Below are 144,179 nucleotides of genomic sequence, written 5' to 3' on the forward strand. Positions count from 1 at the left end.
TATATAGCAACGTAGTAACCATATGACACCGGGTGGTGTGAACCGGTACTCTGGTTTCGCACTCCGCTGTCCTGCGACTGGATATTTGGGGAATCCTGATTTGTATGGCGGTCGGGACGTCATTCCGCACAGCGGTGAGTCTCGATTGGCTCCCACGGCTGCGGTAGTGGGAGAACTTTGATGGCGGTTCGCTTCACACCGTGGTGGACGGGAAATGGGCTGTGTTTGGTCATCCTAATATGGCAGCCGTGAGGTCTGCTCCTGGCGTGCGGAAAAAATTATTTTCCGTCACCACCAGCACCGCAGTGGTGCCTCCGCCCACCATCATAATAGACCCATTAGTAATTTTGCATGCTATCTAAAGTTTGACTTGAGTTGTGTGGTGAAGGGTGGCATATTTATCAAGCATTGCACTCTTGTTCCATTCAATCAGGGATGTCACCCCCAGATTGGGGAATAATCATGGGGACCCCACATTACTACAGCTCATTCTGGGGACTTCTATGCCCCCATTTAAAAAGAGCAGCTGACATAAAACAGAGAAAGGGGTCAATGTGAGTCTCAGAATGCGGATCAATATCGGGGATATTTTTGGTGGTAGGGCAGAGGGCAGAATGAGAGACTGCTAGGGCAGTGACTTGGACACTGTCCCATCACAGCTGTAACAGCTTACAATTTTACCTGGCACTGATTCGCACAAAGTAAAGTTGGGCCAGATTTTTCCAGGTGTGGGAATTCAGGTTCTCTCTTAAATGCAAAGAGAAGTATTCCCCAAGAGATATCTGTTTCACATGACATATAATCGTATCCTAATAAATATTACAAGTTTGGTTTTCAAAAATAAATTAAAATGAAGCATTTGTAAATTCCCTTTTTGATGATCTCTATTTTTGTCTTCAATCTTATAGCTCTATATCTAAACAAATAGAACACATTACACACCTCCATGCTCAGTTCTTAGCTTAAGCCATTTTAGAGCATAAACAGTTGTTATAGAGTGTTCAGACTAGCGAGCAGTGCCAGAGATCTTAATTGTTTGACTTGTTTATTCCACAGAGAATCCAATGGAGCACATGCAGTAATTAACATATTTTCTATGGCCTTCTCATTTTGTTAATGATATCCAAGTGAAGGCTCTGCAGTAATTACTGCCTACCGAGGTAGTACAAATTAATGGGCAATGACCAGTCAGGATTATGATGGTAATTATCTATTGCGAACTATAACTAAACAATATCTTTTTAAGGATAGTGTTTTGGTATAATAGTCTCTAGAGTGTCGTAAAAACTTTCATTTTCAGTTAAATTAATCTAAAAATATGATGTTAAAATATGGCAAATATGTGATTTTGCTTTCACTATTATCTGCTTGCGCAGGCATTATTTTTTAACATTTGGTTTTTATGTTAAGATACTTTCTTTTATTAAATATAATCTCTTCAGAAACTTACACTATCATGACAGTAGAAAGTGTTCATAAATATATGGTGAAAACATAAATATTGACGCCATAAGTTAGGTTCTTCCATCACATGCATATTAGATCCATCACACAAATATCGGAATGAAAAAATGATATTCACGTAGGGCCTAATTATGAGACTGGTTGTTCTCGGCTTGCCAGACTTATGGTGGGTGGCGGTGGTGATCTTACAACCAACACATTATTACCCTAATAGTTGTGCCGCCCAGTGCCACCAGTTGTGCATCACTGGCTGTTCCCTGGCAGTGACGCAGCAGTCCAGAGGCATCCTGATGCTTGGCGGGATCTCCGTGGTCCTGCCAAGCATATTACGAGTTTCCTCTCCATCAGGGTTTTCATGGCAATTTCTCCTCCATGAAAACCCCGGGAGAGAGGAAACAAAGGGGCAATACAAGTCACCCTTGTGTCTCACGCCCTGTGGATGCATTAATGCACAGAAATTCAAGCACAGCATGGAATTTCCAGTTCATGTCATGCTGGAGCTTTTTTTTTACTTTTCCATTGCAGTGCTTATTTTATAGGCACTGCATGGGCACGCCAAAGGAATCGCCCAGCAATGACAAAATAAGTAATTATATGGCGGGCAGTTCCCATGCTGGTTTGGCATGGAAATGGCCATAATTGTCCCCTATCAGCCGCTAAGTGTAGGTGGCAGAGCTCAAAATCATTCTAAGGTCAGAATGTGATACAATAATTGATTTTATCTGGAAGAAACTCGTGGCATGGGGTTTAGGTAATTAAATATCTCTGAAATCTGTAACATGAGGTAAAGGGAATGGTAAGGTGGACCTTGTTTTATCTACAGTTGTGGGTGCTTGGTGTTTGTTTGTCCTGCCTTTCTTACCCCAGCAGACTGGTTTTGGCAGTTGCTCTGAGAGCTATGAGAAAGGTGACCAGATCTTGAATACAAAAAATGTAGCACTCTACAGAACTAGAAGTAGAACTACAACTTTTCATTGCCGGAGGGGTACAGACCAACTTTCTTGACCCCGCTTACACACATAGAAACACACATAAAGAGGCACTAAGGGAGATTAAATGCAACTTTTTCACACAGTACCATCTGAGTAGACTAGATTGTTTTCTGCTATGGGGTACGTAATAATTCGTATGTGGAACACATAAAAAAATTAGTTTCCTCCTTTGTACTGGATTTTGCAAGCACTGGTAGTGAACAACACCTACATTTCGAACTATAGAAACATCTTCAACAGAATTTATGAGTTATGCTACTACTAGTAACTTTTCACATGTTGGTGGTGATCTCCACTACCATGCCAGAGAACTCCCAGTGGTAAAGTATAGGGAAAAATAATAAGGTCTTTTTTAATTTTTAAAAAAATAATATTTTAATATAAAATAAAAATGTAAATAATATAGGCTAAATATTATTAACCTAGAACTAGTAAAATAAAATGTTACAACACATTAACTCACAAATTAAATGCTTTTTAAATCATTAAATATTTATATTATATTTAGCTGAAAAAGATTATTTTTAAGCAAAATGTAAAAAACGCTCTCTAATATTTAATATTGAATTAACATTTATTAAAGTAATTGAATAGTTACCTGTTTTTGTGATACGTACTTAAAAAAAATATATAAGTTTATTACTTTTTAAAATCATTTAATACTTATTTGCATTTTGAGTTTATAATAATTTTTCAACACCAAAATAATTTCATATAAAATTTAAAGGTCAAAATAATTTAATTGCTTTTGTGTTATTTCGTACAGGTGTTATATTTAGTCCCTCCCTCCATTACATTCAATGGGAGTAAGTTGCAGTACCTGTGCATCACTACGTATGGTACCAGATTTAGTCCAGAGCTGAGACAAAGTACATTTACCACTGTTTAAGGACCTTTTTGCTGTAGTAAGTTTAGAAGTATAGTTATTGAATTACAATGGCCATACTATGTTTGGGTAGTTGTTTGTATTTTCATGTCCCTTCTTAAATCCCTCCTTATCATTCTTTAAATTCCACCCATTAAGGAGTAGGCTGTCCCCATTTTTCAGCCAATCCCTCTACATTTACCACTGAAATGTTTACCTATCTTTTTTGAGATTCCCGCACATGCAGTAGAGGTCTCTGGCCATAAATATAAGAGTGGCAGAGATTTCCACAAATAGGTCAGTGAATAGAATTTTGTAGTACTACTTTATGTACTTCAAAATCCACTTTGTGAATAGACTCCATTGTTTACTTACATTTTGTCATTTCATAGTAGCCTGTGAAGGGCTGCATTGGATTGAATGTAGCCAGTATGTACTTACAGGGCTCCTTCTACTATTGGACACAAGCAAACCACACATCACATTCAGATGTCATTACAAATTGTATCCGGGAGCAATAGTGTGAGCTCTAGGATGGGAGTTTTGCGGCTGATTTAAAGTTTGGTGGATGGAAAGTACCCTATCAAGATGAGAATGGACATTTCCCTTGCAATCCGAAGGAACCTCTGTCAGTCAAATCTAGAGTCTCTTGTCAGCCCCGTGGACAACTTTAACATTGACATGAGTTCTGTCACAGTGATTCTTGTCAATTTTGTAAAAGTCTGACAGATGGCTCTGTCGAACAGGGCAGCTGCCCATCAAACCATTACACAGTTTTTCATTTTTCAAAAACAATTTCCCAAAGTGGGAGTTTGTTTTTTGAAGACTGAAACACAAAGGATCCCCACACCATGGGCATTTTCTCCCATGGTGTGGGTGGGTCCTTATTTTGTTTTACTGGTGGTGACGGACATCTGATCATCCACTCTAAACTAAATACCTAACCTCCAACAGCCTGTACTCTGTTTGGAAGTTGGAGGAGTATATCAGTGATGGAGCTGGAGTAGGGTCCATTGTTGACATACTTTTGGTCCACCTGCCTCTAAATCGGGAGGTGGACCTTGAGTTTGGCTGAGAGGGTACATCTTGCAATACAGTACCCTTTCTCCCAAACTCTAAATTAGCTCCTTTGCTTTGTCAAGTCAATGGTTAAATCCATCTTCTCACACCTTTGGTTTTCACAGAGGTTGTGAATAGCTGTTTTTACATGGGGAAGAACTGCAGAAGAAATATAAAACAACACATTTACTTTGAGCAAAAACATTTGCACAGTGTATGGGCGATGTCTTTAAAGAACACATTTAAATAAAATGTGGAAGGTGATGAAGCTACACCAGTGATGGATTGCAACTAGAGGAAACACTAGTGCAGAAGCTTTACAGTATTTGTCCTCAACAAATGCCTGGCCATCCGCTGAAACAGATTACTGCTACTTTAAGAAGAATACTGTTACTGAGACTTTAAAAGTTTACCAAAAGATTCTAAAGCATAGCTCCAGACCATCACTGATCTAAAACTTCACAAACTAGTGATTTGAAAAAAGGCATTATTGTAATAATTCCATTTTCATTCCACTGTCTACCTCATTTTTCTTCCACCAATGCAAATGCTTGAAACCACCAACACTTCAGCAACAGTACCCCAAAAGTTGATATTTCACCCTCTCCAAGGATCTTGATATACACCACCCAAACAGAGAGAGATCCGCCTCTATTTAGGCATTAAGGCCTGAAACTGGTACACTATAGGAGGTTTATTTTCCTAAGTGATGTACACATCCCAAGTAATGAAGAAAAATAGGTACCATGTGCCTGCTCAAAAAACCATATGGTTAATTTTTTCACATGCCATGCGATCCAAAATACAAAAAACATATTTTTGATTTAGTTTAAAGTTGGTGGTACACCAAAGTTAGATTGTTCATATTAAGTAGGTTACCTGCTGTATTTAAATGGTGGAAATGTGTAAACACACTTTGAGAGACACAGACAGTTCCACACAGCAAGCTTGCAGTAAGCCTGCACATAAGCAGGAATACATTTGTGGGCAAAAGGCTGGAGAGATTGAGGGACTAATCAGCAGATAGACTAATGGATGAATGTAAGATGCATGTTAAATTAATATTTATCCCCTAGGTGGAGGAAAACAATTTCAAGATGGAGAAACAAGTGAACTGTAAACAGCCATTCAGTCCATGAAGCTTTCATTCCTACTAGGTGATAGTATTATTTCAGTCCCTATGACTTCAAATAGAGGTCAAAATGTTAAAGAGAAACCAAGATATATGTGTTAGAAATGGGATTCCTGTTTGGCTGAGGTGTGCAACTAGGCCAGGCATGAACCTTCACTCTTGTCAACGTAAGCTGGATACACACAAAAAGATAACCTGTGTTCACCCAATAGTAGCTTGGCACTAAGCAGCCCTGCTTATCTAAAGAGGCAATGTGTAAAGTATTTGTGCAACACACACACAGTAACACAATGAATGCACCACAAAAAGACTCCTTGCAGGTATAGAATAATTGATTCTTATATTCTGAGCAAAACAAGACCAAAATGACAATCATCCAATGTATAGAAGTTGAGATATTGAATTTTAAAAGAATAAATGCAATAAAGCACATAGAAGCAAGTAGCATTAAAAAGGTTACTTTAAGTTGAGCTAAAATGGGGCAAAGTCAAAGTTTGGGTTTACTGCGATAGAGCACCGGCCAGCTATGGAACCCCCACAGTGCTCGGTGAAAAAAATACCTTTCCTGGTCATAATCAGCAAGATGCGTCAATGTCAAGGCCCACTGGTGCAGGATGCATCAAACTTCTCTACGCAGTGAAGGCAATGCATCAGTTCCAAAGACAGGTGCAGGAGTCAAGAGGTGTTGAGCAATGTGCTCGATTCTGCCGTGCAGTCGAGCAAATGCGTCGACCAAACTAAGGGGACGATTAGGATGGCAGACGGATCGCCACAGCCATGCAGGCAGTGGCGATCTGTCCGCCATCCTTGCCCGTCCACCATCTATTTCCCCCCGCCATATTACAATGGCGGGGGGGACCGTGACGGACGGGAAGACTGTCCGCCGCTTTTCCGGAAAAGGTCTAATATGGTGGCGGTGTCTATCAGACACCGCAAGCCATATTAGGATGGGCTCAGGGAAATGCCTTTCCAAGGCGACAATGCCACCACGAAAAGGCATACGGTCCTTGCTTTGGGGGTATGAGATGAGTCAAAATCCATGTTGCAGGTACATGGGCCACTTCTAGTGAGCCTGGCACAGGAGCAGTGGTAGAGACTTTGATATCCCTGAGTCTCAAGCAACAGGAGGTAAGCCAACAAGCCAACAAGCCCTTGGAGATCACTTGAAGGTAAGGGAGAGTCCAGCTCTCCTTCAGCAGGGTCAGAGAGCAGCAGTCAAATAAATAGAAAAGCAGACCTTCCAGCTCAACAGTCCGGTTAAGTCCTTTAAGCAGCAAAGCACCTCTTCTAGCAGAGCTTCAGCTATAAGTTCAGTAGAGTCTGATATTAGGGGGGGACAGAGACCCAGTACTCATTATCAAAAGTGACTTTGATGTGGAGGTAACTTTAACGCATCTGTCTGAAGTGCACTAGTACTCCTTTTAACCCAGTCCTGTCTGCCAGGCTATGTGTGGGGGCTAATCAGTACTTTGTGCGGGGACAGGACACAGTCTATTCAAGTTAAGTGTTAGACCCTCCATTACATCCTTCCCAGACAAGTCCATCAGAATGCAGATGTATGTAGATGGGTACCCAGATACACCTATCCTTTCTGTGTTGTGTCTGTTTAGAGGGAATGCACAAAGCATACCTGTAACCCACCCAAGATGTGTATTGAAAACAGACCGTCAGGCACACAGAGCTGTACGTACAGAGAAATGTTCACTTTCTTAAAGTGCCATTTCAAAAACGGTGATGTTAAATCCAACTTCACCAGTAAGGAGGAGTTATCATTACCCTTCCAAACTTATCAAACATAAAAAAGATACTCCTCTCTTATCAAGAATGACAGCTTTAAAGAATATTAAGGAATTCCCAATGCTGGCCTATGAGTGGAGTAGCCCTCATAGTAGTGAAACACAAAATAGGCTATTTGTCATTACCAGGGCATGTAAAGGTTAAACAAACATGACATACCTTTTACTTACATGGCACCCTGTACTTAGGGTTATGTACATTACTGGCCCTGGTTATGTGGTATACCACTTTACTAGGGACTTACCAATGCATGAAATATGCCAATCAGGTACACACAAATGTCATCATGTTTGGGAGAGAGTCCCATGCACTTTAGCACTGGTTAGCAGTGGGAAAGTGCTCAGAGTTCGAATGCCAACAAAAAAGAATCAGCAACAACAGGAGATAAAGGTAAAACTTTTGGGGTAAGACCACAATAATAATGCCAGATATAACCAGCCGCGGCCACTGCGGGTAAGAGGGGTGGGGCCGGCTGAGGGGGATTTAGAGAGACGATCGCAGGGGGAAATAAATTATTTATTTAATTCTCCATTGTGGTCCTCTCTCGAAATCCCCCCCAGCCGGCCCCACCGCTCATACTTGCAGCGGCCACGCCTGGATCTAACAGTATTTAAACAACCAAAAAATTGTAGCAATATGACTTGCGGTGGGGAAAAGTAAAGGCATTTTGTCACTCAGTGTTGTTCGGGTGTATCTCACTCCTATAGGGAAGCACTGCTACATTAGGGACAGAAAACCCTAATAAATACAAAGCAATGGCTGACAAATCTGAGCCTGCACTGTGGATTACTATGTGATGGATGTCAAATTGGAGAATGGTCCAAAGATGTATTGAGACGGAGTATCGAGTTAGAAATGTCGACTTATACAAATATCGAGTTGGAAATATCGTGACACAGAAATATTGTCAGCAAGAATATTGTAGTCAAGAATGTCGATTTTAACCCCTTGACCACAGTGCTAATTCCACCGCGTTGCTGGGAAATAATGAGTGGGCGTGTTTCGGACGGCCCCCGGCCGTCCCCCGCACATGCCCACGGTGACGTCGGATGGCCGGGGGCTGTCTGATGCACGCAAAGGGTTAAGGAAAGAAATATCGTTTTCAAAAATATGGAAGCCATTGATATTGTTTTCAAAAATATAGTTGTTTAAAATGTCAATTTTTTTAATTAGTGTTATGTATTTTAGTTTATATTCTAAATGTATGTGATGTATGTTTTTGTATAAGCATTGTTTATGTTTTTTAATGTGTGTTACAGTTTTATTAGTTATCATTTTAATTTTATTTTAATTTTCTGTGTTTTAGTTCCGTAGCGAGTTGTGGGTTTATAGGGGAGTAGGGTGGGAAGTAATTTATTTATAAGAAATGAATGATTATTTTTTATTTATTAATATTTATTTAATTGAGATAATATAGTGTTAATTGTGGGAAGTAATTTATTTGTAATTAATTATTAATTGGTTGTTAAATAATATTAAATAATTGGTAATTAATTATTGCAATTATGCAATTTTGGTAGGTGTGGGTTGTGGGGTTTAGAGGAGTAAAGGGTGGGACGTAATTTATCTGTAATTATTTATTAATTAGTTGTTAATTTATGTAATTAATTGATTGAAAGTGAACTATGAAAATTGTGTAATTATTTTTATGGTGCGGTTTGTAGGGTTTATAGGGGTAAAGGGTGGGAAGCAATTTCTGTTTAATTTAATAATAATTAGTTGTTAATTAATATTAATTAATTATTACAAAATTAAATATGGAATTTTAAAAATAATTTTAGGTTGGGGTTGTGGGGTTTATATGTGTAAAGGGTGGGGCATAATATCTGTTGATTTATGTAATAATTAGTTGATCATTCATATTAATTAATTAATTGATATTTACTTAGGGTTATTGTGTATATTTTTGTGTGGAGGGGTTTCTTTTTATCACATGTGTGGTCATATCTGCATAAGCAGATATGAGCCTACAATATCTAAGTCCATTCTTGGATATTTTAAGTGCACAAGGAAGCCATGTAGAGTACATGGGCTATACATTCCCAGTACCATGATGGCTTCACTCTATCCAGGAATGTTTAGTACCAAACGTCTTGTCTTAATAAATCCACACAGATGCCAAACATTGGTGTGGTCACTGACTTTTTACTTTCACTGACTAGTCTTAGCCAGCCTGCTACCACCAGACATGCTTCTGACCTAATGGGATGGGAACCTTTGCTCTCAGAGGCTGGGATCAGTGCCTGCCCTCTGTGGAGGTACTTCATACCTCTTTGAGGCTGGAATGGCATTTTAAGGCAGGAACCTTCAAAGTCGCCACCGCCTTTGAAGTACAACCCAGGAATCTTCAGTTAGTGGAAGCTTTCAACCCCCCCCCCTGTACTGCTCCACTTTGGGGGAGGACTGGCAAGACAATTTGTTAGATTAGGATTCGTGCCTACATTCAGCTAGCACCACCCCTAAGATGGAGCAGGTTATGTGGACCCCACTTTCCTGATTTCTCGGTTTTGTCTTGGAGAGAATTAGCCAACCAGGGTCAGTGGAAGTGGTCATAGGAGGGTGTAGTCACCCTAAAGGTAGGTAGTTTCTTAACTACTAACTGGTACTTCCTTTAACTCCCCTAAAGTTAGTATTTAGGTGGCACCCCTGGACCTAAGAACAAAAATGGACAAAGAAGAGCTGCTGACCTGAGAACTGAGTACCTGTGGCAGTTTTGGCACGAAACCCTGCCTGCTGCCTCAAGGACTCAACCATCATGGTGTGATGACTCGCAGTTTTCTCAAGGATTACCCAGACGACGAGGAAGAGGAGGAGGGCAGACCGGGGACGCCACAGTACAGGTAAGTGGTTTTAATGTACTTTTAAGTATTATAGAATTACTTGTGACTATAGGCGGGGTGGAGACGGGTGGCATAGCGGAGTTCCACTGAGTTAGTTCACAACTCTGTGAACATCCACGTAGCCCCGCTACGCTCACTACACCCAGGGTTAGTTTTCTCAACTTTAGAAATTCATAACTAAAACAGTACTAACATGCAAATGAAGTTCTTGGTTTTAAAAATTATATAAAAATTAATTTTATTTTTGGAAATTGGTCTCGGATTGATACTTGAGGGTGTGTCTCATTTATTGCCTCTGTGAGTACAACAAATTATTAACACTACCATATGATGAGCCTAACTGATCACCCACATCACCACAACTAGAGAGTTAGTATTCTCTACTTTTTCCTCAGTATACCAATCACTGAACTCTCTGCACAGGGTACTTAATTTTAGAACACTATATAGAGAGCCAGTTACCGACACATCTGTATTACAGATGGTTGGAAATGGGAAAATAACAATATTTCACTGTGACGTTGAAAGGCTCTTACAGAAAAAGAAGTGGCGCACTTCATTTAATAAAATATGCATGTCCTTGTACCAAAAACATCTGTAACATTCCACTTGAAGGAACAAGACAGAGACATGTGCTGGCATAAAGTGTTGTTCGCTTCATACTTGGAAAGGCTACAGATTGATTAAGGGTGTACAATTATTATATTAAATAGAAGATGCTACATATTTTCCTTTAAGGAACATTTTTCAGCTCCCATACACTATTTTCACTTTTGCAAAATATTTTCAAATGTAGATAAATGACTGCACGTAGCTACAAACTCCTTGTTCCATATCGATAAATTTAAGGTTAACTGCATGTTCATTATCCTTTACAGTCCAAAACTTTATTGACCACAAGCGGACAATTCTTGGCCAAAGGGAAAGATGTTACAAGTTTTGGGAAACTGGGTTTTTCTTGAGGGGGGAGGGGTGAACATCCTTTTCAAACAACAAACACAATCCCTGTCAGGTTGAACCACAAAAGTCACAACATTTCCTTGTGCCTAACCCTCTTGTAGATTGGCACAAAAGCAGTCAGGCTTAACTTGAAGGCAAAGTGTATAGAATGTATGCAGTATACAAACAGTAATAAAGTGAATACTCAACACAGGAAAAATCCCACACCATTTTAGAAATATAACTGAGAACTTTTATAAATAACATGATACCAACACAACAAAAATCCAATCAGCAGAAACAAATATATGCAAATTCACCGATTTAGATGAGTGTATCTCGTAAAAGTGCTAAGCACGACCCGCTGTCTTCTGGTCATGATAGACCTGGGGAAAGTCGCAAGTTCAGGACATTCGAGATGGAGCATGGACTGCATACAGGGACCCGGTTAGTCCCACTGAAATGGTTACCTTCCAAAGTCCAGCATGAAAAGTTAAGTTCACGGTGGAAGAGGTTGTGAGAAGCAAGGAGAAAGTTTTGGGTGGTCATCGCTGTAGCTTGAAGAGCAGGCGTGCTGTCACAAATGTTGTTACTGTAGCATGAAGATCCTGTCAAGCATCATGGGCAGTTGTTGCTGGAGCTTTGCATTGGTGGTCATCGTAGGCTGTTGTTGCAAAAGCGTGAAGTAGATCTCTGTCATCACTGGTGGTCACTGTAGTGTGAAGAGTCGGGTCCATTGGAACGTTGTGTTGACTGTCATAGTGGGTGGCAATATCTCTGTGGAAATGGGACAGTTTGCAGTTGCAAAGAGCCCAAAACATCAGGATTTTTCCTTTTCTAAATTTGTGTAGCTCATCTGAATCCAGCCAATTGGCCAGGACGAGGAAGAGTACGTCTTGAGGACCAGGAACCCAACCTAGCAATGGCCAGCAGGGCTCAGGAAGGTCTAGTTGCAGGTCAAGGATGGTCCAGAGTAGCAGATCAGCAAGGCAGTTGCAGTGAGGCCTCAAGAGCTTGTTGTGTCCCTGTAGCACAGAACAGGATGTCAGCCACCTGGCCCTTGGAGTCACTCTGCCTGGGCTGAATGAACTGGTCCAGTCTTCCTTCTCAGAGAGAAGGGCAGGCCTTAAGCCACATGGATATCCTCTGGCAGCAGGTCAATCCTTCTCTAGTATCCACTGGTCCTGGAGTTTACTGAAGGGTTGGCCTGAGGGTCCTATTTGTATACTTCGGGCCAACTTTGAAGAGAAAATAAACTTAAGGTGTTTTCTTCCACACAGATGGTTTTGGAATTTCCTTCTTTCCTGACCTGCCCTGGTCCCAGGATGTCTGGGATAAGAAAAGGCTAGTGTGATTTCCTTTTTGAATGTGCTGAGGCAGCTCCTTTGAAAAATTAGAGAGGATGTGCACAGAGCCGCCGCTCCCATCCTGGCAAGATGGCCTATCCTAGCAATACCTATTCCCCCTTTGTGTCACTGTAGAATTGTGACTTTACTAACAAAGAGGGCTGTAGATTACATTTCAGTTAAGTGTAAATTAACTTTTCTACTTGTTCCCAAGAAAACGTTTTAACATATTAAGTGTAATATCATAACCCAATCTTATCCTATGGGAGAAGTTGACCTTGAAATAATGAACCACAAATGTAAGAATTTTTTACTACCAGGATTTGAAAAACTTAAAATTACATGTCCAACTTTTTAAATGTGCTGCACCCTGCCCTAAGGCATTTTTAGTGCCTACCTTTGGGATGACAGATGTATTAAAAAGGGAGATTTATGTCTTGCAAAGGGTTTATCTTGCAAGGTCAAAATGGAAGTTTGCAACTGCACACAGACAGCAATGGCATGTCTGGGACATGCTTTAAAAATGATTAGTCATGTGGGTGACAAAATAAGTGCTACAGGTCCAGTAGTAGTATTTAATTTGCATGATGTGTCTACATGTAATACCCCTATACTAGGGTCTTATAAGTATATTACATTTGGCAATTGGGTATAAACCTTTGTAGCCAAGGAGAGAGCACAAGCATTTTAGGGTTAGATAGAAGCAGTAAAGTGTACAGAATCCTAAGCCAACAAAAACGAATTTCAGCAGATAGAAGCGGAGAAAGAACAAGTTTTGGGAGAAGACAACCCAAAGGGCTGTCAGGTATAACACAAGTGCTACTTATTCGACCACATACATATACAATTATTATTCCTAATTGTCAGGATTTGAAAATCTGAGGATGGCAAGGTATGGTTTTGCAAAACAAAAACGTATAGCGAATGCCAATGGATTACTTTTAATTTCTAAGTCTAGCAAAGTGACAGGTAATCAGTGTGGAAACCATCACACAGTAATTATCTGCAAAGCAGCAGCAAGTGCAAAGTTGTATTAGTTCAAATGCATTATATTACAGTGTCATTTTTTTTTTAGTTAAATAGAGCAAATACTACTAAGTAGACTGTTAATCATGAGATTGGGTCTATATCATGTTCCATTTAACACTGACAATATGTGGCCAGTGGAACTATGCAGAAATGAATAATAATGTTTAATTACTTTAGGACACTCAATGGTGACTATAGTACAGAAATTTAATATTGTGTCCTTCAAAAACATTGACAGTTTAGTTAAACCTTTTTTATCATTGTTTTAATAAAATATTTTTAATTACAAACTAAAAAATAATAATTTACAACACATTGCAACGCATCGGATCATGTTTAGCCAACGATACTTTAAGCTAGTCATTGAATTCTTAACAATGCTTTCTTCAGCCCTACCTGATTCACCACAGTTCATACCACTGCTGTTTAAACAGGGGAACGTTAACTATTATCTTGAAACATAAAATACTTATGTTCCTTAATAAAACTCCTCTTCAATATCTATAAAACATATTAACAGGCTTTTTATTTATTATCTTATTTGTAGGAAGTGTACTCCACTAGATCCCTCATTCAGCCACGGCCCGTGGAGGGAGTTTCGGTGGGGTGGAGAGGCGGGGCGGGGGAGGGGCAGGGTGGGGGGGTGCTAAAAACCGGAGTATGGATAATTGAAGATAAGTAAACAATTTAATAAATAAAACGAATTTCGTTGCGCGCCCTGCAACACATTTTGCGATGCAGGGCACACAACGGCATTCGTTTTATAAACATTATTTGAATTTCGCCCAGAGGTCGTGTTGTCCTGCTCCTGTGTGCTGACCTGCTGCTGTGCTCCTCGAGTCCTCCCGCTGCCGCTTTTGCTTCTCTTGCGGTCGCCGAGCGGAGGACTCGCATTCCCACCATCCCCAGCCGCGGCGCAGCCAGGAGATCGTCATTCATGCGCCTGGAGGCGCTACAAATGCAGTGAGACACCGGCAGAGCGTGTGTCGCTCATAAACATTATTTGAATTTCGCCCAGAGGTCGTGTTGTCCTGCTTCTGTGTGCTGACCTGCTGCTGTGCTCCTCGAGTCCTCCCGCTGCCGCTTTTGCTTCTCTTGCGGTCGCCGAGCGGAGGACTCGCATTCCCACCATCCCCAGCGGCGGCGCAGCCAGGAGATCGTCATTCATGCCCCTGGAGGCTCTACAAATGCAGTGAGACACCGGCAGAGCGTGTGTCGCTCATAAACATTATTTGAATTTCGCCCAGAGGTCGTGTTGTCCTGCTCCTGTGTTCTGACCTGCTGCTGTGCTCCTCGAGTCCTCCCGCTGCCGCTTTTGCTTCTCTTGCGGTCGCCGAGCGGAGGACTCGCATTCCCACCATCCCCAGCGGCGGCGCAGCCAGGAGATCGTCATTCATGCGCCTGGAGGCGCTACAAATGCAGTGAGACCCCCGCCTCGCGTGAGCGAGCGCGGAGCGAGCCGGGCGAAGCCCGGGCAAAGGGCGGGCCCTCTGTGGCCCTCAGTGGCTGAGGTAGGTTGGGCTGGGCCCGGTTATTTTTATTTTATGTACGTTGTCACTGGACGCTACTCCCATTAAATACTGTTAGTGGAACGGACACAGGGCAAAATTCATAAGTTGTCTCTTGGCTATCTTCCACCGGTGAGTTATTGTGGCATCTCCAGAGCTTTATTTATACTTTTATGGTCATTGTAGTATCCCGTGATTTCTTCTTCTGGAGGAACATTCTTTGACTAAACTACGAACTGTGGGAAGAGTCTGCAAAAGATGTCAAAAAAACTATGCTCTGGAAGACTAGTGGGAGGAAGATCTAGTGCTAAAACTGCTCCCAATCCCACACGAAATAAATCTGTAAATAATCCCCCGCTGAAGGGCCAATGCCAACTCTTTGAGTTATGGGACAAACCGGTGGAAAAGAAGTATAATACAGTGGAAAAGGAAACACTATTTCAAGCTGGTCGGGAGGACTCTATTCAAGTCATCACTAACTCTATGTTACCAGTCTTGATGTCCGTGCCAGCGCAAACAGCAGCGTTGGTGAATTCCTGTCTTGCCCAGCTTGAAGGAAAGGGGGAGAGTAAGCTTGGTGCTCCCGTTACAGAAGGTAAATTGGTGAACCAACCCATCTTGCCTCAAACTCCTGCTGTGAATGATAGGTTAGGTGGTGAAGCTTCATCTCTATCTATTGATCTTGAACTATGCGGCCGTTATGTTGATGCAGCCAGTTTGGAGGCTTTAGAACCCAATAAGCCATCCGGGGGTGCTACTCCATCTGGGCTAATGCTCTATAGCAGTACTCCCTCGTTAAATGAACAGGACATGTCTGACCTGCTAAAAGCCTCTAGGAGTCCGGATCTCAATCTATCTGAGATTTGTCCTACAGTTGAAGCTGGTAATAAACCTATATCGGAATCCTTAATCGCTCTGGAACAATTATTAGCCTCTATACTGTTTCTTTTGGGGAAATTTGTAGGCAGCTCGGATTGTATCCTGGATTCAGTTACCCAAATACTGAAGACATTACTTCAAAAAACATCTGAAACAATGAATGTTCCTTCCCCTAAAGCCGAATCTTGTTATCCTAAGGGGAAAATAAATGAGCCTATAGTAAATTCCGGTACAAAAGCTGCAGTAATTGAGCATGAAATGCATATTCCAGTATTGGCTTCGACTGCTGTTCCCAACTGTGTAATGAACTCTGTGCTCGAGATTGAGGATGAAAATAAATCTATATCTGGCTCCAAAGTGGTCCAAGATCTATTTCCAATTTTCGTGTCGGAAAATAAAAAAGAACGATCTGAAGCTAAACAAGAAGCGAAGGTAAAAAATGGAAAACAGAGAAACAACAAAGGGAATAAAAGGAAACCGATCCGCAAATACAGGAAGAAAAGACAACGACAAATAATCTTCCAAAACTCTATAGTCTTGTCTGAGAAGGAAGAAAGTGTCGCAGAGCAATCTTCTATGTCTTTAAAGGTGGGCAGTGAATGTGGTCCACCAACGGCTGTGGAAGATTTATTACAAAAGGAGGGCCCGGCCCCTAACATTACTGTATCGGTGGCGACAAGAGCCTCTGATGCACACCAACTTGTGCCACTTAATCCTCTGGCCTCTCCTTTTTCCCTGGCACCTGAGGTTGGAGATCGCCCTCTGCCCTCCCTCCAGCCAAAAAACGTAAAGGCTTACGTGGACACTCGCGTGCTAGACTTTGTACCACTATTCGATGCTGACTTACCCTTAAATAGAACATGGCTGCTTAAACGTTTTAGTGAGATGGAAAGTCTTCACCCTATTCAATCTAGGGACATTGAATTAGTTTCTGTGTTTGGTGGAGACAAGGTCTCATGTTTAAGGGTTAAATTTTACTCCACAATTATTGTGAATTTGATATTGCAGCAAGCAGAGAATTTCCAACGTACCAGCATTGACGTTCTTCCTATCTTTAGTTCGGGTAACATTTACCCGGTACATGGGTTAACATTTAAGGGTGATAATCAAAATGGGACAGCCTCTCCACTTAGAGACCTGAAGATCTGGGTCTCTAATGGGAAACGTTCGGTCTCCCAGGTTAAGCCACTCCCACTAATCCAGAATTCCTCCTCAATAGAGGATAATAATCGGTGGAATTGGCTGCATAGTGCTTTATCTACTAAGATCACAGATAATCCCAAATTGTTTCACTATCTTTAACACCCCTTTGAAAATTATTTCTTGGTATGCGGCAGGGATTCATAATAGCCCAGAGAAATTTGACCTTTTATTTTCTATGGGAGCGAATGTGATCTGCATCCAGGAAACGTGGTGTATAAATGTGTTAGACGTTGTAAAAGATTTCTATGTACTGGAAGTTCCTGCCGCCCCTTCCAAGAAAGGTCACGCTAGGGGGGGAATTGCCTGTTTATTATCTAATAATCTGCAGTGGAGCTTTGCCCATTACATTGACCCTAGTAATCTCTTTCAAGCTATAACAATAGCAAACCTGTCGGGTAACCTAAAAAAGTCTTCTGTTGTAATTATTAATGTGTACATTCCTCCTGAAGAGCGTTTTAATCTTATATTGAAGCAGGTTGTTCGATATATTGGCCAAATTAAAAATGTACCATCTCCTCGGGAAGTTATCCTAGTAGGAGATTTGAATTGCAAAATTTCCAACACTAGTTTGAAGCTGTTCAGTAATAAACCCAAAGAAGAAGCGCATTTTGTACCCCAACCCCTCTTCCCAGATAAAATAGTGACTAACAAAAGAGGGAAGATTCTGCTAGAAGAACTTGCGGCAGTCGACGGACTTATATTAAACGGGAGACTCCCGTCTGATGTGCCTGCTAAATTTACACACAAGTGCTAGTGAAGGTATTGCTCCGGTGATCGGGGGGTCACCAATATCTTGTTTGATGTACGCAGATGACGTCCTTATTTTGGATCTGACCCCCAAAGGCCTTGCAAATCGACTACAAGCCCTCCATGATTTTTCTGTTGCGCATTGCATGAAGATCAACATCTCCAAGAGTAAAATTATGTGCATAGTTGGAAAAAAGAAGTGCCGATCGGAAAATTATGGTTGGTATATCGGTGGTCAAAAATTGGAGGTGGTAAAAACCTATACTTTTCTGGGGAAAATCATTGCTGCTAACTTGAGCGAGAGGCCTCACATCGAGCATAGTTCACGGAAAGCCCTCGCTCATGGCAAAGGTCTAAATTCCCTGTATCAGACCACTGGAAAAAGGCATTTCTCGTGTTTATTGGAGGTATTTAGATCCAAAATTCCTGCAACAATACTATATGGCATCAAACTTATTGATGAATTTAGTATAATCTGTACCTCATCTCTTTTTTTCTATTTTTACTTTTGACATAATCATAAATTACTGATAGTTATTCATAGATAACATATTGCATCTTCCATTTTATTAAGTCACTTAGGAGCTAAATCAAAAGTTTTGAGTTTAAGAGGTTTATTACGATGGCGGGTGGACGCCACGGGAAATGGGACTGCCCGCCATGTGTGCGGCGGTCCTGCATGCACAATTAGGATGCGTCCACCACACTGGCTGGTGCACCCCACATTTTTTGCATTGTGGCGGGTGGTGCTGTCAGCTGCACCCGCCACAATACAAAAAAGACATGTGTGCATTTGCATGCACAATGTAGCAGGCACCCCGCAGTGCCTGCCATGTTGTCCATGTAAATGCAGGGCGGCACCATAGCTACCCCCCATGTGCCCTCCCACTCCTCCCAACATCCTGTGGGCCCGGAACGGGCCCCAACTGAGCAATCCGCATGCCTTTCTGTGGCGGTGTTGCAGCCACGGAAAGGCTGCTTTCCGATCCCATTGTAATATGAATGGCGGTGTCTAGCAGACACCGCCATCATATTCAAACCTTTTCTGCCCGGTCGACTCATCAAGCGGGCGGGAAAGTGGCGGGCGGTCTTCCTGTCCGCTGTGGAGCCCCCCACCAACATAATCAGGCGGGGTAAATTGCATGCGGGCAGAGGTTATTGTCAGGCGGATCGCCACAGCCATGCGGGCGGTGGCGATACACCCGACATACTAATAGGCCCCTGAGTATCTAAATTGTTTTGGTTACAGAGTTAAATTCATTTATTCTATCTCGGTGTTTGAAAAACTGTCATAAGTATTTGAAATTTTGAGTTAGTTTATTAGTTTCTATTATGAAATGGCTTGCCACAGATTACCAAGTACTCTTTGTTTATATGTACAATGTGTATCATCCACCTCTGCTGGTCCTTCCAAGCTATTTGTATCACATGATATTACCCACACGGGCATCTGATAATGCATATCGGTAATCTTTGATTTCAGTAAAAAATATATTCTTTAATACTTAATTGGTTTTCTTTGTATGGATCTTGATTTTATCAACAATTACCAAATTACTGAAGTGCTGGGGAGTCTCCATTATGTTTATTAAGCATTCATGATTGTATTCCTTGTGTATAAGCAAACATATGTTTTCTTGCAAAGGTTATTTGAGTAGCTTGGTTTGAGCGATGATATGTGTGAATGGATTCCGTATATTTCCCATCTTTTTCTGTCTTAATCAATATTTGCTCTTACTGTATCGAGAGGAGTGGACACATCTTTGAAGCATGGGGTTTGGTTTCGATTTGTCCTATAGACTCACTCGCAGTTGCAGCCTGGATGTGGATATCAGTGGCGGCTGGTGACATTTGAAAGTGGTGAGGCGTAAAATTATTGGCGTACTGCACTGCGGCGAGCATGCGTAGCAGATACAGCACAGGCAGCACCTGTAGATGCTTCATTAACAAATCTGATATATACAGCACAGGAGGCGCCAGTGAATGCAACAATATTTTTCTTAGAACTCCTCTTGCTGTTGACTGACTGCACCACAGCATGGGCCCTCTCACCATAGTACAACACATGCATTATTCACTCTTCCACCTCATAAGTCTTCACTCTCACAGACACACCATCAGGCCTCCTTCACATATACCGCACAGGCCCTGTCACTCTACCATCATGAATGCCTTGCTCACTGCAGCAGCATGCAATTGCTCGGTGCAGTTCAAGGAGTGTATGCAGCACCACACAAGTCCCATTAACTGTGACATGACTCAGCTCACATAATATCTTTGTCTTGAGCATCTCTCATTGGAGTACCATGCAGGGACCATCTTCACTGGACCATCACAGAGGTCTTGCCCTCTAGAGTACAACACAAGTCCTCTGGCAGCAGGCAGCACCACGAGTGAGGCTCTCTCACTGAAGAAATACAGAGGCCTTGGTCATTAAACCCATCGTACAAACCTTGCTACAGTAATTCCAAACAGGGCATAACTCACTGCAGTGCAACACAAGATCTTCTCCCTACAGCACTATGCAGGCTTTACTTCACCATCATTGCTCCACTGCACAAATCTCACACTTGCACAGTCGCTGCCGGCATGACTTGGGAGGTACGCACGGCGAGGGGGGGGGGGGGTTAATTAAGTGAATAAAATAAAAATAATTAACTTACCAGGCATCTCCCCCTGTCCCACGTCGCATCACGTCTCCTCTCCATGAAAAATGTGTAACATGGAACTAACCTATACCCGCTCTTTTCTTTTGCGCTCTTGGAAATACTTCATCAGAAGACTGGATGCGACTGGGGGCAGCTAACCCTTGTTTACTCGGCTGTATCCTGGCATTTGACCGGTCAATGGGCAACTGTGTGTATAGCACGTCACCGCCCGAGCAGGATCCTATCTTCAGATGCCTGCACTACACTAGGCATGCACAGCATACCTAATGGATGTGAATGCAAGTCAGGAGCTAAAATGGAGAGCGCTCCTCTCTGACATGTGCAGTCCATCTTCTGGACTCCTGCTCTCGCCTGCGTGCGCTGTGGGTTGATATGAGCACTTTCACCCGAGTGAAGCACAGGCCGGAAATGTAAACAGACGAATTGTGAAAGCTGTCAATTCATCTGCTTACATTCCTGTTGCCCGAACTGCAGTGAGCAATTTCATTTTGGGTTTATGATGCGAAGTGGGGCGCCACTCTGGCGCCCCTATGGACCATCCGCCACTGATGTACTTATTCAAAATGATGTATAACAGATGGTGACTGATCTACAACAAAAACTTTAGTGAATCAGTAGTGGCTTTATTGTGTTTTAGATAAAGCAGCTGTGAACCCTGCTGTGTGTAATGCACCTAAATTAGTCCTGAAGAATGGGAGAAAATTGGTATATAGACCACCAAAATGTGTGTCAACATGTTTGTATTTCAGTTCATCTGATATAAAACAACAGCATTTAAGGAGTTTAAATAACAGGACTCTAAACACTGTCTGGTGAATTTTTGATATTGTCTGGGATTCGTTTTTATCTAAAGAATAGTCAGTCAGCCTCCCAAAAATAAGTTTATTGGGACCAGAGACCATTAAACTATGTTAAATATTTCAAAACAATAGCATATCAAGCATCTTTTAAAACTTGCAGATCATCATAATATCTTACAACTCACCAATACTATCAATACATATAATAAACATCACCAAATTCCTTACCAGCACTGCAATTATTACCTCATGCATAAAAACCGTAGTCCTATCTAGTGTGTTCTTAGCTCAAATATCGGTAAAACAGGTTATAAAAATCTTCTCCTTTCCCGATGTAAAACCAACAGTCTAATAGAATATGCACACTTTTGCATTTCATACCAATACCACAGTTGCAATATCTAGCAACTTTACAAATAGCAGTGGATAACTTTATACTTGACAATATTGCGCTTATTCCCAATTCTACTGGGGCGGCTCCTCCGTAATGGCGGAGGAGCATCGCCCCACTCGTCAGAGCCAGCCACTGACTGGCATGCCTGGCAAGGGCAGGGCTGGGCCATGAAAGGGAGGAGTGGTGAGCATGCACATGTAAGTTTGGCTGGCCGTCGTTGGCTGGTCAAACAGACATGTGCACTTCTATTTCTCCAACCCAGCTGTGTTCACAGCCAGGTTGGAGAAAAGCTGCAGGCTACCAGGCAGTGTCTGAGCAGCAGAACAGGGCACTCAAAGTAATCCTGGCACTGCTCTCATAGCATGAGAGCAGCATCTGGATTGGGTGGGGAGCCTGTGCTTTCCTAGAGACTTCTGGGATAGAAGGATCAAGGCAGCCATCGGCGTCGGAGGCAGTGAAAGGTACGTTTTGTGAAATCAATATTTTTCCCTATATTCCCCATTCCTCCCCCTGCACATCCCCCGGCCCTCCTCTTTCATCTTGCGGCAGCCGCCACTGTAATTCTATATCTCAAACCTAGATATGGACGTCTGGAATATAAGGATACGCATCCTTCTAACTTCACAGGTCAAGTGTATGGATGGGAGACATTTCCAATTGTAAATACCTCACATCATACTCTCTAGACAGTACTTCCTTTTTCTAATTCAAATGAAGTCGAGAGATTTTCACAGGTAATTCTAGAGTGTGAGAGTGGAAAGAGAGCCAATTAAAAGTTTTCTTTATATGCTCACTTATATTTGTAGCCCACTATACCCCTTATTGTTTAAAAGCTAGTTTTCACAAAAATGGGCAATTTTATCTTCTCCATGCAGCAATAACCTATTCCAAAACCTTATCATCAATGTCACTGATGCCAGATGACCAGTTTTAATTTTGCTCTTATTGCTCGCACCATAGATGATTGAGAAAGGCTTAGACAACCTTTCAGGCACTGATCATCCAGCTTATTCCAGTCTTTTTATCCACTCATATAGAAAAATGTGCGATTCATAAAGACATTTTGTTTGCACCATGGCCATAAAATCTTTTAAAACTGTGATCATGTCAGGCCCTCCATAGTTGGGAAATGTTTTGGCCTTCTTACAATGCTCCAAAATTTTCTCCCTCTACTCTCACAGGCATATAGGAAAATCAAATTGCAGGCTCTAATCAGGTCTTGCCTTGATTACGCCAATGTCCTGTATCTTGGGTTGCCGGAGTATCTTCTCCAACGCCTGCAGATAGTCCAAAACTCGGCTGCTAGAGACGTTTTTGGCCTCCATCAGAGAGCCAGAGTCTGTGAATTTCTGAAGACTCTTCACTGGCTCCCCATCCGTAAGCGAATCATTTTTAAGGCGCTTACTCTGGCCTTCAAAGCTCTCCATGCTATGGGTGCCAAATACATCCAACTGCGGCTGGCCTTCTATCTGCCTCCTAGGTCCCTCAGGTCAGCATCACTAGCTTTGGCCTCAGTCCCTATTATCAGGAGAGCACGGATTGGAGGGCGGTTGTTTAGATGTCTGGCGCCTCAACTATGGAGCACCGTGCCTGTGTCTCTGAGAAAGAGCACAAACCTGTTGGCCTTCAGGAAGGAGTTGAAATCCTGGTTGTTTGTTCACTAGTGACTACCCCCCTTCTCTTTTGCCTGTCCCATGCTTGTCTTGGGTCAGAAGCGCTGAGACACTCCCTGGAGTAGCTGAGCACTATATAAAACACCACCAAACATAACATAACATAGTTCATGTAAAACCTGCATAACCCTAGTACACTAGGGAGGGCCTGTGATTTAACAGTATTCAAATGCAATTTCAGTCTAAGTTTGACACAAAGCTCATTCCACAGCACCCATAGGATGTTACTTATTCCACCCCTATTTTATGATTAGACCACTGATAATTTTTCATTTTACACCCAAATACTATGATTTTAGTCTTTTTCCACATTCTCATTTTTTTCTTTTCACAATAGCTAGTGAATTTATTCAATTTCCTTTGCAATCCAATTTGAGTTACATCTGTGATTACCAGTAGCTGACAGGGTATCTGTTGTGGTATATGTTGTCCTCCCATTATTGTAGAGAACGCCCACACACTCAACAAGACTGAAGGTAACTTAAGAAAAACGGTAAATAAGGTAGGGGGAGATACCCAACCCTGTTATAGACTGTTTTTATTATATAGAGGTTTGGACAACTGTCCTTGCTGATTTAATTCAACTGTTGCCCAATTGCCCTTATGAAATCCTTCAGGATATCTATTATCCCTACTGGCATGTGTAGTTTCTGTTGCTGCTCCCACAGTTTCTCACAATTTACCAAATTAAAAGCTGCCTTTAAATCAACAAAGCAAAAGAATAGATTACTCACCTTCATATCAACCTCTTAGGGAGCAGGTCTGTGTCCCAGCTCCACTTCACTGCGATTTCCTTTCCTAGTTCACCCACAGTGTTCTACTAGCCTGCTTTTCTGGAGTTCACTGCTTCCATTGGCACCCACCTGCATACTGTTGTCCTATTATTTTGAATCTTGTTCCTTGTAATTTTGCAATTTTGTTTGGCCTTGCTATTCTCTAAATTGTACCTTTCTTTTGTCCTCGTTATTCTGTAAATTGTGCCTTCTTTTTTTGTCCATGTTATTGTGAAATATGTGCTTCTGTTGTTCCCACTATTTTGAGTCTGTGCCTTGTTCTGTAACCTCTTGTGCACTCTTTTGACTGCGAGCCAGCCTGCCACACCACACGTTTCCCGCCGCCTGTATCCCAGCTCCTTTCCAAAGATCTACTTTATTGAAGCCGCAGCACACAGAGAGGGTGCTGCAGGCTCATCAAAGGCAAGCTTTTGCTTCTCCCTGAGCACGCCCAGTGACAGGAACCGTGGCTCTCCCATCACCACAGCTACACCGGCACAACGCTCATAGCCATGCACCCGGACTCCATGACAACAGCTGCTGCTGTGCCTGTCCATGCTCAACAGTATGACTCTTCACATGCCACCACTGTCTCATCTCATACAACACTGGAGTTCCAGCACACACTACCGCCACCACCACCCAACCACAACTGTGCCTGGACAACTCCACAGCTTCCTTCTCAATGCCCAATCACTCTGCAAACAAGCCACCTAGATCTGGGCCACATCATCTCTTTCAATCCGACGTCATCTTCCTCACCAAGAAATGGCTCAACCTAGCATCTGCACCAGACATTGCCATGCTCAATGGCTACAAGATAACACATGGGGAACGCATGAACTAACACGGAGATGGAATCGCCATCAACCACAAGGAAACAATCTGCTGCACCACCGCCGCAGACGACAGCAGCCCATTCATTGAACATCTCAACTACCAACTCAAAACATACAGCAAAACCACCATCATAGGCACCCTCACCTTCAGACCTACAGACCCCTGGACTGAGTGGTCGCTCCCCAGTGTCCTGCTGTATCACTGGTATCGTTGCTGCTTTGTTTTTGTGCCATATATTGCTGCCTGCTGTGTGCCTGGTAGACGCTGCTTTAAAACTGCATTTTAACATTTGTTCAAATCGCCGCTTTTCCTGTTTGCGCGCATTTCCACTGTGCTCCCCCCTCCGCCTCCATTTTGTCTGATTGTTGTTGTTTTGGTCATCTGTAGCCCGCCCGCCTCCCAGCTGAGACGCCCTCACCCCTCCCCTTCCACCATCCATATATGACAGCTGTTCCCGCGCGCAGCGTTCACGCGCAGCGACCGCGCCCAACCCGCGCCGAAGGTGCGCCAAAGGTAAGCCCGTCTACGCCCGTCCACGCCTGGACCGCGCCCAGCGCCAGACCCCCTGCCCCTCGCGCTCCCAAGCCCTCCCGCATTACCTATGATGCCGCCAGCCTCCTAGCCCTTAACCCCGGCCGCTCCACCAACTGCGTCCAAGCCGCTCCTGGACACACCCATGGACCTTTCTCCTGCTACTCCTGCAAATTCCACGGCACCGTCAACATCTCCGCTACGACCACACCACAGATCCCCGACCCCAACCACCTACAATGCATCCTTCTCAACACCCGATCAGTCCACAGACAAGCCATTGACCTCTGGAATCTACTAGACACCATCTCTCCAGACGTCGCCTTCCTAACGGAAACATGGATGAACGCTTCCTCCGCACCAGACATCACCACTGCCATCCCTGAAGACTATAAGATCACTCGCAAAGACCGTACCAGCCACACAGGAGGAGGGATCGCTATCGTCCATAAGAAATCAATCCGCATCTCAACCAGCTCTGACGCCAACCTCGCCAACTCCGAACACCTCCACTTCCAAATACACATCGACCCCAAGACCACACTCAGAGGCACCCTCCTCTACAGACCACCAGGACCCCGAGCTAAATTCAGTGAAGACATCACGGATTTCATCACTCCACACGCGCTCCCCTCCAAAGACTACATTCTTCTGGGAGACCTCAACTTTCACCTTGAAAAGAGCAACGACCGCAACACCGCCACCCTCTTGGACAACCTCGCCAACCTCGGACTTAAACAACTGGTCACTTCCCCCACCCACATCGCAGGTCACACACTCGACCCAATCTTCACCTCCAGCAACCATGTCTCCTTCAGCCACACCACGGACCTCCTCTGGACTGACCACAGCTGCGTTCACTTCACCTACAACAAACCAAAACCCAACATACTCCTCCAACCTAGCCTGCAAAGAAACTGGAACAAAATCACCACGGACCAAATCTCCGCATCGCTCCTTCGAAACCCCCCAGCCCTATCTTCTGACACCAACGAAGCCGCCGCCAACCTCACCCTATGGTTATCCAACACCGCCGACACCTTAGCACCACTGAAAAAACGTCAAAGCAAACCTGGCAGCAAGAAGGCCTCATGGTTCAACGATGATCTCAAGAAGTCCAAGAAACTCTGCCGTTCCCTTGAAAAGGCTTGGAAAAAAGACCCAACCACCAGCACCAAGGACGCCTTCAAAAGCGCCACCCGCACTCACCACCAACTGATCCGAAAAGCCAAGAAAACAGCATTCAAAGATCGACTTGACAACAACGCCCACAACAGCAAGGAACTTTTCAACATCGTCAAGGAATTTTCCAATCCCTCGGCCAACTCCAACGACATCACCCCATCTCAAGCCCTCTGCGACTCCCTAGCCTCATTTTTCCACAACAAGATTGCAGACATCCACAACAGCTTTGACAACCAACACAGAAACCAACCCACCCTACCATTTGCTGTTCATCTTCCCCCCGTGAACACCCTTAACAACTGGAACCCAATCTCCACTGAGGACACCATCCGGCTGATGAATTCCATCCACTCAGGATCCCCCACAGACCCATGTCCTCACCACATATTCAACAAAGCAGACTCCGTCATAGCACCACACCTCCGAGACGTCATCAACTGCTCCCTCAACTCCGCCACCTTCCCGGAAGACTGGAAACACGCTGAACTCACCGCCCTCCTGAAAAAACCAACAGCAGACCCCACCGAACTCAAAAATTACCGCCCCATCTCGCTTCTTCCATTCCCGGCCAAAGTAATCGAAAAGGCTGTCAACAACCAGCTCGCCGCCTTCCTCGAAGCCAACAAATCCCTCGACCCCTCACAATCTGGCTTCCGAGCAAAACACAGCACTGAGACCGCCCTCATCGCAGCAACAGACGACATTCGAACTCTACTGGACAATGGAGACACAGTCGCCCTCATCCTCCTTGACCTCTCTGCAGCATTCGACACAGTCTGCCACAGCACCCTTTTACAACGCCTCAATAACATCGGAATCCAAGGTAAAGCACTTGAATGGATCACCTCGTTCCTCACCGGAAGAACCCAGAGAGTCCGCCTTCCTCCATTCAAGTCCGAGGCCTCTGAAGTCATCTGCGGCGTACCACAAGGATCCTCACTCAGTCCCACCCTCTTCAACGTATACATGAGCCCCCTCGCGGCCATCGCACGCCAACACAACCTCAACATCATCTCTTACGCGGACGACACTCAACTGATCCTCTCCCTCACCAATGACCCCAGCACCGCCAAAACTAACCTACACGAAGGAATGAAAGAAGTTGCCGAATGGATGAAACAAAGCCGTCTGAAACTGAACTCGGACAAAACAGAAGTCCTCATCTTAGGTACATCCCCCTCTGCTTGGGACGACTCCTGGTGGCCAGAAGCCCTCGGAAAAGCACCCATCCCGACAGACCACGCACGAAACCTAGGCGTCATCCTGGATTCTTCACTCTCAATGAACAGACAAGTCAGCGCTGTTTCCTCTTCTTGCTTCAACATTCTTCGCATGCTCAGGAAAACATTTCGCTGGATCCCCTCCGAAACGAGGAAAACAGTCACCCACGCTCTGGTCACGAGCCGACTGGACTACGGAAACACCCTCTACGCAGGTACTACCGCAAAACTCCAGAAGAAGCTCCAACGAATCCAAAACGCCTCAGCCAGGCTCATATTAGACATCCCACGCAACGAACACATCTCCGGTCACCTTAAAGACCTCCACTGGCTACCCGTCAATAAGAGGATCACTTTCCGTCTGCTTACCCACGCACACAAATCACTCTACGACATCGGACCAGATTGCCTCAACTCACGACTGTCCTTCTACACCCCCCCCGCCAACTTCGTTCTTCCAGCCAAGCCCTCGCCACTGTACCTCGCATCAACAAGACCACCATGGGAGGCAGATCCTTTTCTTACCTGGCTGCCAAAACATGGAACTCACTCCCCGCGTACCTTCGCCTTACCCAGAACCACCTAGCATTCAGAAAGCAACTTAAAACATGGATATTTGACAAGTAACCCTCCTCTCCTTCCTAAGCGCCTTGAAACCCTCTGGGTATGTAGTGCGCTATACAAATTCCATGACTTGACTTGACTTGACACCATTCCCGAATTCATTGCACTACAAGCCATCAATACTAAAACTTACTTCACCTCAACGCCCCAACGACTCCAACACAGCTGACCTCCTTCAAAGCATGAACAACATCGGCCTCACCCAACTAGTCACTGACCCCACACACATCACAGGACACACACTTGCCCCAATCTTCACAGCCAGCAACAGAGTCAAGTACAGCCATGTCACCGAGCTCACCTTGATGGAACACTTCAATGTCTACTTCAACATCACAGCAGCCCTCAACAATGCCACCAAGCTGCCCAATACCCCGCAATGTAGCTGGAGCAAAGTATCTGAAAGTCAATGGAGCATCGTCCTCAACACCTCCCACCCAGACATCACAACCAACCTGGAACAAGCCATAAAAAAACTCACCACCTGGATCACAGAGTGCGCTGACAGAGTCACCCCCAACAAACCCACCATACCCAAGAGACTCACCAAACATGCCAGCTGGTATACCTCAGAACTAAGAACTATGAAAAGCAACTGCAGGCAACTAGAGAGGAAATGGTGCACAAGCAAGGAGCCCGCAGACCGCACCACCTTCAAGACACATTACTCAACCTCTACCACTGACTCCTGAAAGAGATGAAAAAGAAAACACCCTACCCAACCACATCAAAGCCAACTCCAACAACAGCCAAGAACTCTTCAGCATCATCAGGGAGTTTCTCAACCCGTCAGCAAACAAAAAACATCATCACCCCTTCACAATTTCTCTGCAACACTCTGGGGGACTACTTACACAACATGATTTCCACCATCTACTATCACTTCAAAATCCAACCCACCACTGCTGGCATCCTCAGCCTCCTTGCTCCCACAGATCCAACCACCAACCACCAGATCACCACCTGAGGCCAGCTCACCACACAGAACACCACAGCCATCATGCACTGCATCCACTCTGGTGAACCCATGGACCTATGTCCCCACCACATGTTCAACCTCAGAAACAGGACCATCGGTAATGAGCTCAACGCCATCTTCAACACATCCATCAAACCAACCACCTTCCCACAAGACTCAAAAACATGCTGAAGACAAAAACCTCTCAAGAAACCATCCACCGAACCCAACGAGCTCAAGAATTACCCGACTATCTCCCTGTTCCCCTTGCCCCCCAAAGTCCTCTAAAAGGCCGTTATCTAGCAACGCACGGAATATCTGGAGAACAAAATCTTCTGGACTCATCCCAATCCAGATTCTGTACAACTACAGCACAGAAACTGCCTGATTGTAGCCACTGACGACATCAGAACTCTCTTGAACTGGGGAGTAACGGCTGCCCTGTTCTTCCTTAGAAGATTTCAACACTGTGTACCACCTCAACCTGATAAAGAGAACTCAGAGAATTAACCCTCCACAATTCACCTTAGAACCCAAGAACATAATCTGGTCCATTTTGACCCCAGAGTTTTATATAGTGGGAACTTGACCCAAAGTTATCAGAGCACTTTACATGAGCACCAATTGCATTACAGACAGAAACATTCATTTTGTTAGGCACAGGGAGATTAAGTGATTTGCCCAGAATCACAGGATTTTCATCATCACTTCCTGAGACTCGAATCCAGTTCCCCAGATTTGAGGTTGACCTCCCTAGCTGTTAAGCTACATTCTCTCCCTGTTTCTAAAGGTTAATTCCTCAACCTTACTCTCTTCAATGCCTACATGTGCCCCCGGCCAATATCATTAGAACGCACAGAATGAACATCATCCCTACAAAGACAACACTCAACTCATCCTCTGAAAATCTAAAGACCCATCCACTGTGAGGGCTAGTTTCCACCTGTGGGTGACTAACGATGCAGAGCACTTGCCTAAAACTCAACTCAGACAAAACAGATGTAATGATACTCGGGAACAACACCTCTCTGTGGAACGATTACTGGTGGCCTATGGAACTGGGACCCTCACCCCCTCCTACAGACTACACCCAGAACCTCTGCGTCATCCTGGACAGCAAACTCATCATGAAAAACCAGGTTCCTCACTCTTCATATGCTTCAAAAGATCTTCAAATGGTTTCCTGTCACCACCAAATACCCCATCACTCAAGCCATCGGTACTAGCGCTTGGACTATGGCAATGTATTCTATGCAGTAATCACCACACATCTGTTGAAAAGACTGCAGAGCATACAGTGCTCAGCAGTCAGACTCTTCCTCACCCTCACCAAACAGAACCACATCACCCCTTACCAAAAGGAACTATACTGGCTACCCACCCACAAGATATGTCATTTCAAAATGCTTACCCACGCCTACATAGCTCTGCACAATCAAGGACCAGCATTCATCAACCACCGCCTGAGATCCCACTACCCTCCAGACAACTGCGCTCCACCTCCCTCCACCTCCATCACTCACACCCCAGCATCCTCTGGAGTATCAGTTGAAAACAATCCTTTCCTACCTTGCCGTAAAGTCCTGGAACTGCCTCCCTTTCCACCACAGAACCGCACCTTCTCTTCAGGAATTCTGAGGAAAATTCAAGACCCTGTTGTTCAACGGATCCCTCCTGAGCAGCTTACCTCACGGCATCTGGAAACCCAGGTAGGTGAATAGCAGCACTTTACAAATTCAGCTTGATTGACTGATTAGCTATTGACCATAGACTAAAGCAATGGTCTATACTCAAATGACCTTTCTTAAAGCCACCTTGCTCCACCGGCATTAAATCATTCCTTCCTATCGGCCCCTCAAGATGGCTAAGTAGGAGTTTTTAGGACACTCCAAAACCCACATCTGTGTGGCCAATGAGTCTATGACTCATAAGGTCACCTGGAATGCTTTTTTTAAAAAGGGGTTTTGTTATTTCCCACTTTTAAACTTTCAGCATAACACTACTGTCACCATTTGTGAGTAAGAGTATATGAATGAGTTGTATTAGGATTTAGGAACGAATATGTACAATGAGTTTTGTAAATTAATTTTGATAACAAGATATTTATCTATCATAACTGAATTGAAGTCTAAATAAGATTATGGGTAGAGCGGAGTTCACCGAGTTTTTGTCACTCTGCGCTCTGCTTGGAGCATGGAGTTGAGCAAAAAACCTACGCCGACCACCGGCGGAGCGGAATTTACCGAACGGTGCTCACCCCTTTTTGCAGGATTGTATAATCTGGCATTGTGATTTGCACATTGCTTATTTCCCTCTGGTTTTAGAGAAGCTGTGCTGAATCATAGTGGGAGAGTGAGGGGGCCCGAGTCAGATGTCCAAGGGTGATAGAGCACCGACAGAGCCCCATCAACGGGTACGGAGAGCTATCATACCCAGGCAACTGAGCAAGCCGTGTGGCAGTCCAGTAACAGGGTTACGATGCAGCATTCACGCACAGCCTTGAACGGGCTTCCAGAGGGTGGTGTGATTGTGGGGTCTGGGGAGGGAAGGAGCACAAACAGAGTGTTTACAGTCTCACTCACTTGGTGTGACTAGGTACTGCTAATGCTGCAGCAACAAAGTACCTGCTAGGAGCACTTCCAGCCTTGGTGCTTCAAAGTGGTACGGGAATATATGTGTGAAGAAAGTTTTCAAGTTGGTTAGTCCCACAATTAAATAACTACTGCATTCAAATAACACGCTCTATTGCTTGACTGATTTCCATGGTCTGATAAGAGGTTTAATGATGTTTGATGTTAGCAAAAAGACAATGCTCCTACTTTGTCACCATAGACAAAAGCAGAGCATGAGATTTTTTGCAGCCTCAAATTAACCCTGACCTCTGCAACAAACAATGGTGTATAGCAGCACACAGATAGAATATGAGAAAACAGAAAAACAGTCCAGCCCCTCTGTGCAATAACACCACCAAGGACTTTCCCTCATCTCCATTCACCAAAGGACAATAGAAAAACATGCAGCAGAGGCATCAGAAAGAAAATGAAAGATGATCGTCACGAAAGAAACTCAAAATTGGGCGAATCAGGTAAAAAAATAAAATAAAGATAAAATACACTGCAACATGCAAATACAATTTAGATTCCATTGCAGCTACTTACAGCTCACCCTTTTGATGTGTGCAGCACCCCTCCTCCTGAGTCAGACTCAAGCTGTTGTGGCTGTTAGAATGAGTCCACTAGGTTTGTATCACCAGCCCAGGCAGGCTCCTTCCTCTTCTCAGTGCTTACAAGTCCTGTATGGATGGTTGTACTTTGTCTCTCTTTAACCATCCCCCAATGCTATCTCGAATGGTCTGCGACCAAAAGCAGGGTCATGTATTCTTCCCCCGACCATCAGCCCACCCATACCCCAATAAGGAGTCATGCATATCTTTTTATCTATCTAAAGGCTGCCCATTATCAGAGAGCAGTGCCAAAGTCAAAATTAGTGGAAGCTAAGAAAACAATGCACTCCGGCATGTTATCATGACACTAATTCCTTCAGATAGAATTCCAGAGTGTTCAAAGGCATTCTCTCTCAGGATATGAGTGCTTCGGAGACCATCCTAAACTCTGCACCGAAGGCACATTTCAGGCACCAGGTTCGGGTACTCAACGACTCACTAGGGGCCAGATGTAGGTAGCCCTTTACTGATCGGAATCGGCCGAAAATACCGATTTTCGGCTGTTTCCGATCGGTAAAGGGCTATGGAGATGTAGGGGCAAATATTCGGTAATTTTACCGAATCGTTATTATTACCGAATCGGTAAATTTACCAATTCAGTAATATTTACCGATTCGGTAAAATTACCGAAAATGCAATGTGGGTAGACAATATTTCATTGGCACATGGCTTTCAGAATCGGTATTTTACCATGGAATACAAATCCATGGTAAAATACCGATTCCTGTGTACATGCACATCTGTGCATGTACACATGTGCCATGTGACAGACAGACGTGCCCTCAGGGCATGTCTGTGTGCCACATTGCACACATGCCCGTTTTGGGGGTGCGAGAGGGTGTCAAAGTGACACCCCCTGCACCCTTGACAAATTCGGTATTTACTGATTCTGTAAATACCGAATCGGTATTTGAATTGAATCCTATGGGCTTCAAGGCCCATAGGATTCAATAGCAAATACCGATTCGGTATTTACCGAATCGGTAAATACCGAATTCTTAAGGAATCAGTAACTAATCCAGATGTTGGTACCTACATCACATTTACCGATTTTGAAATACCTAATCGGTAAAATTCGGTATTTCAAAATCGGTAAATGTGATTTACCTACATCTGGCCCTAGGTCCCCAGGTCAGTACTTCTGAGGGATCCCAGGAGCGTTGTCCTTACCCAGCAGACTGAGGAGGTAGTGCTGCAATATCCACGTGTAATGGCAGTCTAGACAAGAATCAAGGTCCACACAACATTGTGTTAAACCCGGCTTCATTTTGCTATACCCCTGCCTTTTAAGAGTAGCCAGAGTTCAGGTAGGAGGGAACAGATAATTCCTCTTATCCGGTTGTGGCTCCAACTACAGTCGGCTCTCGTCTTCTTCTCTTCTTCCCGTGGAGGTCAGCTTTGCTCATACAAAATAGAGAAGAAAGGCAAGTATCAGTATAGTTATTCAGTCACATTAGTGTAGGGGAAAAGGAGTGAGGGATCATCCGTGCTCAGTCTAACCTCTACAGATGTGTACGTGTGCAGGGAAGTTCCGGATGATTTGAAAGGAGCCAGGCACCCTACTTGCCGTCTTCCTCCCTCCTACCGACCCAACCCGCAAACCGTTCCCGTACCTGGGAGAGCCAGGCAGGCTGGGCGCAGCGCTGGGTCATTGGCCTCCTGGCACACCGGTCATCCTTGGTTTCCCTGGGTACCCCAGTCGAGGCACAGCTTCTTCTCCTGACATCTCTGTCGTCTTCTCCGTGGTGGTCCAGAACTACTCTTCGTCTCTTCTTCCGGGTTTTTGGCGTTCACTCCCTCGACGTCTTTGTTCAGGGATCGGCCCCGGGAGAGTGAAGTCAAGCTCCTGGGTGGAGTCGTCGTTGATGTTGATCACACCCCTTAAAGGCCCTTTAAGGGGCCATGATCAACAAGGGGGATGTTGGTGTCCCATGTAGTGCTCGGAGCAAAAGTCTAGTTGTCTGGCTGAAAAGAAATGAGAGGGCTAGTTTCCGAAGGAATGGTCCACCAGGCCTTGGTAGGTGCAAACCCCACATGTCCCTCCTGGCTCTCCTGTGGGATTGCGGGATCACGACACCCCCCGAGGATTCTCCCATTAGGAGAGAGGAAACACATGGGACAGAAAGTCCACAATCCCATTGTCATACCTCTTCCGATGCTGCACTTCAAAGGAAAAGGGTTGGAAGGTCAGGAACCACCGCACTACCGTTGGATTATGGCCCATGTTGCGGCTCATCCATTGGAAGGGCGCATGGTCAGTGCACAGTATAAAGTGGTTTCCTTCACGATAATACTGTAACATATCACTGCGAGGCACTCCTTTTCTATAGTAGGGTACTTCATTTCTCTGGGGAACAGATTCCTACTTATAAAAAGGATGGGGTGATCTGTACCTTCAGGGGAGAGCTGTGACAAGACTGCGCATAAACCATAGTCTGAGGCGTCTGTGTGGAGTATAAAGAGTTTGGTGAAGTCGGGAGAGGCCAGGACTGGACTGGTATTAATTGCCCTCTGTAAACCAGAGAAGGCCTCTACCATTGTTTCAGTGGGGTTCAGCAGGGTTTGGGCTCATACGTCTTTGCGTAGTACATCTGTGAGAGGTCCCGCTTTTTCTGAGTACTGTGATATGAACCGCCTATACTATCCCAACAACCCTAGGAATGCCCTCACCTCTCGTTTGGATGTGGGAAAAGGGGTCTCTACAATACCTTTTATCTTTTCTTCTTGCGGGGCAATCATCCCATGACCCAACACATATCCTAGAAAATTTACTTTCTGGAATCCCACCTGGGACTTTTTTGAGTTGATATGTAGGCCAGCGTGCCTTAGGGCCAGTAGGATCTGGCGAATATGTATTAGATGGTCCTCCCATGTGGGGTTGAATACCGCAATCTCGTGTAGATAGGCTGACAAAAAGGATTGGGGTTCCCGGTGCACCGTGTTTATCAGGCGTTGAAATGTGGCCGGTGTCCGATGAGACGCCCTCAACTGGATAGCCTCCTGTCTTGCAGAACGAACACAGAGAATCCACTTGCCTCCCTTCACGTCCAATCCGAAGAGCATCATCTGCTGCTTCCTGCAAGGTTCATCCCTCAGCCCCACCCTGTTCAACGCCTACATGATGCCCTTGTCTGACATAGTCAGAACTCACGGCTTCAACATTATTTCCTATGCAGATGGCACTCAGCTCACCCATCACTCTTTGAAGACCGCACCACCACCAGAGCCAACTTCCACAACTGCATGATGAGCATCGCTGACTGGATGAAGACCAACTGGCTCAATACAGAGAGGACTGAAGTGCTGATCTTTGGAAACAACACCTCCCTGTAGAGCGACACCTGGTGGCTGCCTGAACTTGGACCCACACCACTAGATGATGCCTGCAACCTCCGAATTATACTGGACAGCAAACACCAAAAAATGCCAGATCAACTCATCCTTGAGTTCCCCAAGTGAACCCACATCACCCCCCCACCTCAGGAACCTTCACTGGCTCCCCATCAAGGCATGATGGCAATTCAAGATGCTGACACATGCTTACAAGGCTCTCATTGACCAAGGACCGGCATACAACATCAATCACTGGAACGTCCACAACCCGACAGATACCTACGTTCTGCATCTCTCACTCACACCCCTGCATCTGCCGAAGCAACAGCGGAGGGCGCTCCTTCTCCTACCTTGCAACCAAAGCCTGGAACAGCCTTCCCCTCCACCTCCAAACAGCATTCTCCCTCACGTAATTCAGAAAGAGACTCAAGACCTTTCTCTTTGACTGATTGCAGCAGAATTACAGCACCTGGAGACCCTCAAGGGTGATTAGTTGCGCTCTACAAATTTCATTTGATTGATTGATTGATTGATTGATAAAGTTCAGCAGGGAATGACTGCTGGCAGTGTCCGAGGAGGTGGTGTTGTTGTTGGGGAGCCTCTGGAAGATGACACCGAAAATCTCCACCAGTACGAAGCTGGAGGATGTAGCAGATGAGAGTTCCAGAAGGCCAGATACCCCTTGGGTGAAGGATCTATGAGCAGGATTAGATGCTGTGATGAAGAACGTAGCAGGAGCTACCATGAGGTCAGACCGATTTGCGATGCACCTTGGGCGGATTGACAAGCAGGTTCGGCTGAGTCCCCTCTTAGTTCTTAGAGCAGTTTTCAGCCAAAAATGTCCCAAGCATTGGATATTGGCCATCTGGGCACCTTTACCATCCCCACCAATGATCCAGGGCTGGATGTGCACCACTTTGGGGATAAGGACTCACTCAGGTTGGACCAGGTCTGGGCTCAAGATGACTGGAGTCTTTTCTGTCCCTGAGGCTCTGAGCAGGAGCCAGTCAACTAGCTCTTGGCATCAGCCTGGTAGTCCTGGGTCCAAGTGATGAAGCAAGGCTCAAGCAGCAGGACAGGTTTCCGAGTGTTCAAGGCAGGTTCCAGGCAGAAAAGCAGTCCTTCCAGGTGCAGCAATGTAGCCTTTTGGAGAACTCAGCAGGCCACAGCAGTAGGCAGTACTCTGATAGACCTTTACAGGTCTAGAAATTGAACTGTAAAGTGGGTCTGGGGGGTCCACTTTTTTATACATGGTGTCGTCTTTGAAACCAAAAAAGTTTGAAGAGAATTCCCTTTAAAGTGCTTGTAGGTTCTGGCTTCCTCTAATCTGGCTTCAAGCTGGCTGCATGACAAATCTTTTGTATTAAGGCAGTGCAGAGCACAGCATATACAATTGCAAGTGGGGCTGGACCCAGCGTCGCCTCCCATCCATCCTTCCAGCGAATGGCCCATTCAGGCACACCTAATCCCTCTATTGTGTGGCTGCCTGAAAAGAATAAACAAAGTTCAACTGCCAACTACACTCAATCATGTGAAATAGGACAAGGCTGCAGGTTGGGGCAGAAAATGGCAACTTAAAAAAAAATTGGCATTTTCAAAACTTTTAATTAAAATCCAATGTTATCATTAAAGAGGATTTTAATTTACAATTTCTCATACACCAAACATGAATTGCTTATCTGTTTCTCATCAAAAGGTAGCACTACTTAAATTTAATAAGGCAACCCAATGTTATCCTAGTAGAGAGGTAGGCCTCTCAGTAGGGTAAGACAAATGTGGACGTTTTTCACTAACAGCAGTAAAACTTAAAAGTACATGTCCAACCTTTTAATTGCAATGCACCATGCCCTATGGGCCAGCTAGGGCCTGTGTGAGGAGTGGCTTATATGCAATAAAATAGAATTTTAAGGCTTGGCAAGGGAGTTATATTGCCAAGTCAGAAATGTCATTCCAGCTGTAGTGGCAGGTCTGGGACTTGTTTTAAGGGGTTACTTAAATAGGTGCACAAAAAGTGCTGCAGGCCCACTAGTAGTATTTCAATTTCAGGCTCTGTGTATAGGGTATACCACTCTACAAGGGACTTATAAGTACATTAAATATGCAAATCAGGTGTAAGCCAATCTTATTATGTTTAACGGAGAAAGCATAAGCAATTTAGGATTGGTTAGCAGCGGTAAAGTGCACCATGTCCAAAGGCTAACAAAAACAAATTACAGCACAATGTGGAAGGCAAAGACAAAAGTTTGCAGAAAGACCACCCTACGACTGACAGGTCTAACAGAGTCCTTCCCAGGTACTGATGTCCTCTGAATCAGGGTAGCTGAGTCCAGGGACATGAAAGTGGTGTGTGTGAGGGTCTTAGTGAAGATATAAGATACCAGTCATTGCCCCCAGTGTCTATGTTTAGGGCCACATTTGCTTGATCTAATGTTTAGGGAAACCAGAGGAGCAGCTGCATGGTTACGAAATTGTGTAGAAAAACTGTTATGACATTACAAAGTTAAAAGTCAGGGGGTAGACAGCTGCAATAGATTTCTCTGGTAGGAGAGGTGGTTTGAGCTAATTTGCTCAATATTGCGGATATATCTATTGACAATTATTGGAATATAATAAGTGGATCTGGTGACTATTTCAGTAAAGGTTCTCCCGATGCCAATACTGAATAAAATGACTGCTAGAAGGACAACAACTGCTGGAAAGGGTAACTTCGGAGGGGAAAGACAAAACAGAACCAAATATATAAATAGACATGACCCCCACACTTCAGACTCCTTTACTTTGCCAATTAGACATACACACAGTCTTACAAATCTGGACGTTGTTCCTTGTGACCCTATATCTTTAGTGAAACTGACCTCTTCAAATAGTTTGTGGGGAGGCATTAAAACAGGCAAGCTTTACTGCTGCTCCAAAATCCCTGATCACACACATTATAGTCAATCAAAATAAGTACTCCACCTCAATAGTTAATTCTGGATCTAATGTTTTTCCACTTGCACCTGATTTTCAAATGGAGTACCTAGAACCTAGTTTATCTTCTTCACGCTGATGACTCAAAGGTCTTGGCTGAGTAATAACTAACAGTCAGTAGGTGGCTAAAGGGGAGCAGCAACACATGATAATGATATGTTCAATGAGTCTGCGTGAAAAGGTTGTTAAAAAACTTGGGAGGAATGTCGAAGGTTGAAGGAGTTAGGGTCCTTGGGCATAAAAGCCACCATTTTCTATTATATTCAGAGACCTTGGCAGTAGCACCTTCCTCAATGTTGGCAGTTCTTATTCTTAAATAATGACAATTTAAAGACTAATACCACTTTGCTTAAATGTATAGCTCAGAATTTAAAACAAATCAATTTAAATTTGAGCACATGGGTAAGGCCAGTTGAAGGCTCAGTCCCAGGATGTTAACAATTGTGTCTCTAGTTTGCAGAGTTTTGCACCCTATCCAAGTAGGCACTGCACTCCTATTCAGGGTAAGGTAGATAGATATACACTTTAACTTAATCTGTACTCACCCTCTGGTAGCTTGGTACAGTGCAGGCATGCTTAACATAAGAGCCAATATGTAAAGTATTTGTGCAACACCCCCCCCCCACACACACAGTAACACAATAAATACACCACAAGGGTGGAGGTGAATAGCGGTGACAATCTGCACCATCAATGGAAACTTCTATGTTGAACTTCTTTGTGATGCAGGTGCTGCGTCAAAGACAACATGTGCTGTGTATCAGTGGTGAGCCACTTCGGCTAAAGAATCGCTGTTATTGAGCAGCTGCTGCTTCAAGGTTAAAGACGATGTGTCATTTCAGATTGGTGCAAAGTCACCAATGTGTCTAAGTCAACTGAGGAAAAGTTGCAATAACCCACCTCTGAGGCCCAAGACTGGAGGGGCCCCTAAGACAAGGTAGGATTCACAGCTGGCAGAGACCTGCAGTACCAGCAGAGTACTAGGAAGTGTTTTATGATCCTGATACTTCAGAAAACAGGGGGTAAGCCAGCAAGGCCTTGGAGTCACTCTGGGTTCAAGTGAGATGGGTCCAGTTCTTGTCCACAACAGGGCAGAGAATAGAAAGCAGCAGGGGAAGCTCAGCACAACAGTGAACCAGTTCCTCGGAACAGTCAGTCAAGCAGAATGGCAATCCTTGTAGCACAGCAGTCCTAACTCCTGTCAGAGTTCTTTACAGGCCCAGTAGTGTACAACTTTGGTCGGATCAAAGCCCCAGTACTTATATCCAAATGTACCTTTTTTAGTGAGGTTGACTTCAAAGGAGCTCTGTGAAGTCCACAGGTCATCTTTCATCCCAGCCCTGTATGGCAAGCTATGTGTGGGTGTTAATGAGTCATTTGTGTGAAGCCTGGACACAGTCTATTCAGATGTAAGTGTCAGCTCCCTCTCCCCCTTCATGCCGAGGAAGATTAGAAGAATGCAGTTGAATGCAGACGAATTCTCTGTCACACTCGCCCTTACTGTGTTTGTGGCTGTCCGGAGGGAATGCACAAAGTGTAGCTGTCACCCATCCCTGACGTGTATGGGAGACAGGCTCTAGGCACACAGAGCTAAGTTAAGAGCAGAGAAATGTCCACTTTCCAGAAGTGGTATTTCTGAAATAGTAATGTCAAACCTAACTTTAACACTAAAGATGATTTATCATTACCATTCTAAAGATATGAAATATAAATTGGCTATTTAGGAATTACAGCTTGAAAGCGATTTGAGGAATTCTCAATGCTAGCCTTTGAGAGGAGTAGGCCTCACAGTAGTGAAAAACTAATTCAGCTGTGTGTTATTACCAGGACGTGTAAAACATAAAATTACATGTCCTACCTTTTAGCTACGCAGCACCCTACCAAGAGGGCTACCTAGGGCCTACCTTAGGGGTGACTTTCGAGTAATAAAATGGGAGTTTATGGCTTGGCAAGTGTTTTTAAAGGCCAAGTCGAAGTGACAGTAAACTGCATACCCAAGCCCTGGAGTGGCAGGATGGAGACAAGCTTGAAAGGCTACTTGTGAGGGTGACACAATCAGTGCTGCAGGCCTACTAGTAGCATTTAGATTACAGGCTCTGGGTATATGGTATACCACTTTACAAGGGACTTATAAGAAAACTGAATATGCCAATCCGCAACACACCAATGTCACCATGTTTAAGGGAGAAGCACTTGCACTTTAGCACTTGTTAGCAGTGGTAAAATGCTCAGAGTCCTAAAGCCAACAAAAAGGATTCAGCAAAAAGAGAAGGAGGAAGACAAAAGGTTTGTGGTGACCCTTCATGGAGTGCTATTTTGCAACACAAGAGTAAAAGAAGATGTCCCCCATTGGAGAGTGCAAAGATGGTTGGGTACCTGACAGTTTAGACCACGAAGACCATTGTTGATAATAATACAAGAGTATGTATTTCATCGGAGGAAGATGCAAAATAAATTACTAAAATGGGAACCACACCCCCAAATATATGGAAAGTGAGAATAGAGCAAAAAGTACAAGTACAAAATGAATAAATATTTAAAAGGGTAAAAATCTGACTGAAAAGTTATCCACTGTCGAACATAAGAGAAGATCTAAAAGGAGCTTAAACAAGAAGAAGAAACAGTAGACACATCAAAAGTGAAGGAAATACATAATGAGCAGCATCAATATGCGAAAAACTAGACATATACTTATAAAAGAATACACAGTACAAAGAATGCATTGGTAAAAGGAAAGCAGAATTCCCAAATTGAAATTCAGTAGTTCAACATTCAATATACCCCTAGAAGACAACTAAATTCAAATGTAATACCTTTGCAAAAGAAGTGCTCCATTGTTGACAATGGAGTGCCCAGGGCTTTTAATGGCTGGTAGAAGCCCAGAGCAGCAACATTCCAATGCTTTCCTTTCACAGCTTTTGCTGTGAACAAAGGCCTCACGGAGCCTGGGGGGATTTTAACCTCCTCGGGTCCGTGGGGCCTTTATTTTACAAATTTGAGCAGTCTGCCCTCTAGGGACGGAATGTTCTAATAGCCTTACAGCCCTCCGTGATGGGCTATACCAGCCATTAAATGCCCGCTCTCTTGTTAAAGACCCTCGCCTTCAGCTCGGGCCTTTAACGCTGAGCAAGCCTTTAATGTCCGGTATAGTCTGCTACAGCTGACTATAAGGCTATGGGAGAGGGTAGGGGACAATAGCCTGATCCTGTATTTTGACATTTAAATTTGATTGAAAATGCATAAAAAGTGAAGACCCTTAAATAAATTACATCTTGTGCAGATCTTCCAAGTTTGTCCGTCATTACATACAAATTCTTCAAAGATATTAAGCAAGTAGAGTTTGTCCAGAACAAAGATGGAAAGGATGTCTCAAAGATGTGGTTTTATTGTGTTTGTCTTGTGGTAAAACATATATTCTAGAACGCTGCATACCTCCAAGGAAGAAGAATAAGCCCTAGAGAGGAAGTGGAAAATGTAGTTTAAAAAGCATTTTTAAACAATCATGCTTGTTTAAGAATCATCCAAATCAATATATCTTTAAATGATTCATCCAGAGAGGTACAAAAGAGATTGGTAGGCTTCAATAGAGAAAACCTAAAAATAACCTTCTTCAAAGTAGAAAGGGTTGGTAAAAGTCTGATCTTCAGTTGGAAAATCGATGTGCATGTCTGAGCTATGAGTGGGCAAAGAAAATACAAGTGTTCTCTCTGGAGAGCCTTCAGCTTTACTCCTGGGATATTCACAGTTTAGAAAAAAGCTCGCATCTGAGTGAATAAGGTGTTAGTAGAGAACGCCATTATTGGTTACCAGAAGACCTGGTTGTCTTTGAAGGATTCATTGAAATCATCCAAATCTTTTCCCAAGGAAGAAAAACCGGTACAGGGCATACGACAGGTGGGCTAATAGCCTAAGGGGCTTATTTACAAGGCTCTTGCTCCACCTTTGCGTCACTTTTAACATGGGAAAAGTGACGTAAAAGTGGCACAAGGGGCTTGTAAATCTGCCCCTAAGTCTCTACTAAGATCACAAAAAGGTATAAAGAATTAAGAACTGAATGTGATTTGATACAGGCTTGCTCAATAAAATATTGTGTATTTGAAAAGCACACGTTCACCGTTAAAGGTATCTTGGTGCTGAATAACAGATGTATGAAAGGCTGAGTGGACCCCCTAGGAATTTAACCTGTGACAACGAGGTCAATCACAGGCCCCTACAGTGGATGCATTAGCCCACTAAGCCACCATACCCGGATTGTTAAATTGTAATCTAACTCTAGGTGATGTGTTATTCATCAATAAACAGACAAATGGCTCAATGTAGGTCCAAGCAACATTTATGCAATGCTTTCCAATGCCCCAATTACCATATTGGAACATTTCTACTTGTGCTTCAGCCCTAAGAAGGAGACTCAAGCCCAGGCAGATTAGTTGGCAGGACATTAAATACCCATGGTTGTTTTCCAAAAGTGTGAAACATTGAAAGTAGCTTCTGAGATGCAAAAACTTTCGTAGACTGGGGTTTTAATTGCTTTATTGGTCGTCTAAAACTGACATTACTGCAGTGCAAATGTTTACACAAGGTAATCACAAGCGAACTACAGATGATATTTTTATTCAAGGATCACACTTTGAGTTATTTACCAATTTTCTTTGGTCAATGCTAGCAGCACCAATCATTTGCCTTTCAGAGCGGCAAATTAGCAAACAAACACCAGTAATCAACCTGCAAGTTGACTTTACACAATGAATGGCAATGACTATAGCCTTATAGCCCGCCGTAGAGGGCTATACCGGCTATTAAAGGCTCTCTCCAGCGTTAAAGGTCCCGAGCCGAAGGCGAGGGCCTTTAACAAGGGAGAGGGACTTTAATAGCGGTATAGCCCATCTACAAAGGGCTATAAGGCTATTAGAACATTCTGTCACTAGAGGACAGAATGTTCTAACAAAAAAACAAAGCCTTTTGGGAGCGTGAGTGGATTGGAATCCCCTCAGGTTCTCTGAAGCCTTTGTTCACAGCCAGAGCTGTGAACAAAGAAACATTGGAATGTTGGAGCTCCTTGCTTATACCAGCCATTATAAGCCCAGAGCACTCCATTGTTTTCAATGGAGCTCCCAACATTCCAATGTTCTAATATAGATTATAAACACCTAGCATTACTCATCCAGGCTCAGGGAACAATGGACTTGGATAGCTGGGAAATGATAATTGTGACATCATTAATTGTCATACTCAGTTTATAAAGACGTTTGTCAATTGTTTGAAACCCAATGTGAACAGAAAGAATGATAATTTAATGAACAGATCAAGGAAAGTAATGAAAAAGGTAGGTTGTTGTGCTTCCTGTTACCAAGATGATAAAAAACAGAGAAAATTAAGGCGCAAAGGGGCCAAAATTGGAGTGATAGGGTGCCAAAATATCTTGCTTTGATTAAAAAGAATACGATGTATTATTATATTTCAAGCTGGGAAGAAATAATAAGAGCAATGTCCTTCAAGGATATAAAGAATGTTTGCAGATTAGTGCAGAAAGGGTCAAATAGAGATACGAGTGCACTAAGGTGTATGTGCTCAAATTAATTGTTTGAGTAAGCTTAATTGGAACAGAAAAGATGGAATTCAGATTGAACCATGTACTATTAATAAAATATTATTGCCATATTTTAATATGAAGTCTCCAAAAACGATGCTTTCAATGTGTAATCTATTAAGAGTGACAGGAGCAGATGATTTGCCAGCTAAAATATTAAAATAAAGTTATATCAGTGGTTTATGATATTTTCATAGGCTTTCCTATTTATAACAATATATGGTCAGTTTCACAATAGCTGGAACGGACCCATCATTAGCTTTCAAAAAACAGAAACCAACAGATTGGTTTAATTGATGTTATGGCAGATAATATATGCCAAATCACTTCTAAAATATATGTACGATTGAATTGATCATAATAATCTTAACCGTTTAGAGCACGTAGGATTTAAAGACAGTCATTCGACCATCGACTAATGTTTTAATTTCTGGTCAATGGTCAAGAAAGCATTCAAAACCAGGGTTAACTTGTTCTGCTGTTTGGTAGACTTCTGATCCACTTTCTCAACAGGGAAATTCTTTGGCGAAAATTAGACCTTCTGAATACACCAAGGGACCCATTAATCTTGTTAAAAGAACTGCAATGGGGTAATTTGACAAGGGTGGAATAATATAAATCTGTATCATTATCATGTAGAATGCCAATGGAGAATAATTTTTGTTAGCCCAAAAGTGTTTTGCATTGTATCTTGAAGCTCTTCCATCATCACAACAGAAAATACACTCGGAGAAGGTGGAATGAGACTGCCTCAAAAATCTCTTATGTCTACCGACATGCGCAATCATACAAGCCATTAAGGTGGAAGCCAATTTGAAATCCTAAAATTGTATTGCAGTGACCCTCAGCCTACACTTTTTGCAGAAACAGTTGATTGCCCCTAATTTAAAAGTGTCTAGTTATAGTATAAACGAAATAATTAGTAGCGAATTAGGGTGTGCAAATCTGTTAGGAGCCCATTTGCGTTTGATTGGCAGTTACTTTAAGATGAATGGTTTTAATACAGCAGTTTTGACATTTTTATCAAAAGGGGGACTTAAATGAAAGATTTGTTGTGGAGTCAAGGTAAAGAGATCTTGGTTACCTGGCTTCAAAGATCTTTACCTATTGCCAGCAGTATTCAAGCAAGGATTTGACACTATATCAATATTTTAAGGAATTACCAAACCCTGGAATATGAAATGTTTTGATAAAATATGCGTGTTGCTATGGGGTAAAACAATTTTTAAATGGAGAGGGGAATTGTAGCTGTGGTCTTAGGGTGTATAGTAAAAGTTTGCACATATTGTTTGACCTTAATGTTTAAGCGGTCGTTTATTAAAACCTATTTTAATTAAATACATAATTTATGTAGGGGCGTAATGGGTCTTATTTGTGATGCAATATTTAGACTTGAATTGTTCATTGGAGAGATTTTTAATAGTTGTAGCTGCTTCGAAAGATTTTACCGATTTCAGAGAATTAATATATATTAAACAATGTGGCATAGTGTTAGTGCTTTAAAGACCATGGTCTTCATAAACATATTTTTATTACTACTATAACTACTGGCACCAGACTAGACTTTCCTCCACAACCAGTACATCAAAACAACATACAGGTACAGAAATTAGAAGAAACCCTAGAACTCCAAAAATGGGCAAATACCTTGAAATTGCCCTGCCATCAAAATCTTGCCCTCCGGTAGAGTTTGATGGCTCCGATATTAAACTCATATAGATATGGATTGCGGTGTCAGTAATATGAATGTCCCCTCACAGAGGTTTTGAATAATAGAATGCAGAATTCCATACAAGAATATTGCATAACGATAGTGCTATTAAAGTCTCCACACAGTATGTGATGACAGTAATCTTAATGCCTCAAAATAAATTGAGTATGATGGCTTTGTGTAAGTTACCAACAGAAATGATGTCTGACGTTGATGGGAAATCAACACATAGTTGGTCTGAGATGCTAGTGATGTTAAAGTTCCCTCATGAATGGTAAGTCATAATAACGGGGCTAATATTTCTACTTGAATAAGGTGTGTTTATTACAGTCCCTTTGCATATGAATTGGGTATTGTTAAGTCTGCCACTGACCTGTACTCCAGTTTGTTCCTCTGCTGATAGTGACTGTTCCTCATTCACTCTGAACGCTACAAGAATGGCAAGAAGATTCTGCACTTGCCAATCCTATAACACTCTGGGCTAAGGGGGATGGGAGGTAGAGAGACAGTGCTGCACGATTATTGTTGGCTGCTCTTTTGCAACTGCGTTGGACTAGTCTCCTAGGATAGTGTCTGGAGGTCAGCTGTTTAGACAAATCCTCTGCATGATGTGCAAAAGTTTCTGGAGTGGAGCAGTTCCGACGAACTCGAAGGAACTGCCCAAAAGGCAAGTTTTCGCGCAAGGATTTTGGATGTTGGCTTTCATACAACAACAGAGAATTCCTTGCCATCGGCTTACGGTATAGTTCACTCTCTAGGCCTGTTTCAGTGGCACTATCCTCCAGACACTATCCTAGGAGACTAGTCCAACGCAGTTGCAAAAGAGCAGCCAACAATAATCGTGAAGCACTGTTGGAACCACGACCAGAGAAAATCCCTTTGGACCGTCTGACATTAGTGAGTACCTTTAGTACTAAATCTAATTGCGTCCAGAAGATCATTAGACGTCACTGGCGCATTCTGAACAGCGGGAATGAGAAAATAGATTTTCCTCTATTTGCCTTTAAGCGCTCCACTAATCTCAGGGATCGCCTTATACATACCCGCCCTAAAGAAACACCCAAGAAAGAGGTAGGATGTCTTTGGGACCTGCCCCCGGTGATAGGACACCATCCATGCGGGACGTGTTCCGTTTGCCCTTTAACTTCCAAGACTATGAGCATAGACATTAGCATAGACCGCCCTTGGGAATTAAGATACTTTACAAATTGCAACAGTGCCAATCTGATCTATCTCCTCACATGCCCCTGTAATGAACGCTACGTGGGCATGACCACAAGGAAGGTACGTGTGTGAATGCAGGAACATAAAAGCACCTTTCGGTGCAAGAAGGACATTTCAAAATTGACTAAGCACTTCATACAACAAAATCACGGTGATACGGATTTCAAGTGGAGTGTTCTTGAAAAACCTTTCATTCCGTCACATGTGAGCAATGTATCCAATTTTCTATTTAAAAAGGAGCAAAAATGGGTCTTCAAATTGGGCACGGATGGGCATGGACTGAATGATGAGATACCTTGGTTTAGTTTATCCTGAGTATCTATACTTGCTTGTCCCGATAAGAAAGGCTTAAGAAAATTCTTCCTATGTCTGGACTTTCAGCATATTGACTGGCTTATATACCTTTGTTTTATAGCCATCACCATAGTAGTCCTAAAGTTTTCCAAAATATTTTTTTCTAAAGCTTTGTTGGACCCTCATGCTACTAACAGTAAATTGTTTATTTACATGCCTCTGACTATATAGCCATGAACTCAGTAGTATAACAGTTTGTTTAATGATTCGATTTGCCAACAGGTCTGATTGGGTCCACTTGGTCTCATGTCCAACTACAGTTAAGGAAGATCGTTTTTTTATTTCCAACTTCAGAATGGAGATCGATATATGAGAATCAGGGAGCTCCACACGGGGAACATATTCTTTGAACTACTCGCCTGAGACGTATTACGTCACTCTGTAGTTCATAGGCGTTCTCTCGCGAGACTAATTGAATCAGGGAGCTCCACACGGGGAACATATTCTTTGAACTACTCGCCTGAGACGTATTACGTCACTCTGTAGTTCATAGGCGTTCTCTCGCGAAACTAATTGAATCCAAACACCAGGGGTACATTCAGCTTATTTAATGCTCGATCCGAACAGTTGACACTTTCCTTTTGAGGGTAGTCCTGTATATAGTACCCCGTTTTGTTAAATACGACACCTACAACTGGGACACAACTCATTACGGTGGCCGTATACCCATCGGACTACACACAATGAACGTGGGATGTCATATTGTAGTTCTTCCTTAACCCTCTCGCGAGAATACGCGAGTGAAAGTCATTGAAACAAATTGTAGAATTCACAGCCCAGCAAAATCGTAATCAGTCGTTTTTTAACCCATGTTATGTATTATCACACAGCCAGAGGGTCGTGAGACTAGTCCAATGAATAATATTTATTAGTCAATATCGTGCACAAACGACCTGATTGGCTGGTTGAAACAGGACACGACCATTGAAAAAGCAGAATTCATGAGAGCCCAGTGCCTCCCCCTGACTCAGTTACAGATCGAGACAACGACGGACAGGTAGGCACACAGTCATGCTGTGCTCTCAGTGATAGTCTGTACTGTTTTCTTCTCTTTTCTCTTTCTTGTCGACTTAGAACTAGTACAGGAGAGAGAATATATGAGATAGCACTAGAGGGACGTTCCCTTTCCCTCCTCTTCCCTCTTTTTATCTAAAACTCCCAGTTGAGGGACAGATCCAAGGAGGTCTTTTTGTTATTTGTTCTTTGCTTTTAATTTTAAGCAATTGTTGAAACCAAATGTTGCAGTTAACACTAGAGTGTAAGTGAGGCCTCTGATTTGGAGCCGGTTATTGTATGCTAGTCTATCTGCACGTTTATAAATAGAGAACCCCGTGGACAAAGTATGGACAGAGTAGATATGAGACAACTCTCTCTGCCCGTGCTAAATACGGGGTTCGTTTTATCCTTGCAGAGCGGGGTCTCACATATCCTGAGCCAGGTCCAGGAAGAGGTGAGGTCCATTCCCCGGACACTCTGGGTGAGTAATTAATTTAGAAATTGATGCAAGAGAAGCGTTAAACTTATAGACCATGGTAGCTGAATGTGGGCTCAGCTTTGTGTTTGTCTTTAACAGATACTAGCAAGATACCAGGTGTCAAAGAGGATTTGAGACAGTTGAAGGAACATTATATCCTTTACTGGTATTGTGTCACGAGTGTGTTGTTTTGAATTATTTTTTCACACATTAAGTCACTCATAGGCAGTAGCATTTTGTAGAACATCGGCCCTGAAGAAAGCCTTGGTCATTTTCCGTTATAGGCTGAAACATGTTGGCCATCTCGCAGCTATTTGTTTACACTGCGATCATTGAATTGCACTGTTCTTGGTTTAAAACAGGAAGGGGCTTACGCCCAATAAATAATTGTTGTTAAGTTCCCTATCCCTTTTTAATCACCACTTATGTTTTTTTGCACTGCACTTCCCCATCATGTCAACACCATGTGGTAATACTGAGTGATTGTGGGTGATTACCCCATGCCAAACAGTAGGGTATGCTGTCAGTCTCAGTGATCAAGAGACACAATACCCTGGTAGGATTACCAGATGAGAACATTGATCAACACAAGATTTTGATGGGAATCCACATGGAGGTTTACTGGCAATCACGGGTGTTGCACATTTTGGTGATATGGTCTGTTGGTATAATTTGTTCATTCCGATGTACTCTAAGAGACATTAGGCTAATTCCAAGAAATCACTAAAGGATTTCTTTCCTAGACCCCTAAGTTCTTCTGTTGTATATGTTTGCCAAAAACAAGCCCGGTAAAAAGCAGACACCAACTCCGCAGGCAGGTTCCGCAGAACAGTGGCCACACTCTGGCGCTTTGGGCTCTCTTCCGACCCCGTTCAATTCAGATCACGCTTATGCAAGCAGTGGTAAGACGAAGAGTAAACAGCATTACGTGGACACTGATACCACCGCCACCACTGACACCGATTCTACCGACACAGATGAGGAGCAGCCCCCGAAGAAGAGGGCAAAGAAATCTGCCTCTTCGGCTTCAGAGCCTCCTCCTCCCGATACTCCGTCTACTTTCAACCCTTCGGAAATTATGCATCCCCGGTCCAAAGATTGGGTCCCGGCCCCGGCTGTGACACAGTATCTAGAGGAGAATCTAAGGAAAGGGTTCGATAAGGAGGTCCGTAACAGACTGCGGTTTGAGTGTCCCCGTCCTGATCTTCCCCACAGGGTTGCCGAGACCCCAGAGATCGACGCCAGCATGCTGACGTTCCTAAAGAAGTTCGCCAAAGACCCCAAGAAAGGTTTGGATCGTGCCTGGAGGGGATGCCAGGATAAGATGCTAGATGTGGTGGGACCCCTAGCCAAGATCTTAGAAATGGCTTTGCATGCCAAAGAGACCAACGTCATTATAGATCCGGATATTCTGGCGGGTTGGACCCAGCGCGCAATCTGTCTCCTCGGTAATGCTAACTGCGCAGTGTCATCGGAGCGGCGCAAGTCGCTGTTAATGAGAATGGATTCGAATTTGACTGAGTTAGCGACAGCTGAGCCGGGACCCCTAGCAGAGGGCAATCTCTTTGGAGATCGATTTGTGAAGGACGTTTCAAAATACGTGGGAACCTTCACTTCCCTGGACAAGGCCCAATCAGGCATCAAGCAGGCCCTGCAGAATAACCTTTTTAATAGGGCCGGACGAGGCAGGGGACGCTCGCCAGGCCGTTTCGGCAATCAAGGTCCCCCCAGAGGTTATTTCGGAAGAGGTCGAGGTGATTGGGACTCGACAAGAGGAGGTACCTTCTATCCGCAACGTCGCAGATACTCCAGAAACAAATATCATGGAGGCGGCAACAGGGCAGGCTTCCACGCCCAGAACAATTCAGGTGAGCGCTCTGGATTGCTTTTGGTCGCACGATGTTTTTCTTACACAATTGGAGTCTCCTGACTCAAGATGCATGGGTCCTCCAGACCATTCAAGGCTTTCACCTAGTATTCTATCAGACTCCCACACAGAGGGTGGCCCCGAGGGCTCTCCATTTTTCCCGACCAGAGGCGAGTTCTATAGACAGCGAAATAGAAGAATTGCTTCTCAAACACGCCATAGCAAGGTGCGAGTACAACCCGCACGTGTTTTGCAGCAATATCTTCCTTGTGCAGAAAAGGGGCGGAGGTCACAGGCTTGTGTTAAACTTGAAGGATTTCAATTACTTCCTAGTCTACAACCATTTCAAGATGGAGGGGATCCATCTGTTAACAGATCTTTTACAGTCAGGGGATTGGATGGTGCGCTTAGACCTGAAAGATGCTTATCTTTCCATCCCCGTCTATCGTCCTCACCGTCGTTTCCTTCAGTTTCAGTGGAGAGGACGTTGGTTCGAATATTCGGCCCTTCCTTTCGGGCTTTCCTCTGCTCCTTGGTGTTTCACCAAGGTGATGAAGCCGGTGGTGGCACACCTGAGAGAACTTTGGTTGGGTCTCATTATTTACCTAGACGACATTCTAATTTTAGCTCACAATCTGGAGCTGGTGTTGAGGCATCTTCAGATGACGATATCCCTACTCCAGAATCTAGGATTTGTAATAAACAAAGACAAATCTGCCCTAATTCCATCGCAGGAGATGGACTTTCTGGGTTTTGTGATCAACTCGCGGATAGCGCAGTTGAGTATGCCGAAGTCGAAGTTGAAGGACTTGAAGAAAGAGATCATATCTCTTTTGAGCAAACAGGTGACCTCACTCAGGTCGGTTGCCAGAGTAGTAGGGTTGTTGGCCTTGTCAGTGCAGGCGATTTTTCCAGGTCCTCTACACTACAGGGCTCTGCAGAGACTCAAAATCCAGCACCTTCAGAGAGGGCTGGTCTACTCGGACTTGATCCCGCTGACTCAGGAAGTGCGGGACGAGATGCAATGGTGGCTAAACCACGTGGAGGCGTGGAACGGCAGGGCCCTCTTCGGCTCCATGTCGGAAGTAGTCATAGAATCAGACGCCAGCCTTTGGGGCTGGGGCGCGCATTGTGGCGAGGTTTCCACGGGAGGAAGATGGTCGCAAGAAGAACTAAAGTTGCACATAAATTGTCTGGAGCTCCTAGCGGGCTCCTTCGCGATCAAGACGCTCTCACCCCAGAAAAGCTCGTGTTGCATCCTCCTTCGGATGGACAACGTGTCTGCGGTTCGATATATAAACAAGCTGGGGGGGGACGGGATCATCCATGCTGGTGGAGATAGCCAAGGATTTTTGGCATTATTGTCTCAGTCATCAGATCTCGGTAATTGCGGAGTACATTCCGGGGCAGTCCAATGAAATAGCGGACTGGAACTCGAGACATCTTCGGGATTACAGCGATTGGCAGCTGCTTCCCAAGATATTCACTTGGTTACAGGACCTATGGGGTCCGTGCCAGAGGGACCTATTTGCGTCCAGGCTGAACCGTCAACTTCCCAGGTTTTTCAGCTGGAGGCCGGATCCAGCAGCGGAGGCAACGGATGCATTCTTACAGGACTGGGCGGGGTGGTGAACTATGCTTTCCCCCCCTTTCTATTGATTCCACGAGTGGCCTCTCACATTCTCAAGCAGAAGGCCGAGTTGATTCTAGTGACGCCTCTGTGGCAGTCGCAACCATGGTTCCCGATGTTGTTAGGGATGTGTTGCGACCTCCCCAGGAGACTTCCATGGTCGGAGTCGCTATTGCTGGGACTAGCGCGGGAACAGCACCCGCTAATTATGTCTCAGAGCCTCACGCTGATGGCATGGAGGCTTTCAGGCAACAGTGGAACGTGCCTGGAGTTTCGGGAACGGCTAGCGATTTCATTAAGCAAGCCTGGGCTCCCTCCACGAGAAAAAGGTACTTTTCAGCCTGGAAGAGTTGGTTATGTTGGTGCGTGGAACGGGATCTGGATCCTGTGGGGGCAGGACTTTCTCACGGAGTAAATTTCTTGTCGGACAAAGTGACTAGCGGTTTGGCCTACAGATCCGTGAACAATTTCCGGTCGGCCATTTCGGCGGGACACGCCCACATTAACGGGAAACCGGTGGGCATGCATCCCTTGGTGTGTAATCTCCTTAAGGGCATACGGGTAGCGAACCCTCCCAAGCCAAAATATTCTGGGCTTTGGGATGTCTCTTCGGTTATTAAATTTCTGGACAACTGGCCATCTAACGACTTGCTTTCTAGGAAGCAGTTGTCAGCAAAGTTAGCAATGCTGTTGTGTTTGTCAGCATGCAGGAGATCATTGGACGTTCGTGCCTTGGATATTGCAGGTAGAGTATTTACTCCGGAGGGAGTTTCTTTTACTATTACAGGTCGCACGAAAACACTTTCTAGACACATTGAGTATAATGCCTTTCCTAGTAATCCAAAATTATGTGTGGTCCAATGCTTGAAATCATACGAGGAGTGTACTCGTACCGTAAGGCCCTCGGGGGTCACGCAGCTTTTGATAGCTGTGTAAAAGCCATTTAAACCTGTGTCCTCGGCTACTATAGCGAGATGGCTGAAATTTATCATGAAGGAGTCTGGTATTGATGTTCAATTATTTGGGGCGCACTCGGTGCGAGGTGCCATGGCTTCAAAATTGTATCTGTTGGGGGCTAATATTCAAGATATAATGCATTGTGCAGATTGATCGTCTGAATCAACATTCAAACAGTTTTATTATAAGTCGTTGGGAGACATTACTTCTGTGGTATTTAATACAGCTTTGAACTAGCATAATCTGAAGCCTCCGGTCCTGTAATAGAATCAAAAATTAGCTAGCATTCGCGCCAAGAATTTTCAATTCTATTAAGGACACAGAGACGAGGATTATCCCACCCGGCTATGTTCAATGTATGATCATGCTTGCCCACCCGTTGTATTATGACTACTCTGTTATTTACAGCAGTTAAGGGTTGTTTATTTCGTTTTTTTCCAGGCAATGACAAGAACAAAGAGTAAGAAGTCTTCAGTTGAAGAATGATGTTGGAACAAGGTTCCGGTTATTCCATGTTGGAGAAGTTTATAGACTGTTTATGGTTCATGGACTTGTGCAGTTCGCGCAAAGAAAGAGGAAGCTGGAGGTGTGACCTAGGCTCTTATGGGTGCTGAAGGGGGCGTGGCTACGCCAAGCATCATGGACTTTGGAGTTTTATTTGCACTAAACTGTATGTTTATTGGCTGCTGTGTTTTATACAGTAAAGAAAGAGAAGCATAATCCTCGCCTCAGTGTCCTTAATAGAATTGAAAATTCTTGGCGCGAATGCTAGCTAATTTTTGATTTTCAAGTTTTGTCTCTTTCTATTTTGCAGGAAACCGAGTCCGGAAAATGCGTCGGGGAAGGAATCCAGAGGGCACCAGGAACCAGATATGAGGTTGCCGATCAAGAGGAAGACCGGAACTCCCGCTGGAGCAAGGACAGGCTGGAGCTGGAGGTGTCAAGAACTCCAATGAGGCGAAGCATTTCTTGGTTAGCGGGCGCAGTTTAAATACTCCTATGCTCCGCTTGTTTTCCAAAGCATGTGTACACGTTTCCAGCAGTTGACATGCGATTGGTTTAGCCAGTTGATTCCTTTTCTGCGTGTGTGCACATCCTGAATCTAAGGCACGTTCTTTGTCAGTTTAAACATGTGTGGTTCACTCAGATTATTTCCTTGCTTGTTCATGCCATAGACAACGTGTGCTGAGTCATCTTACAAACTTCTGACAGTGCCATGCAATTACAATAATGTGCTCTTGTGTTTCTTTAGTACATCTAAATCTTTTATACAATATTAATCATGATAAACACAGGAAAATCAAGAAAGCAATGACAAGTTTTTGCCACATATAACAGGTATAATAACGGTAAATCCCAAAATGACACATAGGGTTCTACTACAATGTCGGTCGGAAAGCCTCTGACCGCTAGTCAGAGGATTTCAGACCGCGGTCCGAGACTTTCCGACCGACATGGTGGGTTTGTGGTCCAACCGCCGAATTACAATGTTGGCGGTCAGAGTATGAACCGGCCAGTCATTTTGCTGAGGTTCCGAACTGCAGTCAAGTCTTCTAGCTGGTCAGAACAAACACTGTAATCCCCTATGGACTGTGTTTCTGCCATCGGAAATATAATGTCAGTTTCCCACAGCCTTACAGACATGGAGAGGCTGTCAGAAAGTGACTTTGGGCCCCCTAGCAGGGCCCACTTGCCTCTGCGGCCTATGGTTGGTGATCGAGGGGGTACCTAGGGGTGCCTGCCACAGGCTGCAGAGTTTTACACACACCCTCATTTCTTCATGGGAGCCTGTATTATGGCCTTGTTTACACCAGTAACACAAGCTCCCATGAAGAAATTTGAGTATCGGACCAAACAGTGTTTGGTCGCATCGTAGTCAGGCTGGTCGGTCTCTCCCGAGACCGAGGTGGTGTTGGTCGGAGGCAACTCTGACCGATGTCGTATTAAGCCCGTTAATGATTTTGAAAAGGGTTCTCATAAAAATATATACACACACCCACACCGACACTTACAGAAAGATACATATTACGTTGTATTGTAGCTGTTAATTGCATTTATCTTAGATATTTTGCACAGGTAATATTTGTTTATAGAAATTGTTTGGATTGAGGTTTCAGACTTGATAATTTTGCAATTTTACATTATATTCATAATGGAAGTAGTGGAATGATTAGAAAACCAGAAGTCTCACATTGAATGACTCCTACCGAAATACTATTTTTAATAGCATCTGTTCTTGTTCACAGCTGACAATGTGGCCAATAGAACAGGCTAGAAGTATTCCCCTTGAATTTGCTGAATTAAGTTCATGCACCTGGATATAATTGTCTTGATGCTGTGCCGGGATTCTCTTAAGCTCCCAGTAAAACAAATTATCTTAATTTAAAATGGTATCCACTAGAGAAGAAATCAAGATCCTCATATAATTGTTTTAAAATAATTGTATTTCTATTGCCAGTTTTGCCTTATAAATGTTTCCAAAACCTGTTCCAGAAAATGTGGTTGAATTCTAGAGCTGGTTCGAATTATTTTCTCAAAGTCTGTTTGTACAATACTTTATTGTAATCATGATTGAAGATGTGCCAAAACTCGTTTTAAATTCAGAATTTAGATTCTAAAAATAATGTAAATGATCTACGCTGGAAATAAAAGGCGGCATACAAACCTTTCATTTCTCCCTTTCACTTTGATTTTGTTTAAAGGCATATGAAGTTGCTCTGGCATTGAAACAAGCAGCATAACTAGCATGAAAAAATCAATAGATTTCAAAATTTGGAGTCTGTAGACTATCTTCATAATGGAGGCAATGTGCCAGGCTATAAGACTTGAGATTCATAGAAAATATACACCAGTAGTTCTTGCAAACACCTGCACACAGTTAACCCCATCAAATGAAAGCATCTCTGAGGGCATGGAGTCTGAACATGAGAATCAACCACAAGGCAACTTTGAATTTATAATAACACCAGCACAGAAAACAGGGTAGATATTTTGGAACATTTTAAATCTAAGATGTCCCTGACAAAGTTTTCCATCAAATTATATCCAAATACAAATTTCCTCTGACCCTAACTACACCATACAATGTGAAGTTAAAGGCATATGAAGTTGCTGTGGTATTGAAACAAGCAGCATAACTAGTTTGAAAAAATCAATAGATTACAAAATTTGGAGTCTGTAAACTATCTTCATAATGGTAACAATGTGCTAGGCTATAAGACTTGAGATTCATAGAAAATATACACCAGTAGTTCTTGTAAACACCTGCACACGGTTAACCCCATCAAATGAAAGCATCTCTGAGGGCATGGAGTCTGAACAGGAGAATCAACCACAAGTCAACTTTGAATTTATAATAACACCAGCACAGAAAACAGGGTAGATGTTTTGGAACATTTTAAATCTAAGATGTCCCTGACATAGTTTTCCATCAAATTACATCCAAATACAAATTTCTTCTGACCCTAATTACACCATACAATGTGAAGTTATTGCCCAGGTCAGGCTAATGGTTAGAAGCCTAACACCAGCCCTGGTCACCATCGGGGTTAGGTTTTAGATTTCATCTGGATTAATTCTTGTATAGCCTTGCTATCTTGTTATGAGCATACACCCATTTAGCTTTAGTTGTAACTTTTCTAAATACTCTGTAATGTTTCCTGAGTTTGTTGTACCCACCCCAAAGCATTCGGAGACTACCACTTGGTTTGCAGCACTTGGCTAAAATCCATAATAAATAAATCAAATCAAGATTTCCTGAAATATATCATCTAAAGATTTCATGTAGCAAAAGGGAAGACCATTGTGCACAATGGAAAGAGGCGTTCCCACTCAGTGCAAATCTCCCATATGCAGCTCAGTAGAATAAAGCGCACATTAAAAGAAAAAGCATTTCCAAGGCGAATTGATGACTCGAGCTCTTGTATCTTCTGTAAACAAAACTGGTAGTACTGAAATGCACAGGTGACCTGGAGACAGGCTCAAACGTGCACCATGTTCCACAAGGAGAGTGTGACTTGAGGACAGCGAGATGTGTGCTGCTGCCGGCAGTAGATATGTTGTCCCTGACACTGAAACACATGTCCACCAGCTACCAGCCACCAAAAGTCTTTTAAAGACCAGTACCTAACTGACTTGGACAGTCTAACTAATATAGGAGAGACGATCTCAGTTCTTTGTTGTGCTTGACAGACCACCTGACTTTATGCTACCTACATCCCAAGGTGCGTTCATCTAAAAATCACTTGAAGAGCACTCCCCAACAGCATGAAACCTAAGACACTAGTGATGAGGGGTGCAGAAAATAGGTAAATGCAGCTGGCCAACGAAGAGCTATCTGGCGGAAGACCCAAAAAAGTCACCACCACTAGAGGTTGTTTGCATTGCAATAGGGTGGTTGAAAATGTTATTCAATGAGTTTGCAAACACAGAGTGTTAATCTACATTGCATAGACCAGTGCTCCCCTGATAGCATAGCATCCAGACTGAAAAGAGGGTTCGTCATAAACCGAATTGAGAAAAAGAAGTGTAGGTTGAATTCAAAATCAAATGCATTAATATTTATTTTTGCTCTCTCACTGCTGAAGGGTTTACACCTACATTTTTTATAATCAATTGAATGAAAAGGCAACATAAATATAGATATATACAATTAAATTACATTTAAGTACAATATGATATTTTAACAAACTCTAAGTATAAACAATAAAAAATGCTCAACTACCTTGACTCGTCTCTTTGGGTCTGACATTTCTGTCAACTATCTCAAGGCACCCCAGTAAGGAATACAGAAAAGATCAAGCAGCAGTTCTGACTGCTGCTAGAGGCAGTGGAATAAAGCATTGACAGGTTTAAACTGGTCTTTGTAGAAATCAACTATGTACCTTTTCTGGTCTGTTGGCTGTTTGCAACTGGTTCCAGTGCAGCCACTGAGAATACTCTCAATCATATCAATTTTTTTTTTAAAAATCCAGGTTTTTGTAAAAGACCTTATTCAGCTCCTCTGAGTGCTAGAGATGGTTAAAAGAATACAAATGAGACAGGGGCCTTACACAGCTGAAAAAATAAAATAGGACTGATTCCTAAAATGTAAGTATACTGGTGTCCATGTACTCCTATATAAATGTACTCTAGCACTTAGGTAAAGGTCTACACGTTTTTGCTATTCACCATTTCCAAGTACAGATTTACATTTAAGTGCAGAATTACATGTCCACCTCCTCATTTCAGGGTGCAGAGCAATTTAAGAATGAATTTACAACTGTAAGTTTACCACAAGTAACTTTCACACGAAGGCTTAGCTCACTGCCACTGGGACAGAAATCTCTCTAATGTGCAGAACATGGAAAATATTTAAAGTTTAATAACGCTTTAAAAATATTAAAGGTAAACGCTGACCTGGCCCAATCCACTCTGTGCTCCATCGTAGTCAGACATATTTTTTGACTTTGACCTGGTCTTGCCTGACTAAATGTCCGATGTTGGCACTTTGAATTTTTAGGTGCTAGGTTTTACATTAACATTTGAAAATTCATAACTCCGGTGCTACTGATTGTTGTTTAGTCATTTTTGTATCAAATAATTTATTACACTTCCCTCAATTTTTCTAAATTGGCGTGGGATTTTTCTTGTGTTGTGTTTTCATTTTCCTACTGTTCGTGTGCTGCATAAATGCTTTACACTTTGCCTCTGAGTTAAGCCTGACTGCTTTTCTGCCAAGTTACCAGAGGATGAAGCACAGGTTAATTTAGTGACTTTTGTGGTTCACCCAGACAGGGATTGTGGCTGTTGCTTGAACATGGGTCAACTCCCATTCAACCAACAACCCAATTTCTCGCTGGAGTACATTTACTACTGTTTTGTTACCTCTTTGGCTATAGTAAATCTGTGAATACCAATGGGCTTGCTCTTATGTAGGGGGGTGCTTGTATTTTCATCTCTTACCCTATCCCTTACCCACTTTGGAGTAATCATTCCTTATTCCACATTTTCCAGCTCCTCCCCTGGTCCCTCCTACATTTACTACCAAAATATAGGCATACTTGTTTGGAAACCTCTGTACACTTGGTGGAAATCTCCACACATAAAAGATAGGAGTGGATCAGGTATCTGCCTACAGGTTTGTGAATTGCATTTTGTAGTACTTTAATACATTTATTTTAGTTCTTTTGTATTGCACTACGTATTACAAAATGCATTTTGTAAATTGGACTCTCTGTTTAAACATGGAACCAGTAAAGATTGTTTTAAGGCCGGAGAGATGTGCTCTCCTAGAAAGACTAGGTTAATTCTCACTGTCATGTTCTGAACTAATAGGAATTTAAGATAGGTACTATATGGGAGATTGCCATGAACAGCTCTGCAGTAGTCAATGAGTGCTGAGAAGACATTCATAAACATTAATTTGTGTGGATAGGCAAAAAGATGAAGTATCCTTTTCAGCCAACGTAGATGGAAATGACAGACACTGACTGCTGCATTGATCTGTGATGAAGATCCAGGCCAGAGCCCAGACTAACGCTGAAGTTCAGTACATGAGTTTGTAGGATGTATTCTCATGTTTATGAAGGTTCTATGTGGAATGCTTTTCAAAGATTACAACAGTTGATGCTGTACTTGTGTGCAACCAACAGCTTGTCTGTATGTGCTCTATGAACCCACATTTTCAAGCTGTATTTGATGACTACTGAATACCTGAGTTGTGACATCCTTTCTGGCGATCAGCAAGCTGCAACAACTCACTCGATGAGGGAACTTTTCCTGTTTAGCAGGAAGGATTTCCTGAAAACATTGGGGCACACAGGTCCTCGTGTGATGTCTGTGCCGCAGTATCATTACTCTATTTCATCCTGTGAGGAGGTGCAGCACTGAGAAAGACACAACATCAGTGTCAATAGAGTTGGAGTTTACTTTTCGAATTTACGGCATACATTGTGGAATGCAGGTTTTTAATCTCCGCTTCTAGTGGCGGCTCACACGATAACATTTTGGGGCAGTGAGGCTGGGCGGGGGCAGGGCCGGGTGGGGGGGGGGGGTAGTGGAGTTCAACATATGATGGGAAAGTGGAAAGTAAATAAAACCACTTACCTTGCACTTGCCGCATCGCCAACTCCATTTTAACTGTGCGAGCCTCCATTGTCAGCGTTAATTCTCAAATCGCCGTCACCTTCAGGTGTGGAACACAGGTCATGCAAGGCACCTCTTCAGTACCATAGGAAGAAATTGAGTCCGTAACTTTCAGCGTCCCCGTCATCATGGAATGTACATCTTCCAATACATTGTCACGGAATGTCAACAGCCTTTCTTAGTAGTAAAGAGAATCACAAACTGATGGAGGATGAAGGAAGGCATTCAAAGGTTATCACCAGTCTTTGATTCATATTTTAGGGAAGGTGCACAATACAGGTTGTCAGCCTATTGAGGGTACATCTAATATAGACTTGCTAGTTGTGTTTGGTCTGTTTGTGCATGTCATTGTTCCTTGTTGATTTCACTTTACCAATCACTCAGAGATGGAGTTATTTTATTTGGATAATATATTATTCCTGGAGCATCGTCAACGTTGGTGTAAGTTAGAATATTTAAATACTAAAATTTTTTACTATGGTGTTCTACAAGGAGGTACACATTTGGTGGTATATGTATTAAACATCTTTGTTCTATGATAATGTGCACATCTTAAGACAATAGCTGGAATTCACACTGTCAGACTTTTTGCATCTTGTACTCATTGTTGCACTGTTAGACAATTTGCATCTTGTACTCATTGTTGCACTGTTAGACAATTTGCATCTTGTACTTATTGTTTTCTTCTATATATGTCACTGCAGGTTTATTTTAGTTATTGTGCATAGTACCTAGTCCTAGTGCTGACATCTGAGTGTTCTTATTATCATAATTCTCTGATTTCTGCAATTGTTTACAAACGTTGTGTGCATCATATCTATTCCAAGTTCGGATTTTTAAATACTCACATTGTCAGAATGCAGGCAGTGAGTCCCTCTCCCCATTTTTTCTTCAAACTCCAGGTGATCCACCATTCCAGTGGAAATATTTGTTGTGCCTTCGATACATATTTGGGAGCTACTGGGGCACTTTGCTTTTGTGCTGAGAGGAAAACAAATCTATTGCCCTCCCTCTTTGGGTTTCGATGGTGGAACTATATTTAAACATTTACCTGAGTTAGTAGTGGAGGAAAGAGAAGAATTAAATGAAAACCAATAAACAGTAAAGAAACAACAAAGTTTGGTGGAGGTCAGACATACGTTTTTCAAGAGGGTTGAAAATTCAGGTGAAGATATAGATACATACATTACGGCATTATGGAGATGAGTTGCTGATTCACAATTTGAGAATTTGAATGATCAATTGATCAGAGACCAATTTATTTGTCACAGTTGTGACAAATCCCTTAAACAGAAGTTATTATGTATGGGTAATTCAACATAAGAAGTAATAATTAATTAAAACTGCTGAGAGTACAGAAAACTCTCAAGTGTCAGCTAAGGAATTGGAATGCAAGAATTCTGGTGTTGTCTCCACTGTTAAGAGTAGAAATTTAAAAAAATGAGAAGCCAGTGGACAAATCCAAATAATTTTCTTCTCAGCAAAATGCATTTTTCCGTTGTGCAAATTGTACGCATGTCAAAGGTGGAAAGCAATGTCCTGCTAAAAATATTATCGGCAGACTATGTAACAAACCAGATCACTTTGGAAAGTTTGTCAGGGTTACAGGTCCAATTTACCTCCGGCTGTCAGGTGTCTTACTGATGACTTTCATCAGGAAGAAGAAGAACGTCTTTGAAGGGATCTAAGAGATATGGTCCTGGGGCCTCATTTATGAGGCCCCTTGCGCCATCGGAACTTCACTTTTCATGAAGTTCTGTGGCGCAGAACCCTGCGTGGTATTTATCAGGCAGCAGTACGCCAGTTTTTGTGGCGTACTGCTGCCTGATAAATATCAGTCCCTTTAACGCAGTGTTCTGCGTTAAAGGGGCGTGCAATGGGTGTTGCTGGGGGCGTTCCCAGCAACATCCATGGCCTTTTGACACTGCCCCAGATTTACGAGAAATCGTAACTCTGAAGCAGTGCCAAAAGCTTACGCCTCCCCAGGGGAGGCGTAAGGGAGGCGCAACAGGGAGAAATGTCTTTATTTCTCCTCGTATTTCCTTTTTCTATGTGTGCTGCATTCTACAGCACACATAGAAAGAGGAAAAGCCTCTTGTGATTATTTTTGTACAGAAAGGTTTCCCTTCCTGTACAAAAATAATCTTCCCCGCAACGCAGGCACCCTTGCACCATTGTGCAAGGGTGCCTGCGCTGGCGCAGGCAGCCCATTGTGCGCTGGCGCAGGGGAAAAGGACAGGAATGCGCCGTATCTTATAGATACGGCGCATTCTTGCCCTTTTCTTTTGCCGTAGGGAAGCGCAGCAGGAAGGCCTGCTGCGCTTCCCTAAGGCAAAAAGTCATAAATGAGGCCCCAGGTGCTTAAATGTGATAACATCAGAACAAGGGATCCTAATTCATGTGTAGATCCATATGTAAAAGTTGAACACAAAGTGCTGCAACTATTAGTAGACTCTGGGGCATGGATCTAATACCTTTGTCCAGTTCCCACAGAGCTTTAGTTGGTTACTGCTTCCCCAATTCTCAAACTGTTGTAAGCAAATTAAACAAATGACTGGCAATAGCATCAAGATCCTCGCATATTAAAAAATTATATGCTTGTCATTACAGGAAATAAAAATGGTGTAGCCCGATGATTGAATCAGGTATGCCAGTGGGAGAACATATAGATAAAATATTAAAAGAAACAGAAGGGAACCCTGAGGTACACCGTGCATACGTGGAAGTGTGGTGGAGGATGGTAGGTAAAGTAGGAAATGGTTTACTTCCTGAAAAGTAAAAAAAGGATGCAAGGAATCAAGTGTATATATTTTGAGTCTTAGAGATCAACAGCATATATTGCAAACATCAAGGGAGAGGGGAAGGGAATGCATTCAAGTGATAGAATGATGAATGAAACGGGGATATTAAACACAGAAAGAGAATGCCACTCTTACTGGAACGTGTAGGGAAAGTACACAATCTATAATCACAGAGCAGTATTTTGAAGTTATAGTGTCAAACAAAGCTTAACAGTTACCAAGTAAGTGAGGAACATATGACATTTGTTATACTATGACTGGTTTCAATGTGCTTCAGAGTAAGGGGTTTGTATATTATTTGTTTAGAAGCAACTAGCCTTAAAGTGAGTGCAAAATGGAGATTGTCACTGTTTGATGGGCACCTTTCCATAGCGTCACTCAGATTTTTGCTTTTTGTTGCTGAACCCATTTTTTTTGGCTTTTAGGACTATGTTCATGTTATTCCTGCCAACAAGTAGTTAAGTGCTTGTGCTCTTCCTCCTAAACATGATAATATTGGCCTACAAATGATTGATTCACTTAGTTTACTCACAATCCCCTAGTAAATGGTACAACATGATCACAGGGACTGTAAACTAAAAACTAGTAGTGGACTACAGCACCCATTGTGCCACCCACTGAAGACGCACTGTAATACATGGCTCAGGCCTGCCACTGCAGCCCTTAGTGCAGTTTTAAATTGCCATTTTGACCTACCAAAATAAACCTTTTGCTAAGCCTAAACCTTCCTTTTTAATACTAATAAGTCACTGCTAAGGTAGGTCCTAAAGACTCATAGGGACCGGATGAACAGTATTTAAAAAGTGTGGTTTAACATGTCCTGACAGTGAAAAATGTATAAAATCATTTTTCACTGTAGTGAGGCTATCTCTCCCATAGACTAATACTGGCTCTCCTGTGTTGTGGAGTGTATTTTTTCAGACATGGGGATAAATGGGGGCTAGGTGTGGGGAGTGGGCCTTCCTGACAGTACACTGCACTGATTTCCCTTCAAAGGACTCCTGCCTGCACACACACAAAGGAACCCAATACCAGATCTGCCCTTGAGTTTGTCACCTTAGACAGTTTGGAGCCAGACCCATGGGAGGGGAAAGAAATGACCAGATCCAGTTTGGGAGTAGGCCAGGGACACTAAGGCTGGCACTAGATATAAATGTGATACCTTCAAATTTCTCATCAGAACCCTGAACCTTTGGAAGACTCAGAAGAAGAACTGCCCACCTGTCTGAAGATGGAAGACTGTACCTGCTTGCCTTGTACCCTGGTTCCCCAGAGCAATAATAAGGGTCAGTTGGCTGACTCCCTCTTTAAGCTGCAGGGACACAACAAGCGTCTAGAGGCCTCCCTCCAACTGCCCACTTGACCAGCACCAACTAGGCCTACCTGGACCTGTCTGAGCTCTGCTGCTAGCCTCTGCTGGAGTGAGTCCTGATCCCCAGGAAAGCCTTACAAGGTCCGTGTCACTTGGTTGGCATCAGAGTGTAATCCTTCTGCTGTAAAACCAAGTTAAAGGTAAAAATCCAGATGTTTTGGGATGACTGCATTCGTTAGTGGGCTCTTCGTGCTGAAAGAGGACAATTCACGTCAGCCGGCAACACAAAGCTCCAGCGACAACCTGTCATTCACATCAGCTATTACCGCCCAAGTCAGCAAAGACTGCCTTGACTCCTCACGGACTCCACCTATGTGAAACTCCAGCTGTGGTTCCTCATGTGGACACGGACTCTGAGAGGGTAAAATCTCAACTAGGCCAACCCTTTATCCAACACACACTCCATTGCAGTCAGCCTGAACCTCAGACATTGCCCTGGTCCAAAGAGACTAAATACCTGTGAGAGGCGCATTGTGCCTTTCAGCATTATTTTCACTTACAGCTTAAAAAATGTATGACTCCAGTTCTACCTATTGGATTTTTATTGTTTTGGTGTCATTTTATATATTGAAATTGTTAGGCTTTGCACTCCGCAGGATTCACGTGCAGCAACAATGCTCCACCTCCGGACCGACCGAACACCCTGAAGTATAAACACAGGGTGCTCAGACGATACGGCGAGGGAAAAAACCCCATAAAGGGGAAAAAACCCAGAAAGAATAAAGAGGAGAAGGAAAGGGGCAGCAGGGATAAAGAAACTGAAAGACAAAAACATACAGGTTAATACATGGCTACATCCTACTCTCATTAATTCTTTCTAACACCATACCAACATGTATTCACCTGAAATCAATTGACTCTAACCACCCTGTGCTGTATCTCCCGTCTTCCTTCCTGATTAATACAAAAAGAAAAGTGTTACTATCAAGCCTGGTTGGGGAAGCGTAAAGTCTAGAAATGACTGACTTAAACCTACCCCACTGTGAAAACGTTTGAGTGGTAAAAGGATCCCAAAAGTATAATTAAATGGCACTTCCCGTGCTTAAACAATATTTGAAACTTTAGCACTGTTATCTGATTCGAACAGAAACAGATTAAATCTTTCTTTCCTTGCTGATGCCAAAAAATACCCAAACACGGCAGTGTGTAGTTCACTCACTACCACACTCCGCTTTGGTAATTGCTTTGCCACAAAATCACAATTGTTCATGAACCCTTAGCCTTAGGTTCGTGACGGCAGTGTGGAGGTCCAACAATCCCCCCCTGCACTCCGCCACTCGAAGGTTGAATTCACACCAGTATGCTCATTCCTCATGGGAATATACCCAAAGAGCGAACGCTCGTAATGCCCAAATGTTTTCTCGCAGCAGCGAGCTCAATGCCAAATAAGAAACCAACAGTTCCTCGCAGCCGCGAGGCAAATCTCCAGCCAACAATAGTCTTTGTGATTTCGATATCAGAAATCATGTAAAGGTTCACCTTGTTCCACACGCTAACCAGCGCGCTAACAGAGACCCACAAAAGCGCTCTCACCAGTACCGGTCAGACTGGAACACACGGAGCCTTTGGGAAGGCGCCGTTCCGAGGAGCAGCCGCTGCCTAGGATCCGGAAAGAATTACTGACACCGGACTTCCTGGTCTACCGGCAGATATCCCGGGATCCCCGCCGGAAATTCTGGGAAATGTAGTTCCGCGCCCCAGGACCGCCGGTGATTGCAGTTCCTTGAGCAGGCGCGTTGGGCTAGATCCCGACAGTACGCCCTCCTCCCAAGCGCCTCCTAGGCCCAGGCTTTGCGGGATATCTGTCGTGGAATGTTCGCACAGCACGAGGAGCATGGACATTATGAACAGGTTCCCAGGAGTCCTCCTCCGCCCCATAGCCTTTCCATGAAACCAAGTACCATAGAACGCCCCTGCGTAACTTGAAGTCTTTTATGGATCTCACCTCATACTCCAGATTCCCATCCTTCGCCAACACCGGAGGTGCAGTTCTGCGTGAGGTAAGAGCTTTTTTTCAGCAACTGAACATGAAAAACGGGGTGGATTCGCAATGTGTTGGGCAACTTCAATTTGTATGCCACAGGATTGATGCGGCGCACCACAGGATATGGCCCAATGAAGCGCGGATGAAACACGCTCCGGAGCTTGAAACGGATATATTTGGTCGAGAGCCAAACCTTATCTCCTACCTCGAACTGAGGACCAGGTATCCTATGTCTGTCCTCCCACCGTTTGTATGTTTCTTTTGCCTTTAGCAAATGTTTTTGCACTGTGCTGTGTATTTTTTTTATCAATAGCACCCGCTCTTTTACCGAGGGTTGATCGTTTACCTCTTCCGGTATATGTATCGGTAGAGTCCGTACATCATACCCATAATTCGCTTTGAATGGGGACATTCCTATGGAGCTATGCCAGGCGTTGTTGTAGGCCATCTCAGCCATCCACAACAACTCCACCCAAGACCCATGAGCCTCCTTTGAGTAACATCGCAAGTACTTCTTTAGAGTCTGATTCAGACGTTCTGTCTGTCCATCAGTTTGAGGATGGAAGCTAGTAGATAATGCTGTTTCTATGCCCAGTGCACGACACCATACTCTCCAAAATCGAGCAATGAATTGTGGCCCCCTATCAGACACAATGACTCTTGGAATGCCATGCAAACGAAAAACTTGTGATGCCATTAGCTGTGCTGTTTGACTAGCTGTGGGGAGGTTCACACAAGGTACGAAATGACCCATTTTCGTTAAATTGTCCACTACCACCAGAGCTGCGGTGTTCCCTTGATCTTTTGGGAGGCCTGTGATGAAATCCAAACTAATGTTTGACCATGGGCGATCAGGCGTGGGCATTGGCATTAACAACCCTTTCTTTTTTGATGTTTCCCCCTTGCATCTCGCACAGACTTCACAGCTGCCCACCCATTGAGTGGTGTCCTTCACAAGAGTCTCCCACCAGAAATGCCTTCTAAGCAAATTCACAGTCTTTGTGATCCCTGGATGTCCCGCCGCAGGAGCTTCATGACACCAACTGAATGCCTTCTTTCTAATCTCCATGTTAGGCAGAAACAAACACTCTCCATAGAAGGGTAAGCCCTGCCTAATCTTCCTGTCTGGTTTGGCAGAAGCCCAACGAACCCAATAGTCCGTGGACCTAGAGTCTTTTATGTCCTCCAGAAACTTCTCAGCTCTCACAACACAAACCACCTTCGTGGAAGGTATTATTGACTGTTCTTCGGCATTTTTTCCAGCGGGGATTCCCTGTCTAGAAAGGGCATCCGCTTTTCTGTTCTCTGAGCCGGGACGAAAGGTTACAACAAAGTTGTACTCTGAAAAGAATAACATCCACCGCATCTGCCTTTGCGTGAGGTGTCTAGCAGCGGACATATACTGGAGATTCCGGTGATCTGTGTACACCGTGACTGCATGACTTGCTCCCCACAGATACGGTCTCCACTCCTGGAAAGCCTTTTTAATTGCCAAGAGTTCTTTTTCGGCGATTGAATAGTTGACCTCAGCCGAACTCAGTTTTTTCGACAAGTAGGCAACAGGATGAAGCTGACCAGTATGTACGTCTCTCTGAGACAGGATCGCACCTATGGCTTCATCCGAAGCGTCAGCTTCCACGATAAATGGATGTTCCAGAACAGGATGCGCCAACACTGGAGCTGTAGTAAAGGCCTTTTTTAGCGCCTGAAAAGCTTGCTCAGCCTCCCCTGTCCACTCAAATAACCTCCCTTTCCTTAACAGCCTAGTGATAGGGACAGCGGTTTGGGAGAAGTGTACAATGAACCTGCGATAATAGTTGGCGAACCCCAAAAAGCTCTGTACCTCTTTCACATTCTTGGGGGCTGGCCAATCCCTCACTGCCTGTACCTTCCTTTCTGACATTTGTAATCCTTCAGGACTAAGATTCACACCCAAAAATTCCACCTCATGCACCCCAAACTCACATTTACTCAGCTTTACATAGAGATGGTGTTCTCTCAATTTATCCAGGACCTTGCAGACATGGTTCGTGTGGCATGAAACATCTTGAGAATATATCAAGATGTCGTCTATGTACATCACCACAAATTGATCTACGTATTCTTTTAGCACATCGTTTATGAAAAACTGAAATGCTGCTGGGGCGTTACAAAGCCCAAAAGGCATCACTAGGTATTCATATAAACCAAACCGTGTTTTGAACGCCGTCTTCCACTCATCCCCTTCCCTTACTCTAACCAGGTGATATGCCCCACGTAAATCTAAACGGGTGTAAATCCTGGCCTCTCTCACCTGGTCGAGCAAGACTGAAATGAGTGGAAGAGGGTATCGATTACGAATGGTGTTCTTGTTCAACGCCCTGTAGTCCACACATGCTCTCAAGTCCCCATTGGCTTTTGATATAAAGAAAAGAGGGGAAGCTGCGGGAGAACGAGAGGGGCGTATAAAACCCAATCGAGTATAATGGTCAATGTACTGCTTCAGATGGGAGGTTTCGGGCACAGACAAAGCATACACTCTACAAGATGGTAACGATGCCCCCTCCACTAAATCAATTCGACAGTCGTATTCCCTATGAGGGGGCAGAGTTTCTGCCTTCACCTCACTAAACACATCACTGTAAGAAGCGTATACTATTGGTAGCTTGACATCCTTTTCCGCAGCAGTGGCTGCAAAAAATGGTGTAGCTAACACGGAGACATTAGCAGACATACAAGGAGTGAAATGGTCCTTACAGGTCTCTGGGTCGAATCGTATAGATTTTGACTGCCAATTCACCACAGGGTTATGTTTATGCAGCCAAGGCATGCCCAAAATAATCTCGTACTGCGGAGCATCTATGATGTTCAATGTTAACACCTCAGAATGCACATACCCTTGCGTCACCATTGATAGCCCCAAATCACCAGTCCTCTCCGTTATCTGACCTGAGGTTAAAGGCTGCCCATCCACTGCCAAAACATCTTCCGGTGTCTCCCTAAGAACTCGAGGCAATTCTAGACGTCTTACCAGACCCTCGTCTACAAAATTACCAGTCGCCCCTGAGTCCACCATCACATTTACTGGACATCTTTCTAACTCATATTCTAACGTCATCACCACCACCAGGTGAGGCTCTGTTTCCTCATCACCAGATGAGGACAGGGAGGTAAGCTTCCATGCTTGTTCTCCGTCTACTCCCGCTGTGTGGTCTTCCTTCTGTTCGTTCTCTGGTACAGTTTTAGACACAGCGACTTTCTTAAATCTACTAAAAGTCCCTGATGCTTTTGGTTTAGAAGGACATTCCCGGACGTAATGTCCCTTCTTACCACAGTACATGCACAGGCCCTGTACCCTTCTGGCTTCTCTCTCTTCTCTAGACAATGGTGCTCTAAGAGCCCCTATCTCCATTGGTTCAGACGTAGCTTCCGTACCCCCAGATACTTTCCTAGGGTTTCTGTCAACGAAGTACGCTCCTCTTTCCCACCGTCTCCTATTGCTACCTCTATCCGTTAGTCTACTGTCTAACCTTAACACCAGGTTTACCATGTCCTCAAAAGTAGTGGGCTGAGGATCCACCTGTGCTACTACATCTTTTAAATCATCATGTAACCCCTGATAAAACAAAGATAATTTTTTTTCCTCTGGCCATGATGCTTCTACCACCAGCCTATTGAAGGCCGTTAGGTATGTTATCAACTCTCCTCTACCTTGTCTTAATGTCAATAGCTCACGATCAGCACAGAAAGTGGTGGCTCTTCGGTCAAAAACCCTCTCAAATTCCTTTTTGAACTCTGCCCAATTAGACAAAAGAGCATCATCACGTTTCACCAATGGTACCACCCAATCAGGTGCATCCCCAATTAAATAAGAAATCAAAAATGCCACCCTTGAATGATTTGTGGGGAACGAGGACGGTTTACAGGAAAAATGCATGAGCACCTGTGTCATAAACACATGCACCTTACGTGGATCCCCTGAAAACCGTTCAGGAGTAGCCAATGGAATGGGTGGGGGTACAGTAACCTGAACATTAGAAGATGATGCGGAAGCGTTGAACGGGTTACCACTCAAACGCTCCACCTTCTCCCGCAAAGCTGCTGTCTCAGCCTTGGAAGAAGCCAGCTCCTGCTGTACCAAAAGCAAAGCTTGTAACACATCCTCCATGGACGCCATTGCTGCTACATATGAATCAGGCAGAGTGTATTTCTTGGGTCAGTAATTCTGTTAGGCTTTGCACTCCGCAGGATTCACGTGCAGCAACAATGCTCCACCTCCGGACCGACCAAACACCCTGAAGTATAAACACAGGGTGCTCAGACGATACGGCGAGGGAAAAAAACCCATAAAGGGGAAAAAACCCAGAAAGAATAAAGAGGAGAAGGAAAGGGGCAGCAGGGATAAAGAAACTGAAAGACAAAAACATACAGGTTAATACATGGCTACATCCTACTCTCATTAATTCTTTCTAACACCATACCAACATGTATTCACCTGAAATCAATTGACTCTAACCACCCTGTGCTGTATCTCCCGTCTTCCTTCCTGATTAATACAAAAAGAAAAGCGTTACTATCAAGCCTGGTTGGGGAAGCGTAAAGTCTAGAAATGACTGACTTAAACCTACCCCACTGTGAAAACGTTTGAGTGGTAAAAGGATCCCAAAAGTATAATTAAATGGCACTTCCCATGCTTAAACAATATTTGAAACTTTAGCACTGTTATCTGATTCGAACAGAAACAGATTAAATCTTTCTTTCCTTGCTGATGCCAAAAAATACCCAAACACGGCAGTGTGTAGTTCACTCACTACCACACTCCGCTTTGGTAATTGCTTTGCCACAAAATCACAATTGTTCATGAACCCTTAGCCTTAGGTTCGTGACGGCAGTGTGGAGGTCCAACAATCCCCCCCTGCACTCCGCCACTCGAAGGTTGAATTCACACCAGTATGCTCATTCCTCATGGGAATATACCCAAAGAGCGAACGCTCGTAATGCCCAAATGTTTTCTCGCAGCAGCGAGCTCAATGCCAAATAAGAAACCAACAGTTCCTCGCAGCCGCGAGGCAAATCTCCAGCCAACAATAGTCTTTGTGATTTCGATATCAGAAATCATGTAAAGGTTCACCTTGTTCCACACGCTAACCAGCGCGCTAACAGAGACCCACAAAAGCGCTCTCACCAGTACCGGTCAGACTGGAACACACGGAGCCTTTGGGAAGGCGCCGTTCTGAGGAGCAGCCGCTGCCTAGGATCCGGAAAGAATTACTGACACCGGACTTCCTGGTCTACCGGCAGATATCCCGGGATCCCCGCCGGGAATTCTGGGAAATGTAGTTCCGCGCCCCAGGACCGCCGGTGATTGCAGTTCCTTGAGCAGGCGCTTTGGGCTAGATCCCGACAGAAATAACACCTTTTTTCTGAACCGGTTTGAGATTTTTCTTGTGCTGTGTTTGGGAAGGTCACCCAACGTGAATTGTTTTTCAAACATGGCAGCAAATACTGTATTAAAAATCTCAATTTTCACATATATTTGCTATAAAAAAACATAGGCTCTGAAAAGGCACTTATTTATATTCAAGTCCTTTCAAGGTGTGCCAATGAAACCCAATGCTCTCTAGTTCACCACAATGTTTTCAGAATGTGCTATTGATGCCCCTCAGTCAAAAATTACCTCTATTATGCCAGGGCCAGCATTTTGTCAAGGGTGCCCCTCATATGCCAAATATGACCTACAATAGCCCAGTCTCTGAATGTTCCAATTAATTCCATTATATACTTTCAGTTACCTTTCCCTATGCCTAAAACAGCCACAATCTCCAATGAGCTAGCACCAGCATATTGCCATGGGGACCCCTATGTCACCAATTTCCTCAAATGTGTCAGTATTTTCCATGAATGCCCAATATGCCAAGAATTACCTCCAACATGCCAGTACCAGTATTTTCCAAAGATGTCTGTCATGCTAACATTTGCCTCCAGTATACCAGCTGCAGTATATTTCTATGAGTGCTTCTATATGTCAAGAATTACCTTCAGTATGTCTGGGCCAATGGGAGTCTACCAAGCATAACACCACATTCGCACTCATATTCACTCACACTCATTCTCATTATACATCATTCATTCTTACATGCACTCATTTATTCGCACTCTCTATCTTGCACTCGCTCTAACTCACTCTCTCACTCAGAGTGAGCCATACTTACTTATACTCACTTGTACTATCATTTTCATTCATGCTCACTGATTCTCGCACACTCTACTCACTCATTCTCTCTTCATTCACAGTCACATTCACTCTAACACTCACTCAGATATTCTCAATTATGTGCACTCAATCTTATTGTCACTCATTATGACTCACGCATACTCAAACACACTCACTCTCACTTATTCTCACTCACTACCTGTCACTGATTCACACTATCTATTACTGACTCTCACTCACTTACACTTTCAGACACATACACAAGCTCACACATACAGACACTCACACATACACAAGCTCTCTTGCACACACACTCCCACCCACAAGCTCACACCCTACATTCATTTTTTAAAAATACTAAATATGCCACTGAAGGTCTTGTTCTAGTACCTGGATTTACATTTCTGATTACACTTTATAGTGAATGATAAACAAGTATTCACTGCACACTGTAAAAAAAAAGAAAAATGGGCAGAAAACAAAGGTAGAGCACAGTGCCTATAACGATGAGCTGCCCCTATATTTTTGCCACTGTTTTTACTACCTCTGAGGCCAGGGGTCTCAAAAGTAGTGCCAGGGTCACAAGGGGCAAGCCAGGGGCCGCCCCTAAGTGATGTTTATGGCTCTTAACCCCACAAATGTGCACACATTTTGACACAGTAAAAATAGTACATGGTTTCATGAATATAGTTTAAACAGTGAGATTTTACAAGATGTGAGGATCCCAGAAAATGCTAAGTTTAAATAAAGGTAGTGTATTCCTCAATGTAATGAATGCACAGAGGTAGGTTTATTAATATGAGAAAGTGATATTACAGTTCTTGCTCCCCATATAAAATATATACTAATATAAACATCGATTTTTGAATGAGGATGCACAAAACATAAATGTTTTTTTTCTTAACCCACTTCCAAGGAACAGTTCTAAAGCCAGTGAATTCCTGGGTTTAATAGGTAAGGGAGATACAGCCACCAAGATAAATTATCAATCCCACATAAATTCGATTATTCTATTATAGTATTCCATAAGGAAGTTGCAAGACCCCAGAACATCTTCCTCATTGCCAACATTGATGCATAAGAAACAACAATGAACCAAAGGAAGGAAATGAGGAGGGGAAAGTCATATAGGAATGAAAAAGCTAAATTAAGAATTTATACATAATCAATAACTGACAAAAACAAGAAATTTTAGAATTAGAAGACAACACTACTAGTTCAATGAAGAACACTGTCTATTAAGTATCCATGAATAATAAATAATGAAGTATTTTTAGTAGTCTGGGTTTTCCAAGGCTCAGAACTTCCATATGACTTCCTCTTTAAATGTGCACTCTGGAAACTGTCCATGCTCGTTACTGAAATGCAGTCTTTTGAAACAATTTGGCTCCAGCAAGATATCCTCCAGCATGACAGCATCACAGGCACACTCAACCCTTGAGAACTATCAACCAAATCAGAATTCCCAAAAAGGCATAATCTGGAAGAAGTTCAGAATCTACCAGCCTAACATGCTCTAAATCTCACCAGACTCAAGATTACAAAAATTTTCTTGACTTTAGCAACTGTACCTTGACCAAAATACGTGTTTATTCTTTTTAAGAAACTCAGGTTTCTTGAAATAGACACTTTCATCTACTATCCAGTTCATTTTATTCACACAGTGCTTGGCATTGTGCTGTGTGGGGAGAGTCACACTCCTCACACTAGAGATGGGTAAACCAGATCCACTACACTGAAATGAAGATAATTGTAGTCAGGAATTTTGGGTTGACATTTTAGATGTACAGTCAGTGGTTAAGGGCTAGTCACAAACTCTCTACAAAAACATGGGTGGATTTTCCGGATTATGCTGGTAAAGGCACTGAATTGCTGGGTGAGGGGCAGCACCATTAATGATTACGAAGGGTTGTACAACTTGTTGTTGAAGGAGCACACTCTTGATACGTGTTTTCTAGAGCTGTGACAACACCTGGTTGATAGCAAGCTTACTGATGCCAGGAAGCTTCTGAGGAGGTGGACCTCTTGGTCAGAACCAGAAGGTCCAAAAAAATATCTGGGGGACTCCCAAAAGGGCGGTCCAGATCCCAACTAGAAGAAGGCGGGGTTACATAAAAAGACTGAGCTCTCTAAACAAGTCACAGTGTTTGGTTCACATTCCCAACCTGGCCACCAGAAGGAAACTTACCTTGACAAAGGTCAGCATCTAAGTCCATCAAGTGGTATGAGTGAAATGAGTACGGGCACTACAAAGGGAATCCCAAGTGTCCTAAAGAAGCACCACCTCCCACTGGAGAAAATATTCCAGTGGTGGCTAGTATAGTGCTGAGGGAGGTGTTTGTCCCAGACAATGGGGGGAGGAGTTTACAGGGGGTACCCTAGTGTCCCTGGTAACAGTGAGATGGTTCCTAAGATCAATGTGCCCTCAAATTATACAAAGTATAGGCAAACGGGTAGCCATCAATGAACAAGGTGATGAAGTTCTGAGAGATACAGGGGCCAGTATGACTATAGTAAGAAAAAGTCATCTGGTTTTCGTAGGAAAAGTAATTCCTAATGCAATACAAAAGGTTGTGGTGGATGACAACATAAAGTGTCACTATCCTGTGGCCCTGGTTCCATTTGAGTGGGGGGGGTGTGGTCAGGTTTTCTGAAAGTTACAATGAGCCCTGCCATACCTATGGACTGTGTGCTAGGTAATGACCTGGAGCACACTACCTGGAAAGGGGAGCTCAAGGCTCACTTGGAGATATTAGGGTTACCTGAGTGGATATATGCCATGACAAGGTCCATCGCTGCCTGTGAAGGGACCCAAGAAGGGCTGGAGCCTTGAATAATGGCCCAGCCAACTGCTAAGAAGAGGAAAGGCAGAGGGTGTGGTAAACAGCACCTAATATACCTCAAGTGAGATGAATGGGGCACTTGCAGTCTGAGAAGACATTGCTTCCCTTGGTAACCTGTCTGAGCTTGCTGGATGGCATGTGGTAGGAGGACCCACCAAGTAGGACTTCTGTAAGTCACAAAGGGAGTGCCCAACCCTTGTGGGCATCAGGCAACAGGATGAAGCCCAAGCAGCAGGTGATTCCTCTGGCAGTCCCCACATTTACAAGGATGACACCCTACTGTACAGTGAGCCTGAGGTCTCTGGCCATAGGACATAAAGGGTCCTGGTGGTCCCTCAATGCTACAGATTCACCTGGCAGGACAGCAAGGCCAAGACAAGACCTTTGCAAGGCTGGTCCCCCACTTCTATTGGCCTATGAACAAGAATTCCCCAGATGCATCTTGTAGGACCTGCGTGAACTGCCAGGCTAGTGGGAAGACAGGGCAGAGGCTGAAAGCCCCTCTTAGCCCAATGTCTGTCAAAAGTACCCCCTTTGAGAGAGTGGGCATTGACATTGTAGGGCCTATGGATCCCAAGACACATCAGGCAACAGGTTCATCCTAGTACTGGTGGATCATGCCACTAGGATTCCAGAAGCAATCCTCCTAATGACCATTACAGCACCCGCATTGGCAAAGGACCTGATCGAAATTTTTATCCAAGTAAGTTTCCTCAAGGAAGTTGTATCTGACAGACACACAAATTTCATGTCTACTTATATGCAATCAATGTGGAAGGAGTGTGGGGTAACATATAGGTTCTCCACCCCTAACCATCCATAAACTAATGGGCTTGTTGAGAGTTCAACAAGACTCTGAAAGGCATGATTAGAGGCTTGCCTGAGGTCCTGAGGAAAAAGTGGAATATCCTCTACCATGCCTGTTGTTTGCTTACTTTGATGTGCCACAGAGAGGAGTGGGTTTCAGCCCTTTTCGAACTGTGTTATGGGCACCTAGACAGAGGACCTCTGATTCTGGTGAAAGAAGAGTGGGAGCAAATTCCCAGGAAAGTACCCCAGGATGCAGTGAGCTGCATGCTGGCCTTCAGAAGCCAGGTAGCTAAGTTATGGAAGCAAGCCTCCAGTAACCTTGAAGCCAACCAGGAAGCCATGAAGGAGTAGTATGACAACCATTATACCACTGTGGCATTTCAACATGGTCACAAAGTGTGGGTGATGGAGCCAGTAGAGACCTGTTCCCTCCTGGACTGCTAGAAAGGGCCATATGTAAATGTAAATGTACATGTATTTATATAGCGCAAATCACTGACCGAGGTCGGTATCTAAGCGCTTGCTTAGGGAACCCGTCCTGGTGTTCCCCTGTGAGATATGAGGTGATTGAAGGAAAGGGTGAGGCCACATACCTGGTGGACCTAAAGCCCCTAGGTAGTTCCACAGGGCACTGCATGTACATTGCCTCAAACCTCACTTTGAGAGGTCTGAGCTCACCATGTTGTTGGTGATTGATGGAGAAGCTGAAGGGAAGAGTAAACTCCCTGAACTCTTGCACTCCAAGGAGAATGATAGGTCTGTGGAAGAAGTAATCACTTCTCCTACTCTAACTCCTGGACAACAGAGAGACTGCTACTAATTGCTAGGGCAATACTCTTCTCTGTTTACCCTTATCCCTGGGACTTCCCCCCATGTACTCATGATGTGGACACAGTGGAGAACATCCTTGTTAAGAATACATCTTACAGGATATCAGATAAGGTGAGGTCCAGCATTATGGCTGAAGTGTCCAAAATGATGGAGTTGGGGGAGATGGAACCTCTGTTTGAGTCCTCTGGTTCTGGTACTAAAAGTTGCCCCATCAGGCACCACACATGAACTGAGCCTCTATGTGGATTATAGAGGGATAACTTTTGTGACAAAGATTGATGCTCATACTATCCCCAGAGCGGATGAGCTCATTGACAGGTTGATACTTCCCAGTACTTAAGAACCTTTGATTTTACATCAGGGTACTGGCAGATCGCCCAAACAGAGGGAGCAAAGGAGAGGTCAGTCTTCTTCACTCCAGAAGGCCACTGCCAGTTCAGAGTGATGTCCTTTGGATTAACAAACACCCTTGCCCCCTTCAAGAGGCTAGAGAACCAGGTTCTTGCTGGCATGGAGGCCTTCTCTGCTGCTTACCTAGATGACATAGCTGTCTCCAGGGACGTTTTGCAGGACCACCTTTTTCACCTTCAGGAAGTGTTTCAGGCCCTGCAACAGGCAGGCCTGACTATCAAGGCAAGAAAGTGCCAGGTATGGCAGGGTCTGTGGTGTACTTGGGACATCTGGTGGGCAGGGGGAAGGTTCAACCCGTAGAAACCATCATGGCGTGGCTGTCCCCTGAAACCCAGACTGAGGTCAGAGTATTCTTGGTCCTCACGGGGTACTACAGGAGGTTTATCAAGGGATATGACAATTGTTGCCCCCTTGACTGAGCGGTCTTCCAAGAAGCCGCCCAGAAATATGATTTGGACAGAGGCATGCCAACCTGCATTTAAATCCCTGAAGAGAGCCAAGTGCACAGCTCCTGTGCCTAAGGTCCCTGATTTCTTCCAGGAGTTCAGACAGATGCCTCAGAGCATGATATAGGGGCAGCCTTATCCCATCTTAATGAGGGGGGCCTAGACCATCCTGTAACCTTCATCTCCAGGAAGTTACACCCAGGAGATCAGAGGTAGAGTGCTATTGATAGAGAAGATTTTGCTGTGGTATGAGCACTGAAGAAGTTGAGGCCATACCTGTTTGGCACTCACTTCCTGAGTCAGACAGACCACAGGCCCCTCGGGTGGCCCATGCAAATGAGGGGTGAGAATCCAAAATTGTTGAGGTTGTCCATTTCCTTACAGAGTAAGGACTTCAGGTTGGAACACAGACCACGAGTAGACAATGCCAATGCTGATGATCTGTCCAGATTTTTCCTCTGTAATGATGAGTACTCCCTAGAGGTTGTGTAGATCTCCCCGCTGCCAGCTGGGGGGACTTGTGTCAAACCTGTCATCCTTAGGGTGTTCTTTCTCCTAACTTTTTGCTTTTGCCTCTCATTGTTGTTGATTCTTTTTGTTGGCCTTAGAACTCTGAGCACTGTATCACTGTCAACCAGTGCTAAAGTGTATGTGCTTCTCCCCTAAACATGATGATATTGGTGTATACCTGATTGGCATATTTCTTGCACTAGTAAATCCCTTGTAAAGTGGTATACCATATGTCCAGGAGCTGTACTTCAACTGCTACTAGTGGGCCTGCAGCACTCATTGTGCCACCCACAGAAGTAGCCTTTCAAACCTCTTTCAGGCCTGTCACTGCAGTGCCTGTGTGTGCAGTTTACCACCTCTTCAACTTGGCATTTAAAACTACTTGCCAAGCCTTACATCCCCTCTTTTTACATATAAGTAACCCTAGGGGCAAGGTGCTATGAAAGTAAAAGGAAGGATATGTGCCCTTATGTTTTGCGTGTCCTGATAGTGACAAACAGCCAATTTAGTTTTTCACTACTGTGCAGCCTACCCCTCTCATAGGCCTGCATTGGGAATTCCTTAATATACTTTTAAGCTGTAATTTCCAATCAGAGAGGCATAGCTTTTTCATGTTTGTTATGTTTGCAATGGTAATGATAAATCCTCCTTACTGGTGACGTTAGATTTAACATTTATATTTAATAAAATCCACTTTTAGAAAGTGGAAATTTCTTTGTACTTACTGCTCTTTGTGCCTTACTGCCTGTAGCTGCCACCCAGCCCAGACATGTATTGTATGCCTGGGCTGGGTGACAGCTACAGTGTGTGCATTCTCATCTGCATTCTGGTAGCCTTCCTGAACAAGAAGGGAGAGAGGTGGATCACACTTTTACCACACAGGGTTAGCCTGGCAGACAGGACTGCATTGAATGCAGTCCTTGTGCACTTCAGAATGTTCCTTGAAAGTCATGTCTTACATTAAAGAAACTTTTAGGTATAAGTACTTGGTCTCTGACACCCTAAAATCAGACACTTCTGGATCTTAAACTGAACCTCTGTCAGAAAACTGCTGTGCTGCTGAAAGACTCAACAGGACTGGTTTCTGGAAGGACTGCATTTATGCTTCCTGCCCTACTACCTGCTGCTTCCTGACTTTGCTGGAGGGACTCTGCTTCCTTCAAAGTGATCTCCAAGGACTTGCTGGCTTGCCTCCTGATCTTCTGAAGTCTCATGGAAACAAAAGACTTTCAACTCATCATCTACAGCTCCTGGGCCCATCTCCAACTTGCTTCTGACCTCCACAAGGTGCCTCTGCAGTCGTGGGCCCTTGGATGTGGAGTTTGGGCCCCTGAAATCAAGCATTTGGGCTCTTCACGACTGCAAACAGGTCTGTTTGCTCTGGAACTGCCCTGCTTGCTCGAATAATCAGCATGAGCTGCAGCAGCATCATCTCCTCACACAGCTAGCATTGCCAACCGCGACAGTGACCGTGAGGACCCGTTTGTGGTTGCTCAACTGACTCTTCGCACCCGCAGGATTATCGTTGGCCCATCTTGAGATGGTAAAACTTCAGCAGAACCTGTTTGCAACTGTATCTAACCCACGCCCCATCATGGTAAGACTGAACTTTGGGTTTACCTTGGTCTAGTGTGACCTAAAGTAACCTTAATTTACTTCTCTGCACTGTTTTTGGTTTAATCTTTAAAAATGTATATCTTGACTTCTAACTTATTGGATTTTTGTAATTTTGGTTTCATGATGCTCAGATAATTATCCTCTATTTTTCTAAATCTGTGTAGAGTTTTTTGTTGTGCTTTCGTTGTGTTACTGTGTGTGTGTGTGTTATACAAATACTTTACACATTGCCTTTGTAGATGAACCTGACTGCTCTGTGGTGAGCTACCAGAGGGTGAACATAGGTTATCTTATTATGTATCTAGCTTACCCAACCAAGAGTGTTGATTCCTGTCCTGCCTGGGTGCATAAATCAGGCAACTAGAAATCATTTCTAACACTCCCTCGTATATTTTAACCGCCCGGACTCGCTCCTGACCGGTTGCTCCCTCCTTGCTCCTCTCCCAGTACTGCTGCTGTCTGCCTGGGGATCTTCGCACTGCTGACTGACATCACGGTATCGCCTGCATTTAGTAAATTAGCGGTATCGCCTGCATTTGGCCAATTTGCGCTGTGTTTTCTGAAACTCATAGCTCATAGCGCATGTGATTGTAGCGCCGCCCGCCCTGCATTGCATTTAGCTGTGTTTGCCCACCTGCCAGCAACGTGTATTATTGTGTTAATCTCCTTTTCGCTGTCCCTGGCGACCTATTGCCCCTGCCTCGCCTCCCCTCTGACCTCCATTTTGTTTGCTGTTGTTGTTTTCCCTGCCCCTCCTCCCCGCTACCGCCTCCCAGCTGCTGACCCTCCCACCCACGTTCACAGAGCCTACCTCGTCCTTTCAGCCCCTGTGACCGCCCGGACTCGCTCCTGACCGGTTGCTCCCTCCTTGCTCCTCTCCCAGTACTGCTGCTGTCTGCCTGGGGATCTTCGCACTGCTGACTGACATCACGGTATCGCCTGCATTTAGTAAATTAGCGGTATCGCCTGCATTTGGCCAATTTGCGCTGTGTTTTCTGAAACTCATAGCTCATAGCGCATGTGATTGTAGCGCCGCCCGCCCTGCATTGCATTTAGCTGTGTTTGCCCACCTGCCAGCAACGTGTATTATTGTGTTAATCTCCTTTTCGCTGTCCCTGGCGACCTACTGCCCCTGCCTCGCCTCCCCTCTGACCTCCATTTTGTTTGCTGCCCCTCCTCCCCGCTACCGCCTCCCAGCTGCTGACCCTCCCACGCTCCGCCCCCTCCACCATCCATTTATGGCCAATGCCCCCACGTGCAGCGTCCACGCGCTACGGCCGCGCCGAAGGTGCGCCAAAGGAAAGCCCGTCTACGCCCCTTCGCGCCTGGACCGCGCCCAGCGCCAGACCCCCTGCCCCTCGCTCTGCCCAGCCTTCCCGCATTACCTACGATGCAGCCACCCTCCTAGCCCTTAACCCCGGTCGCGCGCCCAACTGCGTCCAAGCCGCTCCTGGACACACTCATGGACCTTTCTCCTGCTACTCCTGCAAATTCAGCGGCTCCGACCACATCTCCGCCACGACCACACCACAGATTCCCGACCCCAACCACCTACAATGCATCCTTCTCAACACTCGATCGGTCCACAGACACGCCATTGACCTATGGAATCTACTAGACACCATATCTCCAGACGTCGCCTTCCTAACGGAAACATGGATGAACGCTTCCTCCGCCCCAGACATCACCATTGCCATCCCGGAAGACTATAAGATCACACGCAAAGACCGTACCGGCCACACAGGAGGAGGCATCGCTATCGTCCATAAGAAATCAATCCGCATCTCAACCAGCTCTGACACCAACCTCGCCAACTCCGAACACCTCCACTTCCAAACACACATCGACCCCAAGACCACACTCAGAGGCACCCTCCTCTACAGACCACCACGACCCCGAGCTAAATTCAGTGAAGACATCACAGACTTCATCACTCCACACGCGCTCCCCTCCAAAGAATACATCCTTCTGGGAGACCTCAACTTTCACCTCGAAAAGATCAACGACCGCAACACTACCACCCTCTTGGACAACCTCGCCAACCTCGGACTTAAACAACTAGTCACCTCCCCCACCCACATCGCAGGTCACACACTCGACCCCATCTTCACCTCCAGCAATCATGTCTCCTTCAGCCATACTACAGATCTCCTCTGGACTGACCACAACTGCGTCCACTTCACCTACAACAAGCCAAAACCCACTAACCACCTCCAACCAACTCTGCAAAGAAACTGGAACAAGATCACCACCGACCAGATCTCCTCATCGCCCCTTCTAAACACCCCAGCCCACTCTTCCAACCCAGACCAAGCCGCCGCCAACTTCACCCTATGGTTATCCAACACCGCCGACACCTTAGCACCACTGAAAAAACGTCAAAGCAAACCCGGCAACAAGAAGGCCTCATGGTTCAACGATGATCTTAAGAAGTTCAAGAAACTCTGCCGATCCCTTGAAAAGGCCTGGAAAAAAGACCCAACCACCAGTACCAAGGACGCCTTCAAAAACGCCACCCGCACTCACCACCAACTGATCCGAAAGGCCAAGAAAACAGCATTCAAGGATCGACTTGACAACAACGCCCACAACAGCAAGGAACTTTTCAACATCGTCAAGGAATTTTCCAACCCCTCGGCCAACTCCAACGACATCACCCCCTCTCAAGCCCTCTGCGACTCCCTAGCCTCATTCTTCCACAACAAAATTGCAGACATCCACAACAGCTTCGACAACCAACCCGGAGACCAACCCACCCAACCATTTGCTGAACACTCTCCCCCCGTGAACACCCTCAACGACTGGAACCCAATCTCTACTGAGGACACAATGCGCCTGATGAACTCCATCCACTCAGGCTCCCCCACTGACCCATGTCCTCATCACATCTTCAACAAAGCAGACTCCGTCATAGCACCGCACCTACGAGACGTCATCAACTGCTCCTTCAACTCCGCCACCTTCCCGGAAAGCTGGAAACACGCTGAACTCACCGCCCTTCTGAAAAAACCCACAGCGGACCCCACCGAACTCAAAAATTACCGACCCATCTCGCTCCTTCCATTCCCGGCCAAAGTCATCGAGAAAGCTGTCAACAACCAGCTCGCCGCTTTCCTCGAAGCCAACAAATCCCTCGACTCCTCACAATCTGGCTTCCGAGCAAAACACAGCACTGAGACCGCCCTCATCGCAGCAACAGACGACATTCGAACTCTATTGGACAATGGAGACACAGTCGCCCTCATCCTCCTCGACCTCTCGGCAGCATTCGACACAGTTTGTCACAGCACTCTTTTACAACGCCTCAATAACATCGGAATACAAGGAAAAGCACTTGAATGGATCACCTCATTCCTCACCAGAAGAACCCAGAGAGTCCGCCTCCCACCATTCAAGTCCGAGGCCACTGAAGTCATCTGCGGCGTACCTCAAGGATCCTCACTCAGCCCCACCCTCTTCAACGTTTACATGAGCCCACTCGCGGCCATCGCCCGCCAACACAACCTCAACATCATCTCTTACGCGGATGACACTCAACTAATCCTTTCTCTCACCAATGACCCCAGCACCGCCAAAACTAACCTACACGAAGGAATGAAAGAAGTTGCCGAATGGATGAAACAAAGCCGTCTGAAACTGAACTCGGACAAAACAGAAGTCCTCATCTTAGGTACATCCCCCTCTGCATGGGACGACTCCTGGTGGCCGGAAGCCCTTGGAAAAGCACCCATCCCGACAGACCACGCACGTAACCTGGGCGTCATCCTGGATTCTTCACTCTCAATGAACAGACAAGTCAGCGCCGTTTCCTCATCCTGCTTCAACATTCTTCGCATGCTCAGAAAAACATTTCACTGGATCCCCACCGAAACAAGGAAAACAGTCACCCATGCTCTAGTCACGAGCCGTCTGGACTACGGAAACACCCTCTACGCAGGTACGTCCGCTAAACTCCAGAAGAAACTCCAACGAATCCAAAACGCCTCAGCCAGGATCATATTAGACATCCCGCGCAACGAACACATCTCTGGCCACCTGAAAGACCTCCACTGGCTACCCGTCAATAAGAGAATCACCTTCCGACTGCTAACCCACGCACACAAATCACTCTACGACATCGGACCAGAATGCCTCAACTCACGACTATCCTTCTACACCCCCTCCCGCCAACTTCGCTCTTCCAGCCAAGCCCTCGCCACTGTACCTCGCATCAACAAGACCACCATGGGAGGCAGATCATTCTCTTACCTGGCTGCTAAAACATGGAACTCACTCCCCGCTTACCTTCGCCTCACCCAGAACCACCTAGCATTCAGAAAGCAACTTAAAACTTGGATATTTGACAAGTAATCCCCCTCCCATTTCTAAGCGCCTTGAGACCCTCTGGGTAGGTAGTGCGCTATATAAATTCTCTGACTTGACTTGACTTGAATCCTTTATCTAATCGGTACCATTCTGATCTTTCACATCAATATTGCCTGAACCATTACTTAACTGAAAAGGATTAAGCTTGCAGCCAGTATTCCGACCCTAAAGACTGGCAAAATAAGACACCCCAGTGACTTCATTGGGGAAACAGTGGTTGGCTCCCAACTTTTCGCTGTAAGACTCTATGACTGCAAATTTACACTCCTCAGCAGACATTCACCTTCACCAATCTGTTCACATGCTCAACCATACCATTCACTTGAGATGCAGAGAATGCCATTCTGAAATGACTAATGGACAGATCCTTCAATAATTGGTTCATTTCCAGCAACACAAGTTGGATATAATTGTTCACAATCAAAGTTTTAAGAATCTCCTCATAAGCAAACACATCCATTAGAAATTCTAAAACCCTCTCAGTGGTAATCGTAATTGGCGGTCACTCAGTTCGCTACTAACTATTTCAAAGTGTAAGCCACAAAACAAATCTTTCTGCTGTAGTCATAAGGTCCCATAATGCCAAGGCCCAGTTTCATCCAAAGCTCCAATGTAACTTCTGCTGGCAAGAGAGAAGATGCCCAGGTCAACTTAGACTTATCATTGCAAGCACTCTGATAATACCATCCAACCAACTAATTTTCCATTTTTTGGCACCAGTATTACTACCTCACCTTGCCTTAGTGTGATTGCATTCCAAATGAAACAAATGGACCAAATGTATAATTTACACCTTACCTCAAATGGGGCACGTGTCTACCCCACTACACATCTCCTCCTCTGAGACACCCAACTTTTTCAAACCCTTCTAAAATAATCCAAGGGGCTCAGACAATGTCAACAAACCAGGCCCATTTTTAACAACAAAATGATTTTCCTGCAGACACACAGCATCCTTATTTGACTATTCTTTCACTCTTGTTAACCTAATGCAGATTCCCTAAACCTGACAGCTCCACCTCCGTTGACTCCCTCCGATCTTGCCTATTGCAAGAGCAATAATGATTCCAGTATTTCACAGGCATTTGATTCTGAGCCCTAACATAAAGACATTAATTCTAAAGACCCTGTAATTCAGTCCATACCATTGCTATGCAGGCACACAACATTTTAGCAGGGCACTTGTAATCAGGACGTACATATCTTTCTCAAACTAAAACAAGAACTAGAACTACTTTCCAATTTCCCAGCTCATCTTTGACCATTCAATGTATCCTCTAAAACTTATCCTGCTCTGAGGTACTCTATCTCTCTCAGTGCCATGAGTCATCTCTTACCCTATGAATGTGTCTTGACACAGATTTCTGAAAGCATTCAACCTCTGGAAGAAAATGATACAAACACCCCATTACACTGGAAACATATAGAAAAACATAAAATTTTATATGCCAGATCCCCAACAGCCTAGCCCCCTCAACTTATTTTTTTTCAACCATCCCATGTAAAACTCATTTTTTAACTCCCACTCACATTTGACTCCAAAAGTCTTTGAATCACAGCCATGAATACATTCTATGACCAGAAGCTCAAGATAAAACTACACCCAATCCTAAATGGATGAAGGAGCATGTATAGCCCTCAGCACATCAGAGAGTAGATATTGGCCCTCACTGCACACACATCTGTGAGCGTTGCCACAAAAGAAGAATACTTTCAAGACTTTATCACCTCACAAACAATGCCTAGTAAGCACATTATCTCACCTCTCTCCTTCAATTAAATGAGAAAAGCTTCCTTTGGGTTGATTCTAGTAGTTCAAGCAACTTGAAGATCACAGTCATCTTATATTCCTCACACATCATACATACAAAGGGGATTCAGGAGTAAACCCAAGGTCAAAACTAGAAAGAGAGTTATTTTTCAAAAATATATCAGTTTATTCTTCTAATTAAAAACAAATACATAAAAATATATTTTCACACTGTAAAAATTTCATTAAAAACAAATCAATAAGGGGGGGGTGGAGCTTGCTGGCGTCCATGCAAGACGTGTGAGAGCTGAGCTCCTCGCCTGAGCCCCTTTAATATTCGTCAAATTGATCCTTTTTGGCACCTCACTGTCCTCAGCGAGGGCGGATTTTGCTTCTACGATCCCTAGAGCTGCTGGGGGCACCTTTCCTGATCGAAATCGGTGGTGGCATCGATCAACGGACCGGCGGAGTTTGGAGTGGCGGACCAGGCCGCAATCCGCGGACTATCCTTGGGAGCTGCCCGCCCTACGTAACACTACGTGCGGCGTGAGGTTGCTGTGTGGCCCCGATCTGCCGGACTGCTTTCTACCCTGTGCTGATTCTGGACTGGTCCTCACCAGTGCTGGCTCACTGTTGCCCCTCTGCCTTGTGTGTGTTTGCTGCGACTACTTGGCGGAGGCCTGGGGCTCCCCGGAGTGGCCTACGGACCGGACCGCGGGAAGTTGCGCCCTACGGCTGCCGGTTGACGGGCTCCGCCGCTACTCTGATCGGCCTGAGGACTGGAAAGACACTGGTATTGGGACGTGTGCTTTGGTGTGTACTGGCGCTTCTCGACACCCAGCGGTGTGACCTGCACCGTGGTGGGAGTCTGGAGTTTGGGTTTCTCCCCCTGGACTAGTCTGTGCCACGCGGCCCGCGGCCGCCATCTTTGACCTCCATTCTTTGCTGCGCACCGGACTGCTTCGCGGTGTTCGCTCCCCCGGCACTCCCCCTACATCGAGCCGCCTCTTGCTCCTTGCTTAGCCCATATACTGTGAGCTCTGCCATGGGGAAAGGCGACAGAAATCAGCCGAAGCTCACGTTCGAGCAGTGGAGGCCAAAGGGCGCGGAGGGTGCTCCTCCGGAAACATCATCGCAGGCGGCGGAAGGCTCGCTCTGTGCGGACATTCGCGAAATGCTCGGCGCCATGGAGAAAGGCCTGCAGCAAAGTATGTCAGCGATCGGCTCGAAAATCGACGCCTTATCACTCCGTATGGACCGGATGTCCGAGAGGGTGGACAAACATGCGGAACGTTTGGACATGGCGGAGCGTAGGCTGACGGAGGCGGAGGAGGCCCAAACGGAGTGGGATAAGGACCGTAAGCAATTCGGCCGCCTCCTCCAGGTCATACAGAACAAAACGGAGGATCTGGAGGCGCGTTCACGGCGCTCCAACGTGCGCATCACGGGGGTTGCGGAATCCACCAACACCGGAAAGATGGAACTGTTCGTCGGGAAGTTGCTTCACAAGCTCCTGGGAGAGGACGTCTTCTCCCCCATGTTTATTGTTGAGAGGGAAACAACCTCTGTGGGTGTGGTTCTGCACTCCTTTGTTTATTCTGATGTTTATTAAGTTCGTTTAGTTTTAATAATGTGGTTGGTGCTGGATGTGATACTCCCTCTGAGCATGGGAGGTATTAATAGATTCGAACACGCGTTGCTTGGGCCCCAAGCTTCACTTTCACACAGCACTCTCTGATAGTGTAAAACAAATTTCATAACATATTGTTCATGGAATTGTCTTTTTATTGTTTCCTTTTTTGATTTATCCTCTTTAGGTAATTATTTCATCATTACCTTCATTTTTTACGTAGTCATTTCATATTACATGTACATTTGCCCAATGCATTTCAAGCACTAAATGCCCTTCCTCAGGGGACTTCGTTCTGAAAGAATAACAATATGTCGGTACAATCTCACAATCATATTTCATTGTTATATACCTAAAACATAACCAATAAATGTCTGTCTTTAATTCATCAACCTTATATCCCTGTGATAAAAAAACGTGACTGTTGTCTATTGATACGTATTTTACTTTTCACACAACGAAGGTGCAAGCATGCGTGAACAACCCTTCACTGGGATTTATCACTGACCTTCTCTCTAATGATCTTGAGCCATGTGCATCTAAAAAGTAAGTAAGCCAAGTGTTCAAATAATCCACGCTGTCAGAATTTCGCTATAACGCGTTTAAAATCCGCGTTCACATTCTATACGTCTACATTTGCTGTTAGCCTCTTACCGGGTGTATTTGCTCTCCCGCGTTCACCGCGATTCCTTCTCCCTTCCGGGTTCGTGTGTGTGTTTGGCGTGCGTCGCTCTATACTTAAACCTCTATGGTTACGTGATCACGTGACATGTACCTCGGCGAGTAAACAAACTAGAAAACGGACGATTTGTTTATCTAATACTATCATGGCTGACGTGTGTTTGAACACTCGGTTTTGATGTTAAACTATGTGGTGTGACTCATAACAATCACCGTATGTAAATCAGGTGAAATATAAATGGAAATAAAACGAATTGTAAATATGAAGTAAAGATCAGAATAGAATTCTAAATAGTAATGCTATGAAAGAAAACATAACATAATGGTATAAATGAAAACATAATCCACATGTGCTTGGTTCGAGTACATTACTCTACTCCATGTCTTCCAGTCACATCAAACCAAATATATACATCTTATGATCATACTGACAGTCTATATGAAGCAACTCAGTTCCATCCGTTCATTTAGTCCTTTCGGATGTAATGTACATAAGAAATTCATCCAAAATGTTTCTCTTCTTAACAGTGCGTTATTTGTGTCTGTACCTGCTTGTGGTTTTATCATCTCCAATATACAAAATTTGAGTTGCGAAGGATTGTGCCTCGCTTCATTAAAATGCACTGCCACTGTGGACTTGGGATTCTTCAATCTAATATTACTTTTGTGCTCCGTAAGTCTGATTTTTATCTTTCTCAAAGTTTTACCCACATAGGACAATCCGCATGGGCATCTTAGCATGTATATTAGATTACTGCTGTCACATGTTCCTGTTACCTTCAGTTTAACCGGTGTTCCTTTTGTGGGGTGGTTGATAACATTCCCTTTGATTATCGCTGTGCAATTCCCACAATTGTGACATGGCACTGTTCCTTTGTAGTTATCCGTTAGTGACTGAGCAAGTGGTTTCTCGCACCAGCAACATGCAATTCGATGATATTGCTCACACCACAGAACAAAGAGCCGAAATATTGGCGTTCAGTAAAGATGATACAGACAGAATATACGCACTGATAGAGGACGCTGAAGAAATATGTCAAGGTACAGGATCAAAAGAATCAAATATTAAACAATTACTCTACATGTCTAAAAAGATCATCAACCAAAAATTACATGCAAGTACGCTCATAAAATATCACAAAACGCAACGGATTCCGCGTGGTCTAAGGATATCACTGAAGTCTACACTGTGTAAAAATAACGCCAGGTTCACTGAAAGATGGTTCGCAATTTTAAACAAATGTTCGCTAGACCTTATCTTAGCAGGTACAGACACAAATAACGCACTGTTAAGAAGAGAAACATTTTGGATGAATTTCTTATGTACATTACATCCGAAAGGACTAAATGAACGGATGGAACTGAGTTGCTTCATATAGACTGTCAGTATGATCATAAGATGTATATATTTGGTTTGATGTGACTGGAAGACATGGAGTAGAGTAATGTACTCGAACCAAGCACATGTGGATTATGTTTTCATTTATACCATTATGTTATGTTTTCTTTCATAGCATTACTATTTAGAATTCTATTCTGATCTTTACTTCATATTTACAATTCGTTTTATTTCCATTTATATTTCACCTGATTTACATACGGTGATTGTTTTGAGTCACACCACATAGTTTAACATCAAAACCGAGTGTTCAAACACACGTCAGCCATGATAGTATTAGATAAACAAATCGTCCGTTTTCTAGTTTGTTTACTCGCCGAGGTACATGTCACGTGATCACGTAACCATAGAGGTTTAAGTATAGAGCGACGCACGCCAAACACACACACGAACCCGGAAGGGAGAAGGAATCGCGGTGAACGCGGGAGAGCAAATACACCCGGTAAGAGGCTAACAGCAAATGTAGACGTATAGAATGTGAACGCGGATTTTAAACGCGTTATAGCGAAATTCTGACAGCGTGGATTATTTGAACACTTGGCTTACTTACTTTTTAGATGCACATGGCTCAAGATCATTAGAGAGAAGGTCAGTGATAAATCCCAGTGAAGGGTTGTTCACGCATGCTTGCACCTTCGTTGTGTGAAAAGTAAAATACGTATCAATAGACAACAGTCACGTTTTTTTATCACAGGGATATAAGGTTGATGAATTAAAGACAGACATTTATTGGTTATGTTTTAGGTATATAACAATGAAATATGATTGTGAGATTGTACCGACATATTGTTATTCTTTCAGAACGAAGTCCCCTGAGGAAGGGCATTTAGTGCTTGAAATGCATTGGGCAAATGTACATGTAATATGAAATGACTACGTAAAAAATGAAGGTAATGATGAAATAATTACCTAAAGAGGATAAATCAAAAAAGGAAACAATAAAAAGACAATTCCATGAACAATATGTTATGAAATTTGTTTTACACTATCAGAGAGTGCTGTGTGAAAGTGAAGCTTGGGGCCCAAGCAACGCGTATTGTTGAGAGGGCCCATCGCACTCTCGGTCCCAAGCCGCAGCCTGGCCTCCCCCCGAGACCAATCATTGCAAAGCTTTTGAACTACAGGGACCGCGACCTGGCCCTCCGTCTGGCGAGGGAGAAGGGGGAATTGCAGTTTGAAGGAATGAACATTTCCCTCTATCCTGACTTCACAGCTAGGGTGCAAGAGGAGCGGAAGCGATTCGCCCCCTACAAGAAACAGATGAGAGACATGGGGCTCGACTATGCCATGCTATACCCGGCGAGACTCCGGATCAATAAACAAGGACATTCGCATTTTTTCACCGACCCGGCTGACCTGAAAAAATCGCTTAAGGAATGGGCCAAAGAACAGCGCAACAGCCCGAGGGATCAGCGTACGGAGGATGAGGAAGCTGTATCTTTGGAGGGTCAGGGCTGAACTGTCCCTTGCCGTGTAGCTTGGCTTGGCTACTTCACTGCGACTGTATGTATTGCATTCCAGTACTCGATGTGACTCTCCTTTGCCTTCATAACATTTTGGTTTGTGACCCTTAAATTGCCTGGCTCGTGGTGGTGCCACGGAATGGGGCTCGAACTTTTGTTGCTTTTCTTCTGTTATCGGGGGGGTGCTCCTGGTGGAACGTTGGGACTGATTATTCACCACTCTGCTTGTTCTGCTGCTGGGGCTTAGGTGGGGTGCCGAACGCAATGGGGGTGGGGCTGGGAGCAACAACTGTATCTGGCCCTTGTTGGAGAGTATTGTAGTCTAGCCAGAACCTCTGCCCCTGCGCTTTCGGCTTTCTGACCCTCTAGGGGGTCTTGGGTTTGTAGTGGGGTGTTTCGGGTGGGTTCAGGGTGGGTAGTGCTATGCTCTGTCCGACCGGGTTGGGGTTGGTCGGCTGTGGGTGGGTGGTTGTTGGCTGTGTTCTTATACTGTTGCTGCCATGCTGTTTGGGGTTCAGGGTTTGCCGGGTGGGGGGTTTGTTTTTGCCGACTACTGCACTGTGTCTGCCACACTATCTGCTCTGCGACATTTTACTTTCTAATCTGCCATGTCGACTGCTGAATCACTGAGTACGGAGAGCTCCCTGGGCTCTCTGCGATTGCTGACCTGGAACGTGAGGGGGCTTAACGATTTCCGCAAACTCAGGAAGGTCTTAGCATATTTGCAACGCCATCACATTGACTTTGCTTTACTGCAGGAAACACATCTGCCGCTTTCCAGCCCTATGTTGCAGATGAGGGGCCTTGGCCCCGCTTGTGTCGCTGCGGGGTTCACAACGCATGCTAGGGGGGTGCTCATATGGGCTAATCCCAAATCCCGATTGTCGCTGACCCGGGTGGCGGTAGACCCGGAAGGGAGGTTTGTGGTTGCACGTTGTGTTGGAAAGGATCATGATCTCTTGCTGGTGAATGTGTATGGCCCCAACTACGATTCCCCGGAGTTCTATTCTTCGCTTGCTGACAGCTGCAGGCAGTTTGTGGGCTCTAGAAAGCTGTGGGGGGGGGATTTTAACTTGGCGCTGAACCCGGACCTTGACAGATCTGCGGGCCCCCCCTAGGTCCCCTGCAGCTTCCGCGTCCCTCCTTTTGTCGGAATGTTTGAAACTTGATTTGCTTGATGTGTGGCGGCATAGGCACTCGGGGCGGGGTGGGTTCACTCATTACTCGGCCTATCACAACATTCATACACGCATAGATTATTGGTTCGTTTCCCGCTCTTTGCTAGATATGGTTAAGGGTTGCACGGTTCTCCCGCGCACGCTGTCTGATCACTCGCCCCTGCTCTTGTTGCTGGTGGCTCCTCCCAGGAGGATTCCCCCATTCACGTGGAGGTTCCCCCCGTATTCCCTCTTAGATGAGGTTTCCAGAGGGGAACTCGCCGAAAACATAGAGGCCTATTTCGCAACCAATGTGGGCTCAGTGGATAGCGTTCAAGTTCTCTGGGACGCATTTAAGGTTTACATCAGAGGGATGACTATGGCGAAGCATTCTGGGGTGCTCAAAGCTCGCTGACCTGGATAGTCAGGCGGTGGACTCGGGGGACGCAGCTGATACGGTCACGCTTAAGTCCTTGCTAGATGAATTTCAGGAGGAAGCGGACAGGGAAATTAAACATATGGGCAAATACGCGACGGCGCGTGTGTATGGGGAACGGGAGCGGCCTGGTGCACTCCTAGCTAAACTTATGCGCAACAGTAGTCCCCCATTGGTTATCGAGGAGTTGGTGACAGCTGCTGGGGCGGTGGTTACGGAGGAGCAGGATATCTTGGCGGAATTTCATGCCTACTACACTGCCCTCTACTCCTCGAGGGATGCACACCTCGAGGACGAAATCGACGACTATTTAAGCTACATTCAAATGCCCTTCCTGGCCGACTGGCAGAGGGAGTTTCTTATGGCCCCCATTCAGAAAGAGGAGATAACGGAAGCGCTGGAGGGCATGAAATCTGGTAGCGCTCCTGGAACGGATGGTCTTACGGTGTCCTTCTACAAGGCCTTTCAGGACCAACTTGTCCCGTACTTGATGCTCTTGTTCGGTGACGTTTGCCAGCAGGGCAGCATGTCGAAATCCATGAGAGAAGCGTTGCTTATTACCATCCCGAAACCTGGCAAACCCCTTAATCAGTGTGGCTCCTACCGACCGCTATCGCTGATAAATGTGGACGCGAAACTGTATGCTAAGGTGCTTGCGACTCGTTTGGCGTTGCTGGTCCCGGACCTAGTTGCCCCGGAGCAGGCTGGGTTTGTTCCCTCGCGCAATCTCACTTATAACATCCGCACGGTCCTAGGCACGATCCAGCATGTCAAACACGAAAAAAAAGCTGTGGCCATCTTCTTGGACATGGAGAAGGCCTTTGATTCTGTTGAGTGGTCGTTCATGCTGAGGGTCCTTCGTAAGTTCGGCCTAGGTGAGCCGTTTTTACAAATGTTGGGAGCCCTATACTACAAACCTACTGCGAGGCTAAAGATAGGTAACCTGGTCACTGCTCCCATCAAGATTGGGAGGGGCACGCGTCAGGGTTGCCCCCTCTCTCCGTTGCTGTATATGCCATGGTAGCGGAGCCCCTCGCCTGCGCCATACGAGAGTATCATCGGTTTGAAGGGATAAACTTTCCGACGTACCAGATCGGTATCTCAACATATGCGGATGACACTCTGCTATATGTCCGGGACCCGGAGACTAACCTCTCTGCGGTGCTGCAGGAAGTGGTAAGGTTCGGGGCTCTTTCGGGCCTCCGCGTCAACTGGAATAAGTCAGTAGCGTTGCCCCTGACGCCGGTGACGCTCCCTTTCGACTCGGAGTACCCCTTGCAATGGACCACGGACTCTATCCGCTACTTGGGGATACGCATTCATACGGACCCGGAGGTCCTGATACGCGAGAATTATGGAGTCGCCTACTCCAAACTGGTGGATGATGTCGAAGTGTGGTCCAGGCTCCCGCTTTCACTCATGGGCAGGATTGCACTCATGAAGATGGTGGTGCTCCCCAGGTTCCTTTTCCTATTTGTGAATATACCAGTAGTCCTTTCCAAAGCCTTTTTCTGGCAACTTACCCAGACACTTGTCCGCCTGGCGTGGGGGGGCAAACAGCCGCGGGTGCAGTGGCAAACGCTCACCCTTCCGTATGAACAGGGAGGCCTTGGGGCTCCAGACCTGGAGCGATACTATAGGATTGCTCAGGGTGCACATCTACATACGTAGATTCATGGGGATCCAGGTATCCCTCATGTGAAACTGGAGCGACTCTTTGCAGACCCCGTCCCGCTTCCGGCAACAGTCTGTTATCCACCTGATAGAAGGGTCGGCAATCTGGACTCTATAGCTGCCACGAATCATGCTTGGCATGCACTGATTGGCTCCCGTGAGTGCACGCTGCTGTATTCACCTTTGCTCCGTGTAGAATGGGCAGCCTGGTTGGCTCCACTGACGGAGAAGGGCGTCCTGAAGGCGCTACGTGACCTAGGCATTGTTACCATGGGAGATCTCTTCTCAAAGGGCACTCTGAAAACGCTGCAGCAGGTCCTTCAATCCTGTCCCGGGGCAACGCTGCTTCATAGTTTTCAATATCACAGGGTTCGTGGAGCGGCCCTCGCCGTTTTAGGCCCGGACCTAGCTGAACCGCCGGAAGTGCCGGAACTCACCTATGTAATCAAGACCCCTTCATCTCGCAAACTGATCACAGCTCTTAAGTCACTGGGTGATAGACAACGGCAATATCCCCCCTCCAAGGCCCGCTTGGCCTGGCAGGCTGACCTCCAATCTCCCATCTCAGACGACATGTGGCGTTATTGTGCGACTAATACTAGGAAGATCTCGCTCAACGGTAGGCACCGCCTGGTGCATTTTAAATTCCTACAGCGTGTCTACTACACGCCCGAGAGGTTGCATAGGTATGGCCTTAGGGACTCAGCGGAGTGTGAGCGCTGCCACTTTCACACGGCAGACTTTCTCCATATGGCCTGGACTTGTCCTGCCATACATAAGTACTGGGTAGAGGTCTTTGCGGACCTCAGCGCTATCCTTGGAGAGGTGATCTTGCCTAACCCGGCACTCGCCTTACTCGGTTTTTCAAAACCTCTTCCTGTGGCTATGCGGCGGCTTGCTGACATGGCATTACTGACGGCAAAGCGGCTGATAGCACTGTGCTGGATGCGGGGGCCAGTTCCCACTAAAAAACGTTGGGAAACAGACTTGCTTTACTGTTGCACGCAATCGGAGGTGTATAGTGAACTCCTACCTCCGAAGAGTAGATCCAAAAACTTTTGGGGGTTGTTTAGGGCGTTTCAAAGTGCGAAAGAGGATGGTGAGTCAGATCCAGAGAGTGTGCAGCTGGATGTGCTACAGGAGGAGGGGGCTGCGTCAGCTGTGGATGAGGAGTGTGTCAGTTGAAGGCCTTAGCGTTGTGACAGTGTGGTGAATCGTGCCTGATCTTTGAGGTGTTTTGTGTTGGGGGTTGCTTGTGACGGCTGTTCTGGCTTGTGGCAACCGCTGCCCCCTTCCCTGAGCGTTATCCCGCCCTAGTGGGCATTTGCTTCTCTCCCTTAGCCCGGCTGAGGGGTCCATGGTTGTGGTGCAGAGTGGGAGGTGGGTGGTGGACACGGGTTTAGGTAGTCTGGCTTGTTCTTCTTTCGGGGTGGGTGGGTTTGTTATTGTCTGGGGGGTCTCACTCCCCTTTATACACCTTTCCCTGGGTCCCCGTTGGTGATGACTCCGACTCTGGGTTTATACGCAGTTCTTCCCGGGTGGCTACTTCGATCCTGCCAGTCTGGCACGCCATGCTGCACCTGGGACTGATTTTGATGGCGCTGCGGGGTGTGCATTCTGCTTATATGTTGTGATCACTCAATGGTTGCTACTATGGACTAATGCCTCTGCACACTTGTTCCACACCTGCAGGTTCGCCGCCAGGCCCTCGGACTGTTGGTCTTTACGGCTGTGTAACTTACCTTTACCCAGGGATTGGAGGGTGATTTTTTGATGCCGCCGGCCTCCGGGTTGTAGGCGATGTCGGCTGTGTATGTGAATTGAGGGTGTAATAAAGTATAAATTTTATTTAAAAAAAAAAACAAATCAATAAGCTTTAGAAATGTTATGGTTATAAAGCAGTTTTTTCTGTTGCATGAAGAAATTCACACACAATATTTCCTAATACCGCCTAAGGCAACACAGACAATATGCCTCTGAACAGTCTGTATACAGGGACAAACATAAAAAAAAACAAGATAGTTCACACAACAGATAGTTGTCATAAAAAGATACTTATCCATGTTCCACACTTTAGAAACTGGAACTTCATAATATGTGCCCTAATAGTTGTTTGTAGTTACAGTTGTTACACAGATTGTGTGAAGGATGTCAATGTGTTTTGATAGAAAATTTCAAATAGACCATCGTTCTCAAGACCAGTATTGTGACTCTCATAAAACATATACATTGCCAGTGGTGAATAAACAATATACTCCTAAACCTCCTTTTGTCAACTTGTTTTCTTAATTAAACTTTTTGATTTTGATTTGATATGTATAGCGCAACAATCACACAAGGGCATCAAGGCGCTAGACCAAAAGAAGCAAGGAGGAGCATCAGCTCACCGTATGCCTGAGAACAGCCAGGTCTTAAGAACTTTTCTAAACGGGAGGAGAAGAGGAATAGATCTAAGTGCCAGGGGCAGGGAATTCCAAAGCTTCGACGCTGCCACTGAAAAAGCCCTATTCCCCCACTTCCTCTTCTTAGTTTTAGGTACCCAAAGTTGCATTTGGTGACTGGAGTGCAAAAGTCGTACTGGGGAGTACCATTTGAGCATGGTCTTGTGTCTCAGAGGGTAGGGGGCATGTAATGGCTTGTGGACCATACACAGTGCTTTAAAACTGATGCGCTGTTCAATGAGAATCCAATGTAGGTGTTCTAGTCCCTTTTTTGCTGATTGTGTTTTGGGGATGTCCAGCATGAATCTTGCGAGTCCATTCTGCAGTACCTGGAGTTTATGATGCAAGCCCTTACTGGCGGCCAGGTACATAGCATTGCAATTATCTAGTCTGGCCATTACCAGAGCCAGAGTTACCTGGATCCTGGCTGCACGTTGGATGAAAGGAAAGATTTTTTTAACATCCTTTTGGAGGTAGTTGTAATCAGCCAGAATCAGAGAAACAGATGTGGGGTGAGAACTCCCTTCAACTATTGTTTCATCCTAGGTTCAATATCAGGACGTCACTTATCGTTGAAATATTTACTCTATATTTTCTTATTGTTTGAATTCCTTAATTTATGGCTTCCCTCACAAGGCAATATAATGGAGCAGTCACTGTCCAATTGATCAGTATATCCTTAGTTATCTTGTAGTCTGTTTGTTGGGGCCTGTCACTCAACCCTCCTACATGTGTGGCACCAAGCTTGTTTGGTAACAGCAGAACCCTTCATAAATTGGGTCTGTCGAAATGCTGGAAACACCATGTACATTCCTTGTGTAATATTGACAGATTACGTGAAGAACCTACACAGTGTTTCCTGCCTTACTCTTCCAATTCTCTCTCCATATACTACCTCTATATGTGCCTATTCAATCAATCCCAATTGGATTCCCAGTTAAAATGTACAGCATTTTTTAAAGAAATTATACCTGGTAAATACATACGGCTCAGGCACTGCCTGGGAGCCTGTGGCTTCTCTCCTACCTGGCTGTGAACACAGCTGGGTTGAAGAAATAGAAGTGCTCATGTCTGGCCGGCCAAAGACGACTGGCCAAACTTCCTTGCGCATTCCTAAGTCGCCACCACTCCTCCCTTTCATGACCATACCTGCTCCACCCTACAAAGGCATGCCAGCCAGTCACAGAAAAAGAAAATATTTGTATTTTTTATTTTTCTGTGACAGACTCTGACGAGTGGGGCGATGCTCCTCCGCCATTATGGAGGAGCCGCCCTGTTTACTTCACACTTACTGACATTTGTCTAGTCGCAGCTCACTGCATGCGCTCTTCCTAGCTGGTAGGAAACCAGGTTAGGCCTTACCTTTCCTGATGATGATTAATCTGATATACTTGAACAACATGACATATCACTGTGAGAGGCAGACTTAAATTCTGTTATTTTAAGGTTCTCCATCAATGGTACTGGTCACCATCTAAACTCCATGGAGTGTGCTAGCAACCGGACTCCAAAGTCTAGAGATGCCCCGCCTCTGACTGTGATATTGTGCATATTTTATGGGAGGGCACTGCTCTCTTCTACTAATGGAGGCAAATCTGTGATCTACCTTGGGACGAACTGGAAGTGACATCGGCTTCAACAAGCCTTTGGGCTCTACTAGATGACACTGCAGATTTACCATCCTGGCCTCACCACCCAACTCGCAGGCTTTCCTCGGCTTTAGCAGTGACAAAACACTACACCTCTGGAAAACCGAGAAGCTTACCCCCTCTTATACCACGTGGTTTACTGCAATGCACACCTTGGGCACATATGAAAGGGTAATCTATAAACTTAATGACAAGAAGCACAAGCCCGACGAGGCATGGGCACTTTGGTCTTCCCCTGACCTCTTAGGTGTAACATTAGTGCAAGATGGGTGGCGATCATTGAAATCAACTTGTGTGCAAGTAATCTGGGTGTAACTAGGTCTGAGGCGCTCAGTTGTACCGCTCAAGAGGGCCCTATGACGCACTCCTTGATGGAGCATTGAGGACTACAGGACTTTTTGATTGTATCTTATTCTCAGGGGAGTACTCATGAAGTAGGAAAGGTTATTCAGGCTTTTGACCAATGACTGTCCTTCCTGTAGGGTGACCATCCAGGGGGACGGTTGCCACTTTATTCCATTAACAATGGCTCATACGGTCTTTGCCGCTGATCCTTAATGGTGGTATATTCTTGTGTGTCAATACGATCAGCCCCCTATATGGAACAAAAGAGGAGATTCCATAAGCTTTAGAGGTGGGGTACTTTTACTCACAGGGTCTCCATTGAGTATCTCCTTTATACTGGACGGATTGAATGTTTTTTTTCTTTTTATCCCACTCTCTTCTATCCCTTTCATTTTTCATAGTCCTTTTTGTCTTAAACTATTACTTGTACTGATCTCTGCAGCCCTATGTTGAGCATTTTGTATTTTGTGAAATCTTAATAAAAAATACAATATAAAAGAAGTCCCAAGCAAACAGACTTTCTCACATAACGAGGATTTGGGTTGGTAAAGACACTCAAAATCTAATTCTGTGAATTGTGATCTTCTTTATTTCAAGAAATTAATTTGTGAGTGAGGCTCTTGGAGCACACTTATTTTGCTGTGGTACCCATCTTAGTAGTTTACAAATTGCTGAGATATCGGGGATGCGAGAACTCACCACTCCAGTCCAGGGCAGCATCGAAAGGGGACAATATCACTGCACCACCGCCGTGAGGTAAACAGCCAGCGTTGAAGGACCTTGAGAGGGAGAGGTGTGGCGCCGCCGCAAGGGCGACTGCCTACGGAATCTGGGGATCACGGTTCGATCCCCGGCACTGGCGGCAGATTAGCCCAGCACCATGTGACTCTGGGCAATAGCTTGCTTAATCTTCCCAACGGCCCCCAGTGCCTAGAGACCCTTACGGGTGACTGTGCGCTTTACAAATGTGGATTATTATATTATTATTTGCCGCTAATAGCCGTGAGGGAAACGGCCCACGCTAACTACATCTCCTAGCCACCCCTGCTCCGTCGACCGCTGTGACGAGGTACAGAACGCCTGGAGGTGTGTTTAAACCGCCCCAGCCTCCCACAGCACAGGACACAAGAATTCACCACTCCAGTCCGGGGCAGCATCAAAATAGGGCAATATCACCGCTCCGCCGCCGTGAGGTAAACGGCCAGGGTGGAAGGACCTTGCTGCTAATAGCTGTGAGGGGAACCGCCCACACAAACTACATCTCCTAGCCACCACTGCTCCGCCGACGGCTGTGATGCAGTACAGCATGCCTGGAGGCGTGTTGAAACCGCCCCAAGCCTCCCGCAGCACAGGATGAGCGCAGGCCGTGCCCGGGGAAAGCCCAGACCCGTCCTTGCCTTGTGGGTATTAACTAACATTATCCTTGGCGATACTTTGATATACCTGGATATCTAAATATGGGGAAACGGAAATCTATGGAAGGCACAGGGGGGAGTGGGGCTGGTAGACTTATTAAAGGGAAAAGGGCCAGGAAGTCTCTTAAACACCCAGGTAGCAACTGCGTACTCGATAGGATAGATACCTTAATAAACGAATGCAAAGAAATTCTGGAGGATAATCAACCAGTACCTCAGATCCCTGGAGGCTTGGATGATAGATCATCTCCAAGCTCGACACCAGCCCGCCCCATTGCCATTCCAATGATGTTTCAAAAGTTACCTTCTAAAAAACCATCCACTATCTCAAATGAGCCAGATTCTTCAACCCAGAACATGCCTCCAGTTCCCGCTGCTCACCCCACTAATACTAGCACTAATGTATCTCATGACGTGCATGAATTAGACTCAACTATCTCTTGCTCCAACAGATTCTCACCCCTCCTGGCAATTGAAGATGAGTGCAATGAGAATTCCCCACAGTCATTGCCTCATGGCTTGGCTAACCTTGTTGGGGAGTAGCATGGCAAATCAAAATAAGCCCTTGGACGCTATCCTTGCTATAAACAAATTAAGAACAGAGATTGATGAATTGAAAAGAATGATAGAGGATCTTACAACTTTAGTTATAACCATAGTAAAGAAGGACACACCCTACCAGGCAAATACTACCCATGTCCAATGTCACTCCACACATCCCAGCAACAATAGCCATAAACAGCCTACTTCATTAACCTCTAGTTCAAAAAGCTCTTTTCGTGACTCTAATGCCCATTAATTTGGCACTTCTGCACTACCACCCCGGAAAAATCCTTCTAATGAGCTCTTGAATCATAGCAGCAATTGGCCTGACAGCTCCATACAGGATAGGCTTAAGAGGTTGGCCACCACTCAGGCTTTACAGGTTCCTATAATAAAACAAACTGCCCAGCCACGCCAGGCTCAACCATATAGCCATCCTCTAGCGCATCCCACTCAAGCACCCCTGACTCCTGCAATTGCTACAGTCACTAGCAATGGAACACGTTCCCAAAAAATATTTATGACTAATGTTCCAAGATTTAATACTACTACTAAGAACATATTTGAGAGTGAAGAATCCTTAATTAACAAAGTAATCAACTGGATTCGCCACACTAGGGGATGCTAATCGGTGATCAGAAACAATATCCTCAGAGCTCGGCGATGTCCCGCACCTCTTACTGAATTTGATGATATCAAAATCACCTTAAAGGATTCTGAGACTGCAGAGAACCTCCTAGTTCTGGAGTTTCGCACCTGCCCTCCGAATGGCTCTTCCATCTAGTTTAGACACCAGCCCTCACACAAGCTAGGCTAGACACAATACAGACAAGCAGTAATTCATTTAGCAGGTATATCTAATCTGGAGTCCAATGATTGACTGATCGTCTCTGCTCGTCCAAATTATCATACAAAATAGGGGGTCCCAGTGAAAAGGTATCATAAGTACACAAACAGACACTTTGAAAGACACAATTCAAAAAGATCACAGACTAATAAATCTGCACAATGTTATTTATTCACAATGTGCTTATTCATATTACATATAACAGAATAATAACACAACTGTCATAGTGCCTCAGGGAAGGGAACGGTAAGGGACGGTGTTTGTGTGGGGGAGGGATGTGCAAGGTAGGTCATAGTGACAATGATATCAATATATGATTCATAAACGATCAATACCCCTGGCTTCAGACCACTGAGCCAGCACAATAGAGGAGCTACTAATGCTCCCAAATTAAAAAGAAACCGTGATAGCGATGCTAATAATTAATAATTGGAGTGATGGTTGCATCGACTGGTAAATGGTATTATCCGTCGACGTTTCGACCCCAAGATTATAATGGTAGGTATACGTCACACCCTAAAGGGGGGGGTCTTCATCAGGACAAAAAAGCCCAGGGGAACACTGGTTTCTCTATGAAAAATGGAATAAAAAATGGAATAAAATTGTTTATTATGGTAAACAGACAAAATATCGAGTTCTTAATTTCGACCTACACTTATATCGAGTTGCTAATATCGATGGGACAGAATATCGATGTCCAGAATATCGATGGCCAGAATATCGACCCTAAGGTAAGTAATATCGAAATTACTAATATCGATAGCATATATATCGATGTAAGTAATTTCGATTTACTAATATGTGTTAGAAATATTAGTTAAGTATTTAAATCAATTGTTATAATATGTGTTTAATATGTTTTTATAATTTAAAAATATATAAAAGTAAATAATATGTTTTACTACCACAGCGGGTTGTGGGTTTATAGGGGAATAGGGTGGGAAGTAATTCATTTGTAATTAAATAATTATTTTTCAATGATTAATTTATTTTGCAATTAAATATTAATTGGCAATGATTTATTTAAATTGATTAATTGATTAATTAATTGATAATTTATGTATATTTTTAACTAAATTATATGTTTTACTACCACAGCGGGTTGTGGGTTTATAGGGGAATAGGGTGGGAAGTAATTTATTTGTAATTAAATACTTATTTTTCAATGATTAATTTATTTTGCAATTAAATATTAATTGGCAATGATTTATTTTAATTGATTAATTGATTAATTAATTGATAATTTATGTATATATTTAACTAAATTATATGTTTTACTACTGGAGCGGGTTGTGGGTTTATAGGGGAATAGGGTGGGAAGTAATTTATTTGTAATATTAATTAATTTTGGGTAAAGGGGTATTTTTAAGGTTCAGGGTCAGTTTTCAGTTTTTGGGTAAAGGGGTATTTATAGGGTTCAGGGTCAGTTTTCAGTTTTTGGGTAAAGGGGTATTTTTAGGGTTCAGGGTCAGTTTTCAGTTTTTGGGTAAAGGGGTATTTTTAGGGTTCAGGGTCAGTTTTCAGTTTTTGGGTAAAGGGGTATTTTTAGGGTTCAGGGTCAGTTTTCAGTTTTTGGGTAAAGGGGTATTTTTAGGGTTCAGGGTCAGTTTTCAGTTTTTGGGTAAAGGGGTATTTTTAGGGTTCAGGGTCAGTTTTCAGTTTTTGGGTAAAGGGGTATTTTTTGGGTTCAGGGTCAGTTTTCAGTTCTTTGGTAAAGGGGTATTTTTTGGGTTCAGGGTCAGTTTTCAGTTCTTTGGTAAAGGGGTATTTTTAGGGTTCAGGGTCAGTTTTCAGTTTTTGGGTAAAGGATTATTTTTAGGGTTCAGGGTCAGTTTTCAGTTTTTAGGTAAAGGGGTATTTTTAGGGTTCAGGGTCAGTTTTCAGTTTTTGGGTAAAGGGGTATTTTTTGGGTTCAGGGTCAGTTTTCAGTTCTTTGGTAAAGGGGTATTTTTAGGGTTCAGGGTCAGTTTTCAGTTCTTTGGTAAAGGGATATTTTTAGGGTTCAGGGTCAGTTTTCAGTTTATGGGTAAAGGGGTATTTTTAGGGTTCAGGGTCAGTTTTAGGTTTTTGGGTAAAGGGGTATTTTTAGTGTTCAGGGTCAGTTTTCCCTACTGTTGCACCCACTGGAGTGGGAATAGTAATTATTGTTAAGTAATTATATATTATATATGATTTATCATTTTATTTTTTTATTAAATATGTATTATTATTTTTTTTAACAATTATTACATATATTTAAATATGTTTAAGTAATTAATAAGTATTATTTACAGTTTTTTTAATGTTATTTTAAATTTTTAAAAAAATCGATATATTTAACAACGATATTTTTAACATCGATATTATTTTTTCGATATTTTGGTACTTACCATGTTGTACATAGGGCGTCGATATTTTTGCTATCGATATAATTACGCCGATATTTGTGTAGGTCGAAATTCTGTCTGTCGAAATTCTGTCATAGATCCGTTTATTATATATTTACAGTGGTAAGGAAATTAAAACCCGCGCACAAGAGCGCCACAACACAATCAGATGAAACAGGATTTTATTCACCATGGAAAGTTGGGCTGTTTAGCTCTCAACCTGGACAGGCGAACGAAGAGCGTCACTTGATCCGAATAGAATTGCCAGTATCGATATATATCAGGTCCAATACATTCACTTATGAATACCCAATTCCGGGAGATGCCAAAGTGATCATCAGTTTTCTACAGAGGAAAACAAGGAACATAAGGGACATATCAATATTGTGTTCCCCAGAATCAATACTGAAACAAATACATGCAATGTAACTGATCAGACAATCAACTGAGCTATTACTTAAATTCTATCACAAGTGGCTCAGATCTTAGCCAAATAGGAGATGGTTATTCAGTCCTTAATATCGCATCACTACAGAGGAATTGGTGTATAACCAAGAAAGGCCGGGACTTGCTCATAATATCATAGTACAGATGTCACCATACTCAGGACTTACGTATACGTGCCAAAGAGGAAAAAATGCCGCGCCTCATCAAGTCAGGTGCTTAGCTGCAGCAATGTTCATAAGCTAGAATGTGACAATAATTATATCATTGTAGGATTCATCGATATAGCAGGGCGTATATTACTCACTATACTGAGGATGCATACCTAAATGTGCCAACACTAGCGCATGTCCGCTGTGTATAAAGCACTTTGAAAACACGGACCCTCCACGTGACTGTGACCCTCGTCGTGACAGTAATATTCTATAAAAGTGGATGGATAATCAAATTAAACCCAAATGCATGGATATCAGAATCAATACTGCCCAATGCCAATAGCCACTACATACCTATTTGCGCTAAACACAGCCTTCACTCAGTTCTGGCGGGGGTGTCCATACCTCAAAAGGGGCGTATATACTCTGAAAAACGGTAATGGCAACAATAAGGGGAATGATCCACAATATACATATTGTATCACATGTGGCCAACTAGTATAGCTACAACAGCTGCAATACCACTCTAAAGATGACAAATTCTGACCTTAAACACGACAAACGCCGTTATTCATCCAACTTCTTCGGTCGCCCGATCCGCGCCTCAGAACTTCGACCGGCATTCATTTAGCCGGAAAAAGACGTGTGCGCTGACGTCAGGATAGTAAAAAGGAAGGACGGACCTAAGGAACCCGGAAGTATAGTGGGCCTTGAATCGTCATGACAACCAGCCCGGCTCGCCACTGAACTGGTCCTTGACAGCAAGCCAAGGACACACAGAAAACGCAAGTTTTAACGCATCACCGAATCTCAAAGATAACATAAATTTCCATCATGACATCTCGACTGGTCACTTTAGAACCACCTTATTTGAATGTGATTAAAAATATACGCATGGCGACATCGTTATTGTGCGTAGTTGCAGTAGTAGTATTTGGCCTCAAGAACCCGTAGTCACTGAGAGGTGTACCGAGGAATGTACATAGCAATGTTTGATTGACCATATCACAAATAGTGTGGCCAGATATAGATACCACATTATAGCGTACCTCTTACACAAAAGGGTGTAGGCAATCCATTTCTGCGTAGAATTTTTTTTTTTAAAACCTTTTTTTTAAACATCAGTTAGAATTATTTGCACAATATCCCTGCAAATCTACATTGTCTTAAAATGTCACGCACCTCCTACACAGAGGGGCGTAGGCGACTGCATACATCCATTATTTCAGGGCATCACGCACCTCCTACGCAGAGGGGTGTACGTGACTTGACATATCAGGTTGCATCCTTTGTTTGTGGTAAAAGCTGTGAACTTTTGTGCACCTCTCACACAGGAGGGTAAAAGCGAGAGTTTGTACAGAAAATCAGACCCTGTGATCTTATCAGAATTGATTCAGACTGCTGACTTTAAGGAAATGTGTGGGGGAAAGGACCTAAAGAGGGTCCCTGAAATCAGCTAGTCTATCTAGACAGGATAATATTGTGGGGTTGTGTCACTATATATCAAACTTTAAGTAATAGGCATATACAACAAAGAATTTAAAAAAAAAATCAAAATTTATTAGATACCTCCCTTCAGGGTTACACTCTAAAATTTATAAAAATCATCAATGTATGATGTACATAATCAATGTTAAAAAGAGTCACAAAAACAAAACATCACAATTTAAAAAAAAAACTCGTTTGTACTTGAATGATGATTGTAGATATTGTACATCCAATCCAAAAGGGGTAATACTGCTCCTTTTGTTGTGAGCCTGTCTCGATAGATTTGGCCTCCTTGCTCCACCGTGCCCGTATCCTCGTAGATTTTAAAATTGTGATTCCGAATTGAAGAAGGAATTTGCTATTTTCATAAGAAGGCACCTGACAATATATTATGGTGGCTCCTCCGTGCCAATGTAAAAGCACCGATATCCCTATTAGGGCTTGTCATATTACGAGATGAAATGCAGTAGCAAAACCTGAGCGGTATCTTAAAAATTGAATTATACGTCCGCTGAAATAAATCTTCTGTTGAAGATTGCAAGTCAATAATGTCAATGTCCTGATGAAGGTGACACCATTTAATAACACCGAAACACCGCGTCAACTGTTTTTTTGACTGTTTTTAACATTGATTATGTACATCATACAATGATGATTTTTTATAAATTTTAGAGTGTAACCCTGAAGGGAGGTATCCAATAAATTTTGAATTTTTTTTTTATTCTTTGTTGTATAATAATAAAAATAATAATAATAATAATAAAGAGATTTATAAAGCGCCTGGTGACGCCTTCACGGCGTGTCCCCGCGCTGCGGAGAAAAAAGAAAACCCAAAAGGAGAGAGGCAGACTGCCACCCTGCGATCAACCAGATAGCTAGTTTTTATACAGATGGGTCTTGAGAAGTTTTCTGAACTTAATTTCAGATCCTTCTAGCCTAAGGCTGATGGGGAGTTTATTCCAATTGCTGGCTGCCAGATGACTGAAAGAGCGTCCACCCATTTTTGCTCTTCTGACACGAGGAATTTTTAGTAGTCCTGCTCCTGCAGAGCGTAATTCTCTGGTGGGTTCATATGTCTGTATCAGGTCAGAGAGATAGGATGGGGCTTTATGCCAGACAATCCTATGGCATATAAGGAGTGCTTTGTATAGCACTCTCTTTCTGACCGGAAGCCAGTGTAGCGACGCCAAGGCAGGTTGGGAAGCTGCTCTTTTCGGGAGTCTCAGTACTAAACCGGCAGCGGTATTCTGGAGGACTTGCAATCGTTTAAGGTTTTTTTCGGAGGTACCTAAGAGTAGCACATTCCCGTAGTCCATACGGGATGTAACCAGGGCTTGAGTCAAGGTTCGCCGGGCCTCTAGCGGAAGTAGATCCAGCGTGCGATTGAGGGTTTTGAGTATTCCAAAACATTTTCCCACTACTCGATTTACATGGCCCTCATAGGACAAGTTGGGATCAACCCAGATTCCCAAATTCTTGGCCTCCTTGCTCGGCTTGGGCGTGGGGCCCAGGCATGCTGGCCACCAGTCTCCTGTCCAGCTAGAGTTGTTCCCTCCGATCACCACAACCTCCGTTTTTGAGCCATTGAGTTTCAGACAATGTGAGCTCATCCATCCTGCTAAGGCCTGCATACAGGCCTTGAAGTTGGAGGCAGCTGTGTTAGGGGCTTGGGACAGGGAGATCAGCAGTTGGGTGTCGTCAGCGTATGAGACTAAATCTACACCAAACGCTTGCACCACTTCTGCCAAGGGGGCCAAATAGAGATTGAACAGGCTAGGGCTTAAAGCTGAGCCCTGAGGCACTCCCTGTTCAAGTGCAATGGCAGAGGATTTAAACGAGCCCCTTTGGACCTGAAAGCTGCGGTCCGTAAGGAATGCTTTAAGCCATCTTAGTGCGGACTCCGTGAACCCGGCTTTGTTCAGACACTGTAGCAAGATGGAATGAGCTACAGTGTCGAACGTTGCACTAAGGTCAAGCATTATCAGTGCCATGGTGTGTCCGGAGTCCGCCTTTTGACGCAGGGTCTCAGTTGCTTTCAACAGGGCCGTCTCAGTGGAGAAGCCCGGTCGGAACCCAGACTGAGAGGGGTGTATATGCCTTATACCTAGGGGCTGATTAGGATGGAGGATTTTCCGCCTCCTCTGGGCCGGCGGAAGCCACCTCCGGCCCGGAGGAGGCGGAAAATCCATTGCGGGCTCACCAAAGACCCACCGCCACATTACGATGGCTGGTGGGTCTTGGTTTCTGTCCGCTGCTTTTCCGCCGCGGTCGGATTACAACCGCGGCGGAAAAGCTCTCATTTGGCTGGCAGTGTCTATCAGACACCGCCGGCCAAATTAGGAAGCATTTGAAAACATGCTTTTCCACAGCGGTTTTTCCGCCGTGGAAAAGCATGTGTACTTTTGATTTTGGGGGCCCGTTGCGGGCCCCCAGGGTGTTGGTGGGTGGGGGGTGCACATGGGGGGTACCTATGGTACCCCCCAGCATTTACATGCACAATGCGGCAGGCACCGCGCGGTGCCTGCCGCTTTGTGCATGTAAATGTTACACATGCACTTTTAACATTGCGGCGGGTGCTGCTTGAAGCAGCACCCGCCGCAATGTTAAATATCCAGGATGTGACCGCCAGGGTGGCGGTCACATCCTAATCGCACATGAGGGAACGCCGCAGCCCATGCGGACGTTCCCTCATACTCTGGGGTCGCGGACGGACTCAAGTCCGTCCGCGATCCTAATTGACCCCTTAATGTTTGATATATAGTGACGCAACTCCACACTATTATCCTGTCTAGATAGACTAGCTGATTTCAGGGACTCTCTTTAGGTCCTTTCCCCCACATATTTCCTTAAAGTCAGCAGTCTGAATCAATTCTGATAAGATCACAGGGTCTGATTTTCTGTACTGTCTACTCCCCTCTCTGTGAAAGTTACCAGGGGAACCTTCCATAAAACTTTTGTGGAAAACGAGAGTTTGCCGCTGTAGAGCCTGACATAATAACGGTGATTAAAACCAAGGAATTTAACGACCTAGTCTTGCTAGCTGGGCATGACTGCTATCTGCCTCATTGAGTCCATTATTAATCGAATCCAGGATAGCCATCCATTTGGATTCTCGTGTATTGAGGATAGTGGATATATCCCCACCTCTAGGGCCCAGAGTCACCTTTTCCAGAACCAACCATTTCAAGGCTTCAGGGGTATGTCCGTGTCTCTTGCAATGATCCACCAAGGGGGCACCCGGGACATTTCACCTGATTCTACTCCCATGCTGTAGGATTCTGGCCTTCACTTTTTGCTGCGTTTGTCCCACATATATCTGGTCACAGGGGCATTTGATCACGTAGATGACATTTACAGTGTTACAGTTGGTATGTGCTTTCAGTGCATAACTTTGACCTTATGTATACATTCCTTAGTTTGAATAGTAGTGGGGCAGGCAACACATGAGCCACATCTAGTGTGCCCAGTAATGGGACCAAGGTTCCACATGGATGAAAGTGTTGGTGGTTTGGGGCTGTCCAGAAAGGATCAGACCACTAAATCTCTGATATTTCTTGCTCTTCTGAATGAATGTAAAGGAAGGGCATTCTGCTTAATGTCGTCTGACACTAAGGCCCAGTGATTGTTAATAACCTTTTTGATGTCATTACTCCGGGTGGAGAATGTGGTTACACAAATTAGACGTTCAAGTGCTTTATTAGTTCCGTCCTCCGGTTGTAGGAGTACCTCTCGGGGATTATACCAAGCCCTCTTCCGTGCTCTTTTTACAAGTCTCGCTGGATAGCCCCGATGCAGAAGACGATTGGACAGTTTCTGTGGTTCTTTAATGTAATCGTCTTTTTGGGAACAATTCCTGTGAATTCGCAGGAACTGTCCCACCGGTAAGTTGTCCTTCAGACCCCTAGGGTGATGGCTCCCATATTGCAAAAGAGAGTTCCTCTCGGTAGAAAGCTGATGATCACTTTGGCATCTCCCGGAATTGGGTATTCATAAGTGAATGTATTGGATCTGATATATATCGATCCTGGCAATTCTATTCGGATTAAGTGACGCTCTTCGTTCTCCTGTCCAGGTTGAGAGCTAAACAGCCCAGCTTTCCATGGTGAATAAAATCCTGTTTCATCTGATTGTGTTGTGGTGCTCTTGTGCGCGGGTTTTAATTTCCTTACCCCTGTAAATATATAATACACATTTTTATTCCATTTTTCATAGAGAAACCAGTGTTCCCCTGGGCTTTTTTGTCCTGATGAAGACCCCGCTTTAAGGTGTGACGTATACCTACCATTATAATCCTGGGGTCGAAACGTCGACGGATATTACCATTTACCAGTCGATGCAACCATCACTCCAATTATTAATTATTAGCTTCGCTATCATGGTTTCTTTTTAATTGCGAGCATTAGTAGCTCCTCTACTGTGCTGGCTCAGTGGTCTGAAGCCAGGTGTATTGATCATTTATGAATCATATATTGATTTCATTCTCACTATGACCTACCTTGCACATCCCTCTCCCACACAAACACCGTCCCTTACCTTTCCCTTCCCTGGGGCACTATGACAGTTGTGTTATTATTCTGTTGTATGTAATATGAATAAACACATGTGAATAAATATCATTGTGCAGATTTATTAGTCTGTGATCTTTTTGAATTGTGTCTTTCAAAGTGTCTGTTTGTGTACTTATGATACCTTTTCACTGGGACCCCTATTTTGTATCATACAGCACCCAGGTCCCTAGTGACTCTATTGGGTAAAACCCCCCTTGTTTAACGTCCAAATTATCAGGCACAAATTTCCTATTGCCTAGCGGGCACAAATGGGGCAATAATACTTGAAATTAGGCAGCGACCTTCCTCTGACCACAGATTTACCATCTCCGGACCCTATGCTGGGAAACAACGTTTTTTCCCACAAAGGGAGGCATTTACCCCCAACCAGCAGTTAAAAATTGTATCCTGGAACGTGGCAGAATTGATTAGCAAACTCCCTCTCCCTCATTGGAATGATTTTGTTGGGAATTTCGACATTTGTATCTTCCATGAGACTTGGAGTTTGGAACCTCTACACAAACATGGCTATACTTGCCACTTTATCCCGGCAATATCTATTGGGAGAGGGCGTCCTTCAGGGGGCCTGATTGTTTGGACAAGTATAGCTCTCGATTGTCGAATCACTTTCAATACAAGCCTAGGTCCAAACATTATATGGTTGAGCATCAGGGGACCTATGGGTGATAGCCAAACTGAGCTTTTTAACAATTACGCAAGAGGGACCAAGAGTGGTAGGCCTTCAAGCACGATTTCTGCATTAGAGGAATGTCTGGATAAATGCCCACCACGTGCAAGAACCATAGTCGCAGGTGACTTCAACTGCACCTACAAACCCCTGGCCACGGAGGAACTGTTAGAAACAGAACCACAAGACGCTAGGTGGGTTATACCACAACTTGATCTCCAATCAGTCAAAAGATGGACCCAACAGGTTCTCCAATTGAATTCCATTACCATGGAAAACGGCCTAAGGGCTACTAATAGCAGGTCTCTATCTGACAAGCAAGGGGCCAACACCTGGAATAGAACTATTGGCCGATAATGGATTGACTACATTCGTCTAGATATTACATTATGGGGGCATCTGATCGACATGTGAGTGGGCTCAACAACAGAAAGCGATCACAACCCCGTGTGCCTAACCCTGAAAGCCCTTTGGGATGTAAATCCTTCAGACCAAGTGAACATTCAGTCCCTGGCAGTTACCAGAAATGTAGTCCCATCAAACTGTAAAAAGACCCTGAAGTGGGAAAAGGTTGCATTTAGTGAGAGCAAGATTGCTGGTATTAATTAAGAGCTAGCAACAGGCATGGCAAAGCTCTAAACTGTGGTACATAGCACTACAGGATTTTTACGAAGTATCCAGGATCCATGAGCATATAATTTCCAAAATCAACGCATACTTTTTGATCACACCAAAAAAGGAGAATGCAAATGATCTTGTCAAGGACCCTTATTCCTGGTTCAATAGGGACTGCAGAGAAAATAGGTCAGCCTTAATTAAGGCAATCAAGGGGAAGAACAAAACACAAATAAAAGCTCCCAGAACTTCCTATAAAGTGGCCCAACGTAGGGCCAATATATCTTGGGGTGCTTCTCGCTGGGAACAATTGAAAGCTGCATGCTCATCTAGGGATAATAATCTATTCTGGAAACTGGTTACTTGGGGCAGCAGATCAGACCCACGTTCTCCTCCAAATTACATTACCAGCCAAGTTTGGTTCAACCGTTTTGAAGGGCTTTATTGCACCGAAGGAGATACCCAAGTGGTAGAACCAACAGGGCAAACTGGTCACCCTTTAGAGGAGGACTACTTTATGATTAAGGAGGTTAAAACTGCCATAAGCAAAATAGTCCCCACAACGGCTGCTGGCCCGGATGGCTTACCAGGCAATCTATTTTTGGTTGATCGTGTTCAATGGACACGTTATATTTTAATACTAACTAACACCATAGCCAAAGGTGTACCTGTCACAGCGTCATGGAAGTCCGCTGAAACAGTACCAATATACAAAAAAGGAGAAAGGAATGACCCTGCTAACTATTGACCAATAAGCCTGATCGATGCCTTACAGAAGGTATTTGGTCGGATGCTACTGCAAAGGGTCCATACATGGTCCAAGGAAGAGGACATTCTTTCCCAGTTTCAGGCGGGTTTTAGAACAAAGACCAGGACAATGGACCAAGTATTCAGATTCCTTCTCATCTATTGGAAGACTGTGGTACTAGGCAAAGGCAGTCTTTACTTAGTATTTATTGATCTGAAGACTGCCTTTGACCTGGTCCCTAGATCCAGGTTATGAGACATGCTTCGAGAAATGGGTATGCCCCCCTTTGTCCTCAACTTATTAATCCGGCTGCATGAGCGGGACTCTTCTCAGGTTAGGCACCTACCCTGTGCTCCCTATTTGTGAATGGGGTAGTGGACTTCCTCCCAGAGGAGCCGGCAGATTCACTGACCTTGGGTGGGGGGATAAGATACCAACCTTGTTCTTTGTGGATGACACGTTGTTGATATCTAAGACCCCAGCAGGGCTACAGCGCTTAGTTGACAGATTCTATCTCTTCTGTGAAACCTGGGGCTTAATTATAAATGCTAGCAAAACCAAATTTGTGGCCTTTAATCCCCATAGGGCAGGTAGGAAGGGCCCACTTTTAGGAGGGACATCCCTCGAAAAGGTCAATACCTTTGACTACTTAGGTGTAAGGTTCTCGATAAAATGTTACGAAAAACGCACCTGGCAAGTTGCTGATGGCTTTTAAGCGCACAGCAGGTGCAGTTGTTAAAGAACATTGCCTTTCCCACACAAGGCCTGTCGCCCCAGCCCTTCAGATATACAACGCTAAGGTGGTTAGCACTGCTCTATATGGTGCTGAAGTGTTAAAACTGTTATTATTTGCACCGCATTGTAATTTTATTTTAATATTGTGCACTCACTTCCTCGACTTCCCCGGTCCACCACTGTTATTCAGTTTGAGTGGAGGGAAGCTTCGATCAGACACTTGCCGGCAAGTTTCATACTTCCGGTCTGAAGCTGCACCACCGCGAAGGTTAGCAGGCTAGTCGGCCGCCCCTTCGGTATTTAATTCATCATGCATTAGAGGAATGTCTGGATAAATGCCCACCACGTGCAAGAACCATAGTCGCAGGTGACTTCAACTGCACCTACAAACCCCTGGCCACGGAGGAACTGTTAGAAACAGAACCACAAGACGCTAGGTGGGTTATACCACAACTTGATCTCCAATCAGTCAAAAGATGGACCCAACAGGTTCTCCAATTGAATTCCATTACCATGGAAAACGGCCTAAGGGCTACTAATAGCAGGTGTCTATCTGACAAGCAAGGGGCCAACACCTGGAATAGAACTATTGGCCGATAATGGATTGACTACATTCGTCTAGATATTACATTATGGGGGCATCTGATCGACATGTGAGTGGGCTCAACAACAGAAAGCGATCACAACCCCGTGTGCCTAACCCTGAAAGCCCTTTGGGATGTAAATCCTTCAGACCAAGTGAACATTCAGTCCCTGGCAGTTACCAGAAATGTAGTCCCATCAAACTGTAAAAAGACCCTGAAGTGGGAAAAGGTTGCATTTAGTGAGAGCAAGATTGCTGGTATTAATTAAGAGCTAGCAACAGGCATGGCAAAGCTCTAAACTGTGGTACATAGCACTACAGGATTTTTACGAAGTATCCAGGATCCATGAGCATATAATTTCCAAAATCAACGCATACTTTTTGATCACACCAAAAAAGGAGAATGCAAATGATCTTGTCAAGGACCCTTATTCCTGGTTCAATAGGGACTGCAGAGAAAATAGGTCAGCCTTAATTAAGGCAATCAAGGGGAAGAACAAAACACAAATAAAAGCTCCCAGAACTTCCTATAAAGTGGCCCAACGTAGGGCCAATATATCTTGGGGTGCTTCTCGCTGGGAACAATTGAAAGCTGCATGCTCATCTAGGGATAATAATCTATTCTGGAAACTGGTTACTTGGGGCAGCAGATCAGACCCACGTTCTCCTCCAAATTACATTACCAGCCAAGTTTGGTTCAACCGTTTTGAAGGGCTTTATTGCACCGAAGGAGATACCCAAGTGGTAGAACCAACAGGGCAAACTGGTCACCCTTTAGAGGAGGACTACTTTATGATTAAGGAGGTTAAAACTGCCATAAGCAAAATAGTCCCCACAACGGCTGCTGGCCCGGATGGCTTACCAGGCAATCTATTTTTGGTTGATCGTGTTCAATGGACACGTTATATTTTAATACTAACTAACACCATAGCCAAAGGTGTACCTGTCACAGCGTCATGGAAGTCCGCTGAAACAGTACCAATATACAAAAAAGGAGAAAGGAATGACCCTGCTAACTATTGACCAATAAGCCTGATCGATGCCTTACAGAAGGTATTTGGTCGGATGCTACTGCAAAGGGTCCATACATGGTCCAAGGAAGAGGACATTCTTTCCCAGTTTCAGGCGGGTTTTAGAACAAAGACCAGGACAATGGACCAAGTATTCAGATTCCTTCTCATCTATTGGAAGACTGTGGTACTAGGCAAAGGCAGTCTTTACTTAGTATTTATTGATCTGAAGACTGCCTTTGACCTGGTCCCTAGATCCAGGTTATGAGACATGCTTCGAGAAATGGGTATGCCCCCCTTTGTCCTCAACTTATTAATCCGGCTGCATGAGCGGGACTCTTCTCAGGTTAGGCACCTACCCTGTGCTCCCTATTTGTGAATGGGGTAGTGGACTTCCTCCCAGAGGAGCCGGCAGATTCACTGACCTTGGGTGGGGGGATAAGATACCAACCTTGTTCTTTGTGGATGACACGTTGTTGATATCTAAGACCCCAGCAGGGCTACAGCGCTTAGTTGACAGATTCTATCTCTTCTGTGAAACCTGGGGCTTAATTATAAATGCTAGCAAAACCAAATTTGTGGCCTTTAATCCCCATAGGGCAGGTAGGAAGGGCCCACTTTTAGGAGGGACATCCCTCGAAAAGGTCAATACCTTTGACTACTTAGGTGTAAGGTTCTCGATAAAATGTTACGAAAAACGCACCTGGCAAGTTGCTGATGGCTTTTAAGCGCACAGCAGGTGCAGTTGTTAAAGAACATTGCCTTTCCCACACAAGGCCTGTCGCCCCAGCCCTTCAGATATACAACGCTAAGGTGGTTAGCACTGCTCTATATGGTGCTGAAGTGTTAAAACTGTTATTATTTGCACCGCATTGTAATTTTATTTTAATATTGTGCACTCACTTCCTCGACTTCCCCGGTCCACCACTGTTATTCAGTTTGAGTGGAGGGAAGCTTCGATCAGACACTTGCCGGCAAGTTTCATACTTCCGGTCTGAAGCTGCACCACCGCGAAGGTTAGCAGGCTAGTCGGCCGCCCCTTCGGTATTTAATTCATCATGCCTCCCACAACGCGCAGCATACGTGCGCAGCGGGCGCGCCGATGGCGTGCCGAAAGCGCGCCAAAGGCAAGCCCGTCTGCGCCCGTCCGTGCCTGGACCGAGCCTAGGGCCACCCCCCCTACCAGTTTCCTGAAAACCAGCCCAGAGATGATTCTGACCTACGACTCAGAGCAACTTCATTCACTAAATACATTATTTCACTCCTGCCCTCGTATTGAATTGGCCAACCAGCCATATTCCCTCCCTTATGTCTTCCCTAATTGCTCCTTTGTGACTAATAATTATCGTCGCTTACCGACAGACTTACCCTATAGTAAGGGACTACTGCCTAAACCTCTTATGGCGGCATTAATAAATGCACGTTCTCTGCCCAAGCATAAATATGAAATACTGAGTTTTATTGAGGACCACAATCTCAATCTTCTTTTCTTAACTGAAACCTGGGGTGATCTCTCTTGTTGACCTGATTTTGTCACGGCAACCCCTGAAGGATTCACGAACATCAGAATGGATAGAGCACCCCCGAAAAAGGGAGGTGGCCTGGCCATTATATATCGTAATAATCTCATAGTACGAATGGAATCTGTCCCTACCACTACTTGTGAAGCAACCACTTTCTCAATCACCACTCCTCATGCTACTCCATTCAAAGGCACTCTTATTTATCGCCCCCCAGGACCCCGGGGTGCATTTCTTACTAATCTGGATGCTTTACTCGAGCCATTAGCAGGCGAAAACCAGTACACTATACTGGGTGATCTTAATTTTCACCTAGAGGCTTTAGACAATCCCGATACTGTAGCCCTCTTATCAGAGTTAGAAGTAATAGGACTCCCACAATTAGTATCTGGTCCCACCCACATTGCTGGCCACCTTTTGGATGGTCTTTTTTCTAATCATAGATCGCTCAGGATAGGAGATGTTCTCCCCTTGACGTGGAACGACCACTTTGCAATTCTTTTTGATATTTTACTAAAAGATAGTCCCTCCCTAACTAATAACCTTTCATCCTCCAACCATTTTAGAGCTTGGAAAAGCATTGATACTCTTGCATCCCAATCATTACTACTGACCTCGCTGCTGAGTTAGGAGCTATTAATTATACCAACTGGATTCAGAACACAGTCAATTTGACAGATCTATTAATGGGGCTTCTAAGTCCGCACCCTGGTACAATGATACACTTAGGCAGGAAAAGCAAATGTGTAGACGTCAGGAACGTAGATGGAGACGAGACTACGACTCAGACCAAAAATCATGCTATAAATTAATGATGTCTAGATATAAACAACTCATCGTCATGGAAAAAAGTAAATTTTATAGTGCCCAAATCAACCTCGCGCACGACTCTGTGAAACAACTTTTTCAGGTAGTTACGCATCTCTCTGGCCAAGCTACATCCATCCCCATCTTAGCCACTCAAGACCTTTGTGATTCCTTGGCGGGCCATTTTCAAAGTAAAGTTACTGACATCTATACCCAATTTAAGGCACATACAATTAGTATTGCACACCCATCTCCCTCACCTAAGGATCATAATGACTCGGCCTGGTCAGGCCTCACCTCGCTCGAATCTATCTTACCTCCTTCCTTCCAGAATTTCACTCAGGTCCCGCCAGGACTGGTATCGCACCTACTCTGCACTACTAACTCTGGCTCGCCAGAAGACCCATGTCCCCCTTCCATTCTCAAGTTGTTCCCTGACATTATAGGCCCCAAACTCACTGAGATATTTAACATCATGTTCTCTTCAAATGTCTTCCCCTCCATCTGGAAGAAAGCGACTATTAATCCTCTCATTAAGAAAAGCTCTTTAGATCCCTCTAAAGCTGCCAGCTACAGGCCTATAGCCTGCCTCCCTTTCCCTGACAAAATTGTTGAAAAGATCATGAATATCCAGATTTCAGATTATATCAATCATAACAACTGTCTGGATAATTCGCAATTTGGATTCCGAAAGGGACACGGGATGGAAACCGCGCTTATCAAAGCCACGGATGAAATTAGGATGACACTCGACTGGGGGGGATCAGCAGTGCTTATTTTGCTGGACCTGTCCGCCGCGTTCGACGTGGTCGATCACTCCATCTTGATCGACCGTGTCGCAGCGGTGGGAATCACACATGGTGCTAGGGATCTTCTTTCCTCCTTTCTTGCTGATCGAGTGCAATCTGTCGCCTTTGGCAACTTCAACTCACCATCTTTTACTCTCCCTTGTGGTGCCCCCCAGGGATCCTCGCTAAGTCCGACACTATTTACCATCTATGTGTTGAACTTGGCGAGGGTCATCAAATCCCATCACCTGGCGGTAACATCTTATGAAGACGACACTCAGATTGGGTTGGCTATTAACAAAAACGGAGACAAAGTGGCTTGCGATTTTCATTTAGGAATGCTTGCAATAAGTGACTGGATGTCCACAAATTGCCTTAAACTGAACTCCGATAAAACGGAGGTCATGGTGTTCGGTAATCTCTCCCCAGCCTGGTCACCCACTTGGTGGCCTGCTGCTCTTGGACCACCTCCGTCCCCAGTGGCCAAGGCAAGAAATCTGGGGGTTGTACTGGACAGTAAACTCTCCCTTATGTACCATGCTAACGCTGTGGTGTCAACTTCATTCTACACTATGAGAATGATCAAGAAACTCCTTCCTTATCTTCCCATGAGTATGGCCAGGACTTTGGTCAGGACATTAGTGATGTCGTGCATCGATTATTGTAATGGGCTCTTTGTGAATGCTCAGGAAAGAGTCCTGAACAAACTACAGTCGGTGCAGAATGCCGCGGCCAGATTGATCACTGGGACTCCTAAGTTTATACCTACTTCCAGCACCATTAAACAGCTTCACTGGTTGCCGGCAAGAAAAAGAACTACATTTAAGGCACTCTGTATTGCCTATAAAGCAATTAATTCCCTAGGACCTGCTTTCCTAAAAGATGCCTTTTGCCCCTACACCCCGGTAAGATCCCTCCGTTCATCAACGGCATGTCTTGTACCGGTCCCAAGGACTAAGAAAGTCTCATGGGGTGACAGGTCCTTCATAGTAACTACCACCAAACTCTGGAACAGCCTTCTGTGCCAAATTAAGACCTGCACCTCTCTTCTTTCTTTTCGCAAACAGATAAAAACATGGCATTTTTAATCAGTAATCAGTTTAATAGACAGCTTATTGGACCCACAGCGTCGAGACACCCACGGGTATTTGTGCGCTTAATAAATCTCCTAAAATAAAAATAAAATAAGTCCGGCTATACGACAATCTGGATGAGCTTTGCAGAGCAGAACATATATTTTTAAGAGATCTATTATCAGCACCAAAATACATCCCCCTCACCCCACTATTACTGGACATGGGTAGGCGGTCGATAAGTGACATCGCCAGGCTGCACCCTTTACTATTTTGGGCCCGCATCAGAAGGACTCCTGAGCTATCTCCATACACAGAGGCACTTACTGAGGTTATTAGGCTCGACACTGGGGGGAAAATAGGCTGGATACGTGATACAAAAAATATGCTTTCAGCAATTGGGCTTAGTGGAAGCTGGGCCAGTCAGGAACCCCCAAGGAGGAAGGAACTTACACGCCTGTACTGGGAATGGGTGGACCAATGTGATATTAATAGAACTAATGTGGGCAAATTGACAACTGAGTTCTACTCACACAAGCAAAGCAGATACTATGAGCCTTACCTGGACTTAATAAAAGTACCTAGAGATAGAATACTCTATATGCATTTCAGGTACGGCTCTCTCCCAGTAGGGGAAGTGACTGCAAAATGGTCCACCAACAATTGTAAAGATTGCCCCAGCAGTAAGGCCCCTGTGGAAAGCATTGCTCATATGTCGTTAGCCTGCCCTGCGTACAAACTACAGCCGGGGAAAATGGTTCAGCCCGCTTTGCCGGCAGCTTGGAACACGGGATCACTATGTTGCATTTTGTATTCTTAAAACTGACACTAGACCTTTTTTATCTAGTTGTATGGCAAAGTATTTGGGCCAAGTGTGGCTGATACGAAGAAAAAACCCTTGTAAAGATGACGTAGTAGTTTTAATTGTATAGACAGTAGCCAAATCTGCAAACTAATAACAGGACTGCTGCAAATACTATCATGCACAAACACTTTATTTTTTCTCAAACACTGGCAATTAGTCCAAGTATTTTGAAAGTTTTTTTTATGCATTTTAAAGTTTTGAAATATTATCTAGTTTTAACTCGATTTTAGGATGACTAACTGTATTTATGCCACTGTATTTTTTTAAATCTACATGCAGTCTCATGTCCGTGTTACCTTTGTTTTATAATGCTTTTATGACTCTTGTGTCGAAATAAAACTTGTGATATCGTAGTAAATGTTTTGTGCTCTTCCAAACAGGACTGCTTTCTTCATTTTCATAGATTTGATCCTCCCTAGTGGTTTACACAAACTAATTTCAAACAAATGGATGATCAACTATATATGTAAAGCAGTGTCACTCAAGCTAAACATAGACTAATGAATGAGAACTCGGGAACTTATTTACATTTCGTGCTCCATGCATAATATATGTGATTTTAATGAGCTTGAATACTATCAATTACACAATGACACCTTAACAGCCATCCAGAGATACTCTAGTTAAGCAGTATTTGTGCTCAGTACCAGATCAAGGCACATACACATTAGCAGTGAGGAGGTGAGAATGAAGAGAGAAGGAGGGACAGAGACGGAGACAGAGAGAAAGGCAGACTGAAAGAAAGGAGGGAGGGGTAAGAGAGACAGACATGTAGAGAGAGAAAGAGAGAAAGAGAGAGAGCGAGAGAGAGAGAGAGAGAGAGAGAGAGAGAGAGAATGAGAGAGAATAACTGAGAGATGGAAGACATGGAGCCAAATACCAGTGGTGCTGGAATATTGTTTAGTCTAGGGTGCTGCTATCAGTGTTAAGCCACTTAAGTCATAGGGATTGTGAAAAATCCAAGCATGATGTAGAAGTGCACTGTCTTTTAAAGACACTCATATTCCATTGAAATGGCCACTAAATTTGCACAGACATGCAGGCTTATTGATAAAACTATGTATGAATGGAATTACACCAAATTTGGCAAAAAGCTAGATCTTTAATGTACTTTTATGATGTGGTGTAAATCCATGTAGGAGTGGGTGGAACTCATGGAGCTTCGCTCCATGGAATGAAAACTCAGTGAGATTCTGCAGACTACTGTAAACGGGCAGAACCAGGCACATTGTGCTGGCCGCGCTGATTTTAGTGCTAGGAACTCGTTCGGCACTGAAAAATCAACTCAAACCACACCATGCTGTTGCTGGAGTAGAGTTTCTACTCGCTTGGCAGCTTTCTGACCGCAAATGGTCACAACAACCCATGACTGCCCATGTTGAGAAAATCTCACCGGGTGCCCTCCTACAATCCAAAAATCGCGATAGAGGCGTAAAATCTTGCTTGTGTTTGCCAGCTTACTGTTGGTGAGTTACACATGAGAAAAAACTCTGCCATTATATGGTTTTCGGAATTTGGGCAGAACTCCTCATTACATGAGTAACACAAAGAGACCCATAAAATGTGTTTCGCCATGGCCCGGGTAGGTCGCTGGAACATTTATATTAGGGGAGCGGGGCATGCAGCCTCCATCCCCAAGACATTTAATGGCCCGGGCATCTCATCCCCCGGGCCTGTTGTATCTTTATTTGTGGAAGGGGGCACAGGGACTCCCGTACTGAGACATGGTATGGCCCTTGGGGCACTATCTTTCGGGACCTCAGTATATTTATTTGAGGAGGGGGCATGGAACTCCCCTTCAAGAGACATGTTATTGACTTGTGGCCCAATCCCCTAGCACTTGATGAAAAACAGTGCTGTAGGGACCCTGTCTACTAGAACACTGTTGTCATAATAACTAAATTGCTCCCATCCAGCGGAAGCAGAAAGAAAAGGTGCTCACAGTCAGGTGGGAGCAAAATAGTGAAGCTGGATGAGTGCTGAATGGGGGGTTTGTGGGGCTCTAGGGGCCATGGGCCTCCACCATGCATCTAAGGCTGCCAGTGTTGAGGGTGCCCTTGGTAGTAATATGGAACCCACAACAAAAAGAACATTGTTGCAACACAGATGGTGTGGGCAGAAAAGCCAGTGGGGACAGCAGGGGCCATGGAGTACCCCCATGCAGCCTCCAATGTTATCAAGTTGTTCAGTTTACTGGATGGAACCGGGGCACTCAAATATAAATATTTATTCTAATTTGAACGAAAGACATGAATCACAAGAAATGAATGGAGTAGCTGCTCATTTCACACTAACTGCTCCCAGGAGGGGGCACTCCATAATGTCCTACAATGGCTATATGTTGCATATATATATATATATATCCTCCTCATGCCACTAGAAGGGGCAGGGGTACAGCTTAGGCCCTCACATATTACATCACATTAGAAATGTTTTCTGACATCCAAAATGACATAATTTAGAACACCACTATACAAAGTGAGGGTACAAGTTATAGTTACTTCAGTCAACTATAACTGGTGAATTTCATTTTTGTTTTTGTTTAACATGTTATGTTTTGACTGACATTTTCACCTAACTATAATGTCACCTAGACAATCAGAATGGGTCGACAAACTTCCGTCCTGCCTCTGTGATAATTTGGCAGCTCAGAGCACTTTGCACCATATGCTATTTTGCCCCCTTTATAAAGAGCTGAGGGGAACAATTTTAGCCTCACTTTTAAGAGAAATCAGGCCCTGTACTTATATTGAGGGCTTTAATTATCTGCATTCTCTGGCTACCTCTGCTTTATGCACTGTGGTTTCCAATTGCATTAAAGTTGCAATGGCTATTAGGAAAAGTTAAGAGTCATGATGTCATGAGTGAAATGTCATGTTGTGTTAAGTACTTTGTATTGTGGACTACATCCTTTTTTAAATGTTTGAATCTTATGAATCTTTAAACATAATTAGTTTTATCTATGGTGTTGTGTAAGTTTCAAACTTTTATGGTCGTTGGAACTGAATAAAGTTACTTTGCCTGGTGTTTCAGTTGAATCAAGACAGTGAGATATATATATATATATCCATATATATATATATTACCTACTGGCGGTCGCCAGTAGGTATATATAGTTAGGATTTTTTTGAATAGGGATTTCTGAAAATTCTATGTTGAATAACTTTGGCGTTGATGGACTGAATTGGCTGAAATTTTCAGGAAAATGGCACATTTTGTTTCTGAGCGTCCCCTGAAAGTTTGGGGGGGTTTCGTCAAGCGGGGGCCGAGAAAAAAGGGGGGTCCCAAAACGTGTTTTTAACATTGAGTTTTCCATAGGGCGGTTGGACTCACTTTTAGCTCGAACGGCTGAATGGATTTCCACAAAACTTGGCAAAATTGTAGGGACTGGTAGCCCGATGTGCCTTTGCTATGTCTCAAGATATATGCTCCAGTGGTTTTTATGCAAATTAACTTTGAAAAATATATATTGGGCTACATTGGGCTATATTTATGTTAGAGCCCAAATGTAGCCCAATGTAGCCCAATGTAGCCCAAAGATGGCCACCAGAGAAAAAAAAAACCAAACGTAGCCCAAATATCAGCCAGATGTAGCCCAACTATAGCCCAGTGACAGAATGTCCCAGAGTGTTCTAAAGAACAACTAGAGCGCTAACAGTCTTACTTATGACAAAAGTATGGCACACCTGAAGTCATCTTGATTGTAATAAAGTGTTAACACTTAAAACATTTAATTTGCAAAGGAACAAAATGAGGGGTTTCATTTTGCCATAGAAATGTTATATATATATATATATATATATATATATATATATATATATATATATATATATATATATATATATATATATATATATATATATATATATATATATATATATATACATAACATTTCTATGGCAAGCTATAACTTACAGCAGAGCTAGGTCTATGAGCGATATGATAGTGAAGAGTAGCCCGGAAGTAGCCAAGGACAACTGGCTAGGCAAGAGCAAGGGCTTTCTAAAATGTGCAGTCTGCAAAGCATGCAGGATAGGAAAAAACAGGACCACCTACATGACAGCCTTTAATAACGAGGTGATCATGATTAAAAAGAAAATTACCTGCAAATCAGACTTCGTGGTCTATGTGTTGGAATGTGCTTGTGGCCTGCGCTACGTGGGCAGCACGAAGCTGCAGGTGCACAAGCGCATTCTTCAGCACCTCAGGGCAGTAAACAACAAGGACGAGACATACCCTGTCGCCAGACATGTAAATATGTACCATGGTGGGGACATAGGATGCTTGCAGTATTATGCGATTGACATGGTCCCGCCACTTCGAAGGGGAGGCGATAGGGAGGCCCAATTGAGAGTTTTGGAAACACGATATATTCTGGAACTCAATTCCAAGGCCCCGAACGGTTTAAATCAAACGGAAGACTTACACTCTTGTCTTTATTAGGGACCCAATATTTAAACCAGTTGGACCAAACTTTGTCAGTAACTGCAGATCGCTTGAGGGGCAATAATGTATCAGAATCAAACATGTAAATAGTCTGCCTCCTGTTTTTAACTTCAATTTATGGTGAAGGGAGCAAAGACAATTTTAATCACTAGGTTATAGGGTTATTATTTATCACAATTATGTTTTGGATATTCTCTTAAAGTGTAGCAGCTTTTGTACCCTTGCTATAGCAGTGTGGAAGCAGTGGTTATATGTAGCGGTGAATGCCCACTAGGGCGCAATTTTGAAAACCTGACCCAAACCATGTGTTCCCATTCAGCCATGATGTTTTCCCTTTTTGTGAATTTTGCACATTATACAGCGGATTTGCACGGAATATATAAATTGTATATATATATATATTTTTGTACATGATTTTAATGTGGTATATACAAAATTGTTTATTTTCCATAATTGATTACAGATTTTAATCAATTTATTTATTGGGAAGTAGTCACAATGAATTATGGGGAACAATGAACTGAACAGACACATCAAGAGGGATATTCTCTTTTAAATCTGTTTAGTTTTCCGTATTAATAACATGGTGAAATGTAAAATCCGTTTTTGGGCCAACTGATTGTAGTTTTTGTGTAAATGTACAGAAACACTTTTATATCCAAGTGCTACTGAACCAGGCTGAAGTATGTTTTTTATTTCCACAGGCTGTGGGGTCAGCTGACTGTGTATCAGCACTTTAAGAATGATGGGTGTGTAACCGACCATGTCATGTGATCAAGGGGCGGAGGTCCCGAAACGCGTCATGGCGGCGTGTTCTGTGCACAAAGGATGGAATAAATCTAATTAACTTGCAAAATATCCGTGAGGGTCCGGTTTCGTTATTTCCTTGTGAGTTCTACTTGGGGGACTTGGCGAAGTTCGTGGCACATATATATATATATATATATTCACTGAAAAAACCATAGGTTATAGACCATATATAGTTAGGAATTAGCATTTACAAAACCTTGAAAATTCACTGAAAAAACCATAGGTTATAGACCATATATAGTTAGGAATTCGCATTTACAAAACCTTATTTTACTCACACAAAACCATTGAAATTCCATATATAGTTAGTTGCACTAACTATATATCGCGCACCCGCAATCCACTGCTGATGATGTCACATATTACATCATTCATGACATGGTCAGTGACATCACTGATGACATCACTGATGACATCTCAAATGACATCACTGATGACATCTAAAATGACATCACTGATGACATCACTGATGACATCTCATTTGACATTACTGATCACATCACTGATGATATCATTCATTTGATAATACGATGAACCTCTTCAGACTCTAATATAACCTTAGATACAATCAGTGTAAACAGACACTCACAGACTGTCACTCATCCATGGAGTTACTCACACACCTAGTCAGTCATGCAAAGAATCAATCACACCTCCATTTCCTCAACTATACAGTTATACAAAGTTTACTTATTCAAACATATACTAACACATATTTACTCTCTTATACAATCCCTGATACAAGTTCACAATGATCCATACAGCCACTCACACATTCACTGGCTCTTATGCACAGTTATTTATATATGTCAACTCTCACATGTACTGTGTTTTACATATGTACTTACTTTGACATGTAGCACTGAGATATCCATTCACTCACCGATACACTCATGCACACAGTCAACCGCCCATACAGCTGTTTCCACATGCACCTTTGAAACCATACATCTAGTGAATCAACTGCTCACACATCTATGCACAGAGTCATACACCTCCCAGCCACCCACACACACACTCAGTCTCCCATACAAATACTTGGGCAACCAATCAATAACCCATATAGTTACTCATATAGCTACTTATCAACACATGCAACAGTTTACAGAACAACAGACATAATGATGCACAAATTAAGACAGTTTAGTCACTAACCCATGCACTCAGTGAGACACATTTAATCACTCACTCATACAGTCAGTCATGCACCTACTAAATCCTTCATCCAGACACTTATACATCCACTCATTCTTCAATATGTAAGACATATTTTAACTTTACAGAAACATACAGTCACTGGATGTTGTCATCAGTGATGTCATCAGTGATGTCATTTGAGATGTCATCAGTGATGTCATCAGTGATGTCACTGACCATGTCATGAATGATGTAATATGTGACATCATCAGCAGTGGATTGCGGGTGCGCGATATATAGTTAGTGCAACTAACTATATATGGAATTTCAATGGTTTTGTGTGAGTAAAATAAGGTTTTGTAAATGCGAATTCCTAACTATATATGGTCTATAACCTATGGTTTTTTCAGTGAATTTTCAAGGTTTTGTAAATGCTAATTCCTAACTATATATGGTCTATAACCTATGGTTTTTTCAGTGAATTTTCAAGGTTTTGTAAATGCTAATTCCTAACTATATATGGTCTATAGCCTATGGTTTTTTCAGTGAATATATATATATACATACATATATAAACATATATCATCTGTATATCTATATAAATACAAACATAAATGCATGCATACATATACTTATATGCATACAGATGCATGTTATTTACATGAAAGTTGAAAAAACACTAATAAAAGCAAAGCTAAAAAGCCACCTCATTACAAACAGAATGGCTTTAACTTAAACGAGGGCGAGATCTATTGCATTTTCAATGCTTGTTTACTTTGGCTCCATCAAGAAGGCATTCAGATGTGTCACACATTTGCCATAAATTCTGAATGTTAGCACTCTAGTTGCACATTAGATCACTGTAGTAAAGCTACTGCTCACCAGGGACGTCTGCTGCTGGTATTCAAAGTGCATGTTTCAGTCTGCATGTCAGAATTTTTTTAATGAAATAGAAGAGGATTTGAGAAGTCACTCAAAATGATCCCTAATTTTTCTTTCTGAAGCACTAATCATACTTTCTATGGCAAAATTACCCCCCTCATGTTGTTCCTTTTTAAATTGAGTGTTTTCAGACTTACCACTTCATTCCAATCAAGATGGCTTCTGGTGTGCCATACTTTTGTCATAAGTAAGACTGTTAGCGCTCTAGTTGTTCTTTAGAACACTCTGGGACATTCTGTCATTGGGCTATACTTGGGGTACATCTGGGTGATATTTGGGCTACATTTAGGCTCTTTTGTCTCTGGTGGCCATCTTGGGAGACTGTATGTCAGAATTTTTTAATGAAATTGAAGTGGGTTTGAGAAGTCACTCAAAATGTGCCCTAATTTTTCTTTCTGCAGCACTAATCATAATTCATATGGCAAAATATACCCCCTCATTTTGTTCCTTTTTAAATTAAATGTTTTAAGAGTTACCACTTTATTCCAATCAAGATGGCTTCAGGTGTGCCATACCTTTGTAATAAGTAGGACTGTTAGCGCTCTAGTTGTTCTTTAGAACACTCTGGGACATTCTGTCATTGAGCTATACTTGGGCTACATCTGGGTGATATTTGGGCTACATTTGGGCTCTTTTGTCTCTGGTGGCCATTTTGGGAGACTGCATGTCAGAATTTTTTAATGAAATAGAAGAGGATTTGAAAAGTCACTCAAAATGTGCCCTAATGTTTCTTTCTGCAGCACTAATAATACCTTCTATTGCATAATATACCCCCTCATTTTGTTCCTTTTTAAATTAAATGTTTTAAGAGTTACCACTTTATTCCCATCACGATGGCTCCAGGTGTGCTATACCTTTGTAATAAGTAGGACTGTTAGCGCTCTAGTTGTTCTTTAGAACACTCTGGGACAATCTGTCATTGGGCTATACTTGGGCTACATCTGGGTGATATTTGGGCTACATTTGGGCTCTTTTGTCTCTGGTTGCCATTTTGGGAGACTGCATGTCAGAATGTTTTAATGAAATAGAAAAGGATTTGAGAAGTCACTCAAAATGTGCCCTGATTTTTCATTCTGCAGCACTAATCATACTTTCTATGGCAAAATATACCCCCTCATGTTGTTTCTTTTTAAATTAAATGTTTTAAGAGTTACCACTTTATTCCAATCAAGATGGCTTCAGGTGTGCCATACCTTTGTAATAAGTAGGACTGTTAGCGCTCTAGTTGTTCTTTAGAACACTCTGGGACATTCTGTCATTGGGCTATACTTGGGCTACATCTGGGTGATATTTGGGATACATTTGGGCTCTTTTGTCTCTGGTGGCCATTTTGGGAGACTGCATGTCAGAATGTTTTAATGAAATAGAAAAGGATTTGAGAAGTCACTCAAAATGTGCCCTAATTTTTCAATCTGCAGCACTAATCATACCTTCTATGGCAAAATATACCCCCTCATGTTGTTTCTTTTTAAATGAAATGTTTTAAGAGTTACCACTTTATTCCAATCAAGATGGCTTCAGGTGTGCCATACCTTTGTAATAAGTAGGACTGTTAGCGCTCTAGTTGTTCTTTAGAACACTCTGGGACATTCTGTCATTGGGCTATACTTGGGCTACATCTGGGTGATATTTGGGCTACATTTGGGCTCTTTTGTCTCTGGTGGCCATTTTGGGAGACTGCATGTCAGAATGTTTTAATGAAATAGAAAAGGATTTGAGAAGTCACTCAAAATGTGCCCTAATTTTTCATTCTGCAGCACTAATCATACTTTCTATGGCAAAATATACCCCCTCATGTTGTTTCTTTTTAAATTAAATGTTTTAAGAGTTACCACTTTATTCCAATCAAGATGGCTTCAGGTGTGCCATACCTTTGTAATAAGTAGGACTGTTAGCGCTCTAGTTGTTCTTTAGAACACTCTAGGAGGCTGCAGTAGAACACAAAGGAATCAACTGACAGTCTCTGTCCTTGTTGGATGTACATGTTTTACTGAGAATGTCAGACTTCATTTTCACATGACTGAGAAAGATAATGTGAATTTACAGAAAATATGCTTTCAGTTTAGCTCATAGATCCCCTTCCAAACCACTGTGGGAAAATCATGAGATATTAGTTTTCTTTCAAACAATATTCATGATATCACAGCAGAAGGTTTTTTCACATGGTAAAATCACCTTAGAACCCACCACAATTCCTAAAACGAGTATGGTACCATCAACAAATGATTTATAATGTAACTAAAGTCCTAAAACCCTCTATTAACTACAATGCTTTTTAATGAGGTGCTATCATGTATATTGGTCCCAAGATGGCTGCCAACACTTCTTGGATGAAGTGCTGACAGCCAATCAGATCAGATGTGTGGTTAGGCTCCGCCCAGATATATATCTTTTTTTGAACCTAAATTACTCAAAATCCACTGGAGCACATATATTGAGACCTAGCAAAGGCACATCGGGCTAACAGTCCCTACAATTTTGCCAAGTTTCTTGCAAATCCATTCAGCTGTTCGAGCTAAAAGTGAGGCCAACCGCCCTATGGAAATTAACATGAGAAAAACGTGTTTTGGGACCCCCCTTTTTTCTCGGCCCCCCCTTGATGAAACCCCCCCAAATTGTCAGGGGCTGCTCAGAAACAAAATGTTCCATTTTCCTGAAAATTTCAGCCAATTCCGTCCACAAACGCCAAAGTTATTAGACATAGAATTTTCAAAAATCCCATAGAGAAAAAATCCTAACTATATATACCTACTGGCGACCGCCAGTAGGTAATATATATATATATATATATATATATATATATATATATATATATATATATATATATATATATATATATATATATATATATATATATATGTATATATTACCTACTGGCGGTCGCCAGTAGGTATATATAGTTAGGATTTTTTTCAATAGGGATTTCTGAAAATTCTATGTTGAATAACTTTGGCGTTTGATGGACGAAATTGGCTGAAATTCTCAGTAAAATGGCACATTTTGTTTCTGAGCGTCCCCTGAACGTTTGGGGGGGGTTTCGTCAAGCGGGGGCAGAGAAAAAAGGGGGGTCCCAAAACGTGTTTTTAACATTGAGTTTTCCATAGGGCGGTTGGACTCACTTTTAGCTTGAACGGCTGAATGGATTTCTATGAAACTTGGCAAAATTGTAGAGACTGTTTGCCCGATGTGCCTTTGCTAGGTCCCAAGATTTGTGCTCCGGTGGATTTTGAGAAATTAACGTTCAAAAAAATATATATATCTGTGACAGCATCCCGGTTAGCGCCCCGGTTCGCGTACCAGACGCGTAACGGAACTTCGCGAGGAGAAGCGGATTGGCTTTCCGGTGACTCTCAACATTCTAAACAGTCCAGAGCGGCCGCCATCTTGTCTCTCGGTAGGATCGAGAGACAAGAGGTGGAAATAAACGAAGGGGGAAATGAATGAAAGTGGCAAGGTAGACCCCTTCTGACCTCCTAGGATTGATGTGGGGCTAATAAAGGGCCCCACGGGGCAAAAAAATAAAATAATTTTTTTTCCATTTTTTGCGGTGGAAGTGCTACCCGGTAGCTCACCGGTAGCGTAACGGGAGTCCGCCATCTTGTGTTTCGGACAAATTTAGTCACAAGATGGAGGATAAACAATGTTGGGAATGGGTATAAGGGGGCACGGGAGACATATCCTGACCCCCTAGGTTTTCTGAGGGTGGCTGAGGAGGCCCATATATGTAAAAAAAAAGCCCTATTTTTCAAATTTTCACACGGTTAGCGCCCGGTCCGCGCACCAGGTAGCGTTCCGGAAAGCGTAACAAGGGGAAAACCAAGGGAAATAGTAAAATAATATTTTAGAGTGCTTTGAGGTAGGGTAGCTCTGATTAGAGCTGTTGTGTTGTGTGGGTGATGTAAGTACCAACATGTAGGTACCAATAAAGAGTCTAAAATTTAATGTACACGTCTCCTCTGTAGATATTTTGTATGTTCTAATATGGGTTATTTAAATGTAAATGTGTGGAAAAGCACTTCATGCTTTAAAGCAATTGTATTTTTGAACTGATTGTTCTTTCCTCTTAGTCCTCCTCTTTGGTTTTTTTCCCCACACTCTTCTTCAGCATGATAGTTGATAAATTCGTTCCCTCAAAAAATGTATATACATAAAAAAATTATATTAAATACATATAAAATATATTTTTCCTTTAAAAGAAGAATACATTTTACAGCTTTTGATATTTGCTATTAAAAAACCATTGAAATTCACTGAAAAAACCATAGGTTATTGACCATATATAGTTAGGAATTAGCATTTACAAAACCTTGAAAATTCACTGAAAAAAACCATAGGTTATAGACCATATATAGTTAGGAATTAGCATTTACAAAACCTTATTTTACTCACACAAAACCATTGAAATTCACATATATAGTTAGTTGCACTAACTATATATTGCGCACCCGCAATCCACTGCTGATCATGTCACATATTACATCATTCATGACATGGTCAGTGACATCACTGATGACATCACTGATGACATCTCAAATGACATCACTGATGACATCACTGATGACAACATCCAGTGACTGTATGTTTCTGTAAAGTTAAAATATGTCTTACATATTGAAGAATGAGTGGATGTATAAGTGTCTGGATGAAGGATTTAGTAGGTGCATGACTGACTGTATGAGTGAGTGATTAAATGTGCCTCACTGAGTGCATGGGTTAGTGACTAAACTGTCTTAATTTGTGCATCATTATGTCTAGTGTTCTGTAAACTGCTGCATGTGTTGATCATTAGCTATATGAGTAACTACATGGGTTATTGATTGGTTGCCCAAGTATTTGTATGGGAGACTGAGTGTGTGTGTGGGTGGCTGGGAGGTGTATGACTCTGTGCATAGATGTGTGAGGAGTTGATTCACTAGATGTATGGGTTCAAAAGTGCATGTGGAAACAGCTGTATGGGCGTTTGACTGTGTGCATGAGTGTATTGGTGAGTGAATGGATATCTCAGTGCTACATGTCAAAGTAAGTACATATGTAAAACACAGTACATGTGAGAGTTGAGACATATATAAATAACTGTGCATAAGAGCCAGTGAATGTGTGAGTGGCTGTATGGATCATTGTGAACTTGTATCAGGGATTGTTTAAGAGAGTAAATATGTGTTAGTATATGTTTGAATAAGTAAGGTGTGTATAACTGTATAGTTGAGGAAATGGAGGTGTGATTGATTCTTTGCATGACTGACTAGGTGTGTGAGTAACTCCATGGATGAGTGACAGTCTGTGAGTGTCTGTTTACACTGAGTGTATCTAAGGTTATATTAGAGTCTGAAGAGGTTCATCGTATTATCACATGAATGATGTCATCAGTGATGTGATTAGTAATGTCAAATGAGATGTCATCAGTGATGTCATTTGAGATGTCATCAGTGATGTCATTTGAGATGTCATCAGTGATGTCATCAGTGATGTCACTGACCATGTCATGAATGATGTAATATGTGACATGATCAGCAGTGGATTGCGGGTGCGCGATATATAGTTAGTGCAACTAACTATATATGCGTATTTCAATGGTTTTGTGTGAGTAAAATAAGGTTTTGTAAATGCTAATTCCTAGCTATATATGGTCTATAACCTATGGTTTTTTCAGTGAATATATATATATATATATATATATATATATATATATATATATATATATATATATATATATATATATATATATATATATATATATATATATATATATATATATATATATATATATATATATATATATATATATTACCTACTGGCTTTCGCCAGTAGGTATATATAGTTAGGATTTTTTCCCTATGGGATTTTTGAAAATTCTATGTCTAATAACTTTGGCGTTTGTGGACGAAATCGGCTGAAATTTTCAGGAAAATGGCACATTTTGTTTCTGAGCAGCCCCTAAAAATTTGGTGGGGTTTCGTCAAGGGGGGCTGAGAAAAAAGGGGGGTCCCAAAAAGCGTTTTTTACATTGAGTTTTCCATAGGGCGGTTGGACTCACTTTTAGCTCGAACGGCTGAATGGATTTGCACGAAACTTGGCAAAATTGTAGGGACTGTTAGCCCGATGTGCCTTTGCTAGGTCTCAATATATGTGCTTCAGTGGATTTTGAGAAATTAACGTTTAAATCAAGATATATATCTGTAACAGCGCTCCGGGCAGCGATCCGGTCCGCTTACTTTTCGCGTTTCGGAACTTTGCGCGCAGAAAGCTGATTGGCTCTCCGGTGTCTGTCAACATTCTAAACAGTCCGGAGCGGCCGCCATCTTGTCTCTCGGTAGGATCGAGAGAGAAGAAGAGGTGAAAAACGAAGGGGGAATTTAATGAAAGGGGGCAAGGTATCCCCCTCTTGACCCCCTAGGAATGTTGTTGGGGTTATTAAAGGGTCCCGTGGGGAAAAGAAAAAAAAAAGATTTTTCACGGTAGAAGCGCTTCACGGGCCGCGAACTGGGCCGCAAACTGGTAGCGAAACGGGAATTCGCCATTTTGTGCTTCGTTAATTAAATTACTAGGTATAAGGGGGTGCGGGAGACGTATCCTAATCCCCTATGTTTCCTGAGGGTGGCTGAGGAGGCTGATATATGTTGATACATCTCTTCCAGCGGCTGCGCCATCTTGCCTTTTTTCCAATGCCACAATTTTGTCGTGCACGGCAGCCATTTTAGATGCCAGGCTGGTCCCAGGCTATCACCTACCCCTGCGGATGTAGTTTATGGCCCCAGCTGTAGAGAATTCAGACATGCCAACCCTCCCGATTCAGGCGTGTGACTACTGATTTCAGTGCTAGTCTCCTGCCTCCCGATTTCTACAAGCAAAAACCCGGGGGCATATTACGAACAACTAGCGATAATTTTTGTCTCTAACTTGTTTAGAGACAAAAATTATCGCCGCACATCGGAGATTTTTATCGCAGATAAACCTTGCTATTATCGCAGAAAAGTCAGCGATATTCATGTATTCTCGAGCAAATGCTCTTAGCCATGTTATCCACCTCCCATTGGATAACATGGCTAAGAACTGCTCAGGGCAGGTGTTAGATTTTGGAGATATTCGCGCTTAGCGCGAATATCTCCAAAAGTTGGTAATAGGAGAAAGCGATGTTAGGGACTGTTTCCAGTCGCTAACATCTTGGCACGCCACTTTGCATGTTATTAGTGATAAGTATCACTGACATGCAAAGCGGGGCCCAAGATGGTCGCTATCTCCTTTTAGCTGTCACTAACTGGTGTTAGCGACAGCTTGGTAATAGGGAGATAATTTTATCTCCGCTTTCATGGCTTTTAAAGCCAAAAAAGCGGAGATAAACCCCCTTGATAATATGCCCCACGATTCCTTGGGGGTTTCAGCTGACAGGGCTTGGTATTGTGTTACATGGTAATTTTTCCAGGAAACGTCAGAGGGTCGATGCAGGGGTTCTAGAAGAGGTGATAAACCATTTAAGCCTCATGAACAAGCGCATGGTCTTTTAAAGATTTGTGAAGTACTCGGGGCGGCGGTGTGTGTGTGCCCTCTTTCAGGAGCGGGCGGGGGGGCACTGCCAGCAACTTGCCAGGTCAGGTAGTGTTCAACACGTGCATCACCCTTTCTCTGCCTGCTATTGCACTCCATGCTTCGGAAAGGTAAGAAAAAGAACGTGCATTTGAGTTTGAAATGTCCGATCTTGCAGCAGCACACTTCCAAAGCCCACACATGACAATAACCCGATTCAAGGCCCTATTCACCCGTTTTTAAAAAAATAGATAACACTCCAACAAAGTAAGATTATAAAACTTTATTAACTTTTAACTATAATGAACGGAACAAAAACTAAAAACATTTAAACATTTTTCAACTCAAAAAGCAACAATGGTTAGAAGCTGTCTTTTGTGCGAATAGTCCCAAGGCAGCACAACGTGCAGAGTTCTGGACGGCACCCAGGTGATGTCGCCTGGGTGCCGCACTGGTTTTGGGATCCTACAATGCAGCACAGAAAAACAGCGTGGGGCGTCCCGGGTGGTGCGGGGGGAGGCCTCGTCAGTAGCGGTCTGTTGTGCGAATAGTCCCAAGGCAGCAGAACACGTTGAGATGTTGATGGGACTGTGTCCAGTGTCCCATGGCTGACACAACATGTACGACAGGCACCCAGGTGATGTCCAGTAAACTGCCGCACTGGTTTTGGTATCCTACAATGCTGCTCCGAAAATTGGCGTGCGGCGGTCCGGGGGGGGGGGGGGGGGGCGTGGGGGAGGCGGCGTGAACGGGCCTCCCCAGGTGGCGGCCATCTAGCTGAGTTGCGCCCGCTCTTGCGGCTACAGCGTCTCGCTCACCATGTTGTTGAGTTGCTCCCACTCTTGCAGTGCAGCGATAGGCGGCTGCCACATGGCTCTTAAAATGGCGGACGGCTCCTTGGTTTTGGGCCTGGTCCACTGAAATGGCCCTGGGACACCTTGGAACTCGGACACTTGCCTGCTAGGGCTTGGGCTCCATTCTCGAAAAGCGTCCCCTCAGCCGTGAAGATTCTACAAAAGTCTTGGGGGCCCCCGACTCCCGCAGGCTTCCGGTGGGGAGCGGCTGCCATGATTGCTCGCGGAATGACCACGAAGGAGCCACGAGATGGTGGTGCTCTCATGCTGACGCCAGCTTCAGTCTGAATGATCCAGAAACAAGGTGGGGCTTTCATCATTTGGGAAACAAAAAAGGTTCTAAACCAATGAAAAGTGTTATTTTTAGGTCATATGACCAAGACTTCCATCTTTAGGAAACCAAAAGTAAAATGAACCAATGAAAAGTTTTATAAACAAGTCACATGACCTGTTATGCGGCATAGGGCTACAAAAAGCATAGAAAATCCGTTGGCACGTGAGGCGGCGTCAGTAGCGGACCGATGTGCGAATAGGCCGAATTTGAGATGTCATCAGTGATGTCACTAACCATGTCATAAATGATGTAATATGTGACATCATCAGCAGTGGATTGCGGGTGCGCGATATATAGTTAGCGCTTATAACTATATATGGAATTTCAATGGTTTTATGCGAGTAAAATAAGGTTTTGTAAATGCAAATCCCTAACTATATATGGCCTAAAACTAATGGTTTTTTCATTGAATTTTCAAGGTTTTGTAAATGCAAATCCCTAACTATATATCCACTATAACCTATGTTTTTTTCTGTGAATATATATATGTATATATATATATATATATATATATATATATATATATATATATATATATATATATATATATATATATATATATATATATATATATATATATAAACACACAAGTTTGCCCGCTAATGGAAGAGGACATGCACCACAGGTAGGTCTTTAGCCAGAGATCGTTTATTCACATCAGCAGCAGCACATCAGCCCCTCGATCCGCTGATTTAACAAAAGTCCTTCCCAACGCGTTTCATCATTTGACTTCCTCAGGGGAATTGGACTGGAAGAAGACGTCAGGCAAGTTAAGGCGGCAATTTAATTAAACTACACGAACCCGCCCCCATGGGCGTGGCCTTCACTGAGGCCTTCTGGTTGCAGTAGTCCCGGCGATGAATCCCGAGTGGGTAGCCTGTACGTTTTCTTAAAAAGATAAATAAAGTTCATGTTCACCAAGTGGGTAGAGGCTTGGAAAAGGCTGCAGAAATGCCACCGCTTTACTTTCTGCGTGAAACAAACCGGCACCCGTGCCAAAGGTGAAAACGCCGTCAGCGCTTTCACTGGAATGCTGAGAAGCATCGGGTCCTCTTCCGCGGCTCAGGCTGGCCGCTACAAATTAACACACAAGTTTGCCCGCTAATGGAAGAGGACATGCACCACAGGTAGGTCTTTAGCCAGAGATCGTTTATTCACATCAGCAGCAGCACATCAGCCCCTCGATCCGCTGATTTAACAAAAGTCCTTCCCAACGCGTTTCATCATTTGACTTCCTCAGGGGAATTGGACTGGAAGAAGACGTCAGGCAAGTTAAGGCGGCAATTTAATTAAACTACACGAACCCGCCCCCATGGGCGTGGCCTTCACTGAGGCCTTCTGGTTGCAGTAGTCCCGGCCATGAATCCCGAGTGGGTAGCCTGTACGTTTTCTTAAAGATAAATAAAGTTCATGTTCACCAAGTGGGTAGAGGCTTGGAAAAGGCTGCAGAAATGCCACCGCTTTACTTTCTGCGTGAAACAAACCGGCACCCGTGCCAAAGGTGAAAACGCCGTCAGCGCTTTCACTGGAATGCTGAGAAGCATCGGGTCCTCTTCCGCGGCTCAGGCTGGCCGCTACAAATTAACACACAAGTTTGCCCGCTAATGGAAGAGGACATGCACCACAGGTAGGTCTTTAGCCAGAGATCGTTTATTCACATCAGCAGCAGCACATCAGCCCCTCGATCCGCTGATTTAACAAAAGTCCTTCCCAACGCGTTTCATCATTTGACTTCCTCAGGGGAATTGGACTGGAAGAAGACGTCAGGCAAGTTAAGGCGGCAATTTAATTAAACTACACGAACCCGCCCCCATGGGCGTGGCCTTCACTGAGGCCTTCTGGTTGCAGTAGTCCCGGCCATGAATCCCGAGTGGGTAGCCTGTACGTTTTCTTAAAGATAAATAAAGTTCATGTTCACCAAGTGGGTAGAGGCTTGGAAAAGGCTGCAGAAATGCCACCGCTTTACTTTCTGCGTGAAACAAACCGGCACCCGTGCCAAAGGTGAAAACGCCGTCAGCGCTTTCACTGGAATGCTGAGAAGCATCGGGTCCTCTTCCGCGGCTCAGGCTGGCCGCTACAAATTAACACACAAGTTTGCCCGCTAATGGAAGAGGACATGCACCACAGGTAGGTCTTTAGCCAGAGATCGTTTATTCACATCAGCAGCAGCACATCAGCCCCTCGATCCGCTGATTTAACAAAAGTCCTTCCCAACGCGTTTCATCATTTGACTTCCTCAGGGGAATTGGACTGGAAGAAGACGTCAGGCAAGTTAAGGCGGCAATTTAATTAAACTACACGAACCCGCCCCCATGGGCGTGGCCTTCACTGAGGCCTTCTGGTTGCAGTAGTCCCGGCCATGAATCCCGAGTGGGTAGCCTGTACGTTTTCTTAAAGATAAATAAAGTTCATGTTCACCAAGTGGGTAGAGGCTTGGAAAAGGCTGCAGAAATGCCACCGCTTTACTTTCTGCGTGAAACAAACCGGCACCCGTGCCAAAGGTGAAAACGCCGTCAGCGCTTTCACTGGAATGCTGAGAAGCATCGGGTCCTCTTCCGCGGCTCAGGCTGGCCGCTACAAATTAACACACAAGTTTGCCCGCTAATGGAAGAGGACATGCACCACAGGTAGGTCTTTAGCCAGAGATCGTTTATTCACATCAGCAGCAGCACATCAGCCCCTCGATCCGCTGATTTAACAAAAGTCCTTCCCAACGCGTTTCATCATTTGACTTCCTCAGGGGAATTGGACTGGAAGAAGACGTCAGGCAAGTTAAGGCGGCAATTTAATTAAACTACACGAACCCGCCCCCATGGGCGTGGCCTTCACTGAGGCCTTCTGGTTGCAGTAGTCCCGGCCATGAATCCCGAGTGGGTAGCCTGTACGTTTTCTTAAAGATAAATAAAGTTCATGTTCACCAAGTGGGTAGAGGCTTGGAAAAGGCTGCAGAAATGCCACCGCTTTACTTTCTGCGTGAAACAAACCGGCACCCGTGCCAAAGGTGAAAACGCCGTCAGCGCTTTCACTGGAATGCTGAGAAGCATCGGGTCCTCTTCCGCGGCTCAGGCTGGCCGCTACAAATTAACACACAAGTTTGCCCGCTAATGGAAGAGGACATGCACCACAGGTAGGTCTTTAGCCAGAGATCGTTTATTCACATCAGCAGCAGCACATCAGCCCCTCGATCCGCTGATTTAACAAAAGTCCTTCCCAACGCGTTTCATCATTTGACTTCCTCAGGGGAATTGGACTGGAAGAAGACGTCAGGCAAGTTAAGGCGGCAATTTAATTAAACTACACGAACCCGCCCCCATGGGCGTGGCCTTCACTGAGGCCTTCTGGTTGCAGTAGTCCCGGCCATGAATCCCGAGTGGGTAGCCTGTACGTTTTCTTAAAAAGATAAATAAAGTTCATGTTCACCAAGTGGGTAGAGGCTTGGAAAAGGCTGCAGAAATGCCACCGCTTTACTTTCTGCGTGAAACAAACCGGCACCCGTGCCAAAGGTGAAAACGCCGTCAGCGCTTTCACTGGAATGCTGAGAAGCATCGGGTCCTCTTCCGCGGCTCAGGCTGGCCGCTACAAATTAACACACAAGTTTGCCCGCTAATGGAAGAGGACATGCACCACAGGTAGGTCTTTAGCCAGAGATCGTTTATTCACATCAGCAGCAGCACATCAGCCCCTCGATCCGCTGATTTAACAAAAGTCCTTCCCAACGCGTTTCATCATTTGACTTCCTCAGGGGAATTGGACTGGAAGAAGACGTCAGGCAAGTTAAGGCGGCAATTTAATTAAACTACACGAACCCGCCCCCATGGGCGTGGCCTTCACTGAGGCCTTCTGGTTGCAGTAGTCCCGGCCATGAATCCCGAGTGGGTAGCCTGTACGTTTTCTTAAAGATAAATAAAGTTCATGTTCACCAAGTGGGTAGAGGCTTGGAAAAGGCTGCAGAAATGCCACCGCTTTACTTTTTGCGTGAAACAAACCGGCACCCGTGCCAAAGGTGAAAACGCCGTCAGCGCTTTCACTGGAATGCTGAGAAGCATCGGGTCCTCTTCCGCGGCTCAGGCTGGCCGCTACAAATTAACACACAAGTTTGCCCGCTAATGGAAGAGGACATGCACCACAGGTAGGTCTTTAGCCAGAGATCGTTTATTCACATCAGCAGCAGCACATCAGCCCCTCGATCCGCTGATTTAACAAAAGTCCTTCCCAACGCGTTTCATCATTTGACTTCCTCAGGGGAATTGGACTGGAAGAAGACGTCAGGCAAGTTAAGGCGGCAATTTAATTAAACTACACGAACCCGCCCCCATGGGCGTGGCCCTCACTGAGGCCTTCTGGTTGCAGTAGTCCCGGCCATGAATCCCGAGTGGGTAGCCTGTACGTTTTCTTAAAGATAAATAAAGTTCATGTTCACCAAGTGGGTAGAGGCTTGGAAAAGGCTGCAGAAATGCCACCGCTTTACTTTCTGCGTGAAACAAACCGGCACCCGTGCCAAAGGTGAAAACGCCGTCAGCGCTTTCACTGGAATGCTGAGAAGCATCGGGTCCTCTTCCGCGGCTCAGGCTGGCCGCTACAAATTAACACACAAGTTTGCCCGCTAATGGAAGAGGACATGCACCACAGGTAGGTCTTTAGCCAGAGATCGTTTATTCACATCAGCAGCAGCACATCAGCCCCTCGATCCGCTGATTTAACAAAAGTCCTTCCCAACGCGTTTCATCATTTGACTTCCTCAGGGGAATTGGACTGGAAGAAGACGTCAGGCAAGTTAAGGCGGCAATTTAATTAAACTACACGAACCCGCCCCCATGGGCGTGGCCTTCACTGAGGCCTTCTGGTTGCAGTAGTCCCGGCCATGAATCCCGAGTGGGTAGCCTGTACGTTTTCTTAAAGATAAATAAAGTTCATGTTCACCAAGTGGGTAGAGGCTTGGAAAAGGCTGCAGAAATGCCACCGCTTTACTTTCTGCGTGAAACAAACCGGCACCCGTGCCAAAGGTGAAAACGCCGTCAGCGCTTTCACTGGAATGCTGAGAAGCATCGGGTCCTCTTCCGCGGCTCAGGCTGGCCGCTACAAATTAACACACAAGTTTGCCTGCTAATGGAAGAGGACATGCACCACAGGTAGGTCTTTAGCCAGAGATCGTTTATTCACATCAGCAGCAGCACATCAGCCCCTCGATCCGCTGATTTAACAAAAGTCCTTCCCAACGCGTTTCATCATTTGACTTCCTCAGGGGAATTGGACTGGAAGAAGACGTCAGGCAAGTTAAGGCGGCAATTTAATTAAACTACACGAACCCGCCCCCATGGGCGTGGCCTTCACTGAGGCCTTCTGGTTGCAGTAGTCCCGGCCATGAATCCCGAGTGGGTAGCCTGTACGTTTTCTTAAAGATAAATAAAGTTCATGTTCACCAAGTGGGTAGAGGCTTGGAAAAGGCTGCAGAAATGCCACCGCTTTACTTTCTGCGTGAAACAAACCGGCACCCGTGCCAAAGGTGAAAACGCCGTCAGCGCTTTCACTGGAATGCTGAGAAGCATCGGGTCCTCTTCCGCGGCTCAGGCTGGCCGCTACAAATTAACACACAAGTTTGCCCGCTAATGGAAGAGGACATGCACCACAGGTAGGTCTTTAGCCAGAGATCGTTTATTCACATCAGCAGCAGCACATCAGCCCCTCGATCCGCTGATTTAACAAAATTCCTTCCCAACGCGTTTCATCATTTGACTTCCTCAGGGGAATTGGACTGGAAGAAGACGTCAGGCAAGTTAAGGCGGCAATTTAATTAAACTACACGAACCCGCCCCCATGGGCGTGGCCTTCACTGAGGCCTTCTGGTTGCAGTAGTCCCGGCCATGAATCCCGAGTGGGTAGCCTGTACGTTTTCTTAAAGATAAATAAAGTTCATGTTCACCAAGTGGGTAGAGGCTTGGAAAAGGCTGCAGAAATGCCACCGCTTTACTTTCTGCGTGAAACAAACCGGCACCCGTGCCAAAGGTGAAAACGCCGTCAGCGCTTTCACTGGAATGCTGAGAAGCATCGGGTCCTCTTCCGCGGCTCAGGCTGGCCGCTACAAATTAACACACAAGTTTGCCCGCTAATGGAAGAGGACATGCACCACAGGTAGGTCTTTAGCCAGAGATCGTTTATTCACATCAGCAGCAGCACATCAGCCCCTCGATCCGCTGATTTAACAAAAGTCCTTCCCAACGCGTTTCATCATTTGACTTCCTCAGGGGAATTGGACTGGAAGAAGACGTCAGGCAAGTTAAGGCGGCAATTTAATTAAACTACACGAACCCGCCCCCATGGGCGTGGCCTTCACTGAGGCCTTCTGGTTGCAGTAGTCCCGGCCATGAATCCCGAGTGGGTAGCCTGTACGTTTTCTTAAAGATAAATAAAGTTCATGTTCACCAAGTGGGTAGAGGCTTGGAAAAGGCTGCAGAAATGCCACCGCATGACCAAGACTTCCATCTTTAGGAAACCAAAAGTAAAATGAACCAATGAAAAGTTTTATAAACAAGTCACATGACCTGTTATGCGGCATAGGGCTACAAAAAGCGTAGAAAATCCGTTGGCACGTGAGGCGGCGTCAGTAGCGGACCGATGTGCGAATAGGCCGAATTTGAGATGTCATCAGTGATGTCACTAACCATGTCATAAATGATGTAATATGTGACATCATCAGCAGTGGATTGCGGGTGCGCGATATATAGTTAGCGCTTATAACTATATATGGAATTTCAATGGTTTTATGCGAGTAAAATAAGGTTTTGTAAATGCAAATCCCTAACTATATATGGCCTAAAACTAATGGTTTTTTCATTGAATTTTCAAGGTTTTGTAAATGCAAATTCCTAACTATATATCCACTATAACCTATGTTTTTTTCTGTGAATATATATATGTATATATATATATATATATATATATATATATATATATATATATATATATATATATATATATATATATATATATTACCTACTGGCGGTCGCCAGTAGGTAGTTATAGTTAGGATTTTTTTCAATGTTAAATCTCAAAATTCTATTTGGAATAACTTTGGCACCGGTTGACGAATCTGCCTGAAAATTTCATGAAAATGGCCTCGTCGAGCTCCGGTCCTTCCCTGAAAGTTTGGGGGGGATACAATAAGCGGGGG

The sequence above is a fragment of the Lissotriton vulgaris genome, chromosome 11 (assembly GCF_964263255.1).
Source record: "Lissotriton vulgaris chromosome 11, aLisVul1.2, whole genome shotgun sequence".
Classification (NCBI taxonomy): Eukaryota; Metazoa; Chordata; class Amphibia; order Caudata; family Salamandridae; genus Lissotriton; species Lissotriton vulgaris.